Source organism: Leuciscus leuciscus (assembly GCF_965113295.1).
Source record: "Leuciscus leuciscus genome assembly, chromosome: 8".
In the NCBI taxonomy this organism is placed as follows: Eukaryota; Metazoa; Chordata; class Actinopteri; order Cypriniformes; family Leuciscidae; genus Leuciscus; species Leuciscus leuciscus.
This window is the reverse complement of record NC_138732.1, coordinates 36849525-36957063: the sequence shown is the minus strand read 5'-3', so window position 1 is coordinate 36957063 and position 107539 is coordinate 36849525. Positions and strand designations below refer to the sequence as shown.

The 107539-nt window shown below is 38.9% G+C and overlaps 2 protein-coding genes and 3 long non-coding RNA genes across 11 annotated transcripts; 1 reads left to right on the top strand and 4 right to left on the bottom strand.

Annotated features, from left to right (window-relative positions):
- Positions 1-1783: 1783 nt before the first annotated feature.
- Positions 1784-11056, bottom strand: LOC309505272. The gene is made up of 2 exons (XR_014208384.1): positions 4504-11056; positions 1784-3013 (listed from the first exon to the last, which is right to left on the bottom strand). It is a non-coding gene; the product is annotated as an uncharacterized lncRNA (long non-coding RNA).
- Positions 11057-21996: 10940 nt separating this feature from the next.
- On the bottom strand, positions 21997-35034 carry sh2d1ab (SH2 domain containing 1A duplicate b). Its single transcript, XM_082178481.1, has 4 exons — positions 34494-35034; positions 23494-23684; positions 23229-23292; positions 21997-22478 (listed from the first exon to the last, which is right to left on the bottom strand). The coding sequence occupies exons 1-4, from the start codon at positions 34572-34574 to the stop codon at positions 22353-22355; spliced, it is 462 nt and encodes a 153-aa protein (XP_082034607.1). The 5' UTR covers positions 34575-35034; the 3' UTR covers positions 21997-22352.
- Positions 29243-31934, bottom strand: LOC309505174. Its single transcript, XR_014208352.1, has 2 exons — positions 30358-31934; positions 29243-30301 (listed from the first exon to the last, which is right to left on the bottom strand). It is a non-coding gene; the product is annotated as an uncharacterized lncRNA (long non-coding RNA).
- Positions 35035-38562: 3528 nt separating the features above from the next.
- Positions 38563-107129, bottom strand: arhgef9b (Cdc42 guanine nucleotide exchange factor (GEF) 9b). Of its 7 annotated transcripts, XM_082178273.1 has the most exons (15): positions 106728-107129; positions 104410-105945; positions 99788-99926; positions 98531-98637; positions 69227-69406; positions 68876-68965; positions 65658-65858; positions 65066-65245; positions 62407-62639; positions 58741-58870; positions 58477-58608; positions 56471-56714; positions 56249-56317; positions 44748-44815; positions 39567-39696 (listed from the first exon to the last, which is right to left on the bottom strand). In XM_082178273.1, exons 2-15 carry the CDS (start codon positions 105871-105873, stop codon positions 39691-39693), a joined length of 3243 nt encoding a protein of 1080 aa, XP_082034399.1. In that variant the 5' UTR covers positions 105874-105945; positions 106728-107129; the 3' UTR covers positions 39567-39690. The 7 variants fall into 7 exon arrangements, with proteins under 7 accessions (XP_082034397.1, XP_082034398.1, XP_082034403.1 ...); XM_082178271.1 differs by lacking the exon at positions 44748-44815 and having other exon boundaries at positions 38563-39696; positions 106728-107127; XM_082178275.1 differs by lacking the exon at positions 44748-44815 and having other exon boundaries at positions 39559-39696; positions 56226-56317; positions 106728-107125.
- LOC309505124 lies at positions 80276-88244 on the top strand. The gene is made up of 2 exons (XR_014208300.1): positions 80276-86234; positions 87192-88244. It is a non-coding gene; the product is annotated as an uncharacterized lncRNA (long non-coding RNA).
- Positions 107130-107539: the final 410 nt, after the last annotated feature.

The window sequence follows — 107539 nt, the reverse complement described above, 5'->3', positions numbered from 1 at the left end:
TTAAAGGCTTTGAACTTTTATGCCTGGTACACTTTGTACGATTTTGGCCTGTCCCAGACGAAAGATGACCAATCGTGGTGATTTCTGTGGTCGTGGCTCCTAACCGGTGGCCCTACATTATACGTGAGAGAGGTTCAAAGACAGTTGTTGTCACAGTCTTATGAACAAAGGATAGCCTGACAGTGTCATAAATTTAACATGATCATTGCAGTCTGTTTGCTGTTACGACCTACTTCTACTGACAGCCAATAAAAGTGCAAACATGAAATGGCGTATTGTTTTAAAGTCTCTGAGTGCAAACCAACCTTAACATTTTATTTAATCATGCATGCAGCTTTATTTTTCACTTCTTGCTCAAAACAGTCTGTGACTTCAAAAAACGATTGTAACTTTTATCTGGATTATAACCTTCAATGTCTTCGAAAGCCCAAAAAAGGCCTTTCGTCAACCAATAAACGCGCATGAATTATCATGCTTCATCATTTTGACATGTTGCGTTACCTCAACCAGTCTGCCTCACCTCAACCAGTCTGCCTCAACTGCCATTAGTCCATAACTCGGGCAGGACTCGAATTTGGAATCCAGAGTCACTGTAAACTTTCGGAAGGCATATGCATTGCTTGTAACCACTGTTAAAACATTTCAGTACAGCCAACCTCGGCAATAGCAAGCTAGTCTGTTGGCGTAAAATAGCATTGTGCAAGGTCGGAAATGCCACCAAAATTAATAAAAATGTCCATAAAAACACTCACTTGCTTTGTTAATGAAGGAATCAACCAGTTTGAACAAATCCCTAGCTTTTGATAAATGATAAATGTAAAATGTTATATTTAAAACATTAATCTCATAGCAAAATGTATGCAATTGCAAACAAAATACATTTACATTTATACCACCTATGAGCAACATTAACCCGTCTGTGTAAATACATCTAATTGCCATTTCAAATGCAGCTTCTGTGCCACTTCTGCAGTGAAAAGCCCAATAGAGTCGTATTGTTCTAAATTAATTAATTGATTAATTAAATACTTTTATTAAGGTTGTTCAATTAAAAGTCCTTAGGTTCCTAAGGGAAAACCAGTTAACCAAGAAAAACAAACGTTAACCTTTCAGTAAACAATAGTAAGCTCTAGCCACAAGATGGCAGTATAATATAATCCAGACAAATTCAAACGGTATAAAGTTAACCATAACAAACAATAATTTGGAGGAACCGACGCAGCAAAATACCAGCTTGCTTTTTGTTCCAAAAAAGTAATATTTTGCTCCACCTCTGAAAATACTTTCCTTTTAGCTTTTCAGTTGACATGATTGGTATTTTTATTTTTCAGCCCCTCTCTTCCAACCTGTTATAGGGATATAAATACCACTTTTCACCTTCCAACAAATTTGCCATGCACAAAACCAAAACCCATCCTAGATTTCTGAAAATGGAAATGTTACATTAGGAAACAAAATGAATGCAGTACTGGGCTCAAATTATCCTGTCAAAAAAATTAGATAAACATTCTGTAACCAGAGATGAAATATAACTAAACTGTCCCATTTAAGAAGGACCATGTCAATAACTAAAAAGTTACAATATATAAAATGTATTCACCCCATAACGCATTTAAATATCTGTAAGAAATATTTAGAATTCCCTGTTGATAAATAAAAACACAAACCCCAATAATAATGAAAAATAAAATAAAATAAAAAAAACCTTGTCAGACTTGACATTTCAGAATATGACAGTATTCTAATTCCAGACAAAATTTTAAAAAAGCAAGATAACTTGAGAAAGTTTAGGGGGTTTAAGTTTTATTTTATTTATAGACAAAATGCCCTGCTGTACGTGGCTGTATTGCAGGGGCTGACACTGAGTTTTTCCTCAAGCACAGTTACACACACACACACACACACACACACACACACACACACACACACACACACACACACACACACACACACACACACACACACACACACACACACAGAGAGAGAGATTCTCGAGAGATTTTGCGAGATAGTTTACAGCCGGGACTCTGGTTGCAAATCTGTTCGTGTGTGGTGTGTTGTCTTCTTCACATCGCGGCACACCACACACTACAGGAGCAAAACTGTTAAATCTAGGATTTTTTTGTCCTCATGTTTGTGGTCTCTCACATTTTGAAAATCTTATAAGATTTGAAATATCTTTTGGTCTGTTTGTGGGTGATAGACGCTGGTGCGAATTGAATCGGGTGTCTTGGGGACCTGATACAACCTCTGCCTCATTATAGAAAAGTAAGGATAGGAGAGCAGCTGATCAGGCTGAAGCAACTGTCCGTCGATGGTGCGGACCCTTTCAAGCGCATGCTTGAGCGTTTCGTCACGAGACTGCTCCAGAGGAAAGTCAGGCGGCGTTACCTCCGCACTCGTTCTCGTTTGCTCTGAGACAGTCTGTGAGGGTCCCGTAACAGTGTCTCCCGGCTTCTCTTCTCGCTAGCCTTGTCTCCCAAGAGGGATCTGCACATAGAATCCCCAATAATTGTGTAAAAGTGGGCCCCAAAATCAGCTGATGCCTAAAATGGGAATTATCGCCACCTTTAATCTATGCGTTTTGCCCCTGAATTAGATATTAGCAGGCACTAGAGGGTAATCCACCACATGCAGAGGCTCGGGCGCTCTCCAACACGCCCCCTCGTGTCCCAGGTCCATAATCCAGGGAAACCTTCGCAGGCCAGACTGCCTCTTCCCCGCTATGGCTGTCGAGGGGGGCGCTTTGCTTCGCGACCTGGGAATAGGGACAGGACAAGAGAGAGAAGAAAAAGAGGGAGAAGGGCTGAAGAGAGAAACAAGGTTCACAAATAAAAAGGATGAAGAAGTCAGGTCAGCGAGTTCCTCTCTCTCAAACAAAACAAAAATAAACCAAAATAGTGCCCCTGCGCATTCCACACAACAGTCCGTGTCAGTAAAATGAAGTATGTCCTCAGGTCTCTCCCTTTGCCGGGTCTGCAGGTCTCCATTTATCCCGTCTCTCCCCCAGTTGCTGGAATTAGAAAGTGGTGTTAAGTGTTTGCACTTGACCCACTTCTCGTCTCTTCACTCGCTCTCCCCATGCAGACTCCGCTTGAACTAATTCAGTAAATAATGATCTTTATAAAGGAACTGAATCAACACTGAACTGACTTCAGCTTTGAAACAATCTAATGCAGTGACTTGGTGACTTGACTTCCTGGGCTTCAGTTTGAGACACACACAAGTCTTGCAGTCTAAAGTAACTATATGATGAGCTGAATTTCATTTGACATTTTTTGCATTTAGCTGATGCTTTTATCCAAAGCGACTTACAAAAGAAGAAAAGGTGAATCAGGTGTGTTGAATGAGGGAGACTCCAGGCTCCAGGACAGGTTTGGGAACTAAACATGAAAGCAGAAGCCTTTCTGCATATGTATCATGTGCTAAGTATACTACAAATACATATTTATGCACTTAATATAAATACCCTGCAATTGTACTTTTGGTATGCTAAATTAATATATTTAAAGTCTGCTAAATTGGAACAACTAATTTTGTACTTAAATAGTGCTGAGGTCCAACTAAAGATATACTTAAGTATATTTGATTGTGCTGAAGTGGAACTATTGCAAGTATAATTTAGGTAGACTACAAATATCTTGCATTTAAAGACCGATATTATACAGAGATCATACTATCCAAATAGTGATATTTAAACACATTTTAGTGTTAATATTAAGAAATGTGCATTGTGTAATAAAGAGGTACTCCAAATAAAGTTTAATTATAATATTTATATCAGTAAGTCTCAAGCGATATGTCAGTAAATATGTTAATGGATCTGAAGAATACTTAATAAAATAAAAAAATATAAAAAAATTACTTTAAATACATTTTGGTATACACTTTTTTCACTGGGGCTGCAATGAACTACAGGCAAGGAGAGAATTCAGTATGAAAGAATTTAAGAATATTAGCTCCTAAAATGTCATGCTCAGTTGTAGTTTTAATCCCAGATCATTAATGTGGTGTCAGGCAAAAGTGTTAGTAACAGTAGCAGTATTGTTGAGTGTTGATTTTAGTATTAGCATTAAACTCAGAAGATTAACTGGTTGAATTTTTTGTACAGAGAAAACAAAGATTTTTAGAAATCAGTTAATGACAATGACTAAAATGGTACTTTATTTATGAGAAAAATGCAACGCCCCAAACTGTGGGAAGATTTTGCAAAGGTGCGAAGAGCTCAACTTCTCAAAGTGAGAAGTGCATAAACAGGAAACCATTTTCTTTTGGCGTGTGCCCCAATATTTCCAATGTTTATTTTGAGATTTGCAACAGAACTTTACACAGGAAGGTAAAGGAGAATGATTGTGAAAAGAAAAAAAAACCCAACAATAAAAAAATACTGGTGAGCAGACACTTCCATAACGGTTGGGCTTTGCACGGATCAGATAGCCAAGGAGCTGCAGCCACAGAATTGAACAGTTTAACCGCATTTTCTGCAGAACACAAAACACATACCGTGTTAGAGGTGACGGCTCTTTACGCATGACCTGTGTTCGTGATGTGATGCTGTCCACACAACATATGTGTCATCTGGAGGGATCTACAGCGTGCAGTGCACAAGTGTGAAATTGCACTGCATGGTGATAATAGTCCTAACCTCGTAGGTGCAGTGGAGAGAGAGACAGAGAGCTGGAGCACAGACAAAGGGTACGCAAAATGAAACACCCTCAGACCTCTAAACGGTTGCATCATCAGCACCTGTCATTTCTCTCAGTGAACCACAGACCACCTCACCGCACACGTGTGACATGGGCTGCACGCTGCTGTCAAAGCTGTAGCTGTCTGGAGTTTTTACTTTCAGTTCGATGAGTTAAGAACATATAAATGTTCATTAATCAATGCAGTTTTTTGGTTTAAAAAAATATTTGTGGCAAAACAAAAGGGAGCAAGTGGAATTTCATTAGAAATTCATAGCAATTTCAAAAGAAATTGGGGTGACGCTTTAGTTTAGGGTCCAGTTCTCAGTATTAACTAGTTGCTTATTAGCATGCATATTACTAGGATATTGGCTGTTTATTAGTACTTATAAAGCACATATTAATGCTTTATTCTGCATGACCATATTCTACATCCCTTAATCCTACAATACCTAAACTTAACAAGCACTTAATACAGTAGCTATCATTTGAAGTGGATCAAAAAAGTTCATCAAAGTTGTCCTAAGACAAGAACGGGTATTGTTCCAAGTTCATGTATAACTTTGATGAAAGGTTTTGATCCTCTTCAAATGTTGACCACTGTAGTAAGTTAATAGTGAGAATTGGACCCTAATCAAAAGTGTGACTGAAATTGAGGGAATATAGGCGTGCTAGAGTGTACTTGGACACTCTGAATATGTTATTCTCTAAAGAAATGTCCACCACTTAGAGAGAATCTTTGAGCCTGCAGTTCAGGGCAAATTCATTTCCCTTCACACTTCTCTAGCGGATAGATTGCTCGCTGTCGTATCGCTCGCTCAAAGTGTTGGTGCGTGCTTAAAAATAGAAAAGTTCTTGCAGATTAGAAAAAAAATGCATATTTTTCACATGTTGACCACTGAGCCATTGTCCTGATTTAAAAATTATTATTTTAAGAACTGTTTGTCACTGGTTGTGACGGAGAGACTAAACAAATGAATAACACAAATATGATGAAGAAGGTTTAACAGGCTTTAATATCCAACAGGTATTCCCTAAACAATAATCCAATCACAACTACACAGATGAGACTCGACCATGAACACAAACTGAACTGAACTTAAGTAGAGAGAGGATAATGAGACATGAACACCTGAACACAATGACACACTCCTGAACTGAGTAATGAATCAAATTAACAATCTCACAGCAAACTAACTAAGGTGAAAACACAAACATATAGTCCATGTGGAGAAAATAAAGAATAAACATATCCAGACAAACCTGACACTGTTCACTTTAAGGTTCTTTAGGGAACTCAAAACTCCTCTTTTTGGAAACTTTATTTTTAAGAGTGTGGGGTGTTGAAATGCAGACATTTTTAGATGAAACCACTGCACACGGGAAACCACACTGCATGAATCAGAAAATAGAACAATAGCGTTTTATAAGTAACTTTGTAAATGCATGTCAAAACCAGCACTATCTGCCTTATATCTGCAAACACTTTATTGTGATTCTCCCAAAAAGACATTCTACTGACTATAAATAACTTTGCAAGTACATGTCAAATTATTCCACTAACCCGAACCCTAACCTAACAGTCTACTAAGAGTTAGTGCAACATAGCTGCAATGTTACTTATAGTCAGTAGAATGTCTAAAGTGTGCTATTAAAATAAACTGTAACCTAATTTGTCACTAATTTATCCTAATTATGACTATATCATAAAACACAGATCATAGTAATATGTAGTAATATATTTTTTCTTTCAACAATAGCGCAAGCAAAACCAAAATGTTGAATTATTATAATATAATTGAGTTAATACAGATATTTACAGTTGTGTAAATTAAGTTTATATCTAGTAGCCTAATTTAATTTAACAAATTTTGTGGGCCTTTAAACGAGTCCATGATTTATTAACCACTCTTTTGTAAAGATCTTTCTGATGGTGCTGCTGTGTATTTTATGTTTTCAAACGTCTGCATGGGCCAGATGGTCTATTCTGTCTGTGTGATACTACAGAAACATCTACAGCCCTGCTGTTGTCTGACACTTCACATGAGTCAAAGGACCATAAACACCTGTGAAAACACACAAACGTCTATCTCTTGCACAAGGTTTTTTTTTTTGTGCACCACTGAATAGTGGCTGTTGCATCTGTAGATGTACATTGTGTTCTCTCTCCCTCTCTCTTTCTTTAGGCATCTGTTGTGCTGTGTGTGAATGTTCTAGAAACAGACTGAATGGTTCCTCTCGTATAAGTTGAGTTCCTACAGGAGTCTCTGGGTTATAGTGCTGATTTGCTATTTGGCCGTACACAGCACAGACCTCTGAAACTGGTCAACAAGTTGTTGCGTGGAACGGATTATTCAGTGCCAGTCATAAACTATGTAAACTCATCTGTCATCTAACCATCTAATAATGTTCTGTTATTCTAATTTAAATTATTAAAAAGCCATAACAACATGCAGATTTCAACACATTTAGGGGCGTTTACATGACACAGTTTTCAAACTTAAAACATTTCTATGTGTTTTGACAAACAAAACAAACAAAACTATGTGTTTTGGCCGTTCATTTACACGACAACAGCGTTTTGGGTGCCTGAAAACTTTTGAAAACGATTTCAAAGTGTACGTTTTTGAAAACAGTACCGTTATCGTCTTCGTGAAAACTACAAAAACACAAATTTGTGAAAACGGCACCGTCATGCATTACATTTACATTTATTCATTTAGCAGATGCTTTTATCCAAAGCGACTTACAAATGAGAACAATAGAAGCAGTTAAACTAACAGGACAACAATATGCAAGTGCTATGATCCTTCTCAGTTTAATCTAACGCGTTACATGTTAATTTATTTATTATAATTTGTTAAATAGAATAGAATAGTTAGTATTACTGGATCAAGTGCCGTCGAAAAAGAAGCGTCTTCAGCCGTTTCTTGAAAATGGCTACGGACTCAGCCGCTCTGGTTGAGTTAGGCAGATCACTCCACCAGCAGTGAACAGTCATGGTAAAAGTCAGAGAAAGAGATTTTGTGCCTTTTTGAGATGGCACCACAAGACGACGTTCACTTGCAGAGCTCAAGTTTCTGGATGGCACATAAGTCTGAAGTAACGAGTTTAAGTAAAAGGGAGAAGAGCCAGTGGTTGTTCTGTAGCCAAATGTCAGTGACTTGAATTTGATGCGAGCGGCAACTGGCAACCAGTGCAATTATGTGAAGAGAGGAGTGACATGAGCTCTCTTCGGCTCGTTAAAGACCTCTCTAGCTGCAGCATTCTGGATCAGTTGCAGAGCTTTGACCATGCAAGCTGGAAAACCAGCCAGGAGAGCATTACAATAATCCAGTCTGGATAGAGCAAGCGCTTGGACAAGGAGTTGTGTAGCATGCTCCGATAGGAAGGGCCTGATCCTCCTAATGTTGTAAGGCACATCTACATGACCGGGCAGTTCTAGCAATGTGGACTGTGAAGTTCAATTGATCATCAATTACCACTCCAAGGTTCCTGGCTGACCTTGAAGGAGTTATGGCTGACAAGCCTAGCTGAATGGAGAAGTTGTGAAGAAGTGTTGGGTTGGCCGGGACCTTGTCTTCGCAAGGTTTAGTTGAAGGTGGTGGTCCTTCATCCAGCCAGAAATGTCTGTCAGCAGGCTGAGATCAGCTACCGTCGGATCGTCAGGCTGGAATGAGAGGTAGAGTTGTGTGTTATCAGCGTAGCAGTGATAGGAAAAGCCATGTTTCTGAATCACAGATCCTAGTGATGTCATGTAGTTGGAGAAGAGAAGTGGTCCAAGCACTGAGCCCTGAGGCACTCCAGTAGCTAGATGTTGGGTCTTAGACACCACACCCCTCCACGATACCCTAAAGGACCTACCTGAGAGGTAAGACTTGGACCATTGGAGTGCAGTTCCCGAGATGCCCCTCATCTTTAGGATTGACAGGAGGATCTGGTGGTTAACTGTGTCAAAGGCAGCAGACAGATCCAGCAGGATGAGAACTGAGGATTTGGAAGCTGCTCTTGCCAGTCTCAGAGCTTCAATTACTGAGAGCAGGGCAGTCTCAGTTGAGTGTCCGCTTTTGAAACCAGACTGATTGTTGTCCAAGAGGTTGTTCTGTGTAAGGAAGGAAGAGATCTGGTTGAAAACAACTTCAAGTGTTTTTGCAACGAATGGAAGAAGAGGTACCGGTCTGTAATTTTCCAGATGTGCTGGATTTATCCAGCACGGATCATGCGTATTATGTTTGGTCTAGAGGCACGCAAGTTTCACTTTACTAAGTGACATCGCCAACTGTCAAATAAAGTGACTTAATCGGACACATTGCACATAAATAGTACCGTTTACTGAGAATGACCCAATTACAAGGAAGCTTACTGTAATATGTTTATAAATTACTGTTATATGCTTTCTTTGTTTAGCAGCTTATTATTGTTCGTATAAATACGCAAGCTAGTTTTGATTTTAAAATTCATATTATAAATGCATTTAGTTAATAGGAATTGCTTTGCGTAGTTAAAGTCTAGTTCATTGGCTGACATATGGAAGTAAAATAATGACAAATGTTTTTGAAACAAAAAAGCTTGTTGAATTGCAACTACTTGAAAAAAATATGCATTGCGTTAACCCTGCTTGCATTTTAATGCATTGTATTTTTAGGACTTGCATTTTTATGGGCTGAAATTCAACATGGTTGTATATTTAAGCTGTGAATATTTCAATTCAAAACATTTCACATACGTTTTAATTAACAAAAATTCAGTAATCCATATTCACCTGTCAGATTTCACTTCCAAAATATTCATTCTGTTTAAAAATACAACCTATAATATTCGACAGCGTCAGCTGAAATATACAACCATGTTGAATTTCAGCCCTTAAAAATGCAAGCAGGGTTAATGCAATGCATATTTTTTAAAGTAGTGCAATCCAACAAGCTTTTTTTTTTCAAAAACATTTGTCATTATTTTACTTCCATACTGACATTTGAAACATTCTTGTCATTTCAAAGTAACTGATCGCGGGGACAGTCCCCGTGAAACATGCGGTCAGCACTTCTCTAAATTACTTTACTTATCTTGTAGATTGTCATGCCAAAATTATTCAACAACATCAGGAGGTGTTCGAACATGTATTGAAGACGTTTCCCCTCTCATCCAAGAGGCTCCAGTAGATGTAGAATGGTTGAGTTTCCATCCCCGGAAGCATTTAGTCTCACACTCGATGATAATCATATTGAATGGGGAAACTACTGGTTGAAGATGAAAGGGCAGTGTTGTAGGTGGATCTGAATCACAGTATGTGGTGTTGTGGTGAATTTGTCTTTTGAAAAGGAAAATGTGACTAACTATATATTTTTTAAAAGGAAAATATACTTACTGAGGCGTGAAATAAGCAATGACAGCAGAAAAGCCAAAAAAACAATGGAGGGAGCCAGAAATGGGATGGTTTGTTTGGTTTCATTTTACTCTGATATGGCTGTGTGTCTTGCTGTGGGTTTGATTGCTTTTGGCTTGCTTAGTTGGGGACATTTAATATTCAACAATATGATTGATCTGCCTGCATTGACACCATTATATGAGAACTGAACTGAGTTGGACGATGACATCACTGTTTTCTCAAGAGTGGATATATATATATATATATATATATACGCTCTTGAGAAAACAGTGATGTCAGCATTTATCGGGGTTCAAGCGGTTTAAGGCCTTTAAGCACATGCGTAAAAAGATATTATGTTTTATTTAGCAAGCATGTAAAAACTTAAGAAAACCAAAAGTAATTTATAAAAGATCATATAAGAGATTTAGTCAAGAATCATTTTGTACAGACGCAAATAATGTATGTTGGATTGATGTTTATAAGGAAGTTCATCCTGATAATGCATTGTCAGCATTTGAAAGATTATTTTACCCTTTGGTGGACAAACATGCACCTATGAAAAAATGTACAGTGAAGAATGTTAGGGCAGCATGGATTGTTAATGAGTTAAAAAACATTATGTTTGACAGAGATGTGGCAAAGGGTACAGCAAACAGAACTGGGAACAAGGAGGATTGGGATGTCTATTGCAAATGAAGAAATCAAGTAACTAAATTTAATGAATGTTTTACAAAATTAAAATAAGTGAATGTAAATATGATTGTAAAAAAAATGTGGAGTACACTCATTTACAGTTTTTTCCAATTGTTTACACACTAAAATAAAAATGTCCACACAATTTGCTAAATTCTACTCCAATGAGCAAAACACCTCCACAGATTTGCACAACATTACACACGTCTGCTTCACCCTTTTTGCAAAACATTACACACAGTGATTTGTAAAACTAGTCTACACACATTTTCACACCTTAGACACAGATAAGGATTGTGAGGTTACTTCCTTGTCATTACTTCTTCTTCTTCTTCTTTTAGAGTTTAACTGGCGGTTGGCAAACCAACTTAAGGTGCTCCTTGTCATTACAAAGCACCGGATTGCCAATGACCACACTAATGAACAAATTGGATAATCACATCCACCAGGTGTAGAAGCACACATGTGCTAATTTGAAAACGCAGCACTCAGGTGTCCTATAAAAGGCAGCAGGTGAGTTCACCTGTCTTCAACAAAAATGGAAGGAGTTAGAAGAAGAAGAATGAGAATGAGAATGAGAATGAGAGGGGGAGCTCAAAGAGGAGATGAAGGCGATAGAGGAAGAGGAGAAGGAGATAGAGGAAGAGGCCTTGGTAGAAGAGAAGGAGGTAGAGGAAGAGGAAGAGGCATGGGTAGAGGAAGAGGTAGAGAAGGACTTGAAGAGTTGATAGAACCTGAACAAAGAAGACGAGGACCAAATTTGACTCGAGAAATCCGTGCAACACTTATTGACCATGTTATCAACCATGGACTGACACTGATGGAAGCTGGACAAAGAGTTCAACCAAATCTCAGCAGAAATACTGTTGCGTCAATAATTCGGACATTTCATCGAGAAAACAGGTAAGCTGTTTCTGTTTTTCTGCAGCCTGACCCCCCAGAGTTGTTCCATTTATGCTAAAAACACCCCAGAAAAAAAATGGGGCAAAAATATTAATATTTAGAGGTAGCTCAAGCACATCAAAGTTTGCTGTTTTTGTAGGCAATTCTACAAGTCAGCAAAATTCTTCATTCTAAAATGTTTAGCATTGAGAATTGTATTCAATACTATACACAGTTTGCAGAATGCATCAAATCACGTAGCCTATTACTTGATCACAGTTCAATGTGAGTACAATATTAATTATTTAACCAAATATATCTTATACAACATACATTTGACTATTGTAAGATAACTGATGATACGGATCTTTTCACAGTTTACACAGTTAAAAGTCAATAGTTCCGAGTTTCTTAACACCAAGCAGTGTTGATTTCTTGGCATCTGGAAATTGTATTCGGGATCTTCAGACAGGAATGCATCAGGTATACCCAGCATTGAAAACAGGTTTCTGCTGGACTTCGAGACAAAGTTGTCCCTCCCGTCGCCATTGGGCTCCTCTGCTGCTTGTGAAGTGCTTAAGTGCCGACGACCGCAAATCACAGCCAGTAATGACAAATACTTGAAATAAGTCACAAAAGTGGCAAAATAACAGAATTTATGCTTCTGCAAGAAATGCATAGAATATCTTTTGTGCGAAATAAGTGTAAATTCAGAATTGCCATTAAATAAGCAAGTAGCCTATATAATTTAAATAGTTGAGATAAAATTAGGCAAGTGGTAATTATCACAAATTGAGCATAATAACTGATTATACAAAACTTCAACGTCATCGAGCCACCTCTAAATATTGTTCAAATGAGCTCATATTGTCGTTTGAGACAATGTCTCATTCCATCGGGCTGCTCTGGTCCAGAACTGGTTCCATGATCACCCTGATTTTGAAGTTTTATACCTTCCCCCATACTCCCCCTTCCTGAATCCTATAGAAGAGTTTTTTTCAGCGTGGCGGTGGAAGGTATATGACCTGCGGCCCTATGACCGTTTGCCCCTCATTCAGGCCATGGAGAAGGCCTGTGATCTTATTGAAGCAGCTTCAGTGCAGGGGTGAATTTGTCACACAAGGCGATTCTTCCAACGGTGCCTTGTCAATGAAGACATAGCCTGTGATGTGGATGAAATCTTATGGCCTGATCCAGCCAGACGGAGAGATGAATAGTTACAGTATTCTTGTTGCTTTTACAGTAGTTTTCTGTAATTTCTGTTTACTTTTTCTTCAGAGTCAAAGTGTATGTACTGTAATTCATGCAGTCATTTTTTATTTGTCCACAGATTTTATGTTTCATTGATTTCAATGTTGGTTGATTACTGTAACTGATTATGGTAAGAAATATTGTAAGTATTGAAATAAATACTTGAAATAATCAGTCTGCAGCATCAGTGTTGTGCAGTGCTTGGTAAGTGGTAAGTTTATAGTAGGCCTATTTGTGTACATTCTCCCTATATCTCAAACTAATCATGAAGAATTTTGTGGGTTTGTCACTATTTTTTTTGTCCCTTACATAACAATGTCTGGCCAAAAATCTAGCACATGCTATTTCTTAAAATTAGTTTTTTTACAAACGTGGTTTTTATTTATCACAGCAGTGTGAAACTGGCTGCAATAGTGTCTGATCATTGAGGACCGTGTTGGTTAAATGAGAACTAATAGCATTTTCACAAATATGAGTATATGTTTTGACTAAAGTGTGTCATTTTGCAAACAATCTAGGAATTATGCAAATTGAGTGTGGGGTTTGGATAATTGTGATTATATTTTGAAAAAAAGAACCAAGTTTTCAAAATTGTGTGTAAACAATTGAAAAAAAAAAACTAATGATAATTAAATAATGGATAGGAAAACAAGTCAAATTCCTTCTTTTATTGATACAGGTGACTTTTTAACTATTTTTAAACCATATGATATTGGAAATTATTTTAATGATTTTTCATAAAGTTGATAAATCCTGAACAGTCATTTTGGCATCATGCCTCAACTTTGCTGCTGCGGTATACGAAAACGGTTTTGTCTATCGACACAAAATCCATGAGTTTTTTTCGGCACGGTCTGGAGATGATATGATTCGATTTTGGTGAAAATTGGACAAACGGTCTAAGAGAAGTTTGAAAAAGTAGGTATTGAATGAAAATCAAGATGGCGGACAGGAAGTTTGGCTGACTATGGGAACATTGGTACTGTATCTATGTTTTCGGCATAACCCAAGGAATCTATTAAGACCAGTGTCATTACAATAGGCATTAAAAAGTTATTAGCATGTTTGGAAATTTTGTTAACTTTTTTACCACAAGCTGCCCTGAAACTTTTTGAGTACCTTCAAGACATGGTGCCAGTGACATACCGATTTTCTTAATGGTACACCAATGCATTCGTAAAGTGTAGCATTTAATATCATGATATTATATTGTAAATAATGGCAATTTCCTTGTTTTGTTCCATTATCTATCTTGTTTTGTTCCATTTGTTCCATTATCTATCACCCTATAATCCATCGTGCTCTTTAAGATCACTAAATTCAAGGCTTTTGGTCATACCTAGGATATCCAGAACCACCAAAGGAGGGAGAGCATTTTCACATTTGGCTCCAAAACTCTGGAATAGTCTTCCTGATACTGTTCGTTGCTCAGACTCGCTCTCCCAGTTTAAAACTAGATTAAAGTCGCATCTCTTCAGCCAGGCATTCATATAATCCTACAGATCGAACTACAATCCGTCCTCTAGCTCATAAATGCCAGAGGAGAACTGGCCCCCGACTGAGCCTGGGTTCTCCCAAGGTTTTTTTTCTCCATTAGGTCACCTGATGGAGTTTTAGGACACCATTAGGTCACTTGATGGAGTTTTTCGGTTCCTTGCCACTGTTGCCTTTGGCTTGCTCAGTTGGGGATATTTTGGGGATATTTAATCTAATTTTATCAATCAATAAATTCCTCTTGAAACAAACTTTGTTGTATTATTTTAATTTAATACTGTGAAGCTGCTTTGATACAATCTGTATTGTGAAAAGCGCTATACAAATAAACTTGACTTGACTTGACTTGACATTATAGTGCTATGAAGAATCAAAATCCCACCATTTTGTTTATGCGTTCTCTGAGTGAGCCCATACATGTGTGTGTCAAATTTGGTGAAAATATCTCATTTCGTTTTGGAGTTATAGACATTTATATGTATAAACACATACAAAATTATCCACACCTGACTTTGTTTGCATTTTCTTGCCACTTACTATTAATATTTTGACATTTGTGCATTAGCATGCAACCAACAACCTATGTTTTTGAACTTCCTACGATGGTTTCGTCTCGATCGGTCAAACGGTTTCAAAGATATTGGCAAATGTTTTTTAAGTGCTAAATCACAACGCTACACAGGTGAAACCTAGCATTTTGGTATCGTTGGACTCGGCAAGGATTCAGGAATTTAAGGAGATAAATAAGTCAACCACACCAGAGTTATAAGCATTTGAAAAATTTATTTTACCACTAGTTGGTTCAAACTTACCAGGCTCCTTCAGGGCATCGTACTGATGACTCATACCGAGTTTTGTAAAGATACATTCATGCTTTCATAAAATACAGCATTTTGGTACAAAATTCAAAATGGTCGACGCCTAAAATGGCTGGAAAGGTGGATATCAGTCAACTCGGCATGAATCTAACAAGGCCACTTTCGTTCAGAAGTAATTATAAGCAAAAATAGCAATTTTTTTGTATCTCGGGACCAGTAGGTGTCATGCTTGTGATGAAATGTACCAAGTTTGGTCTGAATGGATAAAGCGTTGCGGAGATACAGCCTTAAGTCTGTTTTTGCAAGCACTACGTAAAATTAGTTTGTGCCACACTCTTATGAGGGTACAGTGTATTTCCATTAGTTTGTTGACCTGATTCCACGTGCTATGCGCGAATACACTGCAGGCTCACTCTAGCTTGTATCCAAGGTAAATCATGAGCACTATCATCCCTTACATGTGTTATGTGTTTTATTTAACTAAATACATCATAATCAGCTAAAATGCATGGGCAGGTTACTTTACTTCCTGAACAAGTGTGCAGGGCCGTTTGAAGGAATTTGGGGGCCCCAAGCAAAATGGACATGGAGGCCCCCCCCAATAAAAAACATATTATAATATATAACCATATTCCGTCCGTTCGAAAAAAAAGTTGCACTAACTGTTTGTTACAAGCAGCATTTGCCGTCAGGCAGGTAGCTAACATAAACATATTTTTTCTAGCCTACCTGCCGCAAAATTACACCATTTGTACAAGACAAGTGGAGCTATTTTATCCAGTGTAATTTATCACTTACCACTAGGGGTGTAACAAAATTCACGGTTCGGTTCAATACGATACACATGTGTTACGGTTTGGTATGTTTTCGATACAGCAAAAAGAAAGAAATGCCAATTTCCTTGATTTATTTATTTTTCTTTCTTTTTTTTTATCATAAAATATGATTTCTTTTTACTTTGAGCAATTCTGGAGCTATAATTGGCTCTTCTTAGGAGCATATAAAACAAAACAGCTGCTTGGAAAAAATTAAATGTAATATTGTAGTAGTTATAAACAAATGTTTATTTTAGTTAAGATTAACATTTGCATTGTATTCATAATGTCAAAATAAAACCGACGTAATGTTACTTGAAGGCATTATAGCCTACTATTCCTGCCAAACTATGTGAATGTTTCTCACTAGATCTCGCAGCGATGTTATTACTTCTGTGGCGAATTCAAATGCTTTCTTTACTGGATCTCTTATTAGCGCTGTGTAGTAACAGTGTCGCATGATCACGATCGGCTCGCGCTGCACTGGTCCAAACTGATAAACAACGGTCCGTCAACCACACAATAACGAGTAGCTCAGTTTTGTTCCGCTTACATTACGTTTGCCATTTGATGTTGGGCAATGTTGTGGTCGCGCCGGCGTCTCTACATTATGAGCGCGCTTGCCACGCGCAACGCGCCTACATTTGAAATAACGAAATTTTGGTCGGCAGGAAAAATGATCCAACGAACCGTTCGGTTTGAAAATGCGTACCGAACACCGAACCGAAAGCCTCGTACCGAACGGTTCAATACGAATACGTGTATCGTTACACCCCTACTTACCACTATCTTGTTTTTTCTTATCCTCCTCTTCCTTTCTATTCATTCTTTTCTGGCTTCCTGAAGCATAATTCCGCTTCATGATGACTGCCGAGGAGTTTTTGTATTTTGCCGGCAGCAGAGATCACGTGGTTGGCTGGCTGCTGTCAGCGACTACTGAGAGGGGCCCCCTTGAGGGGGATCCCGATAACAGTGTCATTGCACTTTACTGCATTGACTATCAAAGGGGCGCTCACACAGTTTGTCGTTGCATTTTATTCTTAACCAGTCGTTGTCTTGGGGCCCCAGGCCAGCTCGGGGCCCCAAGCAATTGCTTGGTTTGCCTGCCTTGTCGTGACGGGCCTGCAAGTGTGTACCCAAGTCCGTGTTGCTTTCACATTCACGCGAACTGCAGCATGGTTCGAGTGCAACCGAACTCAGACCACCTCCTCCAGGTAGTCTCGGGTTCGGTACCCCAGTGTGCACCCCGGTCTGCATGACAGCGTTCACATTAGCGATTTTTCATGCGAACTGTGCCCTGTTCCGAACTAAACTGCCAGTGTGAAAGCACCCTAAGGGAGAACTGAGGGTTTAAATATACAGAGCAAACAAAGGAACTTAATTAGTAAATTAACAGGGCACATGCAAAAGACTTAACTAATTAACCAGATTGGGAGTTTTAGGTCACAGGACTAAACCATAAACACGATGAAACATAAGAGACAGAATATAGCCCCTTTCACACAGAGATTCCGGAAAATACATGGATAAAGTGACCCGGGATTTGACCCGGGTTCGTTTGATTTTGGTTCATTCACACTGCCAGTGATTTTCCGGAATCAGAGAGTGCGTTCACACACAACCCATAAAAATCCCGTAAAGACACGTGACATCGATGTGACTCGTAATCTCAGCAGCATCAGCTTAAGTTTGTTTATGAGCTGCGATCTCTCCCTCGAGAAACCACGCTTGTGCATTTTTTTTCCCTCTGATTCGATCATAAACTTGCGCATTACGTACCGTACACAGCTGGCGAACGATCCCGGCTTCAGCGTCACTACGACACGGCATTATTACGGCTTTTGTTCACACAGCGCGCGTTCCGGGACTGAACACGGCAATGTTACTAGGTCCCCAACACGGCATCGATCCCGGCATAAATCCCGGGTCGAGTTTGCGTTCACACAGAAGGCGCTCTGGCAATTTGCCGGCAATTTCCCGGGTTCAAAGCGCTGTGTGAAATGGGCTATATAGAGCACATTATATTTGTATAATCTTTCTGTATGTATGATTTTCTTTAAATTTTCTGTCTAAAAGTGACCCAAAAGACATTTAACTCCAGCTCACCATCGGTGTCGCCAAACTGATCCGTCTCCAAAATGGGGTAGCCTACGCATGGGTCAGAGTTTGCGTGCAGGTGCGCAAATCTTCCCGTCAAGTTTGTTTTTATAAATCACAACTTATGCGTCGGAAGTGGCGTACGCCTCTTTCAGGGCCTGTTTTGTGCGTACGCAACAGTTATAAAGGCCACTGAAGTGAGGAGACAAAAATAAATCAAATGTAAATTCATGTCCCATACAGTTACACTTAAAGTTCTCACATTTTCCTGGTTAAATTAACATTACTTTACATAAAAAATAAAGAAACGAATAAAGAAAGAAAGAAACCAAATACAATTCTATTTTGTATTTTTATATTACATATGTAATTAATGGGTAATACCTTATAATATCGTTCAGTTGTAAGTCATTTATAAGTGGTTAGTTAATGATGAACTAATAATTTACAAAACATTCATAAATGATTAGCAAGTGATATACTAACATTTTATGTATGTTTTGTAAATTCCGTTACAAGTCATTTACAAGTGATTAGTAAATGATTAACTAATCATTTATGAAACATGACTATGCGTTCATAAATGATTAATAAGTGATATGTTCATTATTTTATGTATGTTTTGTAGATTCAGCTATTAGTCATTTACATTTGATTAGTTAATGATTAACTAATAATTTACAAAACATGACTATGCATTTCATAAATGTTTAATAAATTGTTACTTTTTTTGGTATGTTTTGTTATCAGGTGCGCAGTGGTTAAAGACTCCATGTGTTTCAGAGAAGACAGTTATACCCTCACCAGTCAGCACTTACACTGCAGTGCACACTACACACTACACTACACTACACTACACTACACTACACTACACTACACTACACTACACTACACACACTACAGAAGACAGCTGTCTATACCCTCACCAGTCAGCACTTACACTGCAGTACACACTACACTACACACTGCACTACACACTACACTACACTACACACACTACAGAAGACAGCTGTCTATACCCTCACCAGTCAGCACTTACACTGCAGTACACACTACACTACACACGACACTACACACTACAGTGTTCAACACAATGATGTGTAAACGCATGAATAAATCATTTACAACACTTTCTGCATCCCCTAATCTAAAGTGTAAACTATTCATCACTTGTAAATGTGTTACACATCATTTGTAGATTACCACTTCAAGAATCAATAAGGCATAAAGGCCAATTTATACTTCTGCGTCGGGTGCGCGTAGAAGGTACGGCGTAGCATACGCATTGACGTGTACCATACGTCGTACCCTTCGCCGTACCCTGACGCGCACCTCCTCAAAAATGTAACTACGCGTCGCGGCGACGCGGACCGCAAGATCTGTGATTGGTCGGCTGGATAGCATCGCGTTTCCTCCTACACTCTGCACCGCCCGCCCGCCATTTTTAAATTCCGAAGATCAGTGAAGAGCCATGGAAATAGACCAAGTGACCGAGAGATTGCTTGAAGAAGTGTGGAAATACAGCCATCTGTATGACTCCTTCAGTCGCCATTGCTCGTAGAAACCTAAACTCAAAATAGCCGCGAGGAATGTAAACACAGTGGAACTGGAACATTAAAACCCACCCGCGCTAACTAGCGTTTCGGCGGTGTAACTGCAGAGCAACACAGACATTCGCAGAAGTATAAATGCTCACGACGGCGTCGCCTACGTGCGTAGCCTACGACGTACACTACGGCGTACACTCGACGCAGAAGTATAAATTGGCCTTAAGATCTACGAATGCTATTTACAAATGATGTGTAACACATTTACAAGTGATGAATAGTTTACACTTTAGATTAGGGGATGCAGAAAGTGTTGTAAATGATTTATTCATGCGTTTACACATCATTGTGTTGAACACTGTTACAAATGATCTGTACGTGTATACAAGGCATTTACAACACTTTCTGCACCCTCTAATTGCTACATACATACAAAAAAAACAACATAATTTATTAAACATTTATGAGACGCATAGTCATGTTTTGTAAATGATTAGTTAATCATTTACTAATCACTTGTAAATGACTTGTAACGAAATTTACAAAACATACATAAAATGTTTATATCTCCTGCTAATCATTTATGAATGTTCTGTGAATGATTAGTTCATCATTAACTAACCACTTATAAATGACTTACAACTGAATGTTATTATAAAGTGTTACCTAAAATGGTTGTTATTATTATTATTTCATTTTTTTTTCACATCATCAGTTATCATGTTCTGTAAACATTGGTCACAGACACGAAGATGTACCTTTAATTTCCCCAAGCTGATTGCTCAGTAAAAACTCCCACAGTCATCATGTTTTCAGGCCATTTCAAGTTTGATTTTGATGTGACAAAGCGTGATATCTAAGTGGCTGAGCTTTTTACTTACTTTTTAATACGTTTTCCCATTAACACAATAATTTTGTTCATTCATAGCCAATGATAACCAATCACATCCAATCATAGCGCGATGGAGGTATTGCCTCCTCTCATGTGAATTTCCCCCATTCATTCTCAACTACCCCCCACCAAATCTCAAAACTTCATGTTAAAACTCAATGGGCTCAGGGGAGGCACGAGAGACGCGGCGTCCCGCTGTAACTTTACCTGCGGGTGTTGCTGTTGAACAGTGTTACTTTAGAAAAACAAGTGATTTATACACTTTTTAATGTCACATTTTGTAATATTTGTGTTGTTTTATTTTTATGGATTATGGATTATTTTCTCATCCTCTTTTTTGTGTGGAAGCACTGCCTCCCTTGCCTCTATGGAGGAAACACCCCCGATAGTGCCTAAGACATCTCTCATTTTTCACCCTGTGCTCTCAGTTCTCTGGTGTGGACTCAGCCGCTGTCCTCCACGCTGCTCTTCAACATCGATGGAAGTCACACAAATTACTTTCTTCAAGCTGGAAAATGACTTCGTCCAAAACTGAAAATTCTGTCATGATTTACTCTCCCTCGTGTTGTTCCGAACTCGTATGAATTTCTTTCTTCAGTTTGACTCAAAATAAGATATTTATATCTTCGTGAGATACTTTTATGGGGTCTAATGTTATTTGGACCCAGAAGTTCTTCAAAATATCTTCTTTTGCGTTCTGCAGAAAGACAAAATGACACAGGTTTGGAGTGACATGAGTGAATAATGGCAGATTTCATGGGCGAAGGGTCAGTCCCGAGCACACAATGTGTCTGGCCATTTACGATTACTGGGTGTTGGAATCCCCCCAGGGTCCCGCTCGTGGCACAGACACTGTTCGGCTGAACCATCCCTTTATTCATTATTGGCAACATGCAATGCGTTGAAAGAATTGTAGGCACTTGGCAGACACAGAGCGTTTCAACATTCACTTCATAAAAAAAAAATTAGATTAGGTAAGAGTTTGTTGGAAAAAGAGGTCACACTTTATTTTAAGGTATTTGTGTTACAGTGTAATTATACAAGTAAAGTACTGAGAAATAATAATTAACTTAATGTACTTATTATAGGGTTAAGGTTTGGTTTAGGGTTAGTTGCATGTAATGTGCATGTAGCGTGTAGCAAGGACAATAAAGTGTACCCGAATAAGTCTTCACAAAAGACATCCTGTTTCTAAATTTGTTGTAATAATTAATCAAAAATGTCAAGCTCAATTAACACACAAATGATGAAACTTTTCTACAGAAAAATATTATTTCGGCACAAAGAAAAAAATAAGTTTATTTAACATTTTCTGTTTTATTAAACATTTGAAATAGAATGATTTATTATTATTAAATTACTAATTATTATTATTAAATAGAAATAGTCCAAGTCAAATCAAGTATTATTAACTCATAATGTGTGATTTATTAAAAGTCACCAGACACACAACACATTTTTTTCCCAGTTTTTATTCAGTTATCTATTCAAATTCAAATGATACTTTAGGAATCACTGAGATGAAGTAAATAATCAGCATGTATACATATGTATGATAATAATCTAAAAAAACACACACATATTTGGGAAAGGAGTAACGGATTAAGTAGGATTAAAAAAACCCAGATATTTGTTGACCATCGGTCACAGTATTAAATACATTTGAGAGTAAGCTTTCACAATTTCACAAGAAATTCTCTTTCTTTTATACAAATCCTTTTACTATATGTACAAATCCACATTATTATGAAACAGCATAAAGATGCTTGTAGATTGTTTAGTTGGTGTTAGGATGGTGATGAGGAATATTCTAGCAGAACTTCTGGGCAGTTACGGGATAGAGGAGAGGAATAGCGATGCCCTGGTCTGGTTTCTCAAAGGCACTTATCAAATTCTTGACTTTTCGGAACAAGCGTTTAGTCTGACCCGGTGCTGTCTGTCAAAAAACAAACGAATAAATAAACAAACAAACAACAGCAATAACAACAACAATATCAGTATAATTTATTTGCAAGGACCCGTGAACTAGGGCAGATCAACTCAAATCTGTAAATCAGAAATAGTCCAAATATACATGTGTATACGTGTATACATGTGAGCACCCATATTTCTTATAGCCATAATGTCACGCAGTCTCAAAATGAGATGTTGGCTTTATAGATGTTAGAGCGGAGAGATTTTTCTCTGTAAAATCACTTAAATCTCAGCCCAGCCAAACAATACCTTTCCACAGCTGAACATTTGAGTCATTCTCAGGAAACACACAGTTTTGTAATGTTATCCTCATAAATTACCACTGACAGATTTACACAATTTCTAGTTACACATGATAGATATGTGTAACGCCGAAGAATCTATTTTTAAATGTTTACTTTTCATTGGAAAATCAGCCAGTTTGTGTCTCCAGCACTCATCATAATTTAGTTGTCAAAAAAACAACAAAAAAACCCAAAAAAAAACCTCTAATTAAATGTAGCTGTGGTTGAAATACAAAAAGAAAATCTAAATGAACAGCAATGAAGGAGTTCTATTTATCGGGCTAACTGTCACAAATTTAGACAATTGTAAGATACAAAGCTAGAGTATTTTTAAAGCTAATCATATTCAATAATAATATCTGATGATGCATATGAGGTTTGCTTTTGTGTTGTGTCTTTCATTTTGTTCTTGAGTTCAAGATTCTCACCTCAGCCGCCCAGGAGCCCGCTGTGTCTTTCTGGAGCCGGTACGTGTAGACAAAACCTTTACACCTGGCAGTGTGAGAGATCACAGATTAATAAAAGCAAAAGCCAATAAATAGAACTTGCCCGTTTGAAATTGTACATGTGCAGTTAAAATAAAAATTTTGACTTAACAATTTGTAATTGTGAAATTTTGCGTCAACTCGAGTGACACGAAGCTTGAAATGAGCTTAAAGCTCCAGAAAATGCTGAGATTTCTTGAGGACTTACAGGACACAGAGGCAGTAGGCCCCAGGAACGCTCTCACTGTCTCGAATTAAATAGCTCCCATCTTTGCCCGCTTCACACAGACGCATCTCACACGTTTCTCGATTGATGGCCCCATGATAAACAGAGAGCGATTCCATTGTGCTGCATGCATTGTTTCTCAGGCAATCACTACCAGCAAGTGATATTTGTCCCTTGGGCAGGAAATGATGACACAAGGCAGGAAATAAGCTCTTCAAAAAATAAGACAATTTCTGCAACAATAGCAAATGCATGCAAAATGCCAGCGGAACATTAGTAAATGGTAATTTCAGTTCACCTAGAGTTCAACTGCCATGCATATATCTGGATGTACTGCTGAAATTATACTTTACAAATTAGTGCTGCACAATGGTGTCATTCTTTTTTGTTTTTGAAATTGTTCATATTTAACACACACTGCCATCAGACAATGGCATTATTACAGAATGGTGCAAAACAGAATTCAAAGAGCCCTTTCTGTTTCACACAGTATGTCCACACAATAAATCATTACAATTCTATTTATTTTCAAGCTGCTTTCACGCTGTAATTACCTCAGACTGTGCAAAGGTCTATTAGAGTGGTTTTCAGTAATAAAATAGGTCACAATTTAGACTCTGTAAACAACAACAACAACAACAAAGAAAATAACAACAATTCTATGTTTTATGTTGAAGTTTCTTGTAGCATGTTTGAGAGCAAGGTGGAAAAATGCTTCTTTATCCAGTACAGACTGCTGTCACAGAACATCCCTGTCACCACTACATCCTGTCTCTGCGTGTTTGTACCTTCTTTTTTTCGTTTCTTTTTTTGTAGTGCATGTATCTTTAGCTGAATGTTTTTGAAGTATACATACAAAGAAATAGATCTGCATAGTGAAAAAGACAATTTTAGACTAATTATTTCATTTGAAGACTTTTTTTTTTATTATTGAACTGATGTGGAAATGTAAATGAGTTAACAGGTCAATAAATCAGAGAATGTGGAATATACACTGAGAGTAAAAACACTGTGGAGATGTTATTGAAATGTATTATTTTGGGCTAAAAGGGGAAGTTTATTAAGAAAGAGAGGTTCTTCGGAGGCTGGTCGATGCCACCGCAAATCGGTGCCTGTTGTCCATAAAGTATTAATACACAGGGTCGATGCTGCATGTTGCATAGATTTGGCCCCTGCTGTTATTATGATAAAAAAGAGGACACATTGAACAAGATCCCTGTGCGAGTATGACAAGCAACTCAATGACTGTGCAAGAAGTAATATTCAGCAGAAGAAAGATCCATCTTAGGTGTATATGACTTTCTTCTTTCAGACGAATACAATATATTTCTTACACAAACTCATCGCTTTGCTTCTGAATGCCTTTATAAACCCCCCGGAGCCGTGTAGAGTTCCTTTATAATAGATGGATGCACTTTTTTGAGCTTCAATCTGATGGTTGCAATCCACTGCCATTATAAAGCTCTGAAGCGTCAGGGTGTTTATTAATATAAGTCAGATTGTATTCGTCTGAACGAAGAAAGTCATATACTCCTAGGATGGCTTGAGGAGGAGTAAATCATGGGCTAATTTTCATTTTAAAGTGAACTACTCCTTTAAAAGGGTTAATTCACCCGAAAAATGAAAATTATCCCATAAATTACTCATCCTAAAGCCATCCTAGGTGTATATGACTTTATTCTTTCAGCCAAACACAATCGGAATTATATAAAAAAAATACGGCCTTCTGAAGCGAAGCAATGCATTTTTGTAAGAAAAATATCCATATTTCTAACTTTATTAACTATAATCACTGGCTTCTGGTAATGGCCGTACGCGTGTCTAGTTCTGGTGGAAGTGTGTCCTCTGACCGAACGCATGATGTAAGAGTTTTGTTCTTCGGTTGTCAAGCAGGTTTGGTTGAGCTTCTGTTTATGTTTGCTTATCAATGTTTAGATGTGAATAAAAGCCTAAATTAAATCTGTTCATCATATAAAGTAATTGAGTCTCTTCAGAAAATGTAGACTAAACCACTCTATTCATATGGATTAGTTTTATGATCTCGTTATGAACTTTTTGAAGCACCAAAATATCAGTTGCATATGGAGGAATATAAAGCTCCCAGATTTCATTAAAAAGATCTTCATTTGTGTTCCGAAGATGAACGAAAGTCTTACGAGTTTGCAATGACATGAGGGTGAGTAAATAATGACATGTCATTTTTGGGTGAACTAACCTTTTAACTCTTTGCCTTGTTTGTTCTGTATATGATTTTATACTAGTTGTGTTTGCGATTTTACGCATACCGGAAGTGTTTTGCAGACTATTTTCCAGAAGTCATTGTCTGTTATCAAGAGATCTTCTCTGTATTGATTTACTGGCAGTGAGTTTGTGTGTGACTCTGTGGATGATACTACAGTATTTACTGTGTAGAAGGTATTTTTACTGACATTCTAATCTTGTTGATTCTGAGGCTTGTTGTGGTTGTTCTGTTGTCTCAAATTTTGATTTGTTGATAATATTAGTATTGGCATTTGCCTAAATATCTGTAAATTTAACATAGCTGTATATTTTAAGATGATTTAAGTACATAATGCCTCTATTTCTCCATTGGATGCAATTAGGTGGAGTTAAAAAGTGTGTAATGTCTTGGTAATGGCAGCTGTTATTATAATGACATTTTCTCTGTGCTTTTCCAGATGTTTTATGGCTACTGCTAAGTGCAATAGTTTACACTAGTCAATTTCAGTAACACATCAATATTGCCCTCTTGTGGGCTACACAATTATGGTCATTTAAATGAATAATTAAAATAAGTTGTATTCTTCCATTCAAGAGAAGTGTACATGGGACACATTTGTAAGCACATATTTCCAGAGAACATTCTGGTAAAGCCAATGAGACCAATGAAAAATGTGATATTTGCAGAGGAGAGGTGGGCAAAAAGGGAAGAACCAGCACCTAAAAAGGCAGATAAAATATATAAAATATATAGGCTATGATATATAGTATTAAACAAACAATACTTATTATACTATTATTATCAGTTCCAATGACCGTTAAATGGATGAAAACAGGTTTGTTTGGTGCTTTATAACAAACTTGAACGTTTGTTTTATTATTAAATTTAAATAATCAAAAACACGTCTAATTACATTTAATAAATTGATTGTGGATTAGATTGACAACTTATTTTATCATTAAAAGTGTATTTGTAACAATGAGTCCATGTAATGATAAACAGGACGGAAGCAATAGCAAGTACAATGATGTTTATTAACAATGGTTCACTCAGGAAACTCAGAATAGTCAGATGCATATGCAGAACTCAGCGTAGGCAGGCAGTCACTCCGAGAGAGAGGGTCAGACCAGGAACACAGACAGCAGGAGAGCGTGACGTGACGCAGGGACTGAGAAGGACGATCCTGAGGTGACTGAAGATGATGAGAACGGGAGTGAAGCAATCCGGTATCCGGTGAACAGGAAACACGACGAAAACAGGAACAGGCACGATTCACGCAGGCAGTGTGCAAGCTCTAACCTGTTAACAGGGGAGCCGAAATAAAAACGGACACGCCACGCAGCCAGTGTGTCGCCGGCCTCAACCTCCGCAGACAGTTTTTAATGTTTATAAGACAATAACTGGGTCATTCTATATTTAGGGGTACATTTCATGTCAGCCAAAAAGTCAGGAAATCAGTATTCTTTTTTGAGCAATAAACTAGGTGGTTAAATAATATATGCCCTTAATGTGCTAAATTAGTTATTTGGCAAGCTTAAGCTCTAATGATTTTTTAAAAATATGTTAATGAAAATTAACATTTGATTCATTATTTTGTCAACTGTGTTACGGACAAATGCTGTGTCAAATGAAACATGAATGAAGTAACACATGTTTGATAACACATTTGTTTGAAAGTTTTTTAGTCTATTCACTAGAGTTTTTGAGGTTATCTGTCTAACTGATTTGTAAATATGAATTGGGGGCTTCATAATGGTCGTTGTGGGATGATGTCATGAAGGATGAAACTTTTCTTCAACATAAATTCACAGTATGCTGAATTTAGTATTATTCATCATCCTTACCCAAGATTTCCATTTCCAGAGATATCCCTATCTAGTTTTCTGACGGTTTAGTTCACATTTAAAAGATTTATGACATAAAAACCACACTTAACACAGTTGACAGTGAAAGTAACACAGTTGACAGAAGTAACACCGTTGACAGGACACATTAGAAGGAAAAGAGAAAACTTCCTTTAAGATGATAACTTTCTTTTTATTCAACAAATGTAGGTTTAAGTCAATCATGAGTAATTCTGAATGGTTTATAACCCTTGACAAATGTGAATATATTATGTTATGGATACTGAGTTCATAGAAAGTGTGGCCGTGATGAGATCAGTTAAGTTTATCCATTGTAATGCAAATCATGGTTTTAGGCAATTTGTAATTTTGTGTAATGTAAATGTAATTTCCATATAATGTAGTGTGAGCATAAATTGAAACTGAATTGTCAACATTGTCAGTTGATAGGTAACACAGTTGACGGGTAACACGGTTGACATTTCGGCCATTTTAGGGCCTTGTGCAAAATGCTGGCCTTGGACTAGTTAGTAGATGACCTTGATTAACTTATGTTTTTATATTCTTTCTCTACACATTTATAAATATAACATGACCAGAACATGTTGATAACACAGTTGACGGTCAATGAATCTATTCTATGCGCAGACAATAATATAGATAATATATTGAAGAGGAGAAGTTATGACTTACCACACTGTCTTCACATTTCCCTCCAAAAAAGGAATTGCATCACAGTGATGTTGGACATGTGACTTTGGAACAAATCATTGCTGATTTATAGGGGGTTTTATAGGGAGTAACACAGTTGACACTGATTTCTCTGACATACACAAAATGGGTGATTTAATGTAGATGCATGAGCAAAATATTTTTTTAAACACCTTTCTCACAAGTTAATGATTATTTTGGACAATATTTATAAGAAATATATACAGAAACATGCATTCTAGAGCTAATCTGAAGAGCAAAACCTCATATTTACCAAATCGGACAGCACAAAAACAGCAACTTCCAGTATAGAATATGCTATTTTTGCAAGATAAAAGATGGGTATCTGTTGGATTTTTGTATTAAATGAATTAGAAATGTCCCTTGATATAAAAGTGATCATTGATTGAAGTGAAATGTTCATGATTTAAAAAAAAAATGATAATAGAGTCCATGGACCTGACATGTACCCCTAATTATAGAATGACTCAACTACTCAAGATTTTGCTTTAGTATAATTTTCGGGACAATTAGGGCCAGATTCGGGATTCGGGACAACAGTTTAGATTTCGGGACTGTCCCGAATTTTTCGGGACGTCTGGTCACCCTAGGCACGAACACGGGAAGCTTCAAACAACGATCTGACAAACATGAGACGAAAGACAGGGCATTAAATAGGCTGGTGAGATTACACGCAGCTGCCGCTGATCACTGATAATCAGCGGTAACGCCCACATAAAACAATCAGCATAACGACACACCACACACACACACACACACACACACACACAAACACAAACACAAACAAACACACACACACACACGAGACTAGAATGAGACAGTGGATCTACCAACCGTGACAGTCCACTGAAGGCAAGGTTAAAGGTACAATATGTAACTTTTTTGCTTTAAAAATAGCAAAAATCACTAGCAGCTATATATATTTTTTTAGTTGTGTACTTACATTATCCCGACTGTTTCCAACAACTTTCAGACCAGGAGAAATTTGTAATTTAATTCGAAGACACGTCACGTTTCTTTATTTCCGTTTTGTCGCCGTCAATGTCGTCATATCCGTGTTCTCCCTGGTTTCTGCCAAGCGGCAACCTCCCCGTCTCTCTCTTGAAACCAACCATAGACAGTATAAACTGGACACAGCGACCCCATAGGTTTCAACGGAGAAAAGTGAAGCAAATTAGAAGCACTCACTTCCTGATGGTCGAGCGTCCTGCGCAGACTCAAACTGAGCTTGACGACGTAGATGTGACGTGAGCAGCCTGTCTGACAGTTGTAAGTCTTCTAGTAGCTGTGCCAAGCTAAATCTGAATCATACCCTTCCGAATCTTGCAGAGACGGAGAGCGTGAGTAGGAGCTGTCCATGAGCTATAGGAGCAGGAGAAACTTTATGACTCTCTATGGGCTTCTCCCTTGACTTTATGCCACCACGTCCCCCCGATTGACTGCGATCTTCTCCTCCTGTCTATACGGTAATTTCCAGAGAGTTGCGTGGTTATGACGCAATTGTTAGCCTTTTTTTTTACAAAAACGGTTTCTACGGGGCCATAACATAAGATACAAGGTAATGGAGCCTTTTATACATTGCCGTGTTTCTTTAGAAATAAACAATGGGCAAATGGAGTCTTTAAACGCCTCAGATGTGAAGTTATTCGCTGTCAAAGTGACGCCAAAATGAATGGGAGTCAATGGAATGCTAACTGCAGGTGATGGCTTGTTGGCCAATGGAGGCCCCCGGGGGTGGTACGGAATTCGAGAGCTCGATTACCCCCCTGAAACCAACACGGAAGGGAGTTAAACTGCAATTCATTGACTGGCCGCTTGAGGCTGGCTGCACAAGTGAGTCAAATCTGTATCTCTGTAACATCTGTAATGTTAAAATTACCAACTTTACAGCAGAAAAAAAACATGTTTACAGCCTGGTTCTCTATATGGCTTTGGTCTATACAGCTAATTTTGCCCTTCATAACAACTGTGAGGGGGGTGAATTTTTTTATAACTCATCCATTTAGTTGATTAATATTTAATGTTCTGCATAATTAAGGGTGTGGCCACTTGAGTGACAGGTGGATTGCCGCTGATGTCAATGCTAGCTGTTTGTCTGCTGTTACTAGCCGTCACTTCACCTCAGCAAATTTTAGCTGCTGAACTTGCCATCTCTGCAGTGTTTTGTGCTTTTTTTCAGGATTATTTCATACAATGTAATACACCCATTACTTCGCCCACGGCTTAGGATTCCGTCGAGTATCGTTCGAGAGAACAACCAGCGCTGTAGTTCAGTTGTTTTCCTCTGTGAACATGCACTAATGGATGTCTGACAATTTCGTTGCTTTTTGGAGTTTTCAAATTTAAAAACGTCAATAAAGGCTCATTCGTTCTGCTCTCACGGAACAGATAGATTATAATATGTTTATGTACCGTCAGGTGAAATCCTGCAGGTGTCGGTGCTTTCTCCGTCCATGCAATAAATGCACATCCTTGCATGAGCGTGGATTTTCTAGCACATTTGCTTGAACTTCATAGGTAATATATCTATGGTTTGACCCATTTGAGAGGCGGCCAAAATCAGAATTCAAAATGGACTGAATAAGCTCTCTACGAACTTGACGAGCGATGCCGCGCTGACGGACCATAGACTATAAAAAAAGAGTGACTGACATGTATGCACATAAATCACTGTCACACACACTCTCTCAGAGTAATATTAAGTTACTGCATAATACATTTTCAACTAGCAGAATAGTACAGAATCACGATACACAGTCTCACTTGTAGCCATGTCTTTTAACTATTATAATATTTCGAAGGGCAAAAATAGGAACTTTTAATTGGCTTTACATCATCAACTGTCACTTTAGCGCGAGGCCCTGTGCAGGCGCAGACTTGGTACTGTCAGTTGCATAACGTTATAGCATTACCTCCCCAGCCTGAGCTAACTCGATCATGTCGAGCTAGGTGGGCGTGATTTCAGATAGCCAGGCTCCTCAGCTCCACTCACGCACCGCCTCTTTGCCCATTTTCTGTTATCCGGGAGTGACGCAAGGCCAAGATGGCGACGGCCGGCTCCGCCCACTTTAGGCTTCAAAAATGCTCTTCAGAAACCTACGGGTGATGTCACAGACACTACGTCCATATTTTTTTACAGTCTATGGTTTCCGCTCGTACTGCCATAGAAACCAGAGCCCTCTGATAGTAACCAAGGCGACAGACGTGGACAACTGTGTAGTTCGTAATGTCTATTTGCACGCTGTTGTTGTTTCGTTCAAACATTATGGACCATGGCAAGCAGACTTTGGATAAAAAACGAGAACTAAAACAAGTATCAATATCAGCGTGGTGTTTTCGAGATGCCGAGAGCTTCACGTCCGAGACTTCGACCGCTCCTACATGTACTTTATTAAACAGCTGAGCACATTTACATAAATGTTACATAGTTCAACAATGATAAAATGTTAGAATATGATCTGTATGTTATTCTAATGTTGATCTAGCTTACTGCTAGTCTCATACAGACAAACTAACACAGAATAAGATACATTTCAACACATTCAAATGCAGTTTAGAGTGATAGTGTAATGTTAGACCAAGTGAAACAGTGCTGCGTTACCTCACAAGTTTAATTTGTCTAATAAACTGACCTGTGAGTAGTAATTCTGCACTTGCGTGTAGTTCGGTAGAATGAAATGTCCATATTCCACGACGCCGCATGTGGAGCTGATAGCTGTCTCTCAGCAATCCCGACCTGCTTCATATCACAGTCATGATAAAAACATAGATGTATTTACTCATCCATAAACATTAATAGATCGGTCGGCTTGACGTTGACGACAAGATCCAGAATTCTTAGTAAATGTTGCGTCATCAAACTGACGCAGTCAAAAAAATTACATACTGTACGTTTAAAGAACCGAAGTGCAGTTTAGTTCAAATTAAGATCAAACAAAACAAAAGGCATGGCATGAAACTCAAGACAAAACCGGACTTAGACTTAAAAACAGTGGTTATAGGTAACAATACTTGACAAAGACACATGGCACACATGAGGGCTTAAATACACAAGACTAATGACTAGACAAGAGACACCTGTAAACAATGAACCAATGATAACATGACAACACAGAACACATGGCAGGATCACATGACTAGAACAGGGGATCACATGACAGACATGAAACAAAACCAAATTGTGACAGTATTAAACTTTTTAAGAGTAATATTCAGAAATTCAGTTAAATTAAGTGATTTAATTAAAAAAAGTGGAAAAAAATGTATTATTAAAAATGGTGTTGATAAAATTAATGCATACAACTTTAAAGCTGCAGTCCGTAAGTTTTTTGTGTTAAAAATTATCCAAAAAAACAAAAAACATAACCAGCCAGTGTTCAAAACTATCTGCTTGCCTTAGCTCGATTCAAATCGGTTAGCTTTTAATAATGATTTTAATTCCAGTGGTACTGGTGGATTTCCGTGGGAAATTCAAGCATGTCTTTGCGTCATTACGTCACATCTGTCCACATAAAGAAGGAGTCTCGGCAAGTAGGCTATATTGCGTGTGAGGATGTTCGAGGTGTAGATTTTTAACCTTTTCTCACAGCACTTGAAATAATTAAACTTATAGCGGATCCAGAATGTTTCAAACGACAATCACCAGTGCCAACTGGAGATTCACCAGTTGTAAAACCCAAAAGACTTCGGACTTCGGAGTGGGCGGCTAGAGAAAAAAAGAGACTGCAACCGGGCCCATGCGAAAACAAGGATAAACATCGGCAGGGCTTTTGAAAGATGGCGTGAACTCAGTGTTTTAAAGGGGTTCAAAACGGACGCAGAGACGGCTGTTTTTTGCTAGACATGTACGACATTTCAATAGTTTAATTACGTAACAGTAGAGCACTTGTTCGCTTAATTTACACAGTTACGGAGTTTCCTTTGTTGTGTCTTTCTTGTTTTGCTATTATGGTAAATATGAATTATTTTGTGCTAGCTATGAGAGGGACCAATTCACCTCTACTCCAAGAAAATCAAACCCGCCTCCTCCGTTGTCAAGTATTGGATCTGAATCAGATCGGTAAAGTGAAAATTTTCCTGACGTAAGATGTTTATATTATGTTATATTATAACACGTTTATGCATAACAGGGATTCCGTTCATACACCGTTTATTTCATGATTGTTATTTGTTTGTACAAAATAACTTCTCTTCTATGATTTGCACGGTTTGACATGATATGATAAGCGATCGTTAGATTTAATCAGCGCGATTTACTGCAATGCTTTTTTCCCCTTAGTTGATCAGAACAAAAGTGGATGTTACTTACTTGTTCAGACGTCATTTTCCGTTGAAAATTCTAATATTGGTCATACTTTCAAAAAGTATATTCTGTGATTCTGAATGCCCGTATCCACACCGGCGTGGTGATTGACAGCCGCACACTCTCCTCAAAACATTGGATTCATCCGCGCTGTCTCATACCGATGTACAACCCACGTAAAGTTGATAATTCCGCAAATAACTGCAATTGCAGATTTCGAACAAAGAGGAAAAACTACGGACTGCAGCTTTAACAATTCAATTAATGTTTTACAACTTCCATCCTTTTATGTTTTGGCAAAGTGCAGTACAACAGAGGTTTACTAAACTAAAGCATGGACAAGTAATACTATTCCTTAAATAATTTGTATTGATATTTTATTAGTATTATTTTGAGAAGAACATTCTATTGTACAAAAGTAATATATTTCTGTCATAATTTCTTCAAGTTTTATTTTGACGTGTGTAGTGACCATTGAGCTTTAGACTGGATTCTCAAATGAAATGACGAAATGTTTATTAAGCTTTCTCTCTTAGTAGCTCTGAAGATGTTCATGTATTCATGTCTTCATATTGTGAGATGGCAGATGCTGAAAAAACAATGAGCGTTATGTGTACTTGAGTATGTAAATGAAACGGCCCAGCTCATTTACAGAGATGCGCAGATCAAGCCAATTATATATATAGCAGTCTTTTTGCGCTTTAATATTCAAAGACATTAGACCATATTACGTTTTGATTGCAGCTCTACTTTAGATTTATTCACCCATCCATGAATTAGCGCATTTTATGTGACATATGTCAATTACATTTTCATGACTGGATTCAAAGATTCACTCTGCATCACGCAAATCATATGGCTTTAAGTTATAAACAGGACATACCTTCCTATGCACAACGGGATGGTGTTCAGACCGAACATGCACAATGTATTTCCTCCTTTTGTAGGCACTTTGTGTCCACATTTTCTGCAAACTGGTTATATCTATCCTTGAGGAGTCGAGGACAACCACGCATCCGTTTTTTCCGATATCCAAAGTATTCCCATACTGCAAATTTTAACTTCTTTTTCGATGGGGGATAGAAAATAGAGATAACATCTGTCTCTGACATTTTCTCCACTGTATGTGTGTGGGTAGAGCAAGTTGAGAGTCTAAGCAGCCAAGTGGAAAGACGCTGCGTATGCACAGGTGAGGTTCTTAGTCTGTTTTTTCCCCAATACCGTAGATAAGCAAATGTGCACGATATAATTGTATACGTGTTCACACCGTGATATACCGTCATACAGGTATACCACTACAACCCTAGTTGCATGGTTATAATTTTCTCTTTAATAGTATCAATTTTGCAAGTAAAGGAATTCAAAAGTCATTACTGCTGGGCTGTTTGGAAGTTATATTTCTCGTTTATATAGCCTCTGTATCGAATAAATACCTAGGGTTGTATTTGTTCTCTTCTAAGAGAGTCAAAAAGAAAGCAGATCTAACCGTTTTTAAAAGCCTTTCTGTATGCAGTAACACTGTCCTTCTACGAAATGTGAAATACCTTTAGTTTTGTTTTCTTCCTGCTGTGGTTGTTCTCCTGAGGGTGTGAGTGTGCTCGTTATATCATGGCATCAGATTATTTTCCTTAATCTTCTTTAAGCGCAAAGGACCGATCGTGTCTAAAGTGCTGCAAAAGAGAGCGACAAAAATCGAGTCTACTTCAGACTTTCCCAAATGTTTATAGTATTCTCCTGTGTTTTATGCATGTCCCTATGTTTTATTAGCCTAGTTATGATTCTTTGGTTATGTGAGAGTAAAATCAAATGTTGATATCCAAAGATGATGTATCACTGCTTTAACGTCTTCAAATCCCCTTATTCTTGGTATCAAAAGAATCCTCTTTTGATTTTATAATCAATGGTGTACAACATTTTATGATAAATTGCATCATAAATATTTTTACCATACTTTTGTGTAAAGACTGCACATATTCTCCATGCCACCATGAACATGCAAATGAGGATAAGATAGAACAAAGACTTTCTCCCGGTCATCTTTGATTGGTCACCTCACCAAATGGGTGTAAACTGATATGACCTTTAATAGTGTCTGATTAGTTGATCTTTGCTCAATCTCTGAGACAATATTTTCCTGTCTCCTTTCGGCAACTTCATCTTCAAATTAACTTCTTTGGATTAAACGTGGACCAAGTTAATTTCTTTGGATTCAACGTGGACCACACCAAGAACCCAAACAAACGCTTCAGCGCACTCCAGGCGAAATCATCAAGAATCTCCTGCATCTGGACTTGTTCAGCAACCGAAGTCAATGCAAGTACCCGTTCGCAGCCTTTAGATGCGTTTCTAAGTTATTGTGCCCCTTTAAGGTGCCCGTGATTCTCAGATGTTTCTCGTAGGTTGTGGTTAACTGATTGTAATCTTGCCATTCTCTTTTCTTTACTTTCTTGATTCTGTATACAATCTTTGCTTAGTTTAGTTGTGTGTGTAGCCTACCATAGTTTAGTTTATTAAACCATTATATCCACGCTTTATTGTCTCTGTGTTTGCCACTCACAAAAATATTGAAGTCACTTGATCATCTTGATCTAGCGATACCTATGCTATTACCCTGCTAGTACTTTATTTACTTTAGTTGGAAAAGGTTATTCTTTCTTGGCCAGGAAGATAATATATTTCCTAGAATTAATAATTGATTATGCTTTCTGTTCATTGGATGAACTGATTAAATAATTGTACTATTAATTCTGCTACAGTCAATTCTAAAAATAATTCAGATATGTATAATTAATTATAATCCGTTAAAATTAATTATATACATCTTTTGAGCTAATTTGCTACATGGGGGACTCATTCTCCGGAGCGATGGTGGGTTCAGTTCCTTGCTCTGGCTCCTTCATCGCGGCAGGCTCGGGCTCTCCATCTGCGGTGGGCTCTGGCATCTTTTCCTGCACGGCGTCAGAGATGGCTGGCCGGGCTCGGGATCTGGTGTGGTGACGGGAGCGAGGTTGGGCTGGACGATGGAGATGGTGTCCTTTATAGTTTCGCCTACTGTAACTGAGGACCAATCCACCAACAGAACGAAGTTGATGTACTCTTCTAAGGTCCAGCAGGTATCACCCTTTGGCATCAGGAAGCGAATCTCATCGTCCTGCCCGCACCTGAAACCTTCCATAATGTGAGGTCAATCACATGTGGCGTGGTGGCAGATGTTAACAAACTCCTCCACATAGTCCTCCAGATCTTGGCCCATGAAATGTTCCTTCCGGATCTATACTAATTGCCGCAATATCCAAATTCTTTCTTATCGGTCCGGTGTTCTGTCATGGGTAGGTCAGCAAAGGATGACGAAGAAGAAGATGTAGTTCAAACAATACCGTTTTCTTTAATAAAACAAAAGAAAAGAAGTAATCCAACGAGATTATACAATGCAACAGTGTGTGCTAAAACTGAACCATCATCAGAAAAGAACTAAATGAACTGAAGGGCTTATATACTGTAGATAATGAACTCAAATGCAAACAGGTGTGATCTAATTAATAATAAATAACCATGGTAACCAATGACAAATGGGAACATAGAACAAAGGAAGCGAGAAAACAAAGAAGAAACAAAAATTCCTTGATAATGAAACTAAAACTATAACTGAAAGTGACAGTAGTCATTTACATTGGTTAAGTCATTAAAATTAAAACAGAACAGAAAGTACTTATTTTTCATTCTTTACTTTAAAACATAGCACATCATTACAGCTGACAATATGTAAATTCATACTAAACATTCATAAGTAAATAAGAAAGTGCATTATTACTGAACACCCATAAGTTATATAGTTATGATTTAATCACATAACTGCTTAGGTGTCTCTAAGTATAGATATGAGCACATATACAAACCAATTTTCACATCCCACATTTTCTGCTTACATTGTCTAATTAGTATTTTGCCAAATGTAGCCTGTCACCAATAAATGAATGTGGATGCAGTCTATTTTTAAATTTCAGTAGGGTTTCTTCTTGAAACGTTAAAACTTTAAACCTGATGAAAAATCCAGAAAAGATGCTGAACAAATATTTCACTTCATCACGTCAGTTGTCTTCATTACAGTAACAGACATAACTGTGAAGTAAATGCATTGCAAATTCGCATTGTGCCAAATGTAGCCTATTCATTCACCAATCACCAATAAATGAATGTGGATGCAGGCTATTTTTAAATTTCAGTAGGGTTTCTTATTGAACGTTAGACTTTAAACCTGAAGAAAAATCCAGAAAAGATGCTGAACAAATATTTCACTTCATCACGTCAGTTGTCTTCATTTACAGTAACATACATAACTGTGAAGTAAATGCATTGCAATCAATCACATAAAAGGCTGTTAGACACATTCTCAACAAACAACATTAAATGGACTGTTGCCTGATCAGATCACGTTTGAAAAACTTTAATTCAAAGCAAGAAAACCGCTCTCTAAAGGTTCTGGATTTCATTGCACTGCATATCATCAGAAATGGAGAAGCCGATGTTCACCATTTTCTTGACTGCTAAATCATATACCAACATTCAGACATATTGAGTAAGCCAGTCTGCTGTGTCTCATCAGTATTGAAGGTTTGAGTGCACTGGTTGTCCACAAGAGAGCAGGATAGTGCAGCACCAGCTCTGAGTCCCCCCTTTCTTCCACTATACGCCCCTGTGCTGTGGCACTACAAGACAACTGTTCAGTTATTGTTTTGCTGATTTTTTTCAGGCCTATCATTCACATTCATTTACTAAATTACCAGAGGGACTGAAAATTTCAATTGGAGTCTATCAACAGTCATGAAGTTTCTTCTCATAGGCATACAATAATACATGTGTAGTGTACTCTATGCACAGCACTGTACACAACCCTTAGGCCATATGGCTATGGTTATGACATGGCATTAGACAAAGAAAACATAACATATCCATAAAGTTAATAAATTACCTTTATTTTTGAATGGTAATTAGTATATATATACTGTATATATTCATGGCCCAAGACTTCTGCACATTACTGTATGCATAAAACAACATATCAATATTTGCCATTAACTATAATAATAAATAGTATTCAGAGTAGCTATTACAAATTAACACCAACAACAACAAATAAAAAACTCAAATACAATGCATATGAATTGTTTCAGTGTGCTTACTACAGAGTACTTATATAATACAATCAAAAATAACCCCCTTTGGAGGCAAATTCAAAAATCTACTTTACCTTTTATAGACATACAAAAACATCTATTTATCATATGAAATGAGTTCAGTCAATATCATACAACATGTGAGATTCGAGGAGAGCATGATACAAGATTGTGACACTTTCACAAATCTGGAATAATGCTTGTTAACTAATACTAAGAATAATCTTATTGTCAAACTCTGTGTTCCTCAGATTGACAAATCACATTTGTAAATTAGAAAGCAATACCCTGTTTAGGCGATTTGGTTGTTAATTGTGTGTAATGCTTACAGTCTTACATCCTGCTTTATGAAGGGTACTGTATAGTACACGTAAGTATCCTCATGACTGTTAAATTGCAGACAGAGAGACTGTGGAGCAAAAGTCTTTGATCCACGAGCTTTGAGAAAAATATCAATTTGATGGCCGTCATTGACAGCAGGACACAGAGCACCGTATGCTGGTCAATTCTACTGAATTTCATCTCCAAAATACAACAAGGCAAAGTTGAATTGGTGAAGATACAATAATGGTGAATGAAACAGCATACAGTACATCTTTGTTTGGGCGCTTGACAGGTTTGATCATATCAGGGTCATGATTGTCAGTCAGTCAGTAAGTAATCTCCAGATGGAGGTTCATGGTCTTTTTACTGTCAAAAAATACACTTGAACTTCATTGCTGGGAACATACAGACACTATTTTTTCCCATTTTTTAACGATGTGAACTTATTAAAGTTTTGCCAGAATGGAGATTGTCCTGATTTGGAAACATGGAATTCGACTACATCTGATTGTTGTGTGTCATCAGAGAGCAGAAAGGGTCCTTGAGACGAGGGGTCCGATGGGGAGACACACCTGCTCTGGCTCAAACCTGCTCAGCACAAAGTCAAAAGACAGAGAGAGGAGATGTTTGAGAAATTTCAAAAATGTAGCCAATGGGAAGAGAGTTTCAATGCTCAAAGCATAATCAAAATAATCAATGCACAGCGATGATGAATCATGCTTCACAACATACAGTACAGCCCTTAAAATGTACCATGGTGACTAGCCACAGTTACAAACTAAATACCATAGTTAATACAGTTACTATTTTAAGAAACGGTCACTTCTCACTGATATATACAACTGCATTGGATACAAAATATCAAACCAAGTGGAATCTGCAAACCAATGATGATGAAGCTTCTGTTTTAAACAGTTATCCTGTTTAAATTTTCTGGGCCACCTTTTTGTAACCAACTGGCCTCTACAGTAGGTCATCATGTGTCCAAATATTAGTACTATGCAGTAACTATGGTATTTTAGCAGAATTTACCATAGTCATGACAAAACCAATAAGTACGAACTACAGTCATACATGATTCTAAGCAATTCAAAATATATCTAATTTTTCCAACTATATGATATAAGCAGAACCAACAAATATAAATATATATAAACAGAAATAGGCAGTTGGTTTTCTAGCAAAAAAAAAAAAAAAGTTCCATGGCATTTTGAAACACAATCTTTTTGCTTTAGTTCATTTGTGTTGAGTACTCAGGCCACTTAAAGGGATAGTTCACCCCCCACCTTTCTTTTCCGCAGAACAAATCTTCTGCTCACGCTTGTCCATATAACAGCAGTGAAAGGCCTCTCTGTCCCCCTAACTTCCCTCTGTCTCATGCACTTAGATGTACACGTCATTTCTATGTGGCGCAACTGTTTACACGAGTATTGTGGTGGTTTCATGTGTTTAGAGAGATCTGATTGCTGTCTGATTTCATTTACTCTTAAATCAGTCTATGCAAAATGGATCTTCAATTGCCATGCTATACACAAAAATGTATAAAGGTCACTTCACAAAGGCTAAAGGCAACAGAGGTTATGTTCGATATTTTACTTATCATCAGCATAACATTTTCAAAATTAAAGATTACAATGGGAGAGTGAGCCAGCATTGGTAGGAGAATATACTGTATAATGCTAACCACTTTTAATGGGATTTGTGCATCTGCTTGTTGAAGAGCAGTGTTTCCCCTTGGATTTGGGGATTTTAGTGTCGCGGAGCGGGCGTGTTACGGATTCTCGGTGTAAAATTTATAGTAATCAAAAAGCATGTCTAATTAATTTAAATCATGAAACTTATACATACAACTTTTTTTTTTTTATTCTATGAAATGGTTGTTTTTTTTTTGTTTTTTTTTGGTGTTATGTTTTTTCTGGTAATCAAATGAAGACATAAAACATACATTTAATTTATTTTAATCATATGAAATTGAACAAACTTTTTGTCAAACAATGTGCTGCAAAATGAGCTTTACTGTTCAAATTAAAACATGGAAGAAAAATGGATTAGACTAATAGATTATTCTATTTTTTTATTATAAATTGTGTGATAAACGTTGTGTCAAAATATCGACACTAGGGGTTGCTCTTGGGAGCCCCAAACACTTTTTCATAAAAGGCCAATGGAAATTGGCGAGTAAAATTTGCATGATCAGCCACTCCCCGGACATCCGGGTATAAAATAGGGCTGGCGTGCTTCACTCATTCAGCTTTGTTCTTCAAAGCCGAATGCCAATGTCTCTTTTACTGAGAGGCAAATTCCATTCACCTCCTTATCACGCTGCTGGATATACAGCACGCTACATAAGTGCAGAGAGTTATCTTGGGTGCATCAGCAGCAAACTTAAAAAGGCAATTTTCTTTAAAAGAGCAAATGCACAGCGGATTGTGTATTTTCCATCATGGCTCTCCAATCCATGTCCTTCTGGGTGCAGTCGATTTATGTCCCCGTCGGACGGCCACGATCGTTGCTTTCAGTGTTTGGGCCATGCTCATGCTGAGACATCTTTTATGGATGGTTTACGTCCTCACTGTGAAAACATAACCATGCGCACGTTGTGCTCTTTTTCAAAAGACAGTTACCTCAGCTGCTTCCCGTCCTGGTCCTTCTATCTCTGGGCAAGGGGATGAAATGGGAGCGTTTCCGCCAAGTGAATCCCTGTGAACCTCCCATTCCTCTACTCTCATGTGTCTTCCTGGTTGAGTTTCTGGATGAGTTTGGCTTTGCAAGAAAACATAGAACACTGGCTCCTCCATCCTCACCACCCGCGATGGTGGGGCGGTGCAGGGGTACTCGGAGGTTCCTCATGTGGAACAGGCGATTGCGGTGCATTTATACCGCATTATATATTTTATGTAAGTTTACCTCGTCTCTCACTGCCTCTGCCCTGTGCGCTATGGCAATCTTGCAAGTCTACCAAGCCAAAGTATTGAGAGATCCTCAAAAGGGTGGTCTCAAACCAGAGATGATGCGGGAACTGCGTTCTGTGACTGACTATGCTCTACAGGCTACGAAGGTCACGGAAGGTCACAGACTGCAGGCTCTGGGTTGGGCAATGTCCACACTTGTGGTCCAGGAGCACAATCTATTGCTTAACCTGATGGAAATACGGGATGCCGAGAAAGTGCACCTATTCAGGGAAACTGTCGAAGTCTTTGCACAACCGTTATTGGCAGTCAAGAAACAGATGGAGCCGATAAAACCCATATTGCCTCCTTCTCCGGCTGCCCAGCCATCGCCTGGACTGGCAGCCAGACCAGCACACCGTTTCTCACGCAGGATGGTGGCACCACCCACCAGTCAACAGGCTACTAAGAACCATCAGAAGACTTCAACCCATACGGGCAACCCAGGGAAGGAGGAGAGGCTGCTGACCTGCTCAATTGGGGTTGAGCCTTACTCCCGGTGGAGGGACGGGAGACGTTGTTAGCCTTGAGGAGGTTTTGACCTAAGATCCAGGGCAAACATGTGTTCATCCGGACCTGATTTTCAGGTTCCTGAGATAAGCACGGATAATGCCTCGTCCCCTCTTGGGATATCTTTGTGGTCTTACAGGCCCAACATAGAGATCCATTTGAGCTTTTACCGTCAAGAGGGTGGGGGACTTACAAGCCCTTTCAGTTAATGAAAAGTGCCTAGAGTTTGAGCCAGCAGACTCTCAAATCGTCCTGAGACCCCAACCCCCGGCTATGTGCCTAAGGTTCCCACTTCCCCTTCTAGGTGGTTAACCTGCAAGCAATCCCTTCCTGATAAGGGAGACCCAGTCCTGTCTCTGTTGTTCCCAGTGAGCACTTTGCATATTTCTGGATCGCACACAGAGTTTCAGATGATTTGAACAGTTCGTATGGCGCTTTTCCATTACCAGTACCAGCTCGACTCGACTCGCCTCGGCTCGGCTCGCTTTTCGCTCCGTTTTCCATTGCAGATAGTACCTCCACAATAGTACCTGGTTGTCATAGCGACGCCGCAGGAAACTGCCGTGACTTAATCTTTTACGCGAGACGCGCGAGACACACCCGCTACCCACACACACAGGACAATGGAGGAAATCGAGTGTATGCTGTTTTTTGATGTTTTTGTTTTTGCTGTTTTTTATTCAGGATACTCCGTCTGGCGCGTGCAATGATGACGCAGTGAATAGTGACGATTCTCTCTGACCAATTAGCAGTCTGCCGTGTTTTCACGTCACATTTTAGTATCGCCTCAGCTCGCTTAGAACCTCGCCGGAGGTGGTACGAAAAAAAGTACCTGGAAGCAGGTACAGGTACAACTTTTACACAGTGGAAAACCAAACAGAGCCGAGTCGAGTCGAGGCGAGCTGAGGCGAGCTGGTACTGTGTAGTGGAAAAGCGCCATTAGTCTGCTTTGGAGGTCAGCAGAACAGAAGGCTGTCTCCAAACAAAGGATGGGACACTGGATTGTGGATGCCATTCTCCTGGCTTAACAGGGTCATGGCTTACTGTGTCCCTTGGTGATGGAGGTAATACCAGAACACCTCATTCATGAATCCCTGGAATATGGAGGGGGTGAATGTTGACCAGCTCATACGGCATGACACAGTACTTATAGTACCAGTTCAGTGAGTTGTGGCGTTTAGTATTGGGACCCCTAGTGTCAGTACTTCCACACAACATCGAAGAGACGGGCAGATAGGGAAAGTCTTGGTTAATATTGTAACCCCCATTCTATGATGGAGGGAACGAAGACGTGTCCCTCTTGCCACAACTCCGAACTGCCGCTGATGTGCTCGAGAAGCCGTCTCAGCACAAATCTTGTCATCTTTATTTGCCTTACTTTTCACAAATCATTATTTTGCTCAGCTTCAGCTATAATAAAGAGACATCAACTCTTTATTATACTCTTTTTTTATGTTTGGTTTGATTTCAAAATATCAGCAGTGTTTCTCAAAATTTGTTTAGTGCACCTATAAATAATGGCAAATACCAGTACATTTAATTTTAAAAAAACCTTAGTAAATCACGTTGCAAAATTTATTTAAAAACTTTCCTCCTATAAATATTGTCTGAATTTGTCCTACAAATGCATAAGGCCAGCCACAAAAATAAATGTATCCACGCGTTTTCATCTCTAATTCTTCACTGCGTGTCTTTAGTAAATTCTGACAGTAGTTTTTTAATGCCAGAAGAGGGATTGCGCTAGTGCTATCTGTTAGTAAGCATGGCCATTGGAGTATACGGCTCAAATCACATGAGATTACTTTCTGATACTTTTGCATTCTTGAAGAAGGTCACCATTCACTGCCATTATATGGACAATTACAAGCAGGACCAATTTTTTTTATTTCTCCTTTTATCTAAAAAAAAAAAAAAAAAAAACGTCTAAACCAGCTAATTATTAACTATTTAATCAGTAAACAATGAATTCAAATTTTTGGGTGAACTATCTCTTTTAATATCTATTTTACTTATAATATCTGTGGTTCTATATTATGTATTGTTAACAATATTCTTAGGTTTGGATTATTTTTTGAAATTTTTTGGGAGCGCAATAATTGCTTTGTTATAGTTGCATTTCAAAGTCGTTGCCATGGCATTTTGTATAAAAACTAATTCTACTTTAAACGCTCATAAAAATACCTTTATCATTTTCATACCATGTCCATATAAAATGGCCCTCTTTCTCAAGATGATAGCTATCAATGAATCTGCAAATTCAAGAACATACTTCACCGTTTGTCAGTGAAGCATTGAGGATTCACAACAGTGTAAATATGACAAGAAAATATTATGCTATAAAATATAAAATGGAGAGTATTCACTATAAACCACATTTGAATTCACAAAAAAAAGACAAATACAAATAGCTGAAAGCAGATATTAAGGGGCCAAGCAAAAATGCAGAAGGTCCATTATAACAAAATGAATTAGCATGTAGCATTCCCTGTGATAGTATTAGGGCAAACTGGTTTAACAGCCATGAGTAGAAGAACTTAAAGAAGAACGACATAAAATTGCTTAAAACATTTGCCCAATAGGTGGTGCTGTTACAAAATGTCAATCAGCTGAAATCAGCTTTTTTTTAGAAGACCAACTTATAAATCTTCATGTAGGCTTTTGTTATATTTACAGATTTGGTATTTCTCAAAACACAGCTCCAACGAACATTTGCAAACAGCATTACAAAATGCTGTGGTTGGAATTACAGCTCTCGATCAGTGTTTAGAGGCATATTTTCTTGTTATGGACAGCACTAAACACTTAAATTATTTGACTTAATAGGCTGTTTATTTTCAAAATTTTTACAATAATTTAACATGCCTTGTATACACATGCTCCATCTACCACAGGGGAGCCTTTGAGTATGACATTAGAGGGAGCCCGCAATTGAATCAAACATCTGGAAATAAAGCAAAACATAATAAATAAATAATTTTGTGTCTGTTAATGAGACAAAAAAATAGAAATAAATAAATAAAAATGTGCCTCTGTGATGTGTCTTGATTTATGATGTCTGATATTGTACATATTATGATGTTCACAGTACTGTGAAAAATTTGTATCTAACCCTCAAAAACTGCAAGAACTGGTACTCGACCCCTGCCTGACTCTTTGCTTATCTGTCTGCCTGGCTGCTGATCCCGTTAGCCACAACTGACTACATGTTTTTAAATGAAAAGAAATGGTACAAACTACCCAGTCATGTTTTCAGACTTTGGCACTGCGTGAACCATATTGTCAGCCCAATGATTAAATTACACAGGGACCATTCATCTGTGTACTGCCAAACAGAAAAAGTGTGAACCTGGTCTCCACTCTTTAATTTTATAGCTAACAACTCACATTTCCAGATATCATAATTCTACTCCGCCAGGGAGAGTTTCTTTGAAGAAAAAAGCACATAGATGGAGACGGGAAAGCTTCCCCTGCTGCTGGGATAATATGGCTCCCATTCCTTTGGTCAAGGTGTCAACTTCCACTAATAATGGTTTCTTGGGATCTGGAAGTGTTAGGAGGGGAACCTTGGTAAAGGCTTGCTTGAGGAGTTGGAATGGGTGACTTCGGGACTCCAAGACATATTCTCAGGAGTGATGTGAGTGGAGTGGTGATGGTCCTTTAATTCTTTATGAAATATCTGTAGAAATCAAGAAAGTGCTGGAGTTCTTTTACTGAGGTGGGTGCTGACCAGGTGTGTAAAGCTTGTACCTTCCCCTTGTCCATCTTAATCCCTTCAGCACTAATATGGTAGCCCAAGAACTGGATTGATGACTGATAAAAGGTAAATTTTTCTGCTTTCAAGAAGAGTTGGTACACACTGAGCTTTTTGAAGACCTTTGAAAAATTATGATTCCAGGAGTACATCAAGATGTCATCGATGTAAATCAGCACAAAGTGATGGAGGTAATACTGGAACACCTCATTCATGAATCCCTGGAATATGGAGGGATTCATGAATGGTAAAGTAACTCACTAAGGGATGAGGAGGTCAGACCAGACATGAGGCAATAACGTGTCCACTGGCACCACAATGTAAACAATCTCTGGGTCAGCCGACAATGCCGCTCAGTCGGGGTAAGTCGCATATTGTATACTTGCATGGGTTTCCTCTCCTGTTGACCAGCCCATACAGCATGACACAGTACTTGTAGTGGCCGGTAGGTGCCACAAATGCGGTTATGGATAACGATATTTACTGTGATGTAGTAGTTGTTACAAGGCCAATTCAAAGTCTCTGTCCTTTTTTAGCCTGAAAAACAAAAACAAAAAAAACAAACAAACACTGGAAGCAGCAGGGGAGGTTGAAGCGCGGATGTAGCCTTATTGTAGAGCCTCTTCCATGTATTCCTCCATGGCCCTTTGTTAAGGGAGTGAAAATGGGTATATTTTATATACAGTCCCATGGTCTGTGGGGTGGTAGTCGAGAGGCTCTTTGTGGGCAGAAGACATCTTTGATGTGGAAGTAGCAGGGTGGAATCTTGACTGACTGTTTGTCCACGGGGCTTTCACCAGAGATTACATTTATGGAGATGGTCTTGGGCCACTGGTGGTGTGGACTGGGATGGCTGGGAAAACAGTCAGGACATCAATGGTCACCCCACTTCAAGATGTCTCCATTCTTCCAGGAGAGGATGGGATCATCATACCGTTGGTGGATTTCTCCAAAACCGAGAGTTCGATATGGAGGCAACCAACTAGCAGCTTGACAGGACCCACACAATGACGGAAGGCTTTTCGCTTGAGCAGTTTACCAGTTATTGACTGGACTTGGCTTGACTTATCCTCTTCACAAGTTTGAGTTGGCGGCAGAGTTCCCCGGAGATAAAGTTGCAGACTGACCCAGAGTCTATGAGAGCTGTGATTTAAACAGATACATCAGAAGCAGTATGAGTTAAGATGGTGGTAAGTGGTGATAAAATAGCTTTGGGACAGGTAAAGTAACTCACTAAGGGATGAGGAGGTCAGACCAGACATGAGGCAATAACGTGTCCACTGCCACCACAATGTAAACAATCTCTGGGTCAGCCGACAATGCCGCTCAGTCGGGGTAAGTCGCATATTGTATACTTGCATGGGTTTCCTCTCCTGGTTCTGGAGTGCTGGGTTTTATTGGCTGGCATATGTTATGGAAGGACTGCATGGCCGATTGTTCTTCCATATAATTTATAATGTGTTGAGCAACTCGCAGAGACAACTGAATAAAATTTTCCAGTCCCATTGTGTCATCGTAGGCGGAGAGATGCAGCAGTGGTAGTGGGTCAATACCTTGTCGATAAGTGGTAAGTAGTGCTCACTCGTTCCATCCACTAAAGGCCACTAGGGTACAAAACTTGAGAGCAATGTTTTCCCTGCCGTAAATTATATAGTTGTTCACTTACTGAAGAGTCTCCTGAAGGGCGTCATAAAACTTCCCAGAAGTGAGTAGTGAAGCTGTCGAGGGATTGCGTGACCGGTCCAGCTTGGCTCCACAGTGTTTCTGCCCATTGAAGTGCACGTCCAGACAACAGGGACAAGATGAAGGAGATTTTGGCCTTTTCAGTGGTGAAGCGATGCGGCTGCATCTCTAGGGCGATTGTCTTCATCTCCGTTGTCTTCCACCAAGCCATAGTAGGGTGCTGGTTTGACCATGGGACTCGCAACATACACAGGTGGTGAGGCAGAGCTCGGGGAAATGACAGGTGTGCTCAGTGCAGATGCGGGTGCATGTGCAGTGAGAACTCTGAAAAAGTTATCCACCAGCTCTTGTTGGGTTCATTGCTGTTAAGTTATTGGTCTGGCCTTCTTTCAGGATATACCAGACTCAAAGACAGATATTGGTAATCCTAATAATTGTTTTTTGTTGTAGGTTGTGAATGGTGATGATGACGGAGAAACTGGATGAAGTGCACTCCTCTTGATAAACAGTGAGTTTACAGGTAATCTTTATCCACAGGTTTCAGGCATGAAGGCGAAGGAGATTCTTGGAGAGACGAAGGAGACTCAGAGTAATCAAGGCAGGGCTTACGAGCTGAACCAACAAGGTAAGTAGAGCAGGTAAGGAGTCTGTTTCCATTTTCGAGGCCAGACAATGAGTGACTGAGAGGTGTTCACTTTTGTACTGGTCCTGCAGTGATGAGGAACAGGTGACGGTGATTCGAACTTGGGAAAGAGTGAGCACTGTGTGGGTGTGACGGGATAGCCTGGCGTTCTACCACGGGACTATGAAGTAATTTGTTGTAAAAGTGGGAAAAAGCACTCTAAGAAACTGAATGTCATATCCTAGTACATATATGAAATTGAACAAAGACTAAGGTAATTGTATTTGGTCCATCATCCCTCTTAAATAAGTCTAATCTCAGCTTTGTTATTGACAGGCGCACTTCACTTCAAACTATCAAAAATTTGGTGGGGAGCATGATCCAGCATGTCTGTGAGATCTGTGGTTTCAGTGTAGATCTCTCTCGAGTCCAGGCAGTTTATGAGAGCTGCTGGTCCATAATATTCATTCTGTGAACAGCATAACACAGAAATGCATACCAACTCACTTTAGGCACTACTATCACGGCAACATTGGTCAAAATGTTGGTCAAAATGTACCAGTGGTCAAATAATAAAGGTGGAATCATACACCTTTCTACGATAAATAATTACAAGATTTTAGTTATTATACATTTTACATTTTGCACAAGTCTGCATTTTGTTTAACTGTGTCCTCAGTGTCTGTACATTTGATCCAACCATTGTATATGTTTAAAGAATCATTTGATAACAAACAATAAGTAGATTCACTGGATCATGATCGAGATCTGTAAAAATGTGTTCTGGGACCTAGTATGGATCAAAGGGATCAACGTGTTTTCTTGGTATCTCTGTTCATCTGTTTTTGTATTGACTGCCATTACTTTGCCTCGCTAATGGTCATAAATCTGACAGATCCAGACTAGTTGTTTTCTTTGAACTAAAAATTAATCTGCTCTCAAATTGCAGATAGCTTTTGTTCAATATTTGAATATCTACTGGAAAGGACTTTATCATTGCACAAGCAGAATGGGTGTGGACTGATGATTGAATTCCTTAAAAATATGCATATGTGCATAAAGGTTCGGCTTAGGAAAAGCTTTTAACAACTTTCCATCTGCATGGTCTGACGATGAATGCTCTTAGGGGGGTATTTTTTTTATTGTAAAAATGTTTTTAGTATAATAGTGCAACCATGGTACACTTGTGACTTGTTATTAGCCAAAACCACATGTTTCTAGACCACATGTGTCAAAAGTTATAAGCAAAATAATTGTCACATTTTGAGCTGGTAGTGTTATAGAGCTGGTGGTGTTATAGAGTTTGAGTGACAAAGCTCAAACTTGGTCTAGGGACCTTTAAGACCCCCAATAATCAATGTGCCAGATTTCACTACTTTCATTACCCCATGGTTCTATTGGCTGCCATAGACTTCCACTACCCAAGAAGAATAGAAAGAAAAAAGAAAAAAGTGCAAATGCACCTACAGTGCTTGGCCCCTGTAAAATACAGCAATCATGTGAATATAAAACCTGTCTACATATAAAACACAGTTTACATATTTTTACACTTAAATCAATATGAATCCAATGTTATGTCTTATCATTGTTGCTTGAATATGGATATCTGGCAAACAACATCTGAATTATGTTAAATGGTGAGAAATTGGCTAAAAATAAAGAACTATTTCTTCTAATTATAATTATTTCTATATTTTCTATAGTAAAGACAGGAGAATGCTGAGAGTGCTTCTTGGGTATAAAGATATATAGATACCTCCGGTGCTCTTCAGTCAAGGGATCCACATATATCTTAAGATAAAGGTCTGAGGCACTCAGGAGGATGAAGATTAAAAAGCCTTTATTAATCCATGGCTAGTCTCATAAAAATAAAAACATGCATGTTTTTATTTTTATGAGACTAGCCATGGATTAATAAAGGCTTTTTAATCTTCATCCTCCTGAGTGCCTCAGACCTTTATCTTAAGATATATTTTCTATAGTGTTTAACTTAATGGCAGAACTACTCTGTGATTTCTCACTTGAAGAAGATGCTAAAAAAGCCCTGTGTTTGTTGTTGAAACCATAGCTAGCAGACAAGTTATGAGGTAACATCTTTTTAAATGTATAATCCTAATCTACACAATTGAATGATACATGATGAACAGCAGTATTTAAAAGGGATCGTGAATTGTGGAATCATTAATATTTTGACATATGAGGTAGGCTATTTGTACAGTATTATAAAAACCTACATTTGTTCCCTTTAGTAGTATGAAAAACAACTGTTATTTGAATTGATTAAATTGAGCAGCCATTAACAAGACATATTCAGTTGTTGTGATTAAGATAAAGAATATTTAATTAAATTGTGATTAAGACAAATTACACTCCCTTTATTATCGCCAGAGTTGTCAATCACTTCAATTCAGCACAAGTTAATTAGTGATTGAGTTCTGCAATCGCACCAAAGCTCCGTTATAATCAATGATGTTTTCTACACTGCTCAATGAATCTGTGATTTACATTGTGTCTGCACTTTGCTGGTTATGATGAGGGCATTCACACGATTGCAGAACAAAAGATAGTGCATAGAGCTCTAAACAAAACTCTGGTCATTGCATTCATGTGCTCACATGTCTGTGAACAGTTGACATAGAAACATTTGATGCAGTGGCGAGGCTAGACATTTCTAAGTGAGTGGACCTTGGTGAAATAGGAAAACCTCAGTGCCTACTCTCAAACTAAAGTACATAATCTTTTAAAGCCTTTTTTAAGCTTTTTAAAGCTTTTTTAAAGTTTTAACTATTAATTATAAACCATATTGAGCCCTTACTTACACATTACAATAATATTAAAGCAGGGTTGCCAAATATCACACATTTGTCCCTGCTTTTGATATGAAACAAAGTCTCAGCTTTAAAATTTTGTAAGTTTTAATACGAAATTCAAATAATAAATACCATTTTGGCGCACTTAATGAGGCATAACAGATCGCTGTAGCGCCTCAGTTAAAAACAGAGCCGTTGAAAAACAGAGTTGTGACATGCTTTGATCTCGCCGGCGTCGCCGCCACGTGGTCACGTGATTCATGGATCTCTCAATAGTTTGACACAAACCAGCGCCGTCAATACATTTGAATGTTTAAGCAGGATAGACAACAGCTTCACTATACAGGTATTTGCTGCAATTTTTGGTAACCATTTCAGCATTGTGTGTATTGATTTTTACGTCGACGACATTTACAGTATCATTTTATTTTGGTGAGTGATAGAGAGGTTATGGTCCATTAAATTACCACTTAAAGTAATATTTTATTCTAATATTTTTAATTATTTGTATTACAATTATTGTAGTATTTAAGGTTAAAATAGAGAAAAGGGTTTTAAATTCCAATGCAAAGAGGTAAATTAGAGTAATTTTGTGGACAGAACAATTATAACTTTGTAATGCCATGGTTTACCAACTAGTTGCCTGTTTGGCTCTTTAATAAATAAACATCGACTAGTTTAGTTGCTCAAAAGAGTATTGCAGGTTATAACTGATGAATTGATACTGAATCAAGATCAAAATCAATATTTGTGTCAATATGAATGTCTTGCCTGAGGTAAATGTAATGCTACGTGACATTGTTTTTTATTGACGTCTTTCCGTGGTTGAAACAGTGATTGAGCGATTACACGAGATACGTTTCAAGTTGATTGCGTTTAGGCAGGGACCAAGGTAGGTGAAAGTTGCAGCAGTATTTATTGAAAACAAAAACAAAGACAATCCAAATAGAGGCTCAAAACCAGGAACAGGAACAGGAACAGGAACAGGAGGAGAAGAAACATGAAACATAATTAAAAGAGCAGGAACAGCTTCACACAACATGCAAGAGGAGGAGGAGGAGGAGGAACATGAAACATAATTAAAAGAGCAGGAACAGCTTCACACAACATGCAAAGACACTAACCGACAAACCAAGACTGAAACACAGGGGAAAATATACACAGGATAACAAGTGGTTAACAAGGGACACCTGAAATGGATTAATCACTATGACAACTAATGAGGGTAACTATAGCAACTAACAAGGTGGCATAGGGCACTGAACAAGGAAGTAAACTCAGAAACAATGGGGTACAGAACAAACTTCAAAACAAGAGTCCATAAATACAAAACCAAGACGGGGGAACACAGACCGGGAGAAGCGCCTTCCAAGGAGCGGTTTCCAGATGCTCCAAAACAGACCACAACGGAGGTGGAGAAGATGTGGACTTGGGGGTAGAATGGAGGGCCAGGTCCATGGAGGAGAGGAAGGACTTGAGATGGAAGTAGTGCAGGTAGCCAGGACAGAGCAGGCGGGTGAGCCGGTGAGACTAGGGAACTTAGAACGGCCTCTCTAGTTGAGACAAAACAGGCAGGGAGTTCAGTTGCGATATCCATGGTCGTATCTGACAAAGAGTGCTAGAGTGACCTCTTTGGTCGTTTAAGGGCGGACAAGAGGTTTATAGGTGACCTCCATGGTCGTGTCAGGGCAGGCAATTCGAGGACGACCTCCATGGTCGTGTCAGGGCAGACAGGCAGTTCGAGGACGACCTCCATGGTCGTGTCAGGGCAGACAGGAAGTTCAGGGATGACCTCCATGGTCGTGTCAGGGCAGACAGGAAGTTCAGGGATGACCTCCATGGTCGTGTCAGGGCAGACAGGAAGTTCAGGGATGACCTCCATGGTCGTGTCAGGGCAGACAGGAAGTTCAGGGATGACCTCCATGGTCGTGTCAGGGCCGACAGGAAGTTCAGGGATGACCTCCATGGTCGTGTCAGGGCTGACAGGACGTTCAGGGATGACCTCCATGGTCGTGTCAGGGCAGACAGGCAATTCGAGGATGACCTCCGTGGTCGTGTCAGGGCCGACAGGAAGTTCAGGGATGACCTCCATGGTCGTGTCAGGGCAGACAAGAAGTTCAGGGATGACCTCCGTGGTCATGTCAGGGCCAACAGGAAGTTCAGGGATGACCTCTGTGGTCATGTCAGGGCCGACAGGAAGTTCATGGATGACCTTTGTGGTTGTGTCGGGGCTGGCAGGAAGTTCAGGGATGACCTCTGTGGTTGTGTCGGGGCTGGCAGGAAGTTCAGAGTCGGCCTCTGGGGTTATAGCAGAGACATCAGGGGACACAGAAAGTTCAGGCATGGCCTCCGTGGCAATTACACACAGAAAATTCGGAGGAAAATGCCTACGCCTCAAGGAGAAACAGACGGAGACTGGCTGGAGACTCTGGCCTGGCGGCCATGTTGGCTGGAGACTCTAGTGTGGCGGCCATGTTGGCTGGAGACTCTAGTGTGGCGGCCATGTTGGCTGGAGACTATAGCGTGGCGGCCATGTTGGCTGGAGACTCTAGCGTGGCGGCCATGTTGGCTGGAGACTCTAGCGTGGCGGCCACGTTGGCTGGAGACTCTAGTGTGGCGGCCATGTTGGCTGGAGACTCTGGCGTGGCGGCCATGTTGGCTAGAGACTCTGGCGTGGCGGCCATGTTGTGAAAAGGCTCGGTGTGAGGCTACTACGGAAGTGCCGCATTCCTCCTCCACGACTCCCACAGTAAATAAAGAGCCACTCATTTGTAATGCCAGGTTAATTCCTCCGTTTTAGTCAAATGGGTCAGTTCAATAAAGTCTGTCACATCCTCCTCAATAGGACATTTTCCTTGATGGTAGTGATGGGACGGTTGATACCGGGGCTCCGATGCTCCAACGCAGTTTTCAAAGCACTATTGTCTCACACACTGTACCGATGCTTGTATTGTAATGACAATACCACATGATTGATGACATTTGAAGCTTCGAACGTCATGCAGTATCAGAAGGTCGGTTGTGCTGAACTGCTGGTTTGAAAAAAATGTGCACTTCGCAAGAAAACAAGTCTGACCACCAGATGTCGCTAATGCGCATTGTGTTAAAAGCTTCGAGTAATGAGCCGTTTTTCGGCACAATTTGATGAAAGCCTCAAACGCTTCAGAAAGCCTAGTTTTCCCATCACTACTTGATGGAGACACATGATCCTCTGTGCTGGATTAATTGTGGTCTGTGTAGCAGGAATTCAACAGCTTCACACAATGCAAAGACAACAATCGACAAACCAAGACTGAAACACAGGGGAATACATAAACCAGATAACAAGAGGTTAACAAGGCACACATGAAACGGATGAACCACTATGACAACTAATGAGGGTAACTATGGCAACAAACAGGGTGGCATAAGCCACTGAACAAGGAAGTAAACGCAGAAACAATGGGGAACAGAACACACTTCAAAACAAGAGTCCATAAACACAAAACCAAGAGAGGGGAACACAGACCGGGATAATGACAGTTGTACTGTATCTTTCAACTTACTTTCAATGTTCATTCAAGTTTATTCTGTAACTAGCATTAAAGAGGAAGGGATTGCTCCACTCTCCCGCTTGAACTGAGGCGTCTATACATCGATCTCACGCCACATCAAAGAGCGTCAAAACGGCATTTATTGTTTGAATTTCGTGATAAAATGGACAGAATTTAAGAGATTTTGAGAAGCTTTGTTTCTTATCGAAAGTAAACAAAACACAGAGCTTATTGTGATTATTGGTGGTTAATGAACTACAACTCATGTGTATCGAACCGAAAGACATGTACTAAAAATTCTGGGTACGAATACATGTACCGTTACACCCCTAGTAGCGACGATGAGTAAAGACCAATCAGGGACGGATTTACAGCAGAAGCACACTTGGATTGAAGAAAAGAAGCACATAACTGGAAGATCAGCACTCATTCACAAGGATCTAAATTCATGTATTTGACCAATTATTGTCATGCAGGTTGGAATTTTCTTCTTTCCCACAAAAAAACAAAAAACATTTTATGTCTCATTTGATTGGGTGGACCAGCTGTCAATATGAGTGGGCTAGTGCCACCGTGGCCCTTATGTAGCCTCACCACTGCTTTGATGCAATGGGAGTAGATTAGTTAAGGGTTAATAATAATGGGTCCATCCAGTATCTTTTAAACTACGTTACATAATGGTAAATAAACAAAAAGTTATAGATTGTGAATTTGAATATTTCTGATTATTTAACTGCTCAGCATAATACGTCAGTTTACTGTTAGTTTGAGTCCCGACTGGAGATTATTTCCCAGTCTTGTTTCTCTCCTCTCCCATTGCTTCTTATTTATTCAATTCTGTCCTATCTAGTCTTTACCTTTGTAAAGAAGCCCATAAATAATAAAAAATGTATTGGAATGGCCCACCAAAATTTGTGGGACTTCCAGTGCTACTTCCAGTGCTACATTAGAGAGATAATACATTCTCTGAGAGTGCATTTAGTTTTAACCTTAGCTCATTCAGCTGCAAACAATGCAACATGAAAGCGCTATGTATTTTAGAAAAAAAGGCTCATTACTATTACTGAAATTGCTGAGTAGAGCTACTGTCACAGTACGGAATACTGTAGTTCTGATAGTTGCGTCACTACTTTTATTCGTTTTTTTCAAGCAGAAAAAGAAGCAAAAGAATCTACATACGTGTTCTTGTCTACACTAGCTTACTAGAGTAAAGCAACAATGATAAGACAGGTGTTAAAAATAGAAAAATATTGAATTCACCTGGTATCGTTTTGTTGTCTCACCTTTCTGTTTGGTCACTTTACGGACTGTCATGGCAGCTTGTCGTTTCTGATATTCAGAAATTTCAAAACCTAAACAAAACCAACAACAACAGCAGCAGAAGATATGAGGGAAGATCACAAGAAAAGCAACTATTTTTGTGGCATTAATGACACATGGAAATGCTTTTGAAGCAGTAATGATGCATTAAATAAATACATACATGAGAATTTATGCCAATTTACCAATTTTTTCATCCTCTTGGACCATCTTGCGCTCCTCATGAAAAGCCCTCAGCCAGCGAATCTTCTCTTCTGGCTTCTTGGCCAGAAAGACGTGAATCTCTTCGCTGTCTCTGTTGTGCAGCTTGAACGCATTTTTCACACTAACGTTAAAGTCATCGTCCCGTCCATCAATAGCATCTCTCACTGCATACCTATCCATGTCAATACGTCCTTTGTAGTAAAGTATGTCCCGTCGTATCAGGTCCTGAGAAGAGATGCAGTGCTCACTGAAGGTAGCTTTCAATGACCACAAAAGAATCAAACTCATCTTTGCAACATGACTATGTTTAAAGAAAATACAGGCTGTATATGATTTACATCTACAGTAGTGGCAAAAGTGATGTTCATAGGGGATGAAAATTGAAATTTGAAATTTGACTGAGTGAAGAAAGTACACAGATATTATTGGGGGATTTCTAGGCGTTGTATTTCATGTTGTGTTTTTGTTAATCTTGATTTCATACAACTTGAGTGCTTTTTGGGGGGCGATAATAGAGTCTCACAGATGCACACGTCGCGTAGCCGTGCAGAGAAAACCAGCAGCCAAGGTCAAGAATTTCATTAAATAATACATTACATTTCAAGTTTGTTTTTCACTAAACTCTATAGTATTCCCCCAGAACACTTGGAACATAAGGCATGTGTTGCATGGGATCATTCTGTGATACTTTTTTAAAAAGCTTGATGCTGGTCACTATTCACTGCCATTATATGGATGAGCGCGAGCGGGAATTAGAATTAAAGAATTCTTATTTTGTGATCCATAAAAGAAAGAAGGGATACAGCACTAGAACAACACTAGGTTGAGTAAATGATGCCTTAATTTTCATTTTAGGGTGAACTAGACCTTTAAAGCCTGTGAACTTGATTTGCTGAAGGAGAGTTTCAAGATGTCTATAGAGCATTTGTAAGCTTCTGCGTCACTTGTAGCCTGAGCTTCATGACACGCATTTATATTGCATAAAATGTATGTGCTTGTGGCAGCTGGATGGAAGCAATGATTTATAGAAAAAAAGTTATATTTTAATTATTATATTTAAATTATTAGAATGTTTTTTTTTTTTTACACAGACCTATCCTTAATATCTTACTGGTTTTGTCCATGCAATGAAAGTTTGTGAGGTCCAATGTTGTGTTGGACCCCACTGACTCTCATTGCATAGATAAAAACAGTTGGAACCTTCTTCAAAACACCCTTTTTTGTTTGTTTTGCAGAAGTCAGGGTTTTTGAACAACATGATTGTGAGATGACAGAATTTTCAATGTAATCTGATACATACATGACTTCAATAAAAGTCATGATATTCTTTATATTCATTGCGATTAACATGAAAAATATTTTATGCAAAAGGAAAAACATACAAATTTATAGATGTTGTGAAAGAATGCTGATGGGGTAAAAGCATGTTGGAAAGTATTAACATGGGAAAAACAAAGACAATTGAATATATGACAAATTATATGTCTCACTTAGTGCAAAAGTGTGAATGCTAATTTTTAAAAAATACAAAAAAACAATGGAAAAGATGCAACGAGCAGATTTGTAGTAACGTATTTTGTATTATTATTTGGCAGATTTAGCATGGTGATGTCAGAGCGTGATACAGATCCTGTAAAGCATGTGTCTTAAATGCTTGAGAGTTGGCACCTCTAACTATTATATGTCCAATTGATTTCACTTGTAAAAGATCTGCAACTGCTAATTTGTGCTATTTCGTGTTATTTTAGATACATCATGTATGAAAAAATACAGATTTAGGATGCGTTTAGAATGCCGTTCTAATTTATAATCACATATTGATATTCAAATCTGGCAATGTAAATTAAGAAATGCTTATGAATTTAAATTAGTCTATGATAATTTTTATGATCAGTGTTTACACTTATTTATTTCTCTCATTGTTCATGCTGAAGACCTCAAATCCTTTTTCAAAGGGATCGCAATATATGTTGTAAATGCCATATACCTTTTTGCACAAGACCAGCTGATGATCAAAAAGGAAGAAGACTCGCTGCTGACTCCTGCCATAAGGCTGATATATCCACGACATCTCACCCGTGTAGATCAGCTCTGAACTTCTGTCCAGAATGTCATCACCCTAAGTAAAAACAAAACAAAACTTGGCAGTCAAGGCAGGCAAACTAGGATCGGCAGTAGACACCCTAAAGAACCTTTTATTAATAAAATGTGTTATTCCCAAAAAAGTTTGATTCCACACAACTTAACACACCTCCCAGTCCAACACTGAGGCTTGCCATTGAGCGATCTTGTCAATGTTCTCCAGTCTTCTTTTGCGCTCATTGATTTGCTGGGTGACGTTCCTCATGACTGCAAGCGCTGCTGCCACATAGCGGTAATCACTGTGGGGGGAAACATAAAGACCCACAGACTATTGATATATTATATACATATAGAACTCATAAAACATGGTTTGGACCTGAGTCACAGTAAAGACACAATCTGACCAAACTAATAACACACAAACAATTGTACACTGTAAAACTTAAAACTTGTCCTACCTAAAACTTTCTATTTGAGTTGACTTAAATTGTAAAAAAAAAATCTAGGAATTGTAAAAAAAAAATCTAGGAATTGTAGGAACTAAGAATTGTACTATTTGCATACTATGCCTTTGTTACTCAGAAAACCCTAGTCAATATAAATTGATCATATGAGGCAGAACTTAAACTGAATGAGTTGCATCAGATTTCTAGTTCCCAGCATGCTTTGCTTCAGACTCTAGGAGCAAATGTTGAAATTAAGTTATGTTGTGTGTTTTTGCACAAGCTTAATACGGGGGAGATTTGTAAGTGTTTAATGTCTGTTATGTTTGGTTTTCAAAGGGTCTCTATTGTGTCTGTATATTATTCGGCCTGTATTCCGGTCGAGGATGGGTCTGCAAACTCTAAAACTATAGACTGCTTTATTTAAACAGCAGGACCTGCACTGATAAAGTGGTAGTCTCTCTGTTAGTTAGAGATAGTTAGCTATGGCCAGCTGGATGATTGAAGCACTTCATTTACTGGAGTAACACTTACTTGGTCTTTTTAAGGCAATCGGTTTGCATGGTTTTAACAAGTAAATCAGATCACTGTCCAAGTAAATACAACTAAGGAATTCCAAATTGCAGGAAATGTTACATTAGTTAGCTCAACTTAATTAAATGAGTTGTTTTGGAATACACACCCAGTATACGCATGTAACTTTAAATGAATTTTTGTTAGAACTAAAAAGTGTTTTTTACTATATTCTTTTTTCCAAGTCAATCAGTTAGCAAGCTTTTTAAGTAAAGTTAACTAATTCGATTTTATACTGCACTTTTCAAAATGTTATTGACGAGATAGTAAGTTACAACTCTATTAAGTTTTCCTTTAAATGATATTATAGTTGTCCAAAAACATTGTTAATGTACATAATGACTTCACCCTAGGCTGGAAGAGTGTGTATAGGCATTTCTCTGGATTAACAAAAGTCTATGTTTCATATAGAGATAAAAATATATAGATCACCCTTTCTCTCCCTGTTTGCTCTGTTTTTTACAGCAAAACTCATTTACAGGTATGTCACTTTTTTCAATCTTGAAGTGAACCTTTTGCCTGTGTGTTGATTAGATTCACTGTTTTGGACTGCCACCTGTCTGGTGTGCATCATAGCCTATATTTGAAGTATGTTTAAGGTTTAAAATGGCATTTAGCAATGAGCAAAATAAATAGCACAGCTCATTTCCATAATGACCAATGCAAACTACCAAGAGCAGCGCAAATTAGCATAGGGTTGCAGCAAATTAAAAATAACATGGCTTGGTAATTGATATGTTCGGGTAGCGTCTTCCTTTGGCATTTCAAATAAATTAACATGAGTGGAGAAAATTCTCTCCCCTCTACCACACACTCTCCACGGTTCTTCCTCCTAGCAGCAACTATCGCAGCCATGTCAAGAGCTAAATGGGATAAGAAATGCTTTTTCAGTGTTAAATTATGGCACAAGCCCAATTATGGTAAATTGACTACCACAAACCTTAGAGAATCATGTTGCATGATTCATTTAAATACTCTCCACCCATAAATTTTGCATCTGAAAGTGAAACTCCTACGAATGCATTTGCAATAAGGTCAGCTGTAAAAATAACCCTGTCCACACCTTTTCAGGGCTAATTTCTCACTGCGTGTCTTTAGTAAATCCTGACAGTAGTTTTTTAATATCAAAAGAGGGTTTGTGCTGGTACAAGCAGTAAATAAAGATGGCCGTAATTTTCTTTCATGGTCTCTGGACCCCCTGAAGTAGCCTTGACTACCCCCTAGCCACCCCATGTGTTAGCAAAAACATAGTGAAATTTAGTGATGATACGGCTATTCTTAGCTTATTATATAAAGATCAAGACATCTCGTCTTACCACTCTGAAATTAACCAGTTTGTAGAGTGGCGTGATGCACGTACCACCTAATTGTGAATGTGAAGAAAACTGAGGAGATGATATTCGACCCAAAGTCAATTAAAGATCATAGCCCAGTACATATTCATAACGTTCCAATCACACAGGCATTCTCATATAAATATCTTGATGTTTATATTGACTGTTCTCTTATATGGCATGTTCATGTTGACAACTTGTGCACTCGGTTACAGAAAAGATTGTATTTTTTGAGAAGGCTCAGACTGTATGGTGTCAGTAGTAAAATTATGATGTTGTTTTATCAAGTTGTACTGGGGAATGTGATTAGATACGGAATACACCTATGGCATGGTCATTTGACAGTACAGTTGAAATCCAGTCCTGGACGTCTTATTCAAACGGCCATGAAAACCATGGGCAGAATAGAACCTTTTAATATCCAGACCCTGTACATAAAGTCTATGCTGAGGGAGGCATTTAAGATTCTGCATGATACAACACACACCTTGAACTGTGAGTTTGAAATGTTGCCATCGGGTAGGAGATTAAGAATGCCAAGTTGTAGATTAAACCGGTTTAAGAATTTGTTTAAGAATGCATAAGGATGTAGTGTAACAACACCCAGTTCTAGGAATGCACTAATATTTTGTTGGTAGTACCAGTTTGCAACAATTATTAGTTAACACTAAGTTGTTAACACTTCGGAAAAAATAATAATTCGTTGTTACACTACATCCTTATGCATTACTTTCTGCCAGGACTTTTACGTGCTTTTCCCAAACCACTGAAGTGACGTCGACGTCCGGGTTAGCAGTAGCATTAGCCATCAGGCAAGTGTTATTTAATAAACTCCTGAGGTACTTACAAACTTTCCAATGCCTCGTTTTATGAATACAGAACCTATTTGTACTACTGTAGAAGTTTGGTACCATTCTGGGCATTATTAGTTGGGTAATTTACGAGATCCATTAGAGGATCCATTAGCGCCTGCACTAAGCCATCCAGCTGATTTCTCTAAATAAGCTCTAACTTTAATAATGTTCAACCAAGGGAAAAAAGGCTTCTGAGGGGGTGTTTGGCTCGAAGTCATTGTGCAAAGGAACCTAGGTTTATTTTACTCCGAACCATCCTTTTAAACATGCAAAAAAGCATAATAGGTCCTCTTTTAACCAGTTTGGATGACGGCATAATCTAAAGTGGGCTGTGCTATCAGGACAAACCTGAAATATTTATAAACTGGAACAGATTTGAAGGGATGATTCAAAAATTGTATAAAAGTCTTATAAGCAGCAACAGAACACATTTGATGAAGGTTTTGCTGTTAAAGAAAAATTAACAAGTTACTAAATTCAAGGCTTCACTGTGAAAACTGAGTTTAGTCAGATGCGTTTGTCTGTAATTGTGAGTTCAATTTAGATCATAGCACATTTTAAGTAATCAATGCAGAAATCCTGATATTTTCAAAAGATTCACAAACTTAATTTTTTTACATGCGTGTGTTACCTATGTTCCTGTGCTGTGTACTTGAGTAACTCTGCAAGTTGTAGTGGGTACTTGCAGATCTTCTGCACAGGGGTGAGGAGGAAGCCATCAATGGCGATGTCGATCATCTGCTGGAGGAGGCGACAGGCTTCAAAAAAGTGCTGATAGCGCCCATCCTTCATCAGCTTGGAGAGCTCCATACAGGCATCAAGGTGGTTGTTGCAATACTCTGAATAGATCCAGAAACCGTCTTGCTGCATGGAAGACAGTCATTAAGGTCAGGACTGAATCAAATTAGACTTTTTAAAAGTTTTCATGAATCAGTTAAAAAGTTTGAATAGTCAATACCCAGCCTATGGAAGTAGAATAATGTCAAATGTTTTTGAAATAAAAAGCCTGTTGAATTGCACTACTTGAAAAAAAATAGACATTGCATTAACCATGCTTGCATTTTAATGCATTGTATTTTTAGTGCTTACATTTTTATGGGCTGAAATTCAACATGGTTGAATATTTAAGCTGCGAATATTTCAATTAAAAACATTTCAAACACCTTTTCATTATTAAAAATTCAATAATCCATATTCACCTTTCATATTTCACTTCCAAAATATTCAAACTGTTTAAAAATATAACCAATAATATTCAACAGGCAATTTTCGGTCCATTTTATTTCGCTTTGCAAATTCGCTTCCACAAATTCAGTGGTTCAAATTCGACAGTAAATTCAACATTGACGTCCAGGAACTGCAGGAAAAGCAGTAGATTGCCGAGCATACTCTCCATCTGCTGTTAGTCGACCTCACCAGCAGGAGGTGCAAAAGCGCTTGTTGTTGACGAAGACATTCATTCATAAAATGAAAATGATTATCTGTGTCAGTATATGCGGAAAAGATGATAAACACACAAAAGCTGTGTTTATGTTTCATTCAATAACTTCATTGTTACTTTCCCTGTGTATTCTACATGTAGAATAGCTTTCTCTACCATGAACAGGATTATAATCGGTTTCCCTCAATACCTCACACTCAAGGATTTCCCTTCCGTTGATACAGTGATATGAAATACCAATCTTGCACCTTATTGGGGAAGTAGGCTGTAGGCTATTATATAGGCTACAGGCAAGAAGATGGACTCAGAATATGAACTTAACGCGCAAAGTTTCATGCTGAGCGTTTCGTGATATACTGGCATAAAATCAACACATACATATAGTATGCATACGTGTATTGCATTAGCTTAAACTGTCACAGCACTTGCATATTGTCCTCCTATTGTTAGTTTAACTGTAAATCGCTTTGGATAAAAGCGTCTGCTAAATGACTAAATGTAAAAATTGGCTTGACATTGGACATTCGCACATTTAGGGACCGTCTCTAAAGTCGCATACAACATTGTTTCTAACTTCAATAGCAAACTTAAATGTATTTGAATAAATATCAAAAATCCAAAGGGTGCGCATTATGCCTGACACTAAATTAACACTTTACATTTGGTTTTATGACTGTAAGTCGTTCTATTCAAATGCTATCGGAGTTAGAAACGTGTATACCAAAGTCGTATACACTTTAGAGACGGTCCCTAAATGTGCGAATGTCCAACATCAAGCCATCTGTATGCCAATCTATCACTGGGAAACGCTCAGCATTAAGCTTTGCGCGTTATTCTGAGTCCATCTGCTTGCCTGCGAGTTTGGTCTTTTACATCACTGTAGTCCATTAAGCTACGTTAAGTGTTGTATATGTCCAGCAGGGGAATCCTTAAGTATTGAGGGAAACCCTAATAGCCTGCATGCAGCACATCCACAATATAAATTTAAGGCAACTAAACAACCAAGAGAAATATATGTAAACCTCAAAAATGTAACATTGGATCTGTATATCCGCATTGGGGAATAACATTATAATCTCGTTCACGGTAGAGAAAGATGCATGTAGGCTACACAGGAAAAGTAACCGTGAAGACACTGAATTTAACATAAAACAGCCGTCATAATAATCACAAATACACTTACATTGCTGTAAATGAGTTTTATGAATGAATGACTTGTTCTAACTGTTGCTGGTCTTCAACACGCGCTTTTGCACCATCTGATGGTGAGGTAGACTAACAGCAGATGGAGAGTATGCTCGGCAATCTACTGCTTTTCCTGCAGTTCCTGGACGTCAATGTTGAATTTACTGTCGAATATGAACCACTGAATTTGTGGAAGCGAATTTGCAAAGCGAAATAAAATGGACCGAAAATTGCCTGTTGAATATTATTGGTTGTATTTTTAAACAGTTTGAATATTTTGGAAGTGAAATATGAAAGGTGAATATGGATTATTGAATTTTTAATAATGAAAAGGTGTTTGAAATGTTTTTAATTGAAATATTCACAGCTTAAATATTCAACCATGTTGAATTTCAGCCCATAAAAATGTAAGCACTAAAAATACAATGCATTAAAATGCAAGCATGGTTAATGCAATGCCTATTTTTTCAAGTAGTGCAATTCAACAGGCTTTTTATTTCAAAAACATTTGACATTATTCTACTTCCATACCAGCCATTATATACTGTACATGCTTGAATTTTTCTAGATTTATTATGAAAGAGCTTGTAGGTACTACAGCTAAAAATGGCTATAATTTCAAATAAGATGTTGTTAATATCAAGTCATACGGAAATTTACTCACATGTTCCAGAAAACATGGTCCAATTTCACTAAGATGGGGATCCTCAATGTTGTACTGTTTCTCCAAGTCCCGCACAAATCCCATTTGAAATCTGTAGATTTCCTCAATGTTACCAAAAATCACTTTCAGTTGGTCATCATTGAACATGTCAATCCTCTTTCGGCACTGCCTCAAGTAGCCCTACAGAGAGAAACACCTTCAGTTTAGCATTCTGCAAGCCCCAGACAAGTAAATCAAGTGATGTCCACCACAGACCAACCGTGAAAGTGTGCGGAAACTCATTCTTCCTAAATGATTATGTCTCTTCAGTAACCTTGGATTCATATGGATTATTTTTTACAATACTACAAAGAATGTTTTGAAGCATCAAAGTTTTGGTGGAATGGACCTCAATGAAGGGACAGAAATATCTCAGGTGTCATTAAAATTATCTTCATTTATGTTTCGAAGACAAATAAAAGTCTTACTGGTTTGGAATAAAACGAGGGGGAATAAATTATGGCAACTTTAATTTTTGGGTGAACTATCACTTTAATCTCTCAATGATACCAAGAGGTCAACAATCATAGTCATCTGATAATGGCAGCAGTACCTCACATATGTCCTTCAGGTGTTTGATATAGTGACGCTCAGTGCTCATGATCTCATTGATAACGTTGGCCCTCATCTGATCTCGGTTCTGAAGTGGTTGGCCAATGCACAGGCAGCCGTTGCTCGGGTCAGTGTGTCCATTCTGCACCTCACTGGCACCCTCAGTTGATTCTGTGGCCACATTTTCCTGGTTAACCCATAGCTGGCAGAAAAAACAAGAAAAAAAAACAGAGGCATAGAGTCATACATTATACAATATTTCCAAGCTGTGAGTTTTGCAACGGGGAACAGGTCTGACCCCAAATTCTCACTGGGATTGAGATAGGGCTTGCTGACTGACAGACAGTTGTTTGGACTGAGAAGTTTGGGCAATTAAAGGTCCCATAGTACAATGGTTACAAAAATGCAAATTAATTTCTCTGCAGAGTTCCACTGAAGATAGTTGTTCTTTAACCATTTCGACTGGACACTTCTTATTCCAAACGAATGACGACTGAGTCTTGCTCTCATGGCCTTGGTAATAAGACCAAATATGTGTCTTTGGTCTGGGTCTCAGCTTATGGTTTCTTAAGAAACCACACATTGTGGCACGGTGGCACCGAAGCTGCTTCTAAAGTAGCATATATGCAGTTCACATATAGACTTTTTATGTTTTAATGGGGCTCAGAAATATAATGGTGGCATAAATCGATTTAAATAGGAATCACAATCCTGGGAAACAATGAATCACACTCTTGAATGTTATATTACGATATTATGTCTTGGATTGTTTCCATGGTGGGTCAGTGCCAGTATATTTTGTGGTTTTTATTGCACTGAGAAGGCCTAGAAGGTTATGGAAAAGGGTGATGTTTCAATTCTGTTTTTAAAATACACTGAATAAATAGAAAAAATTATGTACTTAAAAAAAAGTAACTGATATTGTTATTTTGATTAGATAATCATCGAGTGTTCTAATATAGAAGCAAATAAAGTGAGACACTATACATGTAATATACATTTATGCAATTTTAATGCTCTGGCCTTTGCAGATATTTAAAGATGGCCATCTTTAAAGGGATACTTCACCTCTGGAAAGATGAATGTGTATTTAAAATAGGTCATTTATGTAGAAGAAATGTGAAATTATTTTTTGAATTTGGAGCTTTCTAGACTGAGAAAAGCCAGAAAATGTATTTTTGGCTTATGTGGATGAAAGACAACAACTCCCAGAATGCACTTGCTTTGCTGCCCTAGGAGGACTCTCCCAAGCCACGCCTACCGGTTAGAGAGCGCAGTTGAAAACAACAAGGCTAGGCTACTAGTGAGACTCTGACGAGTTTTCCCGGGATTTCGAGATCGCCCAAAATGTCCGGGATTCGGCTTTTGCGTTCTACAGTCGCCATTGTGTTTACTGTGGCGAGCAGGACGAGGCTGAGGGGCGCGGGAGAACGGTGCGAGGCCGGTGGCGTGATTACTGAGACGCACCGGTCTCATAGGCTTTCTCTCACGGAGGAGCGGGAATTTTCTTAGCACTGTTAAAACGCACATCAACCGATCACTTGTTTAGCGTTCATGTAAACACTACATTCAAATTCACCAGTCGGAATGAATTCAGTTAGATTGAAACAAAAGGTGTGCATGTAAACAATGAATGGCGACTGCAGAAAGCAAAAGCCGAATCCCGGACATTTTGGACGATCTCGACGGCCGGACATGTCCGGGAAAAAGAGGATGGTAACCTCCTCTCCTACTACTCAGCTTTCTCCACAGAACAAGAGCCTGCTAGCTTAGCTTCCAAAGAAAGACGGCTGACACTATGTGTACATTCTGTGAGTGAGATCCCACCTCCTATGGGCGGGTTGAAAACATGCGGGACAGCCCCTCCTACTGGCTGTAGTCTTTAGCCTCTAGCCAAAAAATCCTCTGATGACGCAAAATGACGATTTTTGCGTCATCGGAGGATTTTTTCCAGACAAAAAATACATAAATCTCTCATCTCAGGGGGATATGAGGGTGGAAAGCACGGTAATTCGAAAATACTACAGGTTTTCTACTAATACAAAGCTTAATGCTAAATCCTGAAGTATCCCTTTAAGCATAGCAGACTCATACAGTACATAGCAGGATTTATATGAAATGGTAATACTTTACAATAAGATTACATTTTTAGGTTAATAAATGTTGTAGTATTGTTCATTGTTAGTTTGTTAATTTCAACATTTACTACTACATTTGAAATTGAGTTTTAATTTTAATTAAAATTCCTTAGTTAATGTACTATGAACTAACATGAATGATCAAGGTAAAATTGTCTAGTTCAAATATGAATACATGCATGTATATACTAGTTCATGAAAGCTAGCTAATACATCCTTGTTAACAAATAGGACTTGCAAAGTGTTACCTATGAAATGTACGTATATTTCTAGGTTATAGCTAAATAATTATAGAGTTATAGCTATTTTAATGTTTAAATTATTTTCTGTAGAATTCGTTCTGTAGAACTTCTCATTTTAATATATTTATATTTATATATTTATTTCATACAGCACATTTCAGTTCAGCACTGTTTTACTTGGAGTGTTATTTTTTTTTATATCCAGTTATCGGCACGTATACGGTCAAACCTAAATATCGGTATCGGTAAAATCCACTATCGGTCGACCTCTAGTCTTGTCATAGTCTGGGTTTCAGAGCCTCTTAAAAAAGACCACTGACCATCTCCATTTCACAAGTCACCCTTGCATGGCCTACTAATCACTAAGAAAGCCGTTCCCATCAGAAAGATTTGCTTGAGCGTCTAAAACCATGTTCCCAGTCAAAAAACAGCTTAATACGTACCAATGCCTGTGAATTTCCTTTTGGAATTATTAAGAGTATTTTAAATCGTACACACTTGTTGCATTACAAATCTTGGCATCTAAAAAGATGCAAACATAAAATGTTTTATGTCAGGATGCTGCCTGGCAAAAAAGAGAAGATGGTTCTAAATGAAAAGCAGCTGCTAACATTTATTTCAACATGAGGCCTGTGATTTGGAGGCTACTACAAAACTGATCCAAAGCAGCACATGTAATGAAGAAACATGTTGGATGCGTATGTTCTAAATCTACTTGAAAAGCTATGAAACACACTAACAGCGTGATTTCAATTGGATGCTTTAAAATGCTTTGTGAGAGACGGCTGTGTTGACAAAATCAGCAGCACTTGATGAGATTTGAGGAGCTGGGAACGCACCTTTGCTGTTGTGTTATGGAACCTTGGAGTTGCTATAGGGTTGATATAGAAAACTGGTTTTGTGTAAGGTTGAGGAGGGTGGGGATCAACCTTTGGAAAGAATGACAAAAATACACTGTTTTAATTTACTCTTGTTGTGGAAGAATAGAAATGGAACAGTGAGATGGAAGTGGCTTGGCAACACTGACTGCGTTCATTTCAAAGTCCAGACAGACGCATCTAATCAGGATCAGTGTCCCCAGACCTCATTTCTTCACTTGAGACCTTGAGCCGCATCACAATTAACTAATAAGATCAATGACCTTATAAGATGAGATGAGAGAGTTAGTACAAAATGTGGCTGAAACCTACCCTCACAAAGCTGGCGGGGAACCAGCCCTCCTCGTCATCGATTTGACCCCACCACCAGTCTTTATTGGAGGCATCCAGGACTTTGATGACGTCTCCCGCCTTAAACGCCAACTCCCTCTCGGCCATCGTCACGTGATCCCATACTGCCTCTGCGCTGACCACTGAACCTCCGCTGATCAACTGTAGACAAATACAATGACCATGATGGAGAAGCATTCATTCTTTTGCGCACGTGACTGTTTCGAAACACACTCTTCCATGCCTCAGAAAAACAGTCCCATTTCAAACTCATGCCACCGGTGGAGCCAGTGTTGCTGTGTTGGGGTATTCAGTAGCTCTTGCAAATACAGCCCAATGTTTTGAACGCATCACAATTGTGTCTGCTCATTAAACTATGATAAGTGAAAATGTTTCCTCAAAGCTACAGCTTTGTGCCTTATCACAGGGGTTCATATTAGTCCCATATTATCTTAGGGTATATAATATGCAGAATAAGCCTAAACCACGCATTCTTGCAGTGATTCACAGGCTCATTTATAATCTACACATGCAGTGCAACAATTTCTTGTCCTTTATGGCATCTATCTGCTTATTAAGTTGTGACGTAAGGAATGCTGTTTCCGGGTCCTCTGTTTCAAGTGAGAATAGTGATGGGTCGATCATGGACAAATCATCATTTTGAACAAATCTTTAATATGACTCAGGAACAACGAGTTGTCTCAGAGGCCAATTTGTTCATTTTGCATTGACTATTGCACAAAATCCCATAGGATCTGCACAGGAAACAGAAATTATTAGTTCACTTCGGGCATGAGTCATTTGTTCTTTTGTCACGTGACAGCTATATTGGATACAGAAATTAGTTAATAATTCCCAACCTTCCTTACAATCAAGCATGTAGTAATTTTTTTTTGTTGTTTTTTTTTTTTTTGCGTGATGCGTTTCTGGTCACACATTGCTTACAGTTTATACATTTGTGAATTTCAGTCATGATGGTTCTTTTCCAAAACTCACGATGAACGTACAACTCAGACCCGAAGACTCTGGAGGTGAACTAATTTCGTTTTCCGGTACAGACTGCATTCAGCCTATGGGGATGTGACGTGACAAAAGAACAAATGACTCGGATCGAGAGGTTAGGTGAACTAACAGACTGTATAGCCTGAAGACCCAGCTAAGCAATGAAAGACAGTCTCTGTGCTCACGGCATCATGGACACCAATATTTTAACGATTCATAAAAGATTAATAATTATTAATAATTAATCATTTTGTGGCCATCCGAGATTTTGCTATGGAGACAAGTCACTTACTATTCTCACCAACTCATCATGTCTTTTTTAAAATGTATATATAGTGTAGTGCTTAAATCAAGGTTTACCAAGGTGTTCAATTTACCTGACTTTTCATATCAACAGAAAAATATACTGGGATAACCTGGCTTCTCTTGAGACTCCCCAGTTTCAGAGCGGTCATAGTTAATGATATGCTAAAGCCCGTCGGCCAGTTAGTTTGTGACGCAAGAAACACCAGCGATTTCAAACCGCGTTTTTGAGAGTGTCTTTGGTTCACTGGAGTTTTAAGGAAAAAATACTCAGGAATGGTGTTAAAGGAGAACTCCGGTCAATTTTAACATTGAGCTCATTTTTTTGTAAATTTGGAGTGCTGTCAGTACAGAGAACAACGACAAAAATCGGTGTTACCTACACCGTGTTATCCTCTTTTTAAAATTTGCACCCTGTTGACTTCAATGGGGCACGTTTTAAATCTGCTTTTAGCCTCTTAACATCCTTGATGTGACATTACAAGTGCCCAGCCATTGTGAGTGATTCCTTCAGAGTGAACGCGGTGAATCTGACTGCAGTAGATGTGAAAGATATTAATAAAAATGAAGTTAATTCAGCCAGCGCACATACCTGTATTTTCTTCCTGTTTTCGGTCGAAGTCCACAGTAGTTGATTGTCGAATTCACGCGCAAAGGTTTAGTATCTATGATCACGCGCGTGAACTCGACAATCGACTACTGTGGACTTCGACCGAAAACAGGAAGAAAATACAGGTATGTGCGCTGGCTGAATTAACTTCATTTTTATTAATATCTTTCACATCTACTGCAGTCAGATTCACCGCGTTCACTCTGAAGGAATCACTCACAATGGCTGGGCACTTGTAATGACACATCAAGGATGTTAAGAGGCTAAAAGCAGATTTAAAACGTGCCCCATTGAAGTCAACAGGGTGCAAATTTTAAAAAGAGGATAACACGGTGTAGGTAACACCGATTTTTGTCGTTGTTCTCTGTACTGACAGCACTCCAAATGTACAAAAAAATGAGCTCAATGTTAAAATTGACCGGAGTTCTCCTTTAACATGAATTTGCACATGGTTTGTCTTAAAGCATATTAAAAACACCACATATAAACAACATTAAACACTTGATTTTCACCACAGGTAGTCTTAAATGAAGTTCAAAACGTAGGTTCGGGAGGAGCCTAAACATTCAATCATCATTACGAGCATACTATATGAGCAGCAGACACCACGTCATCTCATTGACAAATTCTTCCGGCAACCCTTCTCCTCCAGTAAATTATCTCTATCCTCTTATGTTAACTCGGAGCTCAAGCCGAGCCTCGGGTTCGAGCCTCCTCCAAGGACAGCAAGCCAAGTTAGTTTACTATTAACCTTTAAGGCTGAACGGGCAGGCGAACTAGTGAAACACTGATTGCTCAGCTTTCTTTCTTAAACCGAGCAACTCATGTGATATAAACAGTAAAACACACAGCAGGAGGATTCTTGATTGGCTGTTTGTACAGTATATGGCTCCTCTGACAGTGTCACCTCGAGCATGAGTGCAGTCAATGCATTTGTCGATGGTTGTCTCTGATCTCCCTTGCTGCGTACAGCAGCCACAGGTACAGCACATTAGACTCCAGCCACAAATGCCCGAAGCCTTCTCTGGGCCAAGACTGCAAACAGCATATGCCAAAGACCCGATGTACATAACCACAAGTACATAACTACAAGAAGATCAAACACATACTCTGCAATTATCCGGATGATTAATGCCAATAAATATCCTCTCAGGCATTTAGCAAGTGATTTTAGACTGTTCTGTGAATGTAGCCTAAATTATTAAAAATCCAGAAGAACTATGTCAACAGATCATAATATTAAGACAACTTCAAAGTCGCCTCTCATTATGGAGTCACAGGATTCCAGTGAATGTAATGGAATTATTGTTACATAATCGGCCTCTGTTCCCTTCATGTTTCTGCATACGGTATGCGGTAATGAATGCTATCTGACGTAGCACCAAGCGCATATGAACACACAAAGATGTCAAAACTCAAAAAAGGAATGAGGAAACATGTCCTCTATCTATCATTTCACATCAATGTGCTATTCTGTCAGATTCATGGAGACTTTCTTATCTTTTAGGAAGAAAAAATTCACCTTACTAAAGCTGACTAAAGAGAACTTCTACAAAGGAAAGCATTTCATTAACATCAAATTAGAATGAAAATAAGGAACTTACCATGTCTTTAATGGGTAGAAATTTGCTTAGAATTTGCTTTGAAATTTTACGGAAAATTCCATTAGCCCAAATTCCAACATCCTCACTGAAGAGTCAGTTACTAAACGGTGAAAAATATTATGTAACAGACTGGCGTCCTGAGAGTCAGGGCCAATCAAAGATGCACAAAATTGCCAAAGACAGGTGTACGCATTCAGACACATACGCAACATTTTAAACATATGATGTGTCTTTTGAAGCATAAGACTGTCAACCATCTATCTAGACTAAGTAAACAAAACTAAAACAGTTTAGAAAACAGCTCCTAGCCCCTGTCAAGCTTTTCACTGTAATGCTGTGGAAACTGACAATTCACAACTTGCCAAAATGTGGCACCACGTGTACTGGCATGTGATCACAGCTCTGATCAAACATGATAATAACAGATTCCCAGAATGTATGTCTCTATGACATCTGGCCATAGCCTATCTATAACCCTTTGACTGTAATTTTGCCTCATTATATTTTGGAAGGACTCTGGCTTAAATAAGCTAAATGCATATTATCTGACCTCCTCTGAAGCAAGACTGCACAGTATTTTATCTCAAATTCATGGTTCATAGTTCATAGACATGGTTCATGGAAATGGTTCATAAATATCTTCAGAAATAACTGATAGCAATTATTCTAGCACAAATATAACGTGTCTTGGCGTGGTTTTAGAGCATTGTCCATGAATATTAATAACCCTTATGTTCAAAATCATTCACATATTACACACACGTAGGTACGCGAAGAACACACACTTCAAATTGTAACTGTAAAATATATTTTACCATATCCACCGCTGTATAGAGTAGAATCGCAGATACGAGGATTCGCAGATACGAGGACTCGTGAAGCAGCCTCAGATGTTTCCAGGACAAGAAACAATCACAGATCTTTGTGTCTCTTTACGACTGTGTGTCAGTCATGCTGAAGATCCTTCAGTTGGAGCCCATGAAGATTATAAGAATCACGTTGACCAGCAGTAGAAAGGCGATAACAGCGAACACCGCCACCGTTTGCACGTCCAAGGTCATGCTGCAGTGCTGCGAGATTCGCGAAGCTGATGTCAAACCTGTGATCAGTAGCCTACAATTATAAATGCATCCAGCCTCATAGATATGCATGCAAGAGGTAAAAAACACGACACTCCGGCTATGTCTCAAACCCTAGTGAGCTGCCTACCTAGACAGCATATTTGGGCTGAGCATCTGCGCGCACCTGTAATGTCCGGCAATGCTGTGTTGCTAGGCAAGTACGCAGCTCGCCAGGTTTTGAGATACAGATCTGTTTCTCTCTGTGCCTTACACGCCAAGACACGCACATATATGCCTCATCCTCACCATCATCTTTATCGGCATCTTTAGTCGTCAAAACAGCAGCGGAAATCAGCGCGAGGAGTCACTATTCACAGTGCTTATTCTATAGCACAGATGACGCGCATCTGCGTTCAACCAACCAGATCCCGCGTGCGTGATGATACACCCTCACCATGGAAACACTGTCATTAACATTAACAAACATTCAGACTCTATTATATAAGGCCTAACACACCGTTTGTCAATGTGCATGCAGTTAATAATATTACGGACTTATTAATGAAGTATGAACAGGTTCAAGTTAAGCAGTTCAAATGTGCAAGACATAGATCTAAGATCCCACAAATGATTTACAGAGTGTGGATACCGAATATCAAAAGTGAAATGAATGAACTCACCATTCACCAACAACCATCCTAAGCCTTTTCTTTTCACTAGCCTATATATTAAAAAGAGAATCGTCTGACAATTTAATAACTTAAAGGTGCTGTATGTAACTTTTTCACTCTACTAAAGCATAAAAATACCATAATATGTTTGCAGATATTTAGGAAACATGCTGAGTTCACATACTCGTTTCTCGGAAAAACACTTCTACTTCCAGTTATTTTACTTTGAAATTTGAAGTGTACTTTGAAACTCAGTGTATTGCAGCCAGCAAACAAACTGGGTCACAGATTCGAGAACGAGAGCATATTAAAATGTGGATAAATCACCTCATCAACTTACAGTGTGTGTGCAAGTCTCCTCGCCTTTCATTGTCAATAGGGGTTATGCGCAACATACTTCCGGGTTCTACAAAACAGATATAACTACTTCTGGTCGTCAGCTACTGAGGTAAACACAGCGTAGGAATGATCGTATTGCTAAACGGACTTCCAGAGCCCCGAGTACTCCGTTAGATAAAGGATTTAAGTTTTACGCCTCCTCATTTATTCATGATTATGAAGGTATGTAAGTTAGTATGTAGCTTTTGCTAATGGCACCCGATGTAGAGTTAGCTAACTATCAGAAAGTTAGTTTAGACTTGTATGCTATCATAGTAGTTTAACCTTTAATATTTGCTTGCAGACGATTAAAACAATCAAATGAAGACTGCATTTAATTTTTTTTATAAATTTTTTTTTTCTGATACTTAAGCATTCGTGACATTTTAATTAAAACAGAAATAAGATTTGTTTTCTAAAAAAGCGAAAAAGAAATTACCTCAGAGATCACCTACTGCTGCAGATGCGTTCGGTAGTGCAAACCGGAAATGCTTATACCTGTTTTCCGGTTCGAACGTTGGGCGTTCGGCATTACCCCCATTGCGCTAAAACTGGCAACCCACTTGAGCGTCCAGTCTGAGGAGGAGGGGGCGGGGGAAACAATGTTCTCCGATATTTTGAATTTGGACTGCAGTACCTATTTCGACCACTAGCTGTCATTCTTGCAGACTGCACCTTTAACATAATATCTCGTAACATTGAGAAACTTTCTAGTAATTATTTATTACCAGTAAATCTACAGTCAATTCCACTCGATTTCTATGTGCAGACATGCCAAGTTTTTGTCATCTGTACGTTGGAAAATCCACGTGACAATTACAAGTGACTTTTGTGTGAGCAGTGCTTCATAAATCGCTCCAAGTCAAGTCAAGTCATCTTCATTTATATAGCGCTTTTAACAATGTAGATCGTTTCAAAGCAGCTTTACAGAGACAAGCGTATAATTTAAGGTAACAGAGATTGTTTTGGCTTTATAGCGGTTCTTTAATAGAGTTCATTTCAAGCTAAAGTTATTTTTGATTGATTTGCTTCCGTCGCAACGATCATTTGTTATTAAATTAGGGGCCGCTAAGACGACACCATTCTCTCTACACAGACTTTAAACGCTACACTAATAACAATAGAAAATCGACCTTTTTGTACGTGAAATTTTGCGAATGTAACCTCACCTTAAGACCGTCTTACTGATTTTGTGGTGAATTTTGTCTTCCCTCTTTGGCTCTGTCCCAAATGGCACCCTAAACCGGTCTTCCTAGTCTGCACTTTCGCCACGTAATGCCACTTTGACTGTCGGAAGTCTGTTGCTGAACTCGCTTCAGGGCCTTTAAGGCTGCTACCTGACTGCCTAATCCTAAAGGCCGTGACACACCGAGCCAACGTAAAATAATTAGTGGTGACGAAGCTGACTGCATGCATACTGCGGCTGCGTCTCAACCTGACAACCAACCCATCGCTGACGGATGCCGATTCAACCTGCTCACCAACCACAGGCTTGGTATGTCTGAGCCTTAACCTCACAACTAGTCCTAAACCTAACCATACTCGTGAATGAGGGGAGTATAAATCTGGAAGTCAGTCATTTTTTTGCCACCACTCCAGCCCGTGTAACAGTCACACTTTTGTTCATCATGAATAGCCAGAAGTAAAAAGCTAAACGAACACCATGGTCACATGACCTCAACATCACCATCATTAAGCTTCTGACAACTGTTTCATTCTTAATTTTTGAAAAACATTTTCCCTGAAAGTTTGAAGTAGAATCGTGTCATTTTAAACACAACAAGGCAGTGATCTTAGTGAGAGAAAAGCTCTTGGGACAGATCCTCACCGATGACCTTGCACCAATCCCTATGGCCAACTATGAATGCGTCATGCCAGGACCAGCTGGGACTTAAATGCAGTTTTAACAAGAAGGATGTTCGTGCTTAAGGCCACTTATAAGCTAGTCGCGTACTATTGGCTCAATGGCAGCTCTACCTTCATGTTTTGCTGGACAGAACACAACCCTTCTCTTGCCCTCTAATGCCTGTGTGATGTATCCCAATCAGTTTCACACCATGTTCGTTCATCTAGGCCAGAGGAGAACTGGTCCCCTGACTGAGCCTGGCTTCTCCCAAGGTTTTTGGGAATTTGGCTTTACAGTAGAATTTGAATCTCTTATTTGATCAACTTTGAACCAGAATTCTGTACTGTGAAGCTGATTTTAAACTATTTCTATTGTATAAAGAGCTATGAAAATAAAGCTGATCGTTTTAACAGATAATTGATATTCATGGACAAGGAATAATAGTCCATACACATAAAAAAAATTAAAATAAATAAATAAAATAAACCCTATCAGTTTCTGTTTATCTTGAGTTAAAACCTGCTAATAGATGATCTTACTTCTTTACACAAACTACACTGCAAAAAAAAAAAAAAAATGCTTTTCTTACTTAGTATTTTTGTCTGGTTTCCAGTCCAAATATCTAAAAATTCTTAAATCAAGATGCATTTACTAGATAAGTAAAATTAAATAAGATATTATGTCTTGTTTTCCGGGGGAATTAATAAATAAAAAATGTTTTGCTTAAAACAAGCAAAATTACCTGTCCATGGGGTAAGAAAAATAATCTTAATTCAAACAGAAATAAGATTATTTTTCTTACCCCATGGAGAGATAATTTTGCTTGTTTGCTTGTTTTAAGCAAAAACTCGCTTAAATTTGATTTATTTCCCCATAAAACAAGACATAATATCTTATGGCATCTTGATTTAAGATTATTTGTTATTTTTGTATAAATTTTTTTTGGACTGGAAACAAGACAAAAATACTAAGTAAAAAAACAAACATTTTTTGCAGTGTATAAATGTCACCCAACTGAATGTGTGTATTGTGTTGTTTCACACAGTACACTATAAAAAATTAAAAATAAAACGGTACAAAAGCTGTCACTGGGGCTGTACCCTCAGGTACACCATTGTACCTAAAGAGTGCATATTAAAGGTACATATTGCTACCAAAAATTTACATATTAGTACCTAAATGGTACATATTATAAAATGTTTAAAGGTTACTATCCCAGTGACAGCTTTTGTACCATTTTTCTAAGAGTATATAGCAGAAGACATAATTATTTGTGTCTTCAGATTATTCTTATGAAATATCTGAAGCATAATGTGTTTAAACAGATTTTCTCTTCTGATGCAGAACAGACAGTTACATAATGCTGACACAGAGATTCCCATATGGCTTGATTCCACCCATCCTGACATTTACACAACAAAGGTCACATCAGAAATTCAAACAGACACAAAGGATTTCGTGAATATACAGCCAAAGTTGGTCATGTATGTAATCATGTATGATTTCAGCAGTTAAACACATTATTCCACATAAAAATATTAATGTCACATTATTCTGACATAAAATATCTTCTCAAAGAACTAGATTTAACTTCAAACCAATGTGAAGTTGAACTGTAAATCTTATCCTTAATGTGATAATGTGTCTTGTACTTTATTTACATACAACTGTTTTGTACAGCAAGCTTGGGCAGCACGTGAGCAGAGTGTGAACTGGCTTTGATGTCACTGAATTGCTCAGAGTTTTACCACAATTAATCACTGTTTGTGTACACCTTCAAAATTAACGTGTAGTGCTTATTGAAATACATGCCAAGCCACTCCCCCATACATAAGGGTATATAAGATGGTGGCATCCACTCAGGTTTATGCTGGGGAGCCGAGATAGGGATCCTGGCCATTCAGCAGGGTGGTTCAGGGTTGTTGCAGGAGGGGACATAATGTCTTCGTTCCCTCCATCAGGGAACATGGGTTATATCAGTAACCAAGACGTGCCCTATCTGTCAGTCACATTCAACATTGTCAAAGACTGACAAATGGGGTCCCTAAGGAAAGTGCCACATCTACTGAACTAGGTTTCGAGTGGTGGAGACGCAGATGCTGGCAAGCTCTATTGTGCCCTTTTGGCAACTGCTCCCATACAGTCGTAACCTACCCAGCTCCCCACGTAAGTCCTAAGAATAATAGTCCTCCATACCAACAGGATGTAAGGGCTTACCATGGAGACAGTTGTAGCTGCGGTTGCTTAGGATGTTTACTTCACGGGAAAAGTGCTTCGGTTCTCAATTCTTTTTTTCCAGCCACGACCAGTTTTGTTAATGCAGGGGAAGTGTACCTAGTCCAATGGAGAGGGACGCTATGGAGGCCACATCCTACCCCAGAGGGGGGAAACTCAGCTTCATCATCCTCTCCAGAGGACAATTGTTCACTCTCTGATGCAGATATCGACATCTGATCTTCACCTGAAGCACCGAATGACATGCAAGGTCTCCCACGAGAAGGACCCGTGCCATCATTCGGCAGCTCAATGCTAGAGGAGTGGTCCGTGGGGACTGGCGTGGTGGAAGTGCTCCAACTGTAACCCCCAGGTCTCCCAAAGTTTTAACCAGATTTGTGGCTCTGCTTTGAGCAGAGGCAGTGGGCGAATTAGTTTGAAAAGCTTGAAGATTTTAATAATTGAAGTAGTTTTCACATGGCTACTTTCGTACAGTCAGTCAGTAGCTGATCCACATTCAGGTGCCTGATTTGTTTATTTGAATTATGAAAGAAATAAACTCTAGGTGTAATATAAATGTAACAGACTCACAAGGCGGTGTTGATGAATCCATTTGCGGGGTTTATTACGTTAGACACAGGAGAACAAAGCCAAAACGTAAGGCAGGTAACATGGTCAAAATCAAGGCACAAGGTCAAACACAATGAAACACGGCAAAACAGTAATCCAATAAACATGATCCAAAAACAGGTAGAGAAGTCATACACAAGAGGCAATGGTCAGACAATGAAAATGCTCTGTAATGGCAGTAAACTGGCAATACTTCTCAATGAACAATGCAAACACCTGGCTTATATTGAGGACGGACAAGAAGTGATGCATGAAGAAGAGTATGAGCTAGAATTCTGAAGATGACTCCCGGTAGCTGGATGAATGAGAGGCCTTAAAGGGATACTCCACTTTTTTCGGAAATATGCTCATTTTACAACTCCCCCAGAGTTAAACAGTTGAGTTATACCGTTTTAGAATCCATTCAGCCGAACTCCGGATCTGACGGTACCACTTTTAGCATAGCTTAGCATAGATCATTGATTCTGACGAGTCCAGTAGCATTTCTTTCAAATTGACTAAAGAGTTTCAATATTTTTCCTATTTAAAACTTGACTCTTCTGTAGTTAAACCGTGTACTAAGATCGACGGAAAATGAAAAGTTGCGATTTTCTAGGCTGATATGGCTAGGAACTATACTCTCATTCCTGCGTAATAATCAAGAAACTTTGCTGCCGTACCATGAGTCCAACAGGCGTAATATATGACGCAGCGCCCATACATGGGCTAACTTCCAACGTGACCGGGACTAAGTTTGTCTAACCTATTAGACCTATTTTCAGGCGCTGCGTCATATCATTACGCCTGCTGCACTCATGGTACGGCCGCACAGTTCCTTGATTATTACGCCGGAATGAGAGTAGTTCCTAGCCATATAGGCTTAGAAAATCGCAACTTTTCATTTTCCGTCGATCTTAGTACACGGTTTAACTACAGAAGAGTCAAGTTTTAAATAGGAAAAATATTGAAACTCTTTGGTCATTTTGAAAGAAATGCTACTGGACTCATCAGAATCAATGATCTATGCTAAGCTATACTAAAAGTGGTACCGTCAGAACCGGAGTTCGGCTGAATGGATTCTAAAACGGTAAAACTCAACTGTTTAACTCTGGGGGAGTTGTAAAATGAGCATATTTCCGAAAAAAGTGGAGTATCCCTTTAACAGTTGTTACAGAATACCTCTTCCTAGGAACACATCTTGGTGTTCTACATAACCGTCCCCTTGGTCTGGTTTGGGTGTACTTAGTGGAATCCCTGGATCAATAAAGGGTTTAAAATGTCCTGTGTGGCCAACCATGACAGGCCATATCCTTCCCAGTCCACCAGGTGTTGCATCTGGCCCCCTCGTCTCCTAGAGTCCATGATCTCTCTCACCAAATAGGCTGGTGCTCCGTTGATCTCCAATGGTGGTGGAGGTTCAGTCTCCGTGGTTACGGGACCAGACGCAGAGTGGGCCGGTTTTAACATAGATACATGAAAGGAAGGGGAAATGCGAAAGTTAGCAGGAAGCTCTAACCTATAGGTCACTGGATTAATTTGTCGGATAATATGGAATGGACCTACATACCTTGGCCTGAGCTTACTGCTGAGTAGCCGCAACCGTAGATCCCAAGTCGATAGCCATACCCTCTGGCCGGGTTGGTAGTTGGGGTTGTGATTTCTCCTGGGGTTGACTTGGATCCTCTGGGTCCTGATAGCCCGTTGAAGCCTGACATAAGCACTGTCCCACACCCGCTCCTTATGATCCAGTCATCGACCACCTGCACTTATGATGGTTCACCAGACGAAGGGAACATGGGAGGTTGGTATCCTAGAACGCACTGGAAGGGGGTTAGGCCTGTGGAGGAGTGGGTGAAATAATCTTGTGCATACTCAGCCCATGGGAGGAAGTCACTCCATCTCTGTTGTTCAGTGCTACAATATGACCTCAGGTATCGTCCCAGTTCTTGGTTCAACCTTTCGACCTATCCGTTTGCTTGGGGGTGATAACCAGAGGTTAGACTGACATTGATATCAAGTTTTTTTGTAGAAAGCTCACCAAACCCAATAGGTAAACTGTGATCCCCGATCTAAGACAATATCTTCTGGAATACCATGAACTTTGAAGACATGATTAAATGAGGCATGATCGGTTTCCATAGCTGTGGGTAGACCTTTGAAAGGGATTAGATGACATGATTTTTGAGAATCTGAATTGTAGTGTAGCAGTTGGGAAGATCTGTAACAATGTCCACTGCCAGGTGAGACCAAGGCTACTGAGGAATGGGTAATGGCTCTAGAAGGCCGGCTGGAAGTTCTCAGGGGGTCTTGGACGGTGCACACAGAAGCCACCAGAAGGAGTTACATACTGACTGGTTGAATACCAGGTTGAATTCCAGGGTGCCCACTGACTGGTTGAAGACTGACTGGTTGAATACCAGGGTGCCCACTGCTAAGAGAAGAGTGGACCCATTTAATGATTCGTTGCCTGAGAGATCTAAGAACATACTGCTTGGTAGGAGGGCATTCAGCGAAGGTGGTTCAGTTTGTTGTTCTCGTTGTACCTCCTTCATGATATCCCAACGTATAGGTGCTATAATAACTGAAGGGGGTAAGATGGGCCCCTGATTAGTGGGGTTGTCCAGAGGGTCATACCTTCTGGAGAGAGCGTCCGCCTTGTCATTTTTGCTTCCTGGGTGGTAAGTAACTCTAAACTGAAATTGTGTGAAAATAGCGACCATCTGGCTTGTCGTGGGTTTAGACGTTTAGCATTCTTAATATAATCAAGATTCTTGTGATCAGTGATGACTTGGAATGGGTGAGTAGATCCCTCCAGCCAGTGCCTCCACTCCTCCAGGGCATCCTTGATGGAAAGCAGCTCCTTATTGCCTACGTCATAGTTTCTTCCTGCAGGGGATAGCTTCCTGGAGAAAAATGCACAGGGGTACATTTTACCTGGACTGCCATGTCATTGGGAGAGGACTGCTCCGATACCACAGTCTGAGGCGTCTACTTCTACAATAAAGGAGAGATTGGGATCAGGGTGTTTGAGGATTGGGGCTGTGGTGAAACTCATCTGTAAAGAGCTAAAGGCAACTCAAGCAGATTCGGTCCACTGTAATCCTCTAGGTTTTCCTATGAGGAGTGATGTGAGTGGAGTGGCGATAGTACTGTAGTTGTGGATAAATCTTCTGTAGAAGTCTGCAAATCCTAGAAATCTTCGTAACTCCTTCACTGTGGTAGGACGGGGCCTCTCAGTGACTGCTTGAATCTTAAGCCTGGTTCACACGGGACGATTTTAAAATTGTCGGCCGATTTTCCAAACCTGAGAGACCCCACACACGGGGATAAAAAATCACGGGTCTAACAGTTTTGGTCGTACAGTGTGTGGTGCGCAGCCACACGGCAAAATCAACACATCACACACAAACCGATTTGACTCCCGAGCATTCCCAGATCAGATGGGAAATCGCGCAAAATACCTCGAGATCAAACGTGACTTCAGAGTAAACAATCATGGCGGACGAAGAGGATGCAGTGGCAATTGTTTGTAGTTTGTTTTTAACCGAAAAAAAACGTTATCAAAATAAAAGGCGATGATCTCTGACGTCCACCGGACTTTCTTGTGCGCCATGCCGCCGGCTGTTTTGATTATATTTCCCGGTGTTTCCTCGCGCCTCGTCACCTCGCTTTCTGATTGGCTACACTCCACAGTCCACAGGCTGCGTGCTCGGGGGACACCACACACGAGAAGAAATCGGGCCAAATAAATCCAACATGTTGAATATCCCCGATTTGAGATCGGAGCGGTCCCGACGTCCTTCCAAGCAGACGAGAGCAGCCTTAACACACCACACACGGCAGGAATATCTGATCAGATTATTTTACGATAATCGGAGCATCCTTAAGATTGTTGGAAGGGGTGAATCGGGGCTAAAATCGGCCTAATTATCCTGCCGTGTGAACCAGGCTTAAAGCTGGTACCTGTGATAGTATTAAGGCCTCGATAGTCGATATATAGGCGAAGGCCACCATCCTTTTTCCCTACAAAGAAAAAACCTGACGCCGCTGGAGATGTAGATGGATGGATAAGTGCAGTACTGTCAGACAATGTACTGATGTTGCAGTATTGGGTAAAAGGTCAATGGCACAGTCCCAGGGACGTTGAGGTGGTAATTGTGTGGCCTTGGTTTTGCTGAATACTTCCATGAACGCTTTCTATACTGGTGGTTAAACAGGGAAGCTGGATGTTAGATGGGTTTGACAGTGGGTTTGACAGTAAGGTGACCATTGTGCAAGTTCTTTGTGATTCCAGGAAATCTGAGGGTCATGGGCTGCTAACCATGGATGTCCCAGAATGATGGGGTTTTTGGCTGAAGAGATGACATACAGAGGAACAACCTTAGTGTGGAATAAACCAGCTTGAACTTTGTTCCCTCCCAAGTGTTTCCAAAACTTGTTTGTGTAGGTGAGGTAAAGGGGGAAAGCAGGCAGTGGTTGGACCAAAGCACTATGAGGCAAGGGAGGGGGTCTCAAAATGTTTCTAAACGTAAGATATATGTATTTTTTCGTTTGTCTTGTTTTACTACTTCCACAGTTCTTTTAAGTATATATCATTATATTATTTACAATACACAGCGTGGCTTTTAAAGGTACAATATGTATGATTTTTTTAATAAAATATCCAAAAATAACTTTCCTATATTTCCTATATTTTCCTAAATTTCCTGCAGTTGTGTACTTACAATATCCCAAAAGTTCCCAAAGATTTTTAATTTCAGAGAAATTCCAATTTTAAATAATGGCTCGTCCCTGGTCATTGTCGCCTGTCAATGACTTAATATATCCGTGTTATCCCTGGTTTCTGCTCGTTCTGCCATAGTAGTGATGGGAAGTCCGGTTCTTTTCCGTGAACCGGTTCTTTCGGACAGTTCATTTCAATGACCCGGTAAAAAAAAAAAGTGTTCACCAGTTCTTTTACGTCTTTACGTAATGACGTCAATTCTATCATCCCGGCGGATAAAAATTAATTCAGATAAAGGCATTTGTAATCATAACGTCAGTTAAATAATAGTAATTATCGTCATAATCATCTTGGATAAGTTTCTTACATTTACGCTTTGCAAATGAACCCTGTACAGGCAATGTGCAAACGTGGATGTTTTACATGTCTAAGGCTATGTTTACACGGAAACGATCTGAAGAGAAAACGCAAAAGTGGCGTTGCGTTATCACTTTTTATTCTGCGTTTAGACGAGCGTTATGGGGGGGGAAATCTGCGTGCATATGGTGGCAAAAGTGTGTGAAATTCGATGTAGTATGCACTCCAGGCGGCTAGGTGGCAATGTGAAGCACTGCCACACCACAACACCAAGTCCGCGCGCCTGCGTACAACCTAGCAGTCTAGCAGACTTTTGCGTTTTTACCCTTTAGACGGGAACGCGACGGTGGAGCGTTTTTAAGATTTCCACTTTGGAGGGTGGTTTAACTTTTTTGCGTTTTTAAGCCCCAAAAATGCCGTCGCTGTCTAAACGAAAGGCACATCTGATAAAATATTTTTACATTTTCACCCGCGAGCGTTCTTGTGTAAACAGGGCCTAAACCAAGCGTGCTGCACAAGCCCTGAAAAGTGAAGCCAAAACGTCTCGATCGCCCCCCGGTGACTGGTCCTAGTATAGGTCATAAACCCCGCCTCCCCGTGTTATTCAACGGGACTTGAGACCAACTAAACAATTTAATTACACTTCAAATATCTTTTTCTGTCATTTACTGTTGTTTTTATCATGCTGATGTAAATTCAAGTGTTAGTTTTTAAAATAAGTTTGTTTTTAGTTAGTATTTTGATGCTATAAAAACTGTGGTGTGACGTCATGATTGACAGCTGTAATTGACAGGTTTTCTGAGCGAAGTAGTCACTGAAGCACCAACAGACTTTTTTTTCGGGATCTTCGGAGGACTGAGGAGATTGGAGCTTTAAATTTAATATCTAAATTTCTATAATTAATTATTTCACACCGAGAGTGAGGGCGGGGCCTTGATTTCGTGGCTTTACTTCCTGCTCACTACTGCGCAGGTCTGGTCCCGAAATCGCTACTGCGCAGACTCAAGCCCCAAGATGTCAGCGCCATATCAGGACACTGGCAGCTTCACTTCTCACCAATGGAAGAGAGTGAAAGGGCGTTGTCCATATTTTTTTACAGTCTATGGTCTAAACGATAGCCTATTTAAAGTGAATAAACTGGTCATACATTTTTTTTATTTGTTATTAAATAAACATACATTTCGCCGAATTCGGCCCCATATTTAAGTCCTCGGTTCACCTGTGCTCATGTATCAGCACAGCATGCACTTGGCCGAAAGAAAGTTTGGTTCAGAGACGGTGCTATCACGTATGCTCAGTATCTCCAATTGATTGGTTCTTTGTATCGAACTTGTCCGAAAGAAACAGTTCTTGGTTCTGTACTGGTAATCAGAGAACTACTGTAGCAGTACGTGTGCTGAGCTGAGAACTGCTGAAACCTGAATATAGCCTATAGTTGACAAAACTAAAGTCGATGCATGTCTCCAGTATGTTTAAAACGTTATGTTTTTGATTAACACATTATAAACTTTACTTTGCACCCTTAAAACTTTGGCAAGAGTTTACGTCAAATAGCCTATCAACTTACTTAGAAATTAAATTAGCTGTTCCTGAAAATAATGATTTAGTATATGTAGCAGGAAGGGTTATGACCCCTCCTACTTGTTATGGTTTGGCCAATGGCCTGGCATCCGGTGCGTATAAGAGCATGGGTTACCGGTTCCTTAGTGTGCGTCACTATCCGGGGCCGTGACGTCACCCAGGCGCCCTGCTGCTTTTTGTTGGAGTGCAGTGTCAGGTGTTGCTCGTAAAAAGATCACTGAAGCTGCTTATTCACTGTCAGTGCTGTTTGCCAGTCTGTGTGCTTTCTGGAGAGTTTAGTATGGACATTTGAGACAGGTAAGGGAGGCATTTGTATGCGACTGTGTCTTGTAAATGAAGTTTTGCTTTGGCTGAGCGGGTAATCTGACTAATCTGTTTAACGTAGCGTAAGACCTATCTGCGCTTTCTGTCAACGAGTTTGTCGGAGACATTTGATTCCATCTACCGCATAGTTCGGGGATAGTATGTTTATTTTGGTTTGATTATTGTATTAGTGAATTATCATTTTGTTCTTTTTGCATATCACTGTTTGATGTCTTTTTCTTTTGTTTGTTGGCAGGGCCTGGGCACCCGGGGGCAGACGAGTGACCATTTACTGTAGGTGGTGACGTCCTCACTGTGTGTCGTGGTCTTCTCTGACATGAGTCATTGAGTGTGTATTAGTGTGTGTGCACTGTGTATAGAGTAATTTTCATAAGGGTGATATCTCGAGACTGCCTCTGCGGGTAAGCCCAGGTTCCTCTGCTGCCAACGATAGAAGTAAACAACTGAGATGAGTGTGATTGCTGGTCAATGCCTCTTTTAACTATGAATGTTGCTTAAATAAAATACTTTTGTACGATTACTAATGTCTCTGACTCAACGGTGATTGGGACCTGTGCGTGCCTCAGCTTAGAGGTTATATTAAATTCTTGGGGTGAAATTCCCCAGGTGGCGTAGTCGGAAATTACAGCAATTTGAGTTGAACCACGCCCGCTCTGCTACATAGTAATATTGTTTTGTTTTACAATCCATTCATTGTGTTTCCAATCTTTAAAATAATACAGTGAAAAGACATTGTTGTTTGCAACATGTTTTATTTTGTTACACTTTTTGAAGTTCAACAAAATACTTAAGAAACATGCATTTCGTCTCACTGAAAAAATTGCACGCATGGTCAGCTCATCAGCTCATCGGTTCTCAGTAAGTCAAACGTGTCCGAAAGAAACCGTCCTTGGTTCTTTACTGGTGATTGAGAACCGCTGTACCTGTACGTTCAGTAGTACGCGCATGCTCAGTATCAGCTGCTCGTGCTCATCATTTCTCTCAACACAACATGTCTCAGTTCAGTGAACTGTTGGATTTACTGTAGTAAAATATACTTCGGGATATTGGTTTATTTAGAGTCAGAGGGACTGTCAGGCATGTCCGAAAGTGAGTAGTCATGGATCAGCGCTGACGCAAGACGTGAACGGTTTCAAACTATTCAGTCCGATTTAGTGTACTGGTTTGACCGGTTCACTAAAAAGAACCGGTTCAAAAGAACGATTCGTTCACGAACCGGCCATCACTATGCCATAGTAACCATGGCCACATACGTCAGCAACTGCATTACGTCTAGCGGCACGCTCACGCTGTTGTTGTTTCATTCAAGCAGACTTTGGGACAAAAGGAGAACTAAAACAAGGATCAATATCAGCGTGGCGTTTTCGAGATGCCGAGAGCTTCGCTTGACAGAGACTCCGCTCCTGCATGCACTTTATTAGACAGGTGAGCAAATGTACATAAAACTAATCAATGTTATATAGCTCAACATGATGAAATGTTAGAATATGATCTGTATGTCATTCTAATGTTGATCTAGCTTACTGCTAGTCTCATACAGACTCACACTCATAGGTGTGGTTTGGGCGTGACGTGAAATAAACCAATCAGAACGTCATCTCACATTCCCTTTAAAAGCAGGCGCGCTTGTTCCATGGCGGTTTGCTATTATAACGGTGGATTTGCCAGGCGCACGCCAGGAGCCGAGGAGACCAATGTTCTCGTCAGGGCCGTAAAAGACAGAGAAGTGACATTGTGGGGAGAAACCCACCCAAATTAGCTTTGGTTAAACAGGCGTATAATAATTTGGGTAAATGTGTAAGCTAGATTTATGCCTATTTTTTCACATCTTCATGGACACCACAATGATTTCCCTTGTGAGGTAATATTTTTCCTTGTAATTATGTATGGTTTGCAAAAATGGGAACTGCTGCCTGCGTCTGTGTGTAGATGAGAGAAGCAAAGTGTATGCGCATTTTGCACATGCTACATTATGGCCAAGCATGCGCCCTTAAAATAGCATCTGAATAATGCGCCACTGTTTTTCCTGGTGTGTGGCGGAATTGTTTTCTGAAACTGCAAAATAGTACCAGGGAACGTTTGCGCCGGAACACGTCTCCTCTTTTCGCTGAACCGCCCCCCGTGAGCGCAAGTTCATTCCCTAATTTACCGACGTGCGTCTGTGGAGGGAAAAGTCCGCTGTGCGTCGGGTGCAAAATAGGAATGATACATGCGTCGGTGTACATAGTCAGTTGCGTTGGGTGCAAGATAGGGCCCTATAACACACTCAAGTGCAGTTTAGTGTAATAGTGTAGACCAAGTGAAACAGCGCTGTGTTACCTCACTAGTTTCATTCTTCTAATAAACTGACCTGTATGAGTAGTAATACAGCACTTGCATGTAGTTCGGTAGAATGAAATGTCCTTATTCCTTTATATCTGCGGGACTCGCGGGCGCTGATATCAATGTATTCACTTATCCATAAACATTATTTGATCAATCGGCATGACGACAAGTTCCATAATTCCGCTTACATCATGAACCTACGCCTTTGTTATTGTAAGAGGTTAGCGACCCCTAGCGGCGACATCTGACCCCACCGTCCAAACTTCTGATATATGGTTTTCTGAGTGCACACAATGCTCTGGCGAGGAGATAAACACAGCTCACTGAAGGAAGGAGCTAAGCTAATAGGGTAGATTCCATGGGGCCTGTTCCAATGTGACGTGACATTGGAGCACATTTCTGATTGGCTCAAATTGAGACACTGTTTCAGATTTGTCGGGGAAATAAGAGTTGATGGATTTTTACCACTATAGGGTCAGGTAATAGGTATAGGTAGGTAATATAGGTAATAGGTTGTCTTTAAAAACTCAGATGATGCACTTAACCAACAAAAAATAAAATGAAGTGTGGAATGTTGGACACTTCATGCACCCAACTGTTACAGCTTTGTACATAGTGCGTAAGTACATAGTTTATAAGTGCATAGTGCCAGCAGCCATGTCACCCTGTAGCCCAAGACTGGTTGCCCACTGAAGCTAAGCAGGGCTGAGCCTGGTTAGTACCTGGATGGGAGACCTCCTGAGAAAACCAGGTTGCGGCTGGAAGAGGTGTTAGTGAGGCCAGCAGGGGGTGCTCACCCTGTGGTCTGTGTGGGTCCTATCGCCCCAGTATAGTGATGGGGACACTATACTGCCAAAAGTGCACCGTCCTTCGGATGAGACGTAAAACCGAGGTCCTGACTCTCTGTGGACATTAAAAAAATCCCAGGATGTCTTTCGAAAGAGTAGGGGTGTAACCCCGGCATCCTGGCCAAATTTGCCCAGTGGCCTCTGTCCATCATGGCCTCCTAATCATCCTCATATACTGATTGGCTTCATCACTGTCTCCTCTCCACCAGTAAGCTGGTGTGTGGTGGGCGTTCTGGCGCAATATGGCTGCCGTCGCATCATCCAAGTGGATGCTGTACATTTGTGGTGGTTGAGGAGATTCTATATAAAGCGCTTTGAGTGCCGAGAAAAGCGCTATATAAATGTAATGAATTAATTAGTGCCTCATTTGGGACACAACTACCGACTAGTTTAGTGAATTGGCGTAGGCCTACTTACTTAGTGAATCAAACTATTGATGCGGTCTTTAAAGGGCACCTATTATGCCCCTTTTCACAAGATGTAAAATAAGTCTCTGATGTCCCCAGTGTGTATGTGAAGTTTTAGCTCAAAATACCCAACAGATAATTTTGTATACAAAAAAAAACAAAAAAAAAACGGGCGCTATACAAAAGTATCTTTGATTGTGTAAGCATGAATGTGACCATCTCAGGTATATAGCCAATTACCTCTGTTTAGTGACCGAAGCTGGCGAGTTTGTGATCGTGAGAACCGCTTTTAAAAGAAGGCGTGAGGACCTCAAAGCGACATAGATTCCCAATATGAATGGGTAAAATATAAGTCAAGAGTTTAAAAGAATAAATCAAATGTGCTGCTAAACTATTATATAAATGACCATTAACCAATTGACATTCTAACCTAAATTTGAGGTCACGATAAAATGGAGTCAGATAAGTTTAATTGGAACTAAATTACTTTGCCACGCGGAAAAGACAGTAACGCACAGAGACCTTCACCCGTTCTATCGGATACCGCCATTGGACCGATTTAGACAGGCTTACAAAACAAAAGAACTAAATACAAAACTATAAAGTAAACAAAAGGTAAATGAAACAGTGTGGTAACCACAAACACCACATGATCATGAACAGAGTGAACTGAAGGTATTAAATGCACAAGATAATGAACTCAGTGAAATCAGTCAAACAATGAATTACTATGACAACCAAATGAAAACAGAAGGAAAACACATAAAATACTTGTGTTAAAAATACACATTTTTCACTCAAGCTCAGGGACCAACTGAATTGATTGATGCTGATGTGACGGAGTCTAAAAAAAAAACAAAGCCAAAGAATGTGAATTTGCACAGTTGACTGAATCACTGATCCGAGACCGCATAGTGTGTGGAGTAAACAATTACCAAATTAGAGCTCAACTTTTAAGAGAACCGGATCTTGCTCTGAACAAAGTTGTGGATATCTGCAGAGCGAGTGAAGTTACAAAAAGCCAAATTAAAGCACTCCAAGAGGAAACTGAAGTGACTGTGAACAAAATTATTAAGATAAAGCTAACTAATGCCGAGTTAACACTGCACAATTTTCTAATTAGTCGGGTCACTGTTCTTTTCACACCGCATGACTATCTGGGGTAACATTCAGTTGCTGGTGTGTGCAACTGCACGATGGATCAGCGACAGGAGGTTTCACACTGCATGACTTTACAAAAGAAAGAATCGCCAACAACTTCTGTCTGGTCCGCAAACTACGTTTCACAACCAAACACACGCGTGATAAGGAAATAACGCAAGATCACGCGTGCGTGAGACCGGAGCTCTCGCACGAGACTGAAATTGTTATTAAAAATGATAGCCTGCAAGACGATTGCGATCCAAATTGTCTGTGTGCTGATTTGCAGTAAAAAGGAGAAAAAAAAAACAGCTTATGAAGGAGGAAATGGTTGGGGAGATGAGGGGAGCAAGGATTGAGTGTTCTGTAAAGTGATGTAAATAAATAATTTTGCAATGTGCTGCTGTTGCTGCTGGTCAAGCAAATGTTTGTGCTTTTTTTCTGTTTGATATAATTGTAAATCGAGCAAAGTTTCATGTTGTGTCGAGCCTTCTTAGTGTTTTAAAAATAGCGATTTTGATGCTATCATAGTAGTGCCCCTAGCTCCCATTCAAAAGGCAATGGGCTTTATGCACAGCTGCACTGCTTCCTGAACTTCAGGCAGGTCCTCTGTTTCCTGTCTGACATTATTGGACAAACTGATTAATCCAGGTGTGCCTGACCACCTGGATTAATCAGTTTGTCCAATAATGTCAGACAGGAAACAGAGGACCTGCCTGAAGTTCAGGAAGTAGTGCAGCTGTGCATAAAGCCCATTTGACCGAAAATACGGTCAAACTTAAAAGTAGCGTTTCCATTCTAATTATGCTTTTAAACGAAAGTTTGCCTACAGTAAGAGACAATGGTAACTTTAGCTACATTAGCACATTCAGAAAGGCAATTTGCAAACACACACATTATAAAGTGCAGTACTTATGTGTTCTGGATATGAAGTTGAATCACGAAGAGTTGCTATTGATCCATCAGGGAGAAGCAACTTTTGTGCAAATCCTGCGCTTTACTGACCCTCGTTTGCAAACCAGTTCAGTGTACAATGATTCACATAAACTTAAGAATTTAGCTAATTTCTTCGCCATTGTTCCCTAAGTCTAGCGTCCCTAGGAAGGCCGAACAAAGAGGACCTGAAATCGGAAAGTAACAGCGTTTCAACGGCATGGCAACAAGTCAAGTCAAGTCAAGTTTATTTGTATAGCGCTTTTCACAATACAGATTGTATCAAAGCAGCTTCACAGTATTAAATTAAAATAATACAACAAAGTTTGTTTCAAGAGGAATTTATTGATTGATAAAATTAAATTAAATATCCCCAAAATATCCCCAACTGAGCAAGCCAAAGGCAACAGTGGCAAGGAACCGAAAAACTCCATCAAGTGACCTAATGGTGTCCTAAAACTCCATCAGGTGACCTAATGGAGAAAAAAACCTTGGGAGAACCCAGGCTCAGTCGGGGGCCAGTTCTCCTCTGGCATTTATGAGCTAGAGGCCGGATTGTAGTTTGAACTGTAGGATTATATGAATGCCAGGCTGAAGAGATGCGACTTTAATCTAGTTTTAAACTGGGAGAGCGAGTCTGAGCAACGAACAGTATCAGGAAGACTATTCCAGAGTTTTGGAGCCAAATGTGAAAATGCTCTCCCTCCTTTGGTGGTTCTGGATATCCTAGGTATGACCAAAAGCCTTGAATTTAGTGATCTTAAAGAGCGCGATGGATTATAGGGCGATAGAAGATCCATTAAATAGACTGGAGCTAAGCCGTTTAGGGCTTTATAAGTCAGTAGCAATACCTTGTAATTAATACGGAACTTTATAGGTAACCAATGCAGTGATGATAAAATCGGTGTTATATGATCATATTTTCTTGATCTAGTAAGAACTCTAGCGGCGGCATTTTGGACTAACTGTAGCTTGTTTATTGAGGATGCAGGACAACCAGCTAATAAAGCATTACAGTAATCCAGTCTCGAGGTCATGAATGCATGAACTAACTTTTCTGCATCAGAAACTGATAGCATATTACGTAGCTTAGCAATGTTTCTAAGGTGGAAAAAGGCTGTTTTTGTAACATATGAAATATGATTTTCAAAAGACAGGTTGCAATCGAGTATAACACCCAGGTCTTTTACTGTAGAGGATAAAGTAACAGGACATCCTATGATGTTAAAGTTGTATTGTGCGAGGTTTTGTGGGCGGTTTTTTGAACCGATAAGTATTACCTCTGTCTTGTCTGGATTTAATAAAAGAAAATTACGCATCATCCAATCTTTTATATCTTTAACACACTCTGTCAATTTTGAAAATTTAGCGTTTTCATCCGGCCGTGATGAAATATATATTTGAGTGTCATCAGCATAACAATGGAAACTAATTCCATGTTTCCTTATAATATTTCCAAGTGGCATCATATATATTGAAAATAACAGAGGGCCTAATACAGATCCCTGCGGCACTCCATAGTTTACTGGAGTTATGATCGATTTTTCTCCATTTAAATAGACAAAATGGTAGCGGTCAGATAGGTATGATTTGAACCAGCTTAGTGCTTGTCCTTGAACACAAGCACTAGCTCTACTACTAGTGAGTAGAGCTAGTGCAACACTCTACTACTGTACAACAACTCTTCTCTAAAGCAGCCCAACATGGCCTCACCCTCTTTGTTGCATGTTCCCGGGGGCAGGGTTTATGTAAATTTGAGGGTTTGTGATGTCACCAACCCGGGAAGCTCATTGTAGTCCATTTCAGCTGTTTGTTGTTGTCCTTAAAAAGCAATTTCTGTAAAAGAAAATATCACCCTTTGCATTGAACTTTGAGTGTCGTAACTTTGCAGATGTTGTTTATGCTCAAACAGCAACATGCCACATTAACTCAAATTAAAAAAGTTAAATCATAATCAAGGACCCTTTTAAGTGCAAAGAGAGAGCAAGAGATGTATTGTTTTGGCACGGCATGGGAAAACAAATTGAAGATGTGGTGTCAAAGTGTACTGTGTGCAATATTTTCAAAAGGAACAATACCAAAGAACATTGTGTCAGTCATGACTTAACAGACAGAGCTTGGGCAAAGGTAGGAGTTTAACTCTTTCACTTCAACTAAGCAGACTACCTGCTATGTGTGGACTACTTCTCGAAATTTCCTGAAATTGCAAAGTTGACAGACAACAAGCCAGCATGTAATAACATTACTGAAGTCAATATTTGCAAGACATGGGATTCCAGATGAAGTTGTTTCAGATAACGGACTGCAGTTTGTGAGTGCTCAATTCAGCAACTTCAGAGATAACTGGGAGTTCAAACACTCAACTTCAAGTCTAAGATATCCTCAGTCTAATGGTCAAAGTGGAAGAGCTGTTCAAACCATCATAAACCTACTCAAGAAGGTGCAAGAAAGACCAGGAGATCCATACATTGCTCTTCTTGAGTACAGGAATACGCCACTAGGAGGAGTGCAGTTATCTCCTGCACAGCTTCTTATTGGCTGTAGATTGAAAGACAGACTACCAACAGCGAGTAAACTGCTACAGCCGCAACTGCACAAATATGTTAAGAAAAGCCTAGGACAGGCAGTTGAAGCAAAAGTCCTACTATAATCGTGGGGCAAGAAACCTGCCTACTCTGAGTGAAGGAGAAAGGGTGAGACTGAGAGCTGAGGATTGTTGGCAGCCAGCTGTGAAAAGCCAAGGTCATACCTGGTTCAAACACAGCATTTAAAGTGGCAGACGACAGTGCGCGCTTAAAATACATAGATCATTATAATGCCTTGGTGTGGATGCTAGTTATCATTATAGTTATCTTTATAGTTATTGTACTTGGTGTGAACGGGCCATAAGTCATGTAGGCATACATTTTGAGTAGTCTGGCTGAGGAAACAACAATAGACAGGATAAAATGTTGACGAACAGGAAAACGATACTTCCTGTCTGAGAGCTTGTGCGTAATAGCAAATGCTTCTCAGTTCTTTTCGAAACAACTTGGAGGCGGACCTCACCAATAAATATGCAACAACACCATTGCTCTATAAAGATTCTACCAAGGAAATAGAGACCATGATAAAAGAAGCTGAATATCTTCTAAAATATCATAGGAAAGGAGTTCTCAGTTATGTTGCATTAAGTATACTTGTCTCAAATGTTTCTCATAAAATGTCTTAGGAGAAATAAAAATAGACACAATAAATCATTTTTGACGCACAGTAAGAGAATGGAGCTATAAAAGGAATGTGAACAATATCTCAGATAATTTGCCCTTGATGAATTTGATGACCGGTTTGAGGTCATATTGAGCTCAGTAAGCATCAGCCCTATAAAGCAACCAAGAAAACCTTTCTGTTCCTATAAACACTGTTATAAGCAAGCAACTGCAGCACTAGTGAACACAAACTGTCTGTTTAAACACAGTAGAAATGACCGATCATGTCCCTCACTGTTTAACACCTGATGAGTAATTCATGCAGCCTTGAAACAAGGAGCATGATTCTCCTCTTTAACAACCCACCATCATTACTGCATGAATAAATACGTTCTTCAACAACAGCAGGTCAAGGAGTAATTCCAAGTTCCCAAACGGAACGTCAAACCTTTGCCGTTTAAAGTCTGCGAGTGTGCGATCTTGTAAACATAATCTGTGATAATTGGACTGCAATTACAATTGAACATGAATTATGCATATTTTCATCATTTTGAAAGCCAATTGTGATACATTATGCACCTGCCATTGCAATTAAGTCACCATTAACTGCTGGTCTGTAACAAACATTTTAATCACATCATTGCCTTGACAATTTTCTAAATTGTAAACCTGGTCTTACTGAGTCAGTTTCTGAAGCTTCTAAACTTAAGTAAAGACAAGTAAACACAAACTAATGTGAAACAATTAAACAACAAAAACAATCAATCAAATTAATCAAATTAGAGTAAAAAAAAAAAAAAAAAAAAAAAAAACAAGTTATCATGTATCAAAGAGTCCTCCAAAAAGTACTCTTTCAACTATTATTATTATTATTTATTTATTTTTACATAAATTGCAGTATGAGAGAAAGTGAAGAACCAAATATTATATGAGAAGTGCAAAAAGGGAGTATAGAATATAAATGTGGAGTGGAATGGCTTTTACCAGACTGATGAAGAAAGAGGCCACTCGACACCATAGTTAATCTCTGATTCCCAGCATGCATGCTTTGTTTGAATTGATGACTCATGTCTTTAAATAAAACCTTTACATAATGCAATCGAGGGAACAATTTTAATAGTGACCCCAAATTAGCTGTGAGGCTGAGATTTCACTCCCCAAATTACAGCAATCCTTTGCAAGCATGAGCTTAAGATGACATGAGCTCATCACTAAACTAGAACTCAAAGTAGCTTCATCAGCAGTTTATTTAGAAGTTGAGTGCTTCACACATGTGCGCATCTACTCCTAAAAATGTGCAGGAAGAAAGCTTAACTCATTTACTCTGTATGATGCCATTTACCATTCCGATGCTTTCAGACATATAATGAAATATATGAAGAGCAGAGATATTTCCAGGCCCATTTAACCAGACTAAGGAGCTTTTTAAAGATTGCAGGCATGACAAAATGTGTAATGGGATATCATCACAACAAAACCCCTGACAACAACTATTAAATGAAATATTACATCATAGATATGACATATTGACGGATGATTGACAGATATGACATATTTACATAGATATGATAGATTTTTCTAAATGTTAATCCAAATTATACAAGCAGTGTTTTCGGGCTGGTACATTGTAACTGACCTACCTGTAACTCTGAAGACCTCGATTAGCTTTCTCAGGTGTCTTTGATTGGGGTTGAAACTAGACTCTGCAGTGCATTGTCCCTCCAGGACCGGATTTGAGGAACCCTGACCTACAGTATCACAACATTGTCTACTCTTGCATTCCGAAAGTTATGTACATACCTGATGTCATTGCAACACAGTGGAAAAAGAAACCATAACCATGCCAACTGGCCTGGATCAGCAGGAAACAGCAAGATTTCCCAATGAAAACTGGTAACGCTTTAGAATAATTGTCCATCATTAAAGAGGTAATTCAGCGCGTGCAAGATTTACTTTTAATATAATTTGGCTGTCTTTGTGAAAGGATTTTATTTTTTATTTTTTTTATCAGTGCTGCATGACCAAAGAAAACTGAAAAAAAAGGGCTGTGGCGTTCCCTTTTGCCAAAAAGATAGGAACACATCCATAATACACTGAGCTCAATCCATGAGTGGGAATACAAAAATGCAGAGGTCTAATCTTTAGTTTTAACAGAAGCCCTAGAGCTGCCAAAAGTTAAAAAAACACATCATGCGGCAGACTTTTGATAACAAATAAATGGGAAGATCTTGGTGCAGGTACACATTGTGCATTTCCATTTACTACTGACATTGTAACAATACAAAGATGGTTGAAAATCAGCGAAGTTACCCTTTCAAATGCAACTAGCAAGTAATGCAGGACAACTGCTACAGTAACACTTCAGCTCCTACTAATAACTAATATGGAAACAAGAATAACTAATCATTAAGGAATATTAAATTTAGGACTGATATAGTTCCCTAATGGTTAATCAGTAACTATTGAATGAAATTAGCCTCATAAAGAACTATTAACTAACTACAGTATGACCAATTATAAATAATTACTAATTAACTACTAATCACAACATTAACATGTATGATATTTGAAGTCAAGTGTTAACTAGTTACTCTGCAGTGACTACTAGTGATCTTGACCAAAGTGAAAAATGTGTTTAAAGGTTCCAGGTCCAGATCGCTTATTGTCGAGTGACAAATTTTCGAGAGAAATTAGGTGAGGCTTATTAAGAGTTTCACAAAGAATTATAGAACAGATTGTGTCTGTTTATGTGTGAATAAAACCTTATATTTAATCTGTTCAATGTATAAAGAGACTGTGTCTCTTTCAGAAAACTTAGATGAAACTGCTTGATTCATATTGATTACATTCACAATGGCTTTGTGAACTTTTTGAAGCTTCTAAGTTTTGGTTTCATGGAATTTCAATGGAGGGACAGATATCTCTCTGGTGTGATTAAAAATATTGTCATTTGTGTTTTGAAGATGAACAAAATACTTGAGGTTGAGTAAATGATGATGATGATTACATTTTTGTGTGAACTATCCTTTAACCACTCTAAGAAGTAACTGAAGTGTTAATGTTGTACCACTCATTTGTCTTGTATCACTTTCTCACACAGAAACATTATTCCCCAAAACATAAAGCAAACACCAGATGAAGAATAGAGGGTGGATTACTCACCATGTTTACATGCAGTGGTCCAGATCCTGGTCTAAACAGTTTCCTTCTATTGGATCCTGTGCTGCTGTTCCTCACACGGAGAATGCCTGACTTAGCCATCGATTTAACTGCAGAACAGATTGCTAGAATAAGTGCAAGTGCTCCATATAAAATTATATAAAAATTCGTGCCACAACATGAAACTCTAACCAGAACTACATGAGAAACTTGAGAGAATGAAACTGCTATGAAAGATGTCCTAACACTGACCTAAGAGAAGGGTAGTAGTCCTATTCTATGCTTTCATATTATTAATATTGCTCAGAGATCAGATTGTTTGGAGAATGTTCAGGCTACTGGTCATGTTTATTTTGCACTCCTTGTGTTATGCTTTTTGTTTAGATATACAGTACTGTACAAAAGTCTTAGGCAAGCTAGTATTTTCACCCAAAAAATATTTTTAAGACAGTTATTTGTATTTTTTTGCTGTACTGTGTCAGTAGTAAATATCAGTTTACATTTCCAAACATTCCTTTTCCCATTAATTGTTATAATCCAGTGAGAATTGTGTATGCACAAGGAGTCTGACAACAGCCGTTATATGATCCACACTGAGATCTGATCTTACCATCATCGAGTCCATCTGTGATTACATGAAACAGAAAAAAAACTGAGACAGACTAAATCCAGAAGAACTGCGGGAAAGTCTTCAAGACGCTTGAAGAAACCTACCAGCAAATCTACCTGATAAACAATGTGCAAGTGTCCCTGGACAAAAGCTGTTTTAAACACAAAGGGTGGTCACACCAAATATTGATCTGATTTAGAAATAATTTAATTAAATTGAAATAAAGGTTAATTGATAAATAAAATATATTTATGACATCATTTTTGAAAGCATCCTCACTTTACAGCATTTTTACACAAGTGCCTAAAACTTTTCACAGTACTGCAGTCTTGTAGCATCTTGGAGACGTTAGCGCAGTTCTTCTGTCTCAGTTTTTTTCTGTTTCTTCATGTAATCACAGACAGACTCGATGATGGTGAGTTCAGATCATACCAGCTGTTGTCAGACTCCTTCTGCATACAAAAATCTCACTGGATTATAACGATTCATGGCTTAAGGAATGTTTGGAAATGTAAACTGATATTTCCTACTGACACACTACAGCAAAAGATATATATATAAAAAAAGCCTTAAAATAACCATTTTGAAATTAATTCACTATTCATCTATTTCTGCTTATGTCTGTATATGCGTTTTGACATGCACTGTACCTGGAGGAGTGAGCACATGTGTCAGGGCAATGGGCTCTAGTGCAGAGAGAGTGGTTGGCAGCGGCAGTGAGCGACACCGCTGAATCAGAGCTTTAAGTGGAGGATCTGCAGGCGACTGGCCAGGAGGGCGTGAGAGGGTCTGAAAATCACTGCATTAAGTCAGATAACCCTTAAAACAGCAACATATTACATTCCACTGCATCCAAAGTGTCTCATTTACCAACTGGCAAATAAAATGTTTCATGTCAAGTAGTGAGTGGGGTTAATCAGGAGAAGAAGAGTATCTGAAAATATCTAACTGAGAATACAGTCAACAGTAAATCGAAAATAGAAATAGTTTTAGCTATTGTACAGTACACAGGCAGAACAATAGTTAAAAGTTGTGGCTTATTCAACTCATCTGTTGAGTGTTTTGGTCTTTTTGAGTTTAGTCTGAACAGGAAAACATGACATCCTATTGTACTAGCCCTCTGGAGGGGGTTTGAAAACTGATAGAATTAAGGGTTTTTTCCCTAGTGAATAATCTGAACACTAAGATCATATTTGATATGTTTTTTCTCATCATTCCCCTTTCATACTACCGGTAAGTATACTAAATACATTAACATATTTACTGACATAATGTATCGCTTGAGACTTAGTGATATAAATATTTTAATAGTACCTTTTATTGCACAATGCACATTTATTAATATTAAGCCTAAAATGTGTTTAATATCACTATTAGAAAGGCTAGTATGATATAATATCAGTCTTTAAATGCAAGATATTTAAATTGTTTCTAAAGTATGCTTGCAATAGTTCAATTTTTTTTTCAAGTGTATCTTTAGTTGGATCTCAGCACTATTTCTGGATAACTAAAGTACATTAAGTACAAAATTAGTTGTTCCAATTTAGCAGACTTAAAGTACAATTGCAAGGTATTTAAATAAATATATGTATGTGTAGTATACTTAGCATAAAATAAATGTATTTCAAATACATTTTAGAAAATTTATTTTCAACAGGGTCATCATGCGAATGGTTGTTAATATGTCAGATGTTCAATACATACAGTTATTAAATGCATGTCTACATGAGCAAGGTTAGTGTGTAAAAGACCACACAGCATGGCATATGTTACCCTTAGCAAACAATTTGAAGTTAGTAAACCAACTATCCTCTCCATACATTCAGAGGGTGACATAAATAAAAAATAAATAAAAAATTTAGAATATAGAATTTAATTTATTTAGAATAATTTATTTAGAATAAAAATATAGAATTTATATATAATACACGTATGGTATATTGCTTGTATGTTTCGAAGACACCCGTAATAAATTTGTAATGTACTTGTAACACAAATAAAGTACACTTTAATATCACTAATCAAGCATGTAATTAGTCCCTACACAGGCATATGCTTAAAATATACTAAGTATACTTGAAGTTGTTCCAATTTAGCACACAAAATTTACACACAATTTAATTACAACTAAAATAGCACACTTCAAGTTAACCAATCATTAACACACTTGAAGTACTAAATTAGTCTGGCTGCAATTATACTTATTATTTTTTCACCAGGGTACTTCTACTCCTAACCTCACTGAACCTGCTGATCAGTAAAGGTGTCTTAGAAGGTGCAGCCCATCCGATTAACATGAGGACAACACTTCTAGTTTGTAAAGTCCAGGGGTCAGAAAGTAAAAGTCCTGCCAAATGTTTATTCCACCCATGAATTATTTCACTAATTAGTTCTATCTCCTGGCTGAAAAACTGTGGTAATTAGCAAATCCAGGTGATTGGAACAAAATACTGAGGAGGACTTTTACTTTCTGAACCTGGACTTTACACCTCTGGTTTCAATTATATGCCTATTAAATTCACATTGGGCACTTTATTTCCAGTTTTCAAACGTTTTCTTCATTTAAAACAAACGCCTCTGCTCTGGGCTGATATTGGGTTGGGTGGGTGAAAAGCTAAACGCTAAATAAACTGTCCTTACTCTCCACTCTCCACTGTCCCAGTTACTGACTTGATTTCTTTTGTAATTTTGTCTTTTTCAACCAGACAGGGTGGAGTTAATGTAAATAGAAACTTCATTATGAATATAATATTTAATAATTCAAATTTAAAATAATAATTATAATGAATAGAGAGTCACAGTTTTACTTTTCATTGTGGGCAGTGTTTCCCAAGCCTGTTCCTGGAGGCACACCAACCTCCCTTATCTGGCCCATGCATTTCTGGGCTGCGTTCCACTTGTTTATTCCCTTCCCTCGCTAACTTCCCTTGTCTCGTTGACTCGGATGTACATCATTGCTTACGTCAGTTCTCACTACTGGCAGAACCCATGCAATTGAACTGGAAAGTCCTAAGCCTTTATCATTTTGAACCCACTATGGAACTGATTTATTATTTTAAAAATGTTCTTTATGAATTTGTTTCATTCACCATTGCATATGCCTACAGGTATTGAGCTGTTGGAGAAAATGTATAAATTACACAAATGAACATTAATCCTTTTGCTTTCCTGATTTTATCCCAGGAGGCCCATCCCATGGTAACTCCAGTTTAGATTCAGCCACACTTCAGATGATGCCATTTTTTGATGGACAAAGTGCCAAATATTACCCTTAAATTTTAATCATTACAATCACAAGCTGTAATCATTGCCTTAATATCACGTTAAGGTTTTGTTGACAAATCAGCAGAAATGTGGCTTTTCAGGTCCAACCACGTCTAATATTCCTGCTGTAAAACCACCATAATTTTCTCTTTTCAAATTGAAAAACAATCTATCAAAACGTACATGGACCATACAGCCCTCATGAGAAAATACATCCATTGTTAGTCGCATGCATGATGAACATACTCAAGTTTGTTACTGTGACAACCAATGTTAATATGCTAGCAAAAGTGACTGCAGTCTGAACAGAAAAAAATATATCTGATCTGTCAACTTATTATGTTAATAGTTAGTCTAAAAAGTTGGTAAATTTTGAGGAAAAAAAACTAAACGAATTTCCCATACAGTGTGACCAAAGGCAATGCAACACTCACTAGAACAAACTAGATCAAGGCTGGCGCTGCTGTATTTACAAAGGACTAAATGGAAATCAAAGGTCTTTTACATTAGTCAGTTACTAATTTAAAGTTACAGGTTATTTGTGCAACATATTAAATACATTTTAATGTATTTAATATGTTGTATCACTCTCTTTTGGACTACAAAGATAAAGCAGATTCTGCATGAGATTTAAAAAAAAACTTAAATTAGGATTACAATTTAACACACTAAATCAAGGAGGGGAAACTCCGGTCCTGGAGGACCACTGTCCTGCAGAGTTTAACTCCATCACTAATCAGACATCTAATCGAATCTAAAGTTGTCCCTCATTTCAAAGGCTGTGTCCTCCGGAGGTTTCATTTGTCGGCCACGTGCGTTATAAAAGATGTCTTATTTTAGAAAGGTAACATTATCAAATTGACCGTTATTCCTAGTGTAGCGTAATTGTTTATGACTTTGGAATGTAGTGGTCAGTTTACTGAAATTAAGGTATTTGGCTGACAAATACAATTTCCAGAGGACTCAGTCTTCGAAATGATACACAGCTTAAAGGCTGTAGTGCCTTGATGAGGTGCCTTGAAACCTGCAGGATTATTCAATGTGTTGATGTAATTTCCACTGAAACAGGAAGACAGTACGGGACATATCAATTAGCTCCTCCCTTTTTTTAAATGGCTCATCAATTTTGTTCATATCACAGCTCGGCAAACATCTCAGATTCTAGAGGCATTTGAAAATCTGATGAGAAGCTGAAGTGCAGAGTGATGTCATCAAAATCATTGATCCATATTGGCAAGTTTTGAACGCTTATATCTTCTAAATGCAAATTTTGTCATTATTTTGAAGCACACTAAATGATAGATAACCTTAAGGTTATTAAAAGCAAAAAACAAAAACTTCAATTTTGATTTCATAGGGACTTTAAGTCTTCAGGATTGCTTGGTATACAGGCAGGTGTGTGTGACAAGGAATGTGTAACCCAGGTACTGGCACTAAATGGGACTATGTTCTGCAGGATAGAGGCCCACCAGGACCGAAGTTGCTCATTCCTGCTCTAAATGAAACTGTTTAAATAGTCAGATCCATGACATATTTATAATAGCATTTGGAAAACACATCTTTCATTGACTGCAAAAAGAGTTAGTTGTGCAAACAAGTTAGTAGTGCGTTGATAGCAACGTCAGCATGACACAAGGTAATAAAATGAATGCCAGCCATGACAATAAGATTGAGCAGCATTAGGATAGTCTTCTTATGAAATGTTTTTCAACATAAAATCTTATATTTACTTTCTTAATAAACATTCCTGGAAGTTTGTTTTCATGATATCTCTTCAAAAAGTACTGATTTCTAAAACATTTTAGCTGACAACACCATTACTTCTTATTTTGTCAACCCCACCTTTCTATCTGACTACCTGTCATAGAGACCCCCTTTCACCATCCAATCAGCTATCAATGGACAAAATCCTACAGTACACTTATTGAATATCCCTTTCACCTGAAAATATGTTACATTATAGAAATACATATAAAAAAAAGTCACTGTTTAAGGCAGCTTACATTACCTTAAATATGTCCTCCGGGCAGTTTGTTATCTTTTTCCTATCTGTGCAAATATCTTGGTTTTCATCAACAGTTTTGTTAGATAAGTGATGTGAGATCACAGAGTTTTCTTTTGGTGTATCTGGTTCTTCATATCTTGGGTGGCTCTCAATGGTGGCAAGAGAGATATGAGTTGAGCTGAGCTGAGACTGGGATTCATCTGAGTTATTACACAGGGAATTGCTATCTCTTGGAGAGTCTGGGCAAGTTCTCCAGGCCTTCAGCACCACAGGAGGAGAGCAATCCACCTTGTCACTGACAGTTGAGACCACCATGTCCGTAGATAACGCAGATTTACAGTGAACTGAGGTATCGGCTTTGTGCTCACTCTTGATTGGCATATTGTGGATGAGCTCTCCTGACTGATCTGTCTTTCTCAAATTAAGAGGTGACTGCTGTCCTTCAGGGGGGGAGAATGAGCGAGACGAGTTTCTCCATTTCATTGCTGTCTCGGCCACACTGTTGAAAAATCGGAGAAGGCCTCGAAAATGGCTGCTTTTGCCATCAAGGCCCGTTTGTTCAGGTGCAGAGTTCAAATCTTTGACCAGCTCAAAGCTGACCGAGCCATAGTCCGAATCAATGGTTTTGTCCAGGGTATTCATTGACTCAAAACTACTCTCAGCCAACGTCTGACTTCCTTTTCCTTTGATGGAAATTCTTTTTAAGTAATTCAAAACATCACCCCCCTTTGACCATCGTCTTCTTTGAGGTATCTTGAGGCTTTGCTTCACATAGCAGGATTCCTGTTCCATCACAGATGAATTGTTGCAGTTTGAGAAGTTGGGGTGAGATTTCTTTGTATACATGACTCTTTCTGACAACTTATACCCATTTTGGTTGCTAACGGTGTCCTTGGTCTCCTGGTGGACAATCTCTGGGGTTGCAGCTGGGTCTATGTCCTCAAATGAACAGTAGAAGTCGGCAGTGTGTCCTGCAAATGAATGTCTCTTGGCTTTATTCCTAAACACATGGTTGAACTCTGAAGAAGGAGATTCCTTGCACATATACACATCATCTATGTCATCTTTCAGGTCAATGTCGAATTTGGCATCAGAAATCTTACCAGCTTTCCCTCTAAAAACAGATGGGGACTTTAATTTCTTGAAGGACCTTACTTTGTTTGTGATTGACAGTTTTAGAAAGGACGCTTCACCTGGGAGGATCACTGAGTGAGGTCGCCTGTCCAGGTCAGAGGTGGCCTTGCGGCGGTGCAGGATCCTCCAGATGGCAGCGGTCCTGGAGCGCCGGTTGGGTTCCTGTTTTTCTCTTCTGAGGGTCTGACAGGGAGTAATGGAGTCTGAGGAACTGGACTCTGGAATCCATGAGATCTCAGTTTTGCTGTTTTCGTCAGTTGAGACATTGAAAACACTATTGACAAATCCATTGGTAAGATTAGACTCTGACATGGGGCTGGTTGTGCTATCCATCCTCTCTCATTTTAAGACAAAATGTCAGGTGTCCAGTTTATGAAGCATCATTTTTGTCATCCTTGAGAAAACCTGTGATAAAGCAAAAATCACACAATATGGGAGATTTATGTCTCTTATGTAAAACAAGAAATGCAAATTATCTGTTAACATTCTGCATTCAGATATGTCCCCAGGATTGTAAAAACCCAATATGCCCAAGACAAACAAGAATACTTTTCCGCTTGTTCTTAATCCAGGTCCACAATGAACTTGTAGTAACCTGTAACATGAACCACCTTTTCTCTCTCTCTCTCTCTCTCTCTCTCTCTCTCTCTCTCTCTCTCTCTCTCTCTCTCTCTCTCTCTCTCTCTCTCTCTCTCTCTCTCCCTCTTTATACACACACTCTTTATAAATAAACATTTTATTTTATTTTTAAAAGTTTCTGTTCATCAAAGAAAAGAAAAAAACACACTTTAATCACATGTTTCCACACTTAATTAAGCAGAAAAACTGTTTTCAACTGTCATAAGAAATATTACAATGATTTCTTAAGGATCATGTGAGACTGAACTGCTGTGAGTAATGGCTGCTGAAACTACAGGGGGAAAAAATCAAATATATATATATACATAAAGTATTTATAATGTATAAAGAGCTTTAGAAGATGGCAAATGTTTGAACTGTATACGCATATACAAGAATCTACGTACAACATGAGGTGTGATTTCAAATTCTAATCCTGTACAAATTTTCATAATGCTATATAATCGGAATGTACTTATAAAAAAATAAATAAAAATGAGACAATGTTATGAACCCAAACTTCAGGAAATTCCTATTCTTTGATAAGAAAGGGATTTGGAAAAACTTACCAAATTAGACTTATCCGGTTGAATCAGAGGGCGTGTCTCATAGAAGAACAAAAAAACATTCTGTGTGAATCCTTTAACATTACAAATGGTTTTCCAATATAATCATTTGGACGACTGTTAATCCACAGCATTCTTCAGAAATGGTCTAGGGTTTTTCTCAGCCTGATGCCCCACAGAGACCGAACAGACGCCACATACACACGCCCAGTTCCTCTCATTAAGTTTGAAGTCATGATCCAGTTATTTTTGCCACTCTTCCACTGCAACTACAAAGACTCTAAATGGAACACACTATTTGGCTCGGTCAGTCCTTTTTACATTTGCAGTGAAATGTTAATTTGAAATAACTTTTCATAGCCACAGTAGTTTTGAATATGTTCATCAGTGCAGTGAAGAGTGTTGTAATGTATATAGTAAATCAACACAATACACAAAACGTAGGGTCAAGGTTTGAGGGCCTATTTTAAACACTTCCTTTTTGTCCTGTTTTGGTACTACTGTAATCACATGCAATTTTCCTGCTCTACACAGGAAAGAGTGGATCTGAGTGAAAAAATGCTTTAAGTTTGACAAAGACAGGAAGCCTGGCTGACAGCATGTAAATATCTGCTCCGTACACTCTTTCCCTTCTGTCTGTGCAGCACCATTGTGAGGGAAAGACAATTGGGTTTTCTTTCCCCTTGTGAGTCAGTACGCTCCAGTTTGTCAACATGATACTGCCGCTGTAGCCATTTCCTCAGCTAAAACATATTACTGCCACACTGTACACATCGAACAGACAGATACATTTAAAGCTAAAGCTTTTTATTGGC

What these genes read in the sequence shown, in the direction of transcription:
- arhgef9b (XM_082178271.1), bottom strand. Translation starts at nt 105,873, where the DNA reads ATGGATAGCACAACCAGCCCCATGTCAGAGTCTAATCTTACCAATGGA. An exon ending in GACCATGTTTTCTGGAACAT is followed by an intron (nt 62,640 to 65,065) that starts GTGAGTAAATTT and finishes TCTTCCATGCAG; the next exon opens with CAAGACGGTTTCTGGATCTA. An exon ending in AGCTGGTCTTGTGCAAAAAG is followed by an intron (nt 56,715 to 58,476) that starts GTATATGGCATT and finishes ATCTCTTCTCAG; the next exon opens with GACCTGATACGACGGGACAT.
- sh2d1ab (XM_082178481.1), bottom strand. Translation starts at nt 34,574, where the DNA reads ATGTGGACACAAAGTGCCTACAAAAGGAGGAAATACATTGTGCATGTT. An exon ending in GCCTACTGCCTCTGTGTCCT is followed by an intron (nt 23,293 to 23,493) that starts GTAAGTCCTCAA and finishes TCACACTGCCAG; the next exon opens with GTGTAAAGGTTTTGTCTACA. An exon ending in CGGGCTCCTGGGCGGCTGAG is followed by an intron (nt 22,479 to 23,228) that starts GTGAGAATCTTG and finishes GTTTTTTGACAG; the next exon opens with ACAGCACCGGGTCAGACTAA.